Source organism: Puccinia triticina, chromosome 1A (genome assembly GCF_026914185.1).
Source record: "Puccinia triticina chromosome 1A, complete sequence".
NCBI classification, from domain to species: domain Eukaryota; kingdom Fungi; phylum Basidiomycota; class Pucciniomycetes; order Pucciniales; family Pucciniaceae; genus Puccinia; species Puccinia triticina.
Window position 1 is genome coordinate 8,826,857 of NC_070558.1, and position 132,521 is coordinate 8,959,377.

At 45.8% G+C, this 132,521-nt stretch overlaps 24 protein-coding genes across 24 annotated transcripts; 15 read left to right on the forward strand and 9 right to left on the reverse strand.

Moving 5' to 3' along the window:
- Positions 1-2,465: 2,465 nt before the first annotated feature.
- Positions 2,466-3,302, forward strand: PtA15_1A977 (uncharacterized protein; the record flags this gene model as incomplete). The annotated part of the gene is made up of 3 exons (XM_053166060.1): positions 2,466-2,870; positions 2,947-2,985; positions 3,048-3,302. 3 exons carry the CDS (start codon positions 2,466-2,468, stop codon positions 3,300-3,302), a joined length of 699 nt encoding a protein of 232 aa, XP_053017190.1.
- Positions 3,303-3,354: 52 nt separating this feature from the next.
- PtA15_1A978 (uncharacterized protein) lies at positions 3,355-3,786 on the reverse strand (the record flags this gene model as incomplete). The annotated part of the gene is made up of 1 exon (XM_053166061.1): positions 3,355-3,786. One exon carries the CDS (start codon positions 3,784-3,786, stop codon positions 3,355-3,357), a length of 432 nt encoding a protein of 143 aa, XP_053017191.1.
- An 11,049-nt stretch (positions 3,787-14,835) lies between these two features.
- On the reverse strand, positions 14,836-15,066 carry PtA15_1A979 (uncharacterized protein; the record flags this gene model as incomplete). The annotated part of the gene is made up of 1 exon (XM_053166062.1): positions 14,836-15,066. One exon carries the CDS (start codon positions 15,064-15,066, stop codon positions 14,836-14,838), a length of 231 nt encoding a protein of 76 aa, XP_053017192.1.
- Positions 15,067-17,227: 2,161 nt separating this feature from the next.
- Positions 17,228-18,945, reverse strand: PtA15_1A980 (uncharacterized protein; the record flags this gene model as incomplete). Its single annotated transcript, XM_053166064.1, has 4 exons — positions 17,228-17,506; positions 17,584-17,651; positions 18,579-18,681; positions 18,769-18,945. The coding sequence occupies 4 exons, from the start codon at positions 18,943-18,945 to the stop codon at positions 17,228-17,230; spliced, it is 627 nt and encodes a 208-aa protein (XP_053017193.1).
- A 2,207-nt stretch (positions 18,946-21,152) lies between these two features.
- On the forward strand, positions 21,153-22,346 carry PtA15_1A981 (uncharacterized protein; the record flags this gene model as incomplete). The annotated part of the gene is made up of 7 exons (XM_053166065.1): positions 21,153-21,302; positions 21,394-21,543; positions 21,662-21,677; positions 21,752-21,800; positions 21,901-21,987; positions 22,058-22,133; positions 22,200-22,346. The coding sequence occupies 7 exons, from the start codon at positions 21,153-21,155 to the stop codon at positions 22,344-22,346; spliced, it is 675 nt and encodes a 224-aa protein (XP_053017194.1).
- Positions 22,347-32,494: 10,148 nt separating this feature from the next.
- On the forward strand, positions 32,495-39,005 carry PtA15_1A982 (uncharacterized protein; the record flags this gene model as incomplete). The annotated part of the gene is made up of 11 exons (XM_053166066.1): positions 32,495-32,537; positions 32,607-32,652; positions 32,713-33,212; positions 33,279-33,407; positions 33,476-34,858; positions 35,045-35,401; positions 36,814-37,346; positions 37,507-37,705; positions 37,782-38,238; positions 38,306-38,615; positions 38,706-39,005. 11 exons carry the CDS (start codon positions 32,495-32,497, stop codon positions 39,003-39,005), a joined length of 4,257 nt encoding a protein of 1,418 aa, XP_053017195.1.
- Positions 39,006-42,370: 3,365 nt separating this feature from the next.
- PtA15_1A983 (uncharacterized protein) lies at positions 42,371-42,865 on the forward strand (the record flags this gene model as incomplete). The annotated part of the gene is made up of 3 exons (XM_053166067.1): positions 42,371-42,434; positions 42,546-42,728; positions 42,807-42,865. The coding sequence occupies 3 exons, from the start codon at positions 42,371-42,373 to the stop codon at positions 42,863-42,865; spliced, it is 306 nt and encodes a 101-aa protein (XP_053017196.1).
- A 13,188-nt stretch (positions 42,866-56,053) lies between these two features.
- Positions 56,054-56,777, reverse strand: PtA15_1A984 (uncharacterized protein; the record flags this gene model as incomplete). The annotated part of the gene is made up of 4 exons (XM_053166068.1): positions 56,054-56,135; positions 56,225-56,441; positions 56,521-56,576; positions 56,677-56,777. 4 exons carry the CDS (start codon positions 56,775-56,777, stop codon positions 56,054-56,056), a joined length of 456 nt encoding a protein of 151 aa, XP_053017197.1.
- A 248-nt stretch (positions 56,778-57,025) lies between these two features.
- PtA15_1A985 (uncharacterized protein) lies at positions 57,026-58,476 on the forward strand (the record flags this gene model as incomplete). The annotated part of the gene is made up of 9 exons (XM_053166069.1): positions 57,026-57,050; positions 57,142-57,169; positions 57,262-57,280; positions 57,372-57,434; positions 57,568-57,644; positions 57,733-57,767; positions 57,842-57,874; positions 57,995-58,221; positions 58,327-58,476. The coding sequence occupies 9 exons, from the start codon at positions 57,026-57,028 to the stop codon at positions 58,474-58,476; spliced, it is 657 nt and encodes a 218-aa protein (XP_053017198.1).
- Positions 58,477-59,077: 601 nt separating this feature from the next.
- Positions 59,078-65,158, reverse strand: PtA15_1A986 (uncharacterized protein; the record flags this gene model as incomplete). Its single annotated transcript, XM_053166070.1, has 8 exons — positions 59,078-60,098; positions 60,187-60,403; positions 60,480-60,571; positions 60,648-60,795; positions 60,875-61,029; positions 61,115-64,619; positions 64,696-64,945; positions 65,030-65,158. The coding sequence occupies 8 exons, from the start codon at positions 65,156-65,158 to the stop codon at positions 59,078-59,080; spliced, it is 5,517 nt and encodes a 1,838-aa protein (XP_053017199.1).
- A 4,722-nt stretch (positions 65,159-69,880) lies between these two features.
- On the forward strand, positions 69,881-72,270 carry PtA15_1A987 (uncharacterized protein; the record flags this gene model as incomplete). The annotated part of the gene is made up of 11 exons (XM_053166071.1): positions 69,881-70,189; positions 70,274-70,342; positions 70,470-70,584; positions 70,661-70,688; positions 70,831-71,077; positions 71,188-71,421; positions 71,508-71,531; positions 71,619-71,695; positions 71,793-71,957; positions 72,043-72,110; positions 72,203-72,270. The coding sequence occupies 11 exons, from the start codon at positions 69,881-69,883 to the stop codon at positions 72,268-72,270; spliced, it is 1,404 nt and encodes a 467-aa protein (XP_053017200.1).
- Positions 72,271-76,748: 4,478 nt separating this feature from the next.
- On the reverse strand, positions 76,749-77,468 carry PtA15_1A988 (uncharacterized protein; the record flags this gene model as incomplete). The annotated part of the gene is made up of 1 exon (XM_053166072.1): positions 76,749-77,468. The coding sequence occupies one exon, from the start codon at positions 77,466-77,468 to the stop codon at positions 76,749-76,751; it is 720 nt and encodes a 239-aa protein (XP_053017201.1).
- Positions 77,469-85,177: 7,709 nt separating this feature from the next.
- On the forward strand, positions 85,178-85,795 carry PtA15_1A989 (uncharacterized protein; the record flags this gene model as incomplete). The annotated part of the gene is made up of 1 exon (XM_053166073.1): positions 85,178-85,795. The coding sequence occupies one exon, from the start codon at positions 85,178-85,180 to the stop codon at positions 85,793-85,795; it is 618 nt and encodes a 205-aa protein (XP_053017202.1).
- A 1,435-nt stretch (positions 85,796-87,230) lies between these two features.
- Positions 87,231-87,810, forward strand: PtA15_1A990 (uncharacterized protein; the record flags this gene model as incomplete). Its single annotated transcript, XM_053166075.1, has 4 exons — positions 87,231-87,255; positions 87,324-87,377; positions 87,447-87,629; positions 87,707-87,810. 4 exons carry the CDS (start codon positions 87,231-87,233, stop codon positions 87,808-87,810), a joined length of 366 nt encoding a protein of 121 aa, XP_053017203.1.
- Positions 87,811-90,201: 2,391 nt separating this feature from the next.
- PtA15_1A991 (uncharacterized protein) lies at positions 90,202-93,447 on the reverse strand (the record flags this gene model as incomplete). The annotated part of the gene is made up of 11 exons (XM_053166076.1): positions 90,202-90,498; positions 90,694-90,842; positions 90,928-91,112; positions 91,180-91,412; positions 91,725-92,026; positions 92,114-92,293; positions 92,377-92,425; positions 92,493-92,803; positions 92,907-93,036; positions 93,105-93,334; positions 93,423-93,447. 11 exons carry the CDS (start codon positions 93,445-93,447, stop codon positions 90,202-90,204), a joined length of 2,091 nt encoding a protein of 696 aa, XP_053017204.1.
- A 268-nt stretch (positions 93,448-93,715) lies between these two features.
- PtA15_1A992 (uncharacterized protein) lies at positions 93,716-94,239 on the forward strand (the record flags this gene model as incomplete). The annotated part of the gene is made up of 3 exons (XM_053166077.1): positions 93,716-93,751; positions 93,862-93,975; positions 94,054-94,239. 3 exons carry the CDS (start codon positions 93,716-93,718, stop codon positions 94,237-94,239), a joined length of 336 nt encoding a protein of 111 aa, XP_053017205.1.
- Positions 94,240-95,525: 1,286 nt separating this feature from the next.
- On the forward strand, positions 95,526-95,998 carry PtA15_1A993 (uncharacterized protein; the record flags this gene model as incomplete). The annotated part of the gene is made up of 2 exons (XM_053166078.1): positions 95,526-95,894; positions 95,960-95,998. 2 exons carry the CDS (start codon positions 95,526-95,528, stop codon positions 95,996-95,998), a joined length of 408 nt encoding a protein of 135 aa, XP_053017206.1.
- A 1,512-nt stretch (positions 95,999-97,510) lies between these two features.
- Positions 97,511-98,015, forward strand: PtA15_1A994 (uncharacterized protein; the record flags this gene model as incomplete). The annotated part of the gene is made up of 2 exons (XM_053166079.1): positions 97,511-97,906; positions 97,977-98,015. The coding sequence occupies 2 exons, from the start codon at positions 97,511-97,513 to the stop codon at positions 98,013-98,015; spliced, it is 435 nt and encodes a 144-aa protein (XP_053017207.1).
- A 1,253-nt stretch (positions 98,016-99,268) lies between these two features.
- On the reverse strand, positions 99,269-100,842 carry PtA15_1A995 (uncharacterized protein; the record flags this gene model as incomplete). Its single annotated transcript, XM_053166080.1, has 6 exons — positions 99,269-100,033; positions 100,101-100,223; positions 100,323-100,360; positions 100,428-100,529; positions 100,640-100,714; positions 100,803-100,842. The coding sequence occupies 6 exons, from the start codon at positions 100,840-100,842 to the stop codon at positions 99,269-99,271; spliced, it is 1,143 nt and encodes a 380-aa protein (XP_053017208.1).
- A 726-nt stretch (positions 100,843-101,568) lies between these two features.
- On the forward strand, positions 101,569-103,232 carry PtA15_1A996 (uncharacterized protein; the record flags this gene model as incomplete). Its single annotated transcript, XM_053166081.1, has 8 exons — positions 101,569-101,634; positions 101,702-101,847; positions 101,911-102,008; positions 102,091-102,157; positions 102,228-102,327; positions 102,405-102,524; positions 102,599-102,785; positions 102,859-103,232. 8 exons carry the CDS (start codon positions 101,569-101,571, stop codon positions 103,230-103,232), a joined length of 1,158 nt encoding a protein of 385 aa, XP_053017209.1.
- A 1,070-nt stretch (positions 103,233-104,302) lies between these two features.
- Positions 104,303-104,959, reverse strand: PtA15_1A997 (uncharacterized protein; the record flags this gene model as incomplete). The annotated part of the gene is made up of 1 exon (XM_053166082.1): positions 104,303-104,959. One exon carries the CDS (start codon positions 104,957-104,959, stop codon positions 104,303-104,305), a length of 657 nt encoding a protein of 218 aa, XP_053017210.1.
- Positions 104,960-106,535: 1,576 nt separating this feature from the next.
- On the forward strand, positions 106,536-108,018 carry PtA15_1A998 (uncharacterized protein; the record flags this gene model as incomplete). The annotated part of the gene is made up of 6 exons (XM_053166083.1): positions 106,536-106,560; positions 106,684-106,764; positions 106,837-106,950; positions 107,032-107,069; positions 107,132-107,254; positions 107,359-108,018. 6 exons carry the CDS (start codon positions 106,536-106,538, stop codon positions 108,016-108,018), a joined length of 1,041 nt encoding a protein of 346 aa, XP_053017211.1.
- Positions 108,019-114,979: 6,961 nt separating this feature from the next.
- On the forward strand, positions 114,980-115,434 carry PtA15_1A999 (uncharacterized protein; the record flags this gene model as incomplete). The annotated part of the gene is made up of 2 exons (XM_053166084.1): positions 114,980-115,219; positions 115,336-115,434. 2 exons carry the CDS (start codon positions 114,980-114,982, stop codon positions 115,432-115,434), a joined length of 339 nt encoding a protein of 112 aa, XP_053017212.1.
- Positions 115,435-118,058: 2,624 nt separating this feature from the next.
- Positions 118,059-120,399, forward strand: PtA15_1A1000 (uncharacterized protein; the record flags this gene model as incomplete). Its single annotated transcript, XM_053165060.1, has 11 exons — positions 118,059-118,337; positions 118,433-118,508; positions 118,576-118,614; positions 118,731-118,959; positions 119,029-119,248; positions 119,310-119,360; positions 119,432-119,465; positions 119,534-119,582; positions 119,655-119,797; positions 119,873-119,912; positions 120,015-120,399. The coding sequence occupies 11 exons, from the start codon at positions 118,059-118,061 to the stop codon at positions 120,397-120,399; spliced, it is 1,545 nt and encodes a 514-aa protein (XP_053017213.1).
- Positions 120,400-132,521: the final 12,122 nt, after the last annotated feature.

Consider the following 132,521-nt stretch of genomic DNA (forward strand, 5'->3'; position numbering starts at 1 on the left):
AAACAAAGGCAACAGATCTTCAGGAGAACTACTCAATGGTGGGGATGGAGGAAGGGGAGTACCGTCACATATCCGCAATCTTGGCACCAGGGCCCTGACGTTGTTGTCAGTTGGGCACACACAAGCGGAAGTCCTCCAACATGGGGGACTTGCCAAAGAGTTCCATATCCTTCTGGCATGTCCACCTGTGATATCAAGGAGGTGCCTTGCGGGCGGCTACACACATGATCTCCTGAGGAAGGAGGGGGGGTCAATGTCATGATTGTTGACGGCAGTAAAAGGGGATTGGGATGGAGGGTTACTAACCTTGTCCAAGGGAAGAAATTAGCCCCTACCAATGCTTCACTAGGTTCCATTTGAAGGTGGGCCGGTCAGGGTGACAGGAGCTGGGATTTACAGCAAACTGGGACAGAAGAAGGTTTAACGCATAGGTAATACTCGGGAAGGCGGGAGAAGGCTGAGGAGCGGATTTTTACTAGATCGGACTTACCTGGGGGGCGCGGAGACCTAACTTAGGAGTCAGGGGTTGCTTTATTTGTGATACCGGAGAAGTCGCTGGTATGAAGAGGAAGGGGCAGGTCGTGGGAAAATTGCAAACAAGGGATGTGTTGACTACAGGGTGATACATACATATATCATCAGGTCAGGGTTAGGTCTGGGGCACAGCAGGACAAGCACCCACTTCGCTGCATCAGTGGGGCCTACCTGAGCTGCATTGGATGGCCCCCGCTGGGTGCTCCTTGCCACGGACATGCAGGGCCGGGGAGTGGTCAGCAGGGGCAAGCGGGGTTTTGGGGGAGCTCTGTGTTGGTACTGAGGCATCTGAGGGGGAGCCGGGGCGAGGACCACAGACACTGCCCACCCTCATCCATGCCGCAGGCCTGCCAGAGCCAAGCCAGCTGGATGGCGGCTCATGGGCCCTTTGATCGCCCGCACCTGGACAAGGAGCCCATTGGGCATCCTAGCCGCTCCAGCAACCCCAGGACGCAGTGGCGGCCCCCCATAACCAGTGGCGCCATCTGGACCCCTGCGTCAGCCAGGCAACTGGCATGGACGCCCCCATGACAGCCGGCAGTGACGCCTCCCCTACCGGTGCGTCACGCAGGCATCTCACCGGGGCGGCCATCTGGCGCCCAGGTTGGTGGCATCTCAGTGGCGCCCAAGGGGCGCCACCTATGCCCACAGTCCCGGTGGCGCCCCCTTGCATGACAGAGTGGCTCCTGTACGGCTCTGGGTCCCTGTCACGCCACCGTGGCGCATGGAGTGCCGGGATGCCAGCTGGACGCATTGGCTTTTCCCAATCTGCCCCGCTGTGTAGCTAAGACCAAGAAAAAGCCCCCAGTAACAACTGGGGCACCCAGTTCGAGCCCTGCGGCTCCCCCGGTTAAGCCGCCAGGAAGAATGCTCCGGCTCTGGCTAGGACCGCTGCCACCAGGGTCCCGGACGGCCCCCGTTTAGGGAGGGGGATGTTGTAGCCAGGCTACAGACACCAAACGGGTTACCACCCGTTCTGGAGGCGAGACACAGGAGGCACCCGCCTCCCTCGCCTAGTTTGGACTAGTTCCGGAGTTAGGCTAAGTGCCTCATTTCTTTCTTCCTGCTACAGCCGCAGGGGTCCTGTACGGCTTTAGCCTCTTGTTTGTACCCCTCTATCCAGGGTAGTCACGTGCTGTTGTTTCATTCTCAAGGCCCTAACATAGCTAATTTCCCTCCTTGGGGGAGCAAATCGACCTCCAAAGGAGGGACTTACGTGCTATGTCTACCCCGCAGCCTGAGAGAATTTCAACTTTTGGTGGGCACTTTTTTATAATCAACATAGCACACGGGTCTCTGGACCAAATTCCTTCTAGTTTTCATTTCTGGGACCACCCAAGATGTCCCCATCTATGTACTACTTCCATCTCCCCCCATCCCTTTTCTTTGATCTGCAATACCCTTTGTAATATCATTAGTTTTGGATCCTATACAGTGCAAGATGTGTAATCAAGAGTGAAGTAGACATGATGGTGGTCATAAAAAAGTAATTTGAGTGCCACTCAAGGCTTCAAAAAATTTGAAAAATATGTAGGAAGATTCTCCATGGTCTTCTGCATCTTTTGTTCCCCCAACACCTAATCACCCAATGAGAATTGGTGCTGCTACAAAACATCAAAAAACAGCATTTTTGAAATTCTCAGTTTGACATAGCGCACCTTTGGAGGGTCCCTGCGGGACGGCTTCCCCCCTCCACATAGAGAGAGACTTAGTCAAGTTAGCTCAAGTCCACTATATAAAGTGGCCTCTCTCCAGTTGTAGGGGTTTTCCCCCCAGTTTCTCATTTTGGAATCCTAGGCTATCTGCCAGTATTTCCTCCTTCTTTGCGCACCTATTCCGCTGAGCCTCGGTCACCTGAAGAGCCCTGCTTCAGAGTCCAACCCTTTCTGTTGCCATATCTCCCTGGGGGAGGAATCTCAGAATTCATATTTATGTATAATTTATCATACCTCACAAACAACTGTTCCGCATTTCCTAGTCTCCCCGTCAACCCCCACCCGCCGAGCAATGCAGAAGCGCCTTGGCACCGTCTCCGTAGCAGCGCACGACCACCACCACCAGTCCCAATAGCAGGACCCGAGCCGGCCCATCCCACTCCCGCGCTCTTTTTCCTCATCAAACGGCGCGGAAGTCTGCCTGTCTCCGAAAATACCCCAGCGGAAACCCAGGAGGACTACCAACACCCCTCGTTTGCCGACGAAGATAACAAGAAACGCAAAGTCCGATTCAAACGCGACATCTTCTGTTTGGAGTTTGACCAGCTCCCGCTCTCTCGCCAGCCCAAGCGGGCCAAAGTCCTCCAGGAAGACCACGGGCCCGATCCCCGGCCCGATCCAGTCAGTCTGCCCCCTTTTTCCACGTTTCTGGTTAGAGATGAAGAGAGGAGGTTGATGATGTGTATGTGTGATGCAGGCTACTAAACGGAAAGGACAGCGGAGGAACACGGTCTCCGTTGATCGGCCCCGACGCCAATCGCCCGCCTGATCGTCCCGCCATCATCAACGACGATCAAGGAGGAGTTGTGGGATCCGGAGGAGCCAAGTGGGCGGGTGGGAGAACGTCAGATGTACCCGGCCTTCGCCACGGTCAACCTCAGCGGCCTCTTGCTCTCCAACACTCCTCCCCCCAATCCCGCCGATGCCGCCCATCTTCCCTCAGGTACCGCTGTCGACCCTTGCTCCATCATCCCTGCTTCTCCTCTCCTCTTGACACCGGTCTCCTTTCCTGGACCGCCGCCCGCCTCTCTTCTCACTGAGCTTCCGCACTAACCTGCTCTTTAAACTCGGGCCACACTGCTTTACCCCTCCCTCCTGATGTTCATTAGCCGAAGAAGCGACGAAGGCTACGAGTAGACAAGGATCGATAGTTGAAGCCCTGGCCACCCGACTCTTCTCGAGCACCCCCTCCCAGCAGCCCTTGTCGATGGGGTGCGTAGACCCAAGCCACAGAGGGCGCTAATTGGAGCCCGCAGATATCGGACGACTGGACGAGGTTGCCCGCCGCTTGGACACGCTCCGACTGAGCTCGACAGTCGACAGCGTGGTGGGGGGAGACGCTCCCGTCGTCCGGCCGGGCCTCCTCCGACCCTACTCGGCTCCCGCAGCAGGCTCCTCCATTGTTCCCTCCTTGCCAACGTTCTCCCCCGCCCTCATCGGCGTCAAGCAGCTCTTCTGCGGCTCTTCCGTTGCCGCTGCCCAAGCATCCTTCGGCGATGGCTTCAGCTCCCTCTTCAGACGACTCCAAGGTCATCATCCGACCCCGCTGACGCTTTTGTCAACATCCGAACCCAACTCCGACTCTTCTTCACATCATGATGATAACGAGGAGGAGGAGGATCATGATGATGGTGGTGGGGATGATGATGGGGAGGAAGCGCAGAAGGCGCAAGATGAGGACCGGCGCCCGCTAGTAGATGACACCGATCCCATGCCCGCCTGATTTACGGACTATGAGGAAAGTAAGACCAGCTGAGTGGTGTGTGGTTTACAAAGGAAAATAAGGAAGATGGGAGGCAACCATGAGACTGACTTCGACCTTTCTTTCATAATGTGTGGGATGAATACGCTTGGATGGGCCCTAAACTTCACTCATTAGCTATTCTTGTAGTCCTTGTTCAGTACATATTTACATATTTTTGAACGAATGTATTTAATTTTTATTCAGACGCTATACCAAAAGAATGACAGGTTATACAAAAAGAAGAAGAAAAAAGATGAGAAGACAGTTGAGGTAATATTCACAAGAAAATGAAAAGTTTCTCTTGAAAAAAAAAATGAAAAAAGGCAAGCTTGAGGCTGAGAGTTTAAATGAGAAGCGCATTAAACGCAAAAGAAATGGAAACAGAAGGGGAAGGACAGAAAAAGGGGGATGGTTAAGTTTCTTCTCCGGCTTGTCCAGCAAGCTCTACCGTCCTTGGCTGCTGAAGCGCAACAAGAATCTGCTGTAGAAGCAGATATACTAATAAAGAAGATTCATTGGATTATTATACAACAACAATGAGAACAGTTTTTAAAACAATGAAAAACTTACTCTTCCACAACAACCAGGCCACCGCTAGTTGCACCAAAATGGCAACAAGATACAACATGCTATCCACATATGTGAAAGGGTAAGCAAAAGGTAAAAAATAAGGACATCTTCAAAGTCAATGAAAATATTACTTACAAGGGTAGAGTTTGAGGAGATGTTCAAAGAGAAAAGTGGTTGCTTTATTGATCTTCTCTTCCTTTATCGGGGGAGTTTTTTCTATGGGAGAAAGTTGGAAGTTGGCTTGGTTATATATGTCACTGGGGATCATATACACGTTAGACCAACAGACCCGAGATGAAAGTAAAAATGGCCTGCTTCCAGTCAAACTGGGTTGCCACCACCCGGGGTTGAACATGATTGGGACAGGTTGCCATGGAACTTAAGGGTGTATGAAAGTGAAAAAAAGTGTTTCTATGTTGGAATCAATGGATTACAGATAAATGCTGAACGAAATGTGGAAGAGTCAAGATGGGGAGGGAACAAGTCAACCACTGTCGATGGCATAGACCTTGCTCCCTCTCTAATTAGGCTCAGCCTCATGTCATGCCAGGTGTGCTGGCAGGGCTATTACAGGTCGAAGTCAGTCTTGCAGCTGCCTCCCATCTTCCTTATTTTCTTTTGTAAACCACACACCACTCAGCTGGTCTTACTTTTCTCATAGTGCCTAAATCCCTCTCATAACAAAAACAAGAAAAGGTTGAATATTTGTTGTGTATGTAGACCCAACCACTTCAACCACTACCAGATATCCTGAGTGGGATATCCAGTAAGAAATCCAGGATACCCTGTATCCCAAAGCACACTCCGTAATAGATAGGAGTGTGCCAAAGCACACTCCGTAATAGATGGGAGTGTGCCAAAGCACACTCCGTAATAGGAGTGTGCCAAAGCACACTCCGTAATAGGAGTGTGCCAAAGCACACTCCGTAATAGGAGTGTGCCAAAGCACACTCCGTAATAGGAGTGTGCCAAAGCACACTCCGTAATAGGAGTGTGCCAAAGCACACTCCGTAATAGGAGTGTGCCAAAGCACACTCCGTAATAGGAGTGTGCCAAAGCACACTCCGTAATAGGAGTGTGCCAAAGCACACTCCGTAATAGGAGTGTGCCAAAGCACACTCCGTAATAGGAGTGTGCCAAAGCACACTCCGTAATAGGAGTGTGCCAAAGCACACTCCGTAATAGGAGTGTGCCAAAGCACACTCCGTAATAGGAGTGTGCCAAAGCACACTCCGTAATAGGAGTGTGCCAAAGCACACTCCGTAATAGGAGTGTGCCAAAGCACACTCCGTAATAGGAGTGTGCCAAAGCACACTCCGTAATAGGAGTGTGCCAAAGCACACTCCGTAATAGGAGTGTGCCAAAGCACACTCCGTAATAGGAGTGTGCCAAAGCACACTCCGTAATAGGAGTGTGCCAAAGCACACTCCGTAATAGGAGTGTGCCAAAGCACACTCCGTAATAGGAGTGTGCCAAAGCACACTCTGTAATAGGAGTGTGCCAAAGCACACTCCGTAATAGGAGTGTGCCAAAGCACACTCCGTAATAGGAGTGTGCCAAAGCACACTCCGTAATAGGAGTGTGCCAAAGCACACTCCGTAATAGGAGTGTGCCAAAGCACACTCCGTAATAGGAGTGTGCCAAAGCACACTCCGTAATAGGAGTGTGCCAAAGCACACTCCGTAATAGGAGTGTGCCAAAGCACACTCCGTAATAGGAGTGTGCCAAAGCACACTCCGTAATAGGAGTGTGCCAAAGCACACTCCGTAATAGGAGTGTGCCAAAGCACACTCCGTAATAGGAGTGTGCCAAAGCACACTCCGTAATAGGAGTGTGCCAAAGCACACTCCGTAATAGGAGTGTGCCAAAGCACACTCCGTAATAGGAGTGTGCCAAAGCACACTCCGTAATAGGAGTGTGCCAAAGCACACTCCGTAATAGGAGTGTGCCAAAGCACACTCCTTAATAGGAGTGTGCCAAAGCACACTCCGTAATAGGAGTGTGCCAAAGCACACTCCGTAATAGGAGTGTGCCAAAGCACACTCCGTAATAGGAGTGTGCCAAAGCACACTCTGTAATAGGAGTGTGCCAAAGCACACTCTGTAATAGGAGTGTGCCAAAGCACACTCCTTAATAGGAGTGTGCCAAAGCACACTCCTTAATAGGAGTGTGCCAAAGCACACTCCGTAATAGGAGTGTGCCAAAGCACACTCTGTAATAGGAGTGTGCCAAAGCACACTCTGTAATAGGAGTGTGCCAAAGCACACTCTGTAATAGGAGTGTGCCAAAGCACACTCCGTAATAGGAGTGTGCCAAAGCACACTCATGTTCTAGCATTGAAATTTAAAGAACACTAGAGGCCAAGGCGGCTGTGCCGCTGCAGAGCCCAGATGCCCAGCTCCACTATTCTTCAGCCAGCAACAGTACTTTTTGTACTCAGCAACAGTAATGTTTGTACTCAGCAGCCTTAGTTTCTTTACTCAGCAGTGGTATTTTATGTTTTCATGTTTTTGAATGCTAAATGCACACATTTTTTGAGGTGATATGTTGTAATCTCACAGTTTAATTTTTCTGTTGGGCAAAAAATGAATGCCTTGGAAAATATTTGAAGTGATAAAATTCACTATCATTCAGATAGATCTACTTCCTGTAATCTGAAAGATCTGGATATCCTTCTTGGTGGGTCACACAATCCATATAGGCTCAAGCTGATGAAATTATGAGATCAGTGAGGTTATTGGTTGGGGTTATACATAACCTCATCCAAGTGGTTGAGTGTGTTGTACAATTTATCACTTCAAATATTTTCCAAGGCATTCATTTTTTGCCCAACAGAAGAATTAAACTGTGAGATTACAACATATCACCTCAAAAAATGTGTACATTTAGCATTCAAAAACATGGAAACATAAAATACCACTACTGAGTAAAGAAACTAAGGCTGCTGAATACAAACATTAATGTTGCTGAGTACAAAAAGTACTGTTGGTGGTTGAAGAATAGTGGAGCTGGGCATCTGGGCTCTGCAGCGGCGCAGCCGCTGTGGTCATTATTCCTGTGTTTGTAGGAGGAAAATTCAAACTTTTATGTGTACTCACAAAACGCCTCAAGATACAGCCAACTGGAAAGCAGAAATGGAATCTAGGACCAAAATAGCCCCTAGTCACCCATTGAAACCACCCTCATATCTCTACCGGATCAGAAGATACGCAAATCACCCCTTTCACGCACCAGTCCGAGTGGGTTCACACACAGACTCAACTCTTGGCTACCATACTTGGCATAATGCATACGGCACATGAATTACTTTTCTTCCTTCCTTTTATCAGGCCTCACCTCCTATTTCCCCTTGCATATGTTTGTTTCCCATTTGCATATCTTTGATCTTGGAAAATCCTTGTATGAATATATATGATCCTGTTTGCATATCAAAGGGACGCATTGTAAATAGTCTAGCTAAATTCCCTCAGTTGTACTTTCTCACCAGCCAAATTCCCTCAAAGCTGTTCCCCTGGAGTTAAATTCCCTCATCATAATTGTCTACATAAGGAGGCCTCTGCCTGCCAGTTGTTTTCTCCTCATCCCATCAGGGGACATTACCCCTCAGATCCTCATGCCATCCAGCGGTCTATATTCTCTACTCACTTATCACTCATATTATCCATCCATATCACAGTTATCAGCTCACATCACCACTCAGTTTCACATACCTTTCACACTTTATTTGAAATTCATATCACCGCTCAGTCACACACCTTTCACCAGTAACCAGTCCCCGGTTCCACTCCTGGTTGAGCTTAGCTCCCTCTCACCCTCATCACTCCTCCCTTTCTGAACTTATATACCCCCAGGCCAAGGACCTAGGTTCAAGCCCCACTCGAGACATCAAGTCGCCGTCACCTATCACATACATCAGTAACCCCATCAACCTCGGACATCAACAACAATCCTCTTATATATCTCATCTTCGAACATATCCTATCACAAAATAAATTTCCAAGCTTACCTTGGTGGTCTTGTTTTCTGATATACAGAAAGGCAGAGCTTGCACCTCACCCATACCTTTCGCCATTCAGCAAAAGGGTCTAACGACACCTTTTGAGTCTTACAAGGGAGTCCCCAACGTGATCGGATTACCGTATAATTGGATTTTCGAACGAAGTCAACCAAATTAGTCGAATACTCGAATAAGAAAAAAGAAGAACAAATTTATCAGCCACTACTGTCATTAAAATAAACGGAAAAACTCAGTTACTCTGAAGATCAACTATTCTACTGAAAAAGACTATCCAGCGACGAAAAACGACTCACCATCTCTGAAGAATAAAGATTGAACAACGAACCAGTACTGAAGGACGTATCTTGAAGAAAGCAGCCAGTTATATACCAGAAGACGGAAGATTGCCAAAGGATTTGGATAACTAGGATCCTGTTAGAAGAGAACGTTGGAGCACCACTCAAAGGAAGCGGACGATTAGAAGCTCGGAAGAAAGGTTATTGCACCTGAAGAAGCCGGACAGACATAGACTCTGGATAATCGTATACTGTTAGAAGAACCCTCCCACCTACTATTAGTTATTTGGAATAAACCCCTCAGCTTGCCCTGGTAAAGAGACCAGAGACCATTTATAATTGAGAAAATCAGAGATTAGCAGGATAAATACTCAACAGATAGAATTTTTTAGAACAACCAGAAAATCAACAGAAGTCAACATGGGCTTACCATTTACAAACATGCCAGAATTGGAAGGCGGATTTGCTCCTCTAGAAACTCCTTCGAGAAACCGATTTTTTGCAAACACTTCGAACTGGAATCCACAAACCGGTTTACCACCACCACGCCCCGACAAAGGCAAAGGACCTGCAAACACGTATAGAGATCAAGAGGAAGGCGGAAATGAATCAGACTCCGGTACACCTCAGAACAAAAGTCGACCTAGACCACAAGCTCAGGGATACGGGATGCATAATGTTCGCCAATCTGAAGGACTTATGGAAGAAGAAGACGAGTCTCCTGTTATGCAAAGAGGAGCACCAAAAATTATTAAAGACCCGGGATTGCTCTACAACGGGACCCACTTTATGAAGTTTTTGAAACGATACGAGAGAGCAGCAAGGACATACCAGGCAACGGATTACGATAAGGCGTTACAGATCGGACGATTTGTGCAGACGGAGGAACTCAAAAGTGAACTCGAGGCGATGGACGGATACGACAAATGCGATTGGAAGAAGTTACGAAAAGATATGGTAGAATCGTGGGGCGAATTGGACGACACAGTTCTATACACCACAGCCGATCTAATCAAAGTAGCAGAAGAATACTCCAGGGAAGGTCAACTTAGCAGTCATCGAAAATACAAAGCATACCTTGGGAAATTCACCACCATCCTCAAGTACCTAGTCAGCAATGAGCACATAAACAAAAAAGAGGATGCCTCACTATTATTTTTAAGTGCATTTTCACGGGAAAGCCAGAAAAACATCAGAAGACACCTTGTCAGTCAGGGAAAAATACCAAAAGGGAAAGATGGAAGCAGCAAACCACCACTTTGGAAAGACGCCACGGCAGCTGCAGAATTGGAAGTCCAGACAGAAGAGAACGGATACTTTGACATCAGAACCTTTTCAGACTCCAACCAAATCATGCAAAGGAACCTAGATGAACACCAACGAGAGAAGATGCTTACGGATAACCCCAAAGTCATGGAAAAGCAAGTTCAAGATCTAGCGCAGGATATGTCAGCACTCAAGCAGCAAATGAGAAGCCTGGTACCAGCAACTTACACACCAAATAAAACTATGGACCGACCCTCAGAACGTTCAGAATTCTCGAGGGGGAATACTAGGCCATCAATGCCACTTTACGATCAATTGAACTGTTACTACTGTCATGAAGAAGGGCACTCAACAAACCAATGTGGAGAATTGGCAAAAGACAAAGCAGAAGGATTAGTAAGGTATAGCTCAAGCAGAAGAGACTGTTACTTATCTGATGGACACCAGATCCCTTGGAACCCAACAAGACCAATCCAATCAGTAGTAGCTACAGCTTCAGCGAACACCAAGATACAAGAAGAATCCAGGGAAATAGTGGAAGATCAAAAGCCAACTTCAGTCAAAACATCAGCTCAAACAATAGACTGGGAACCACCAACTCTTAGTGCAGAAAGTTACCTCAAGTCTCACCCAATGACAAGGTCAGAAGATCAGAAAGGACAAAGAAGCGTAAGGATCCAGGAGCCCGGCCAAGAGGAACGAATGGATGTCGATCAGGAGGAAGAACCCAAAACACCGGTACGCAGCCCGGCAAGACGGATGGTCGAGAAAGTATGGACCAAAGAGAAGGGACTAGCTGGAAAGGAGAAGGAATTGAATCCGGAAGAAGCGCTACTCCAGGAACTAGACAACGTCAAAATACCAACAACATTTGCTCAGCTAACAGCAATCTTGCCAGCATACACCGCCCAGAATATCTCGAAGCTACAAGACCAATCTCCAGGAGCCAAGCATGGAATAAAAGTATCAGTACCACTTGCGAGAATAGGACAAGGAAGAGGCTGGAACAACATGAGGGATCTTGGCACAAATAATATAAGATCGTTTGGGTTCAGCTTGGTTCCACAAGGGCTCAAAATGGGACAGGTTTTGTTATGTTGGATAATGGCCTTGACCATGATGATCGTGGAGGGAATCAAGAAGCTATCAAAGATCAGTATGAAAAGCTTTGAGGTTATCAGCGGAATTATATTGGTTATTATTTTATATCTTTTCCGACTTGGCAAAGAAACAGTCCAAAACGTAACCGGGTTGCGAATTTTGTTCCTGGAACAACTCTGTAAAATCTGGAGGAATGGAAAGCTATGGCACATCAAAAACAATCAGCTATCAGGAAAGTGTATCAGCCGCATTCAAGATCTCAACAAGCTCAAAGACAAAATCTTCAACAAGCATCTCTTCAAACCTCACTTGGATCAACATGAAGAAATTTTCAACAAACCTTCACCTCTGGACCCAGGACCCACAGATACAGACCCTGAAGAAAAGAAAGACAGAACCATCAATCTATGCCACCCAAATGACAATTTTACAGATCTCAAACCAATAAACTCACCAACTTCAATCAAACCAAATACAATTTGTCAGCCTTCTGAAGAAACATTTGAGACTCCGCCGCCACCAGTTCCTCCGGATATTGCCTCAAAACCAAATCATTCAAGAAATGAATCAAAACTGAAACAAGAATTCAGATCAATCAACAATCTATCTCAACTCAAATCACACAGGAATCAATGTCTCCTCTTATTTTACTTACTCAAGAAGCTCATTTTTAAATCAACCCTGGAGATTCCACCAGACCGCTTTGGACAACTCCAGAAAACCTTCAACCTCCCAAGGCTCCTTGTTGGAATTGGTTAAACATTCATCATTTTCTCCTGTTTTCTTGTTTTCTACACTCATCAAAATCAGATATCAGCTCTAAATTCTTGCACTCTCAGAGTTAGAATCTTTTCAAGTTGGGGGAGGAACTTACACTTCTTTCACACATCAATCTTTCATTGCCACCTTCCTTCCATCCCTCTTCATTCTTAAGTTCTACTTTTTCTTATATAAGTTGGGGGAGAAGACCTCTGTGTAGTTTTTTGGCTTACAATTTCTCTTGGTTGAGGACAACCATCTAAGTTGGGGGAGGGCATCCTTCATTCGGCTAGAATTCTAAAAAGTAAAAGCTTTTTGCGGACACAAACTCGTCTTGATGCAGGTTGGACAACTAGAAATAACTCGCGGAAGACAGCGCTGGATAAAGTGTTTTGTATTTGCAACCGGATCGGCTGAGGACCGAGGAACCAATCGCCACCAGAAATTCAAAAACAACTATATTATTATCATCATTCATCACAATTCAGACATTTGAAAAGCATCAACAATAATGGGACGGTAGTTTATATTGCGACTTCAAACCAAAATCATCGTTCTAGAGAAGAAAACCACACAAGGAAACTATGATCAGCTTCAAACAAGACAGAATCTATAGTTGGGAATGATCGAAGAGCATCGAGTACTGGCTACGGAGTTCGAAGAGTATCGGCAAGTAAGGACGATCAGACAAGTTTGGCGAGGCTCTTAAATACAAAGGAAGCGGAGAACAGGAGTCGATTCCGGATTGTTTCCGCTAGACATGGCGAGATTTCATTCAAATGCAAATTGCATACGGGCTGTACTTTGATTCGGATGCATGACAAAGTAACAAGATAAAAAACTCCGAACGAAGATGACAGGAGACAACTTACCTAGTTGAAGAACCGCTAGCCAAATCGATCGAGTAGTCGTGGATCGTTGATAGGAGGCATGGAAGCTGCTGGAGATCGAAAGCCGGGATCGGACCAGCTAGAAAGGATCACAGGCGCGAAGACCTGTCACGGACTTGTACTCCGAATCGGAGGAACGCACACGTCACCAGAAAGCGCAGAGCGCGACTGCGGGCGCAGCAGCGAGGCCCGCGCGACCAATCACGCAAAACCAGTACCCCCCGATGACTACTCGACACCCGAGGCGCGCGAGCGAGCACAGCGGCAACCAGCGCGCACTGCGGACTGTGCAGGAACCGCTACAAGCAAATTGGACGCCGCAGGACCACGGTTCGAACCCCAAGGGACATAACCACAACCAACCACCTATAACCTGGGTTCAATTCCCACCAAACCCAACAAAATCAGACACCACAAGCGCGCGGTTTCGACCCCAACCTCAGCATAGAAATAAATTCAGCCAACAGACAGGGCGCCGGTTCAAGCCTCCGCCTCAACCCAAAAATTCAAGGCTCACTCTCTGAAAAACACAAAAACTATCAGATCATGGGTTCAAAACACACACTCAACCAAATTTATACCTCAACCCTCAAACAAAATCAGCTCACCGCGTCTGCGGAGGATCACTGCTCAATCAACACTCAAGTCAAAGCATGATTTCATCATCTTTTTGGATCAAAGCTCTCCATCATATAAAATCAAACACAGTCATAAGTCATAATTGACTGGGGACAGTCAATAAGTTGGGGGAGGATGTGGTCATTATTCCTGTGTTTGTAGGAGGAAAATTCAAACTTTTATGTGTACTCACAAAACGCCTCAAGATACAGCCAACTGGAAAGCAGAAATGGAATCTAGGACCAAAATAGCCCCTAGTCACCCACTGAAACCACCCTCATATCTCTACCGGATCAGAAGATACGCAAATCACCCCTTTCACGCACCAGTCCGAGTGGGTTCACACACAGACTCAACTCTTGGCTACCATACTTGGCATAATGCATACGGCACATGAATTACTTTTCTTCCTTCCTTTTATCAGGCCTCACCTCCTATTTCCCCTTGCATATGTTTGTTTCCCATTTGCATATCTTTGATCTTGGAAAATCCTTGTATGAATATATATGATCCTGTTTGCATATCAAAGGGACGCATTGTAAATAGTCTAGCTAAATTCCCTCAGTTGTACTTTCTCACCAGCCAAATTCCCTCAAAGCTGTTCCCCTGGAGCTAAATTCCCTCATCATAATTGTCTATATAAGGAGGCCTCTGCCTGCCAGTTGTTTTCTCCTCATCCCATCAGGGGACATTACCCCTCAGATCCTCATGCCATCCAGCGGTCTATATTCTCTACTCACTTATCACTCATATTATCCATCCATATCACAGTTATCAGCTCACATCACCACTCAGTTTCACATACCTTTCACACTTTATTTGAAATTCATATCACCGCTCAGTCACACACCTTTCACCAGTAACCAGTCCCCGGTTCCACTCCTGGTTGAGCTTAGCTCCCTCTCACCCTCATCACTCCTCCCTTTCTGAACTTATATACCCCCAGGCCAAGGACCTAGGTTCAAGCCCCACTCGAGACATCAAGTCGCCGTCACCTATCACATACATCAGTAACCCCATCAACCTCGGACATCAACAACAATCCTCTTATATATCTCATCTTCGAACATATCCTATCACAAAATAAATTTCCAAGCTTACCTTGGTGGTCTTGTTTTCTGATATACAGAAAGGCAGAGCTTGCACCTCACCCATACCTTTCGCCATTCAGCAAAAGGGTCTAACGACACCTTTTGAGTCTTACACCGCCTTGGCCTCTAGTTATACACTGCTACTAATTGACCATTTCTTCCAGATCATCCACTCCAGCCGATTCGCCATCAGATTCTTGATCATTGAGCACTTCCTCTTCCATAAGCAGGTCCAATTCAACAGGGGCGTCGTTTCAATTAGAAATTGACTGGAGGAATTCCATCAATGCTAGCCATTGAGGTGGCAAGAGGTTTTGATCGATTAAACTAAGTGCTACCATCCCCTTGATCGTGTCGTTCCAGCCGAGTAGAAGCTTTTCGTGATTTGTTAGTTCGGCATCTAACTCCTCACTGACCAAAACCTTGGCACTACTGCCAGCTGAGCCGAGTAATTTTTCCATGGCTGTTGTCAGATCGCTTTCCATGGGTCCTGTTGTGTGTCAAATTTGTTAGCAACACTGGCCTGAGAAGAATACAAAATGGTGCAAAACACACCCAGCACACATTGATCAATACAACTTTTGAGCTGATCTCGGTGAAACACCCCCCAGGTCAGGCAACGCCAAATCTCAATGATCAACTGATCAATTTCCTCCTTTGCTCGATCAATCCCTAGAGTGGCATGGATACCGGTGCGCACAAGTGAATCCAAGGCCCATGGTTCTTTCAACAAGCACATGTAACCGTCATTCCAAAAGGGATCGTCAAGAGTCAGCTTCGAAAATTGCCAATAGTCAATTGGTTTGTTCTCCGGGAGGTTCAGCTGATTGGGGGCGTGATTCTTCAGGTAATTGGTCCGGCAATTGCAGAACAAATTGAGAACTTTGATGACACCCTTCTTGCGTTGGTTAAGTGCATCACAAATTTTTTCCTTGAGAATTGTACCTAGTCGTTCTCCGCGGGCCTTACAATCTTGGAGAGGTTGCATTTCGCCCTGGAGCTCCACAGCGGCTTTGAAGAGAGCTGTTTTAGCGCTCCAAAGCAGTCCTAATCTCCGCTCCTGCTCCACTATTCTCAGAAATCAAAAATAAGCCTAGAAAACTTGTGAGGGAGCGAGCAAAATTTATTTGTTATTCTACTTACAGTTCCTCAGGGTGACCACAGAAAAGTATGAGCCTAATTTCTTGGCTTGTTCATCCTGTTCTTTCTGGAGGTTTTGTATCTGCTCGAGTATGTTGAGTGCGTGAGTTGGATTTGAGTCAGGGGATGGATTGGCCAGGCTTTCTAAGAAATTTGTCCTACAAAGGGGAAACAAATTGTCACAATTGATGGTGTGCAGGACTCAACGACAAACAGGACAATGATTTGAAACATACAGCAGCATTTTCAAAGCCTCTCCTCGTTTGTAAAACTGTGCTTGTTCCTCTTTCTTAAGGCACTCCTCCTTGTTTTGTTTCAACTCGTAATCCCGCTGGCTTTGCCATTGTGCTCGAAAGAAATCTTCATTGAAGAGTTGGCCTGTGGCATGTGGGTTTAATTGAACTAGTACCTGTCCAATACACTCTGAAAGTACTTCCTGTTCCTAAGTGCGTGCACTAATTTCCTTTTCAAGGTCAAGACTATTGACCACGCAACAACAGGTCAGAATAATAATTTTGAAGCATAACAACAAATAATGTTCAGGATAAAATAAAAATACCCAGTTTCTCAATCCCCAGGATGTTGTGGAAGTGCAAACAATGGTCAAGGGCGTTGAATCAATGGCTTCTTGCTCCATATTGTTGAGGACCAATTAGCGGAGAGAGAGAAGACCAAAGACGCTCCATGCCTTCTCCATCACTTAATCCCCAACCTTCATTGTACCTGGGGTTGTACTCAATCTGACATTTCCAGTCATGTACATAAGAATGGAACACAGCAGTTGCATATTGTATTCTAGAGGAATACTTGGTTAGCAACTTTTGGGAGGTGAAGAATTTCCAAAGAGTACAACCAATATCATATAGTAAACCAATATTAATCTGGGGATCAACATCAGTGAAAATCTGCTTGATGATCAACATTGGAAGCCCGCGTCCTTCACCCGCCTTGTGAATATTGCAGAAATAAAGGACAGAGTCGTGTCAACAGCAACAACCAAACAGGCCTGTGTCATCGCAACCTTTCCAGGTGCTGGCGTTTCTTCGGTCGTCTGCAGCTTTATGCTGTTTGGTGCAACGATCTTTCTGTTTGACAATGCGGAACATTTTTTGAGACAATTTCCGGTAGTATTTTATTCAACAAGAAACTTACACCCCGCTTTGTCTTTTTTTGGGCTACTCCAGCTTCAAGAATTTGTTTGTCACAAGCCTTGATTTCTTCGGGGGGTATGAATACCTGTGGTACTTCAAGGGGGAGATGGGTTTTTTCGGCTTGCTCGTGATGGCGATGCTGAAAATTACCATCCATACAAATAAAAACTTTGTTGTTGTCTTCTGATTGACATGGGTTAGTCACCACAGCTGCTCGACCAAAACACGCAGGACAAGATCGTTGAACACCCAACGTTTGCTTGATAAGAATATTGGCCCGTGTTTTTGTTAGGGAGGGGAGGGACTCACACTCCCTCATCAATCCAACGGCGTTTGATATGAAAAATCTGGAAACTCAAAGCTTTTTGAGCCGCTTCGCGGCGTCCTTGAGGATTGCCTTGCGCCGTCTTCCCCGGGCCGGCTTTGGGGCGCTGTTGTCTTCTTCCTCTTCTTCGGGTTCGATATCAACCTCCCCATCATCTTCAGTTTCGTCCTCCGACTCTTCCCCATCGGTGGCTTTCTCCTTTCCCTTGGACTTGGAGGGGCCGGCCGTCGGTGATATCTTTGCAAAGGTTCTTTTCGCAGGTGAGTGGGTTGGAGTAGTAGCCGGGGAAGCTAAGTCTTCCGACCCAAGCTTCAATCTTTAACGTATAACGAATCAGCTCCCGTCAACCCAAAAGCATGTCGTTACGTACATGTTCCTTCCTTTACCATGAACCCCCGGTTTCCCCAGCGAAGCCAAACCGCTCGCACGGCTCGGTTGGTGCCCGCTCGTAATACTGCAATCGTTGACCTGAATAACATTTGAGTCAGGAAGGAGTAAAGTCGAATGGGTAACGGAACCTTACTAAAATGATGGCCATTTTATTCTCTATGTCAAAGTCCACAAGCACGCCGGCAATCTCGCATTCCCTCCCAACGACGTAAAGGGAGTGGGTTTTGATAAAGTTTTTTGACCCTGGAATGACATACTTCACCTTGAACGTTTTGTGGCGGCGTTCCTGAAGGCAAATGATTAGTTTTACATCACAAAAGGTAGGGGACGAACTTACCTGTGAGTCCCAATCACTGTGTTCCATGGTGACTTCCAGGCATCTGTCGTTGCCGTTTGCGACCTCCTCGCGTTTGACGACGATACCAAGGCCGAGCACACTTGCCTTGTTGGCGAATTCGAATCCCTCTTCGCCAATTTCTCGAACCCGAGCAACCGAGTGTTGATTGTAAGTCAAAATAGGTGTCTTGCCGTCGTTCGTCGCAATCAATTTGCCAGCCATATAGTAAACTACGTTCGCAACCAAGATGTTTGCGAGGGCCGTGTTTGTCGTCAGAGTAATTTCAAAATCCCGTTGGGCAGTCCCGTCAACCCCCGCGCATTGCACGAAAGATTGAGTCGTCACGTTTCCATACTGATTTGCGCGAACGTTCTCCGGAACCGACTAAACACGTTATCATATAAGTAAACCTTGCTGAATTTGAAACTGAGAAAACAACGTACATCTTCGAGAGGTTCGTAGTGGCTCGTCATGTGGACGGGGTGGTTGGGATTCCTGTTCACGGCCATCCCAGCGTTTCGGAAGCGACAGAGAGAATTGCAAGGGAGCAATAGATGGAAAGATACGACGAGGTTCGGAGGTCAAATCGCGAGCGGGGAGATCAAGTCAAGTGGGCAGGTCGATTGTTGTCAAGGTCCAGCAGTTAGTTGGTACGGTTAATGGTTGAGTTTGTGGGGAGATAGAGGAAGAGCGGCGAAAGCCCCACCTTTATATTTTGCATGGAGTCGTATCGCCAGAGCGTGCGTGAAGAGCCAGTCTGGCAAGGCGCAGGAGGGACGAGGTTGCGCAGTCAGCGCTGGTGAGTGCCATCAGGGTCTGAGTAACCATCGCCAAGCGAACACACTCCTCTGATCGATTGCCGTCCGGACCCGCGCAACGAGAGAGCCTGGCCGTTGAAGCTCATGTATAATTGAGGGACGAGGGACTGTACCAATACTTGTGTAAGGGTGAGGGAATGCAACTTCGCGACGGAGATCTGTAATCGTCCTTTGGAGAAACAGGAGCCCACGACATGACCCATCGTGGAGTAGAGAAAAACGGGGATGAGTCCGGCTGGTAGGGTCCAAGTTGGCGTACTCCAATACCGCCTGCGTCAGAGCCGCCGCGGGGACCAAATGCGGGAGGGCTGACATCATCACCAAATCTGCTTCGCGTCGCAGGCGCCGCTGTAACTGGAACAAACAAGCGACGCGGCCGTCAGGAAATGAGTTGAAACAGCCACGCGAAACGTTTGACATACAGGCACCCGCTGCACCCCCGAATAAAACTTCTTTAATTGCTAAAAAAAGGGCCTGAGAACCCACACATGCTGATCTTGCAAAGATTGTCCCACCCAGCCCCTTCCCGGTGCAAGAATGCCTCCTCGGCCTTCAGTTACCCCTCCCGATGGCCGCCGATGTGATAGGTCATCAAAAGGAGGAGACAGTGGCCATCGAGAGGACTCTCCTCCTCTAGACGTGCAGTCGGACCGGCCATCGAAGGGAGTGTTTACTCCATTCGATGGCCAGTCTCATTGTCAAGCATGTACAAGTGCCGAGGATTCTGCCCGGTGGGAATGAATCATTCTTGGCAAGCATATGTGCAGGTGATTGCCGGGGAGCAACCTCGGCAAGGATGTAGACTAGCTGGTGCATTGTAAGGAGCAATATTCCCCCCGGGCCCGGCGAGCCAAGTGAATTACAAGGAGCGATATTCTCCCCGGGCCCGGCGAGCGAAGACACCTTCCGCCGTCCGGCCAGTCAATACACATAGCTGCTGTCCGCCTGGAGCAGCCTTCCTTGGCTAGCAGGTACGGACTGCTCCATGGTGGAATCCTTCCCGATGTGCAGGTGCTCACCGAAGAAGTTACCTTTTTTTACGCGGTTGTTGTTCTGGTGGAGACTGTTGCTGATTTGTCCTCGCAACTGGCTCTCTTTTCGGAAATAGAGAAGTTTTATTCAATTCCTCGCACCCGCTTCGCCGCTTTGGGATGTTGCTGATGCTGACTTCGTCGGAGAGTCCACTTTCGTGCTATGAGGCGTTTCTGATGCTTACTTCGTCGGATAGTCGGGAAGAACTGCTGATTGTCGGCTATACGGATTGAGCGGATCCGCCTCGCTTGCGATGAGTGGTTCGGTCGGTTCCGGCGAAACACGCCACGTTTGGAATGGGTTGGACTGTAAGGGACCGATCTTCAGCAGGACCCCCTCCTGGGAGACGGTAGGCCCTCCCGAGCCTGCGCCGCGGGCGTCAAGTACTTGTGTGTAAACAGAATGCCGATTTGGGACATCGCCTGAAACGCGAGCCGCCCCCTGTCGCATACACTTCCGAGTTTGATCGTATTTCGAACACGGGTTTTGCCTTGACTATCGCTCTGGTTGAACGTGCTCAGGAGGGATAATATATAACGGGCCCGTTGGTCCACATTTTTCCCCCGGAGGCCCGAGCTCCTCTGTTGCATTTGCACAGTTTGAGCACGCGTCGTCCTCCCCCTCCGCTCTTGCAATTGCATTAAGCCCGAGGTACAAAATCACCTTTACTGCCGTGTGAAACTTGCACACCCTTTTGCAATACGCCGCCGCTCTGCAGTTGCAAGTGGCCAAAATCAAATATTTTCTGCGATTGCGCTTTCAGCGCTTTCTTTTTGCCCCCCTCCTTCCCTTGCGATTGCAACTGGCACGAGGGGGTTGAACCCTACCCCTTTTCATTACTGGTTCAGAAATTGGGGGGCAAGTCCGAGGCATTTATGTTCGGGGACTTTAATTTTATTTTCTTGCGGTATTAAGCGTAACTAGAGGCCAGGGCGGCTTCGCCGCTGCAGATCAAAGATTAATATATTCCAACCCTTTTTCACAATTACCCCTTGAATACTTGACACAAATCTGTGCAAACAGGTAGTTGCATCATACACTGCAATTCAAAATTTAAAATGTGATTTGAACTTGGTTACACAAGTTGAAATGTGGGGGTCTTGTGATGGTTACAGTCAACTTTCCCTCAGAATTCAAATCAAGAAACAATTTATCAATCAAGATCAGCTCCACAGTGATAGCAAACAACCTAAAATTTTTGATAAATTATCTTTCAAAGCAAAAGGATCATAATACATAGAAAACAAGTTTGAGGTCAAAGGAGGAGGTTCTACGGATGGGTGTGTCAAGAAAAAGGTTTCACAGATACTACTATACTAAAATCATGAAAATGAAAGGCAAAGGAAAAAGAAATTACTTTATAATTCAAGCTAGATTCATGTCACAGACCAGGTGCACCACCAACTTCCATTCAACATTGACACTCTCCTACAACTCTCACATTCTCCTTCCTGAAGAAACAGAAAAGCAAGCTGATTCGCTTGTTGCAACATCTAGGGTCTACCTCGATATTACACGTGGTGGCAAGGTAAATCCACATTTCGATTTATCTATATTGTGCGGCAATCCGGGATGAAGCTCTGATCGAGTGTTGTGTGCTTGTCTTGTGCGGTAAAAAGCCGTTAGGAAGGGTCGTGATTGCACTGTTCAAGAGGACACCTAAAACTAGTGAAAACTTCAGAGTCCTGGCTATTGGTAACACGAAATCTGCCAGTGGTACTCCCTTGGCCTACAAGGGATCCAGCTTTCATCGAATCATCAAAAATTTTGTAAGGCTTCTACTTTGGCTTAGTTGTGAAACGGCCACCAAAAAGGCTGAACTAAACTGCTATTCTGCTTTACCTTCCTTCCTCGGCTTGCCCGATCGCTGCTTACCTCGCTCCTCAGATGATCCAAGGTGGTGGTGAGTACCTTTCGCCTGGCCACAATATCCATTTTTATTCTTAGCTGACTCTGGGTTGGGACCATTCTCACTAGATTTCACCAAGGGAGATGGAACCGGTGGTGAATCAATTTACGGTAACAAGTCAGTGAAACTTCAGCAATAACAAACACCCTAACGATTGCTCACAAGTTGCATGCTGGGTTTGACTGATGGTTTTTGCGGATTTATCATTGGATCATAGATTTCCAGACGAGAACTTTTTATACAAACACGAAGGTCCTGGGACGCTATCAATGGCAAACGCAGGTCCAGACACCAATGGCTCTCAGTTCAGTCGAATGATCTTCCAGACCCGGTTTCAGGTATCGGTAAATTGACCGAGTGTATGATCTTCATAGGTTTTTCCTTTGCACCGTCACGACTTCTTGGTTAGACGGGAAACACGTCGTGTTTGGCAAGGTTGTTGAAGGCATGGTATGTGTCATTTTCTTCTTCTTCAATTATGAGAGTGATCCCAATCATTTCGCGCTCCCATTCTAGGACGTCGTCTACGACATCGAATCATCCAAGACTGATAGCAGAGACAGACCGCTCGAGAAGGTCGTCATCGCGGATTCCGGGGAGCTTGAAATCGAAGAACAAGTAGACGAGGAAGGGAACAAGGTACCTCTCCGAGTCGAGCTATAGAACCATCCACCTACCACCTTCCCTACCTCTCTCGGTTCCCCTTTCTCTTTTCCTCCTCTTATCTCTATTCTATCACTTCCTTTCAAGGCATCGAATAGTTGCTCTGTTGGAGTAGCTATCTCTGTCAGTCTTTGCCCCCTCCAAGACCACCCTTCCACTCTACCTCTCATTCAAAAGCAACGGAGCAAATTTAGTAGGGACCACCACTACTACAATCTGTTTTCTTCCCAATTAAAAAAAATGTTTTGGGATCCAAATGTTGATGCAAGGCAGACTTTGATCGGACGTGGTAAATGTGAAGAGCTCATAAATTCCCAAATCAGAACAGCGTCTTGGAAGGAGTGAAGTCCGCTGATGTGGCAGCTGAACAGAAAAAACAGGGTCATGAAATGCATTCAATTCTCGTTGTAGGTTGGGCCCACGGCGCTCCTCTCTTACCGCCCCCTGCACAATAATAATAGTCCGTCCGTCTATGTCTTCCAACCAACGAATGCAAAATCCTCTTTTTTTTAATAAATAAATCGTTTCGTACTCATTATAATCTTTTTTGTTTCTCGCTTGGGTCAGCAACAATAATCATCATCATACTTTGAACGATCCAAAACAAAATCATCTTACTCTAGCAGTTCGGAGTCAAAGGCAACGGCAACTTGTTGAGCTCATCGTCAGCATCATCGCACACTCAAACCAGTAGGCAGAAAGAGTCCTTGACTTGGAGTCGCGAAGTCAGTTCCTTGTGATACTCTTTGTATATCACAATCATTTTATTTGTTTTCTTTTCAAGATCAAATTTCTGTATTTTTTCTGTGGAACAAGAATGTACCTTGAGCCATTTAAGAGCGTAAAAAAGTTAGCTATGAATGGTCACCTGGAATCGACGATAAAGATGAGTAAATGGATCGGTCAAGGAGGATACAAAAGAACAAGGACAGTTGTTTAAGGTTTGTGTATGTTCGTATCGCTTGCGATTTGATTAGGGAAACCGGTTTCATAAGCCGATCAGGTCACAAAATTCATTGAAAAATGTAAAGCGAGAGACCAGTGTTCACAATGTCTGGTCAGAAGACATCATGGGAGGCGGTTAAAAATATTCAAGGATCAAGAATGAGAGATGACTCCGGGAGATCAAGACAGTAAAGGAATTGGAGATGAGGGGGGTAGGAGGCAGGCGCTTCAGGAAACGGAAAGAACAAAATCATTACCGAGCTGATTGACAGGTTGAGGGATGAGTGAACATATAACCATCTCTGCAGTGCCTTGAGCTTGATCACTGCCAACCTCATTGGCGGGTTGTGCCCAGACGCGACGTGCGGGCAAGTTCTCCGACAAACAGCAAGATAAGATTTAAATGAAGAAGCTGACATACGGATAGAAGAATTGTTACAGGCTTCAAGTCAAAAGCCGTATGCTCAGAGAAACAATCATTAAATTTGTGCAGAGGGGGGCATCTTTTGGCTGCAAACAGAGGGAACTTTGAGGTCAAGGATTGAGGCGCAAGGTTGGGAAGAGTGCGGTGCAATTGATGTGCCGGGCGGGCACAACAATCACAAGGTGTCCGATAAACGATGGTGAAGCGTGATCACAATAACAGGTGCAGGTCTTGGTCACCATTACTTAGTAGGTTGTGCCTAGCGATTGTCTTGGTGAGGGGGTGGTTGGCCGGGATATGTGAAGACGAGCTGAATGAGGCGGACAAATCAGATTGGTGGGTAGAGGGGGTGGTCTCGTTGGCAACACCTAGCTGGTCAACGCTCCCCGCGCAGGTCAGAGGTATAGAAGGGGCGTGGCGGTGGCGTGGCTGTCAAGGCAGGATGAATGTGCTGTCGAGTGCGCTGGTGGTTCTTGTCAGGTGGTCCCAAATTTTCTATAAAAAGAGGGTGTTGGCTTGCTTTTGTCCCCCGGGGCGTCCTCTGCTGCTGTAATTCCAGTGTGCGGTTTGTCCTCACCCCCTCCGCTGTTGCACTTGCACAGTTTGAGGGGCTAAACTCGTTGGCCCCCCTTTGCATAATGCCTTCAATGCGGCGCGCTGGGGGTCATCCTCTCACTATTTTTTAACCCTGCTAGACATGGATGGACAGTGAGCCACGGTGCATCAGCTTGCTGATGTTAGGTGGCTGGTTGCAGATTATAGTTGTATTTTTGGTTGTTGTAAAATTATGTTTTTTTGTTGATTTTGGCATTTGTAGAGGGAAACCCCTTCATGTTTTTTTTCTGGAAGTTGTAGAGGGGAAACCCTTGATTTTTTTTTTTGCAATTTTTGGAGATTTGTAGGGGAAACCCTTGAATTTTTGTTTTGTGATTCAGAGGCTTTAATAAACTTGGATATGCTGATACCTGAGAAAATTGGAGATTGGACAGGAGTTCCAATTCTCCACTTGTGGGTGGGGCTAATTTTTTAGCCAATTTTCAGAAAATTGCAGGGGGAACCCTTGATCCCAATTTCCACGAAAGTGTGGATTTAATATACTTGGATTATATCACCTATATTTATATTGGCTCCAAACAAAGCCTAAAGATGTTCAAGAGGAGAAGAGGTGAGGACGTACATAAATATGTAGACTACATTTTCCAAACCACTGAAAATGTCCATGACTATGTTAAACCACTCCAAAAAAATGACACATCAATTCACAGTACGTTGGAACACAGAAACACAGAATTGCACTTGGCATTTAAATAACTAGGCAAGATCATCAAGAAGTAAAGTAAGTATAGAATAACAAGGTGAATTGAAAAAATGAGATTTAATGTGCCACAAATGAATTTTTGGCACAGAGTATAATCTAAAAACAGTGTCAGGATGATTTTTTCACAAAAACAGAATCCTTTGAATTTATATGTTGTCAGTAGGCATCATGCCACAATTGGAGTACATGGATGTGCACTCAAAGGATCACTTCCACTTGAAAATGATCACTACAATCAACAATTAGCCTTCCACTTGAAAATGATCAATGCAATCAACAATTAGTAGCCAATCCTCTTCTGAAACTCACAGTTTGCAGAGGTGATTGATAAAGTATGCTTTATTTTGAGCTTTTTTGCTTTTGAAGCTCTCAGATCCTGGGAGTGAATAGCATTGATTTAATCAATCACTGGCCAATTTACCTCCAGGATTCTAATTGTTTACAGAATTGATTAGGAAATTACGCAAGCCACTCAATTGTGAGCTTTGTTTCACTTTTCACTTTCTTCAAAAATCAATAGCCAAACCACTTCCCAGAAACTCATGATTTGATTTCTTTTTGTAAATACAAAAAGCCGCTTGGTTTTAAGTGTTGTTAATTAAGTTTTCACTACGGGAAGCTCATACAGGGGGGGCTTGGATTTCTTTTCAGCAATCTTCAATTATCAAACCTCTTCCTGTAACCTCTCTGTTGGCGTGAGTAATAGGATAAAAATGCTATACGCTTGATTTTGAGCCCTATCAGAATTTCTACCCCCAGCTGAAGCACAGTTCTTTTCTGAAATGTCACAGGCCAAACCACTTCCCAGAACCTCTATTTTTGCAGAATACACAGCAAATACAGCAAGCTGTGAGACATCAGCTCATATTTATGATTAAATCAGCTGAAATTGCAATGGGGCTTCATTTCAGGCAGAAAGGGGGCCTTTATTCATATGTGAGGGCATGGACAAATTTGAAGGCAGATGGAACTTTCCCAAGAGGAATACAAAGAAGCTAGATGTCAGTGTACTCATTGGATTCCACAAAGGGAAGTGAAAAAACAATAAGATTAGACTGCAACTGGGAAAGTTCTATAGAACCACATAGTCTACCTCCAAGTTAACCACCCCAACCATGTACTGTATACGGCGGGCCAGCTACGCTAACTGTAGTGTCGCAGAATTTGGCTAACTTGTAGGTTAGTGTTAGCACAATTGTGTGGGACCAGCGCTCATGCTACCCGCACATGGTGCAAAAAAGCTCCCACTACGCTGTTTTACAGCGCTTTATAGCAGTTTTTTGGCCTTTTTGCTGCTAGAAGCGTTCTAGTGTAGCGTAACCCAGCATAGCGGCAGTACTGGTGCGCTAGCACTACAGAACTAAAGGGCAGGTGTAAGCGCGGCTACACTAAGTCTTAAGGGCCCTGTAGCATAGCGGCTCACTTTTGGCACTGTACAGCAGACACTTTGTACTCTTTTGTCAAGTGCGGAACAGTTTATCAGTTTTTTTGAGCTCGTTGTTGTTGATTCATGGAAATAGACCAAGGGGCACAGAATGAAAACATCAAAAAAATCAAGAGAACCCACAAAACAGAGACAAAGAGGCACAATCAAGTAGAAATTCCCATGTTGGACATTTAATTTTTTCAGAAATATCCCACTTTCTTAAATCCACACAATTCTAGATCTGTAGATCTAAGTTTTGGGGTGTTTTTTTCTCACAAAAAGGGGCAAAACTTGCCCCTTAATCTCACTTGGCACGTTGAATATCCCCGAAGACCCGAAGGCCCTATGGATGACCCTCCAGCTGTGCCGGAGCAACGAGCAAAAGTGGGCCGGTTGGTAAGCTGTCCAGGGAGGGCCTAACCAAGCAGCTGGGGGGCTCCCAGGGAGGGGGCGGACGAAACCAAATCCCCTGCGGATCAATGGTCCCACTTCCCTCCCCTTATATACCCACCAGCACCACCGCCCCACACCTCTCGCCACACCACGCTTCGCCAACCCGTAACTGCCACGGGGACGCTACTGATACCACGCCCGCCCATTGCCCTGGCGAAACACCACCCAAGACCGCCCCACGCCACGCCTTGCTCGGTGCCCGGCGCGAGGGCCAAGCCCTACCTCCGCCTGGGCTCGTCCACTCCCTTCGCCGGACACACCTCGCGCGAGTTCTTCCGGCACGAGCCTGCCCAGTTTCCGGCAGGGGGGTATGAGCAGATCGACTGGTCTGCGGGAGGAGGGGCAGTCTCCCTGCAGAAATCAGCAGGCGCGTATGGCGGGGGGACGGTGTATGGCTCGGCGTATGGCGGGAGCGCGACGCTGGACTGCCAGCCGCTGGTCTATCCGCCCAGCCACTTGTCCTTCAACCCCTACCACAGCTTTGCCAGTCTGGTGGAACCGACCCCTGCGTACCCGCTGCTGGCCAAGCAGCAGCCCGCCCTGGGCGAGTTCCGGAGCTTCTCGATGCCGCCGGCCGAGCAGCAAGCCTACCAGCATGCGACCAACTTCGCGCCCTCCGCCGCGGGTGCCAGCCGAGCGGCCAGCCAGCAGCAGTACACTGAGACGGACGGCTATGGCCAGCCGGCCTGGCAGACCGGCCTCCACGTGTCCGCTTCCGAGCCCAGCGTGCTCTTCCCCGCTTCTTCCGACGCCGACGGCGCGGGCCCGCTCGGCTGGCCCAGCAGCACCAGATGGCAGCCCAGTTAGCAAACAAAGCGCTACTGCTTGCCCCCCGCCGAGCTCGCCCGGGAGCCCTCCGGCGTCCGTCGCCGCAAGACCATGTGCAGGGTTGGCCAGGCCCGCCGCGCCGCCAAGCCCCAAGCAATTGTCTCAAATAATAACACAGAAATACTCTCAGGCTGTATGGTCTTGAAAGACTTACTATTTTCCAAGTGATAAAGATACTTTGATATGGTCTCTGACATTTTGTGTTGATCTGTCTCTGAAGTTTTGTGTGGATTTCTGTAATCCAAAACATGAATTCAATTGAGATGAGAAGTGTGGTTTAAATTATCTTAAAATAATCATACTTTGCAATTAATGAAAGTTCAGAAATCCAGTATTGTTGGCTGAGGCAACACTCTTGACATAAAAATTGAAAGTGTGATTTTGGAGGCTGCAATTGTTTGGGATGAATCCTTGAACTGAAGGCATGTAATTTTATCAGGGTACCAGCCTTTTGTTGAGGAAACTGTTTGGGGTAGGTTTTCATGTGAAGTTGTTTCCCCTGCAGCGGCGTAGCCGCCTTGGCCTCTAGTACTAATGATATTTAAGAGTTGCATATTTAACACAAATTGTATTTAGTCAGACTCGGACTCGGACTCGGACTCGGACTCGGACTCGGACTCGGACTCTGACTCGGATTCAGACTTAGTCTGAATCAGAGTCAGATTCACTGATTTTTTCTTCATTTTCTCGAGACTCCCCTGTATCTTGACGCAAGACCTTGTTGACCCCGTTGGTTGGCTCCCCAGGACCCGCCGCCAAAATTGGAACAAGTTTTATCCAATTGTTTTTCAGACCACGCAAGATTAACCAGAGTTTGTTGCGCTGAATTGACTTGATTGGAATGTTTTCGAAATGCTCAACCACAAGGCCTACTGGATTATCTTCCACAATAACCTTGTGGTTGTACTTTGCGAGCTTTTTAGTTGTATTTGTTCCCGGCCATCCCGTAGTGTCGTGACCCTTGTTCATCGCAACTAAGATTGTGATGATATGATTAGAAGACACTTTGGTCCTAGCAGATATTTTCGAAGGCTGCTTACTATAAATATTCTTCAGCTCCTCCAATATGAATGTACGGTTCTTTGCTGCACTTCCTGTTTATTGTGAGAATTGTGAGCAAGTCTGATCACAACAATTTTTAAATTGAGGGGAGAGCTAACCTTTTCAGATGTCTTTGTTAGCGGCAGCGCCATTGTCCTTGCGCAGTTTTTTTGCAACCGGCTGGTTGTAATCACCAGTTTCTACCCCCACCGGTACTACATCACGCGACCGTTTTTTGGAGCTTGCCATCCAGCAAGCAAACTCGCAAATAGGATCACCCTCGTTGGTCATCTTTTGAAGGAATTGATCTCCGTAGAAACTTCCGCCCTGGAAAAAGAATGGTTTCTGGTGATCCTGACCAACCAAAACCAGAAAACCTTCAATTCCAAGAGCATCACTGATCTCTTTCATCTTGAAAGCAATTGATATCAGTGTCCCGTAACCAAATTTTAGTTATAGGTGCTTCTCACTTTCTCCTGTGTGTCACTAGCCCAGGCTTGAACCCCAGTGTTGAGCTTCTTTGCCAATGTGATTTTTTTCTCAAACAGCCCTTGTTCATTGAGATTGGGATCGGTGTTGTTATGCATGGTATTCAAAGATCGAGGGTTGTTTGTACTGTTGGTGTTTTGGTTAATAGCAGCGTTCTTGTATGCTTTCGAAGCGTCTTTGTTTTGTTGACCAAGGTCATTTTCAACTGAAGGAAGAAAGAAAGTGAGAAAATAAGCATCAAAAATTTGCCAACTGTGATTGATTGTACAAGCGTAAGAGCACCCACCATTGGAAAAAACCTTTTCAGGATCATCATTCTGGAACTTGTGCCAGGTACTTTTTCCACGAGATCGACGTTGTCCAAGGTAGGTAGTAAGTGATTTGAAGGGTCGTTGGTGCTTTGATGATAGCATGTGCTGGTTTCGCTGGTAATTGAAGTAAAGATCTTGGGCTTCGTGCTTAATAGTCTGGTCAAGTCGCTTATAGACAACGTGAGTCTTCTGCAATTCACGCAGCTCTCTCAATGATTTGCCTTCGTATCGCTTTACAATGTGGTCAGGAAGGACACGATCTAATGAATAGATGTCTTTGTTAGAAGACCTGGCTTGAGTAGAGCTCGGTGGGACTGGCCGGATTGAATCTGAAGAGTCTGGGTGCTGGCTTGTAGAAGCTGGACGCGTGTCAATGGCCCGAGCAGAGTTAGATTCAATCAAAGCTTCTGGTTGCCCCGAGGTCGTGGAAATCGTACGTCCTAAGCTGCCAAAGGATTGAGAGGGGATTCCGTCGGAGATTGGACGAGAAGAATCACTGCTAGCTAGGTTTGAGCTGCTTGCTGGTTTGCCCGCAATGGTGCCAGTAGCCCCGGCTGTTATCGGCTCTTTGGGCGGTTTCTCGCGTTTACAGGTTTGGGCGGTCCAGAATACGCGCTATTAACAATTCCAAGTGGACCAGAGTATATTATGCCAGAAGCCGGATGGATGGCCGCACAAGTCAATGATGTATAACCACGGGTACGTCCAGGAAATTGCTTGACAGGACTCTGATGATTCAGACAAATGGAGTGCCCATAATTGTATTTGGTGCCTGTGTAAAAATGGTCGGCGGGTAAGTTGTTGAGTTCCAATGGCTGATTTGGGAAATGACCGATTTGAGACTGCGCTCGACTGAGAGAGACTTCTTTCCAAGAGAGGATTGTTGATTGATGGGTTGGAAAATGAGTCGCGACAAATTTGTTGGGACTGGTAGTAGTTCTGTTGGGATGACTGCTGGTCGTTGTGATACATCTCGGATATTGCAAAAAGGGCAATAATGGTAATGTCTCTTTGTAAGAGTCTCAAGTGCTATGTGTATGTACTTGTGTATTTGTATGTACTTGTGTGAGGTTGTGGGTTTGAAGTACAAGCGGTGTGGGGAGTCAAACTGAAGCTGGGGGATTTGGCGGGGCGGGATGCGGGACGGTTGGGTGGGCAGGACGGATGCTAAAGAATGGGTGTACAATGCACTTAAGACCCGCGTTCCCAGACATCTCTGGAACGCGGTCTTGAGTGTCTACATACATGTTACATAGGTCGTTCATAAAATTTTTGGGGAATATTTTTCATGATTTCATGATTTATGCATGTATAAGCTTATGCATTTTAACTTTGACAACCATAAAAGTTGAAATCATAAAATTTTCAATACATAAAATGATAAAATCATAAAATTTTCAAATGATGACTTTATATGTCCCATTTTAGAAATGGTGCTCCAATTTGAGTGTTTGGGTGGTACACATTTTTTTTCAGCTTAGATTTTATGATTTTATGGTGTTATGATTTTATGCAAGTCAACTTTGAACACCCTAATTGAACACAATACTGGAGGACTTCCCGCCGATCTGGAAACCCAGATTTTCCCAGATTTTGCAGGGAAATCTAGGCAGATCTAGGATTTGGGATGATTGGGCCCAGATTTCCCCGCAAAATCTGGAAAAATCTGAGTTCCCAGATCGACGGGAAGTCCTCCACTAGATGTTAAAATACATAAACTTCACTTTGAGGGAGGGTTCTGACGATGTACCAAAACCCTCAATTCCAAGCCGACGTCTTGTGGGCTTTTATAAAGGACGTTTTGCTCCCTCAAGCGTCCAGCAAACGCTCAATATTTCGTCGAACATCGAGGGAACGCCTGAGATTTCCTCGATCGCTCCTGTGGTGTAGGCACTCTGTGTTGAGTCCAATGATTACTCACACTGTTTTCGAGATCCATGCAAATACAAAGCTTGCGGTTATCCAGCCTAACGGTTTCAGCAGGTTTCAGCACTGACTCCGGCCGCCGATGTCAATTCCCATATTTCGACCATGCTAGCGTCGTTATTTGCCGGCATAACGACTTCAGTCTGTCTGATTCCAGTTTCCGCGCATTTAAACACATCGAGTCGCGGTGATCTTGTGAATGAGGAGTTGGCAACACGTCTTGAAGCACTGCACTCAGGACGTTCTACTTCGTTAGCTAAGACGGTATGTAGAACAAAATATTTGCCAAGTAACCGAGTTTTAGCGATATTCGTTCGGACGGAAGGCGCTAATATGATATTCGCTTCTGTATCAGACACACACCAATCTTTCCTCAGTGGTGGCCGTATGATTCCCAAACGAGGCTTCCAAGGCTGCCTGCTTGCCCAAGGAAAGCCGGGTAGCGAACGCTGCTCACCTGTCGTGTATATCCGAGAGCAGCCCATGGGTGGTTTCGATGAGAAGCATTCTTAGCACCACCGAGCCTTGGAGAGCCCAGCTCGTGTTGCAGCTGCGCAAGCTTGCTGCATTTGTGTCATCATCCACGGCGTTACTGAAGTGCACTTCGCTTGCTCCATTTGCGAACCAAGCACTCATGGGCTCGGTACTCGCTTCTTGCTGGAGGAGGCCTAATTGTGAAAATTGCCAGGCAGTGGGAAAGAGACCCTGCTTTCAAACCAAGAACCTTGCAAGCAAGGATCAAGGGTACCGGATGGCAAGATGATCGGGTCGGGCAACTATATAAGATGGGTCTTCGCCCACCGATCCTTCCGCTTTCTTCCCCAGGCAAATTACTCTAATTCCCCTCAACACTTTATTATTTCACCCCATTTTTATCATCTGTCCGGTTACAGATTTTACTTTTAGTCAGGTGCTCTTTCTTGAAACTCTAAACCCACACCTAGTCTAACTTATCCCACCCAAACCAACCCGTCAAAACTCGCCAACATGCAGTTCATTACTCTTGCCGTTGCACTTGCCTACTACACCGGTAAGTTATCGCGCTTGATACTGGCAGAGCAGAGTGATCAGCTGATTTGCCTTATTCAAAAACTTCTAGGTGTTAACTCATCGCCGGTATCTATTAACCGTAGAGGTAACAAGGAGTAAGCACTCACCACACGCGTCCACCCCAAAGCTCGGGCTGATGTCCTTCCTTTTGTCAGTGGTCCTTCAGGAAGCAGTGAAGCTTCTGCCAGCGCAAATGCGCAGGCCAACGCCGAAAGCTCCGGCCCAGACTCCCCTTCTGCTGTGGCGGAGGCCAAAGCAGAGGCAAATGCTCAAGCTTCTGGACAGTCTTCAGCCAACGCTAACGCGTCGGCCCAATCTCACGCACAAGCTGCTGGCCAACCTGGCCTACTGTCGCCGTCGGCCTCAGCCGAAGCGAGCGCAGCCGCCAAGGCATCTGCCCAAGCTTCCGGACATCTCGCGCCCGCAGGACCGCCTTCGTCCACTTCGGCCAGCGCGAATGCCGCTGCTCAAGCTCACGCTGCTGCTCAAGTGGCCGGCCCTATCGGGATGCCACCACCGCCTCCGGTTGATGTCAACGCGGCAGCTAACGCTCACGCGCAAGCTACCGGCCAATCTGGCCCACCTGCCGGGTTACCATCGTCAGCTGCTGCGAACGCCAATGCGGCAGCATCTGCAGCATCACACCTTGGTAATGGCAAGTGAAGTTTCCGTCACCATTCCCCAAGCTTGTCATGTCTGACTTGATTACGTACCATCCTAGGACCTGCGCCTATTGGACCCGGCCCTGTCCCAGCTGGCCCATCCGGTCCGAGTGCAGGCAGCTTTGCAGCTTCTGCCTCGGGCGCTGGGTCAACAGGCCCTCTTCCTATCGGACCCCCAGGACTGTCAGGTATGCGGCATTCGCTTCATACGTAGTCAAGCCCTTAACCCATTAACTGACGTCACCCATCGCAATAGGACCTCCACCTCCTTCAGGCCCAATTGTGCCAGGACCAAACGGCTCAAGCTCGGTATCCTCTGCAACCTCTCACTCTGGAGCTTCCCCCTCTGGAGCCCCAGGATTCCCTTCGCCCTTCCCGACTGGAAGACCCGATTTCTCAGCTTCTGTTGGTTTCGGTAGCAATGTCCCTTCATCAAATGGTGTAGGACTTGGTGTTGTTGGGCCAAATGGATCTTTGGCTTCTGGAACAAGCTCTGCCTCCGGTGACTCCATATCCGGTGGCGTAGGTGTTTCCCTAGGTGGTCTTGGAGGCCCGGGCCCTCTCTCCCACGGTCTCCCGCAAGGCCTACCCGGCGCACCTTCATTTGGACTGCCCAACGGCTCTGTCAGCTCTGCTACATCGACCAGCAAGGATTCTGCAAACAGTGGTCCTGCTCCCTTCCCTGGTGGGCCAGTTCTTTCCCCTGCAGGCCTGATCGGCCACCTTCCCGGCGCACCTGGCGCACCCATCATTTCCGGCAGCAATGCTTCTGCTAGTGCCAACGCATCTGCATCTAGCAAGGGCGGTCTACCCGGTGGCCCAGTCCCTACACCATCTGGCGGACCTGCCCCTCTGCCTGCTGGCCCCATGGGCCCTATTCCTACAGGTTCGGTTGCGCCTTCCTTCGGCGGGCCAGGTGGCCCCGGAAACGGACCATCATCCACGATCAGCTCTGCCACTAGCCACAGTGGTGCACCGGGTGGCCCAGCTCCCCTCCCAGTCGGTGGCATCGCTCCCTCTCCTGCTGGCCCTGGCGTACCTCCCCTTGGTAACCCCAGCAGCGCAGGTAGTAGCACATCAGCTGCCGCCAACGCATCCGCATCCAGCAAGGGCCCAGGTCTCACTCCATCTGGAAGTCCTGCACTCACTCCCGGTGGTCCAATGACACCCCCCGCTGGCGCACCTGGCCTCCCTCCGTTCGGTGGACCCAGTGGCCCCGGAAACGGCGCATCATCCAGCGCCAGCTCCGCCATCAGCCACAGCGGCGCGCCGGGTGGCTCAGCCCCTCTTCCATCCGGTCACCCTCTCCCGACACCTACTGGCCCGACGCCAACTGCTCCTGGTCTTCCCCCAATTGCCCCCGGTGGACCCAACGGCAGCAGCTCCGCTTCCAGCAACGCTCATGCGAACGCGAACGCTAATGCTGGTGTTAGCCAAGGTATCCCCAGAGGTTCGCCCTTTGTCCCCAGCGGCTACCCAATGCCCTCATCTGGATTCAACGGAATGCCACCCTCGTTCCCCGGTGCATCAGGACCTGCTCACGGCTACCCCAGCTTTCCTGTCGGCGGCTCCATGTCCTCCGGCTCAGCTAACTCGAACAGTGGCAGTGGCGCATTTGACTGGAACGGCTTCATGCCTGGTGGCTCGCAAGCATCGGCATCCGCTTCGGCCCAGGCCCAGGCTCAGGCCCAGGCTCAAGCCTCGGCTTTTGCCCAAGCCCAAGCTTCCGCTAACGCCAACGGAAACGCGAACGCGAACGCCAACGCGAACGCACACGCAAACTGGAACGGAAACGGAAACGCAAACGCTAACGCTAACGCCCAAGCATCTGCATCTGCGTCCGGACAAGGCCAAGGACCGATGTTAGCAGGACAAGCTTCAGCAGCCGCCCAGGCCCAAGGAAAGCCCGGCTCACCTCCAGCCTATGCCTCCCAATCCAGCCAATGGAACAGCCAGCATGGTGGAGCGACCCAATCGTTTGCCACCCCAGGGGGGCAATACGGTCCCCCATCTTTCCCCAGCGGAGGATTCTACGGTGGCAGCGGTGGCTTTGCCGTTCCTGGCCAGATGGGCTGGGCCGGCTATGCTCCTCAGCCGTACGGTTACGGTGGCTACGGACTCGGTGGCGGCCTGAATGTTGGTGTTGGACTTGGCGGACTCGGTGCTGGTGTCCTCGGCACCGGTGCTGGCATCCTTGGCGGAGGCCTCGGAGCCGGCGTTGGCCTGGGAGCTGGTGTTGGGTATGGCGGTTGGTAATGATCACTACCGGCCCACTAGCTCGCGTTTCAGGTTCGTTGTCTTCACCTACATGCCACCTGACCCCATGAACACCCTGCTAACTCACATCTTTCCTTCTGTAGTTTTAGGCACTTTTCTTGACCACTTTCCTCTTTTCTCTGACCATTATCTCATAATTGCATGTTAATTCATAACCTTATGTGCGATCACAGCCGGCTGTAAACTTATTGACTTAGCTTGACGAGAAATTACATGATAACGCTTCAACCATCTTTTACTGGCCTTGCCTTGCCATCAGCTTTACCCAAACTTGATTCACATTCGACTGAGTGTCGTGCAAGCTGGTCATCGCAGCACTCCCTCTAAACTGCTACCGTCCCCAGAGCGCCGTGTTTAAGGTTCTGAATTTGAGGTGCGAAATGGTGGTTGAATGAGCAGGATATGCCAGCAAGTCCTGCTTGCCAATTGCTGAAGAACTCCTGTAATCGCAAATCTGCGAGAAGCTGACTACCCCGGGCAGCGCTTAGGCTTTTTGAGTTCCTACTGACGTGTCAGCTGCCCTCCCAGCCCGTTTCAATTACCGTCGCTTAACTTTCCTTAATGTCTTTTTTACCCGGGAAAAAGCACACTCTAGGCTTTCATCATTACTTTCTCTTTCTTGAATTATCTTCAGTTGTTTGTCTAAGAATAGCTTGCTTGCCATCCATTTTTCCGATGTGTACTCACTTGCATGATCGAGTGACTTGGTTTGGGCCGTTGGAAGCGTCGAGTGCCTTCCAGAGCCAAGTGTTCTGACACCGCAAAGTCAGATGGTCTTTCGTGTTTGATTTAGTTCGGAGGTACTGAAACAGTAAAAAGAAGACCGCCGCCGCCGCTACTCGGCTTCAAGAAAAGCAATTGGCCGTTGCGCTGATCAAGCGACGCTTCTTTTTCTTGTTTTTTTCCAGGGCTGTGGAGCAGGTCCGGTATCTCTCGAGATGTGTGCACTCACTGCTGATTGTCGTTTTCGATGTGGTTTTGGCGCCAACCATGGATGAAAGAGGGGGCTGCACCGTCCATCGATCCGGGGTTCCTTGGGGGGGGGGGGGGGGGGGGGCAGGGTGGATCCCCCGCTTCCCCCGGTTGCTGTGTAGGGTAGCTGTGTTCGGGTGGCTTCTCCGGCGATTACTTCTGGCCATCCATCCACTCCAATGTCGAGAGCCAGGACGCGCCCAGCCCAGCCACGCCCAGCCAGAACCAGCACCGAAAGCGGCAGGACGAGCCCAGAAGCACCCCATCCCAACCAGCTCGCCTCTTCCCCACGAAACAACAACAACAACAACAACAACAACAACAACAACAACAACCAGCTAACAGCAACATCCTCAGAAAAGAACGCAAGAAAACGCAAGCAGGATAACCAGAAACTTCAGAAGCGACTGCCCAACAACCTCCTGCCCTTCCAGTCCACCCCCAAGCGACAGAAAACCGAGCCCATCAGGCCATCATCCACCATTCGTCCCTCAAACCTACCCGCTCGATCAGCACCGATACCCACCACCACCACCCCAGGGGGCTTCTTCTTCACCACCCAACGCTTCGAGACCCCGGGAAAGGGCGACTCCTCTACCAGCACCATCGCCAATGGCGACCCCCCCTCCTCTGGAAGCTCCAAGGGAAAGGAGAAGGAGACGCGTCAGAGATCCTCCTCTACCCAGAAAACCCGCACACGTCCCCGCCATGGCCACCACGATCTCAGCTCCTCAGACGACGACCACCAGCAGATCCCGAATCACAGACAGCCATCCTCATCCTCACAGCCTCACACCCCCAGACACCCACGGAATCCGCACATCTACGGACGACAGGAACAGCAGGCAGACGCCGAAATGTCCCTGGTGATGGCCGAGGTAAGTCTATATCTCCTTACTCTCTCTTTACATATATATATATATATATAATATATATATATATATATATATATACAGAATACGCGCACATATTTTTAAAGATACCAAAAAACGAAAACAAAATCCTTCGGTTTTCTTTACCTTCTCCGAATTGGCTTAGACACCTATGCATCATAAAAACAGACAGTTCAGACGGGGAGGAGCTGGTGGGCAGTCTGGGAAGACGAAGGACGACCAGGCCGAGCTGGGCCACGGGCCCGTTACTCAGCTCTCATCCCAATCGCTTCAGGCGCTTGACCCCGGTCAGGGAAACGTCAGACGAGGCAGTCGCGCAAGCAGTATCGGAAGTGGACACGAAGGTACTTTGCAATATCTCTAGTTGTGTCCATCTGCTACCTTCTACCATTCCTTAATCTCTCTCTCTTTTTTGTGTAGCTTTACCGCATCCCCGAATACCACCCTCGATGCTATGCAGACACATCCGCACCGATCTCCCGCCGAGTATGAGGTGTCGGACGCTGCTCTCATGGTGCAGCCAGAAGGCCGAACACGTGACGTACACGATGCTCAATCCGAGTTTCAAGCCGACGCGATACATTGCGGCAGATCTGCCGAAGCCGCTCGCCCGGACGCTGAGCCAGCTGGCGCCGCTCGAGACAGGGCCCCGGTCGAAGCTGCTGGCCAGGGTGGCCAAGTCGGCGCTCAAGAACTTCATCCAGGGCATCTGTGAGAACCAGGTGGAGATCAGCTGGGGGATCCCGATCGACTCCGACGAGGACCACGAGGTCTCCGTCGAGAACCTCTCCATACGCGATCTCCAAGCCCTACCCCCTCATCCCCAAGACCTTAAAAACGAACGCAAGATCGAAGAGCTGAACACGTGGAGAGTCCGGTCAGTTCCTGATCCCCCTTTCATCATCCGCCCAAATCCGTATTTATGATCTCCTTTAAAAATATAGAACTTCATATGAAGATCATGCGCGACAGTATCAACTGAATCGATATGGAAGATTGATCGAGCGGATGACGGGGACAAGCGAGCCGACCACAGAAGATCTGCGGAGGTCGAACCGTTTCTATCGCGAGGATCAGAATGGCCAAGAAGATAATCGGAACGGTCAGGGGTGGAGGATCGATACCAAACTGTTGGCTGATCCGGCGGCGGTGCTCGAGTTCGGTCGGTTCTTGAGATCTCGCCCCCTTGCTCCCCCGAAATCGATCGACGTGCTTGATGAGCTGGGCATTGATTGGGCGCAAATCACCTTAAACGTGAGTCGACATTTTCACTGTTTCTCCTAAAACCATTTCTACAAGGAAGGAGTGTGAGACTAATGCGAGCGGATGAAAACACGTCGACAGATTGAGATGATAAAGGAAGGGATGGATCGAGTGAAGAAGGAGCTAGTGGAGATCGAGAAGCAGATGAGCCGGCTCCAGATGAGCTCGACGGCCAACCTGAAGCGGGTGTGTGGGGAAGGCGTGCTGAGCGGGCTGGAGGCGAAGATGCTGCTCTCGTCGAGGGTCGGCGTCCAGCTGTGTCTCAACATGCTCTCGATCAACGAGCCCCCCTTCCAGCGCGTGCTCATCCCCGACGCAGGCCCGCCTATCGGCAAACGCGACCTCCTCCGCACTCTCAGTCGGGCTTCCCATCTTCCTTGACACCCCCCGCCACCTCCTCCTTTCTCTCTCTTTCTCTGTCTGGACCCTGCGCCGTTGCTTCTTTCTGTCCATCTAATCCGTCTCTGTCTCTCCTTCCCCCGTCTTCCGCATCTGTTCTGTCCCCCGTGAACTGTTTGTGACCTGGAAACCTTAAAAGACCTCCCCCGATTTGTACTTCGTCGGCTTGTTTAATATCATCATCCGTTTGCCCACCAATCAATCCACACATATCCTTTCTTCTATCCTTTTCCTTCACACCCTTCTTACAACAACTCGTCCAGTCAAGGTAAGCAAGCGTGCCATCCATCTGTATCTCTTTGATCCATCCCAAATTAAAGGATTTTTTTTTCTTCTTCTTCACAACATACATACGCACTAGTACATATAGTTAGTTAGTCGTAGTGATAGTAGTTGATAGCAGGTGATGATGGCGACATTCTAACCAACCTTGAAAACAAAAACAACCGCAGTAATGTATCTATGATATTGGTGTGTGTCAGTGTACAGCGGATCCCCACTCCATATGTTGCCCCTCTTTTCTTGTTTTCCGTTCCTTGTGCTTTTTATCTCTTCAAGAGAGACATGTGCATCTCTCTCTGTTTCCTGCTTCCTTTCTTTATACCTTTTCTTGACCCTTGATCTCTCTACACTCATGTTTCTCTATCACACACACACACAGCTTCTGTTTCCAATAATAATCAACTATGACAAGTTTCTTCCTCTTAACTTCTATTCAATTTCTAAACAATCAGAAATTAATCAAAATATCATTTGAATTTATGTATCTCTATGTGTCTAAATTTGCTCAGATAAAGAAAGCCAACGCAAGGGCAGACTCAGTTGCCCGTATCAGCTCAGAATCCAGTTATAGTGTTCAAAGTAGGTTTGCATAATTTGATCATGCATGCATAAATCATAAAATCATAAGATCATTCTTGCAAGTGATATGGCTGTCTGATTATGTAATACAAAATTTCCTCACCAAAATATTTTTATGATTTTATGATTTATGCATGCATAAAATTATGCAAACCAACTTTGAACACCATAAATGCTCACAATGGTAAGGTGGCAGGTCAAACAAACGTGACAGAGAGTAGGGGTTTGACTAATTCTACTTTGGGCAAGTTTTAGCTGGCTTTCATGCATTCCAGATATCCATCCACGTTCATTTCCACATGTCATCTGACATCATAGTTGTAAAGTTTCAGCCTTTGAGTAAGTTCAAGCTGCCAACCCGGGGCTTGATGTCCTAAAACAGGAAGGTTGATGATGTGAGAAATGCAAACCCATAGGTTTTGAGCAGTGATGTGTTGATTTAGAACCAGCAATCTTAAAGCAGTGATTTGTTGATGTAACTTTGAGATGAGGAAAATCACTACAAGAAAAAGTTTTGGAACTGCTGTCAGTTGAAATCTGAGATTCTCCAGGATAATGGCCATTATTGAAGCTTTGTTGAAGTAACATATGACAAAGGGTCAGCTAAACACCACCTGCTCCCTTTGAGTTTGCACATGTCAGCTGATGGTAGTTACACAGCTTTTTCTTGTAGTGAATAGGGGGGGGGGGGGGGGTTCACATTGACCAAAATTGACTGCTTAGGCAGTCTGCTCATGCACCTTTCAGTACAATTGATGCAATGTAAATCACTTCCAAAGGCAAGCATCCCACCAAAACCTTGCTGCTTTCTCAGGATAAGCAAAAGGTGCAGGTGATGGTATTGAAAAAAAAATCCTTGCATGAGCAGTCCGTGAACCCCCCTGTAAATCCTTGCATGAGCAGTACGTGAACCCCCCTAATGTTATCCTGTCTTGGATTTTGAAGAGCGTAGAAACAAGAAAGGTAAATATGTACAAACTACAAAGAGAGGGATTGAGGAACTCTGATATAAGCATACTACAATTAAAGATGACTAATAAACAAACTTTACTAAACCCCCCTGGGTGGAGGGGGGAGCCTTCCCACAGGGACCCTCCAAAAGAGGAGGGGCACTTTGCGCCAGCCAGGCTGTACCACTCACTCCAGGCCCTCAAAAGACGGCCTTAATAAAAGGCACCCCTTGATTCCCGCAGGTTTTCTGTACAAGGGGCGAGGGACTGGTGCTAAATTTGTTTCAATTCAAAGAGGGACTTGTGTTAAGTTAGGGCAATGAACTAGATCAGTTTGCTCTGAGTGTAGGAGTATTGGAGGACTTCCCGTCGAGTCTGGGAGCCTCCCAGATCTCAATTTACACACCCAAATTCTTAATTTTTGACAAAAAGGGAAATGTTTTCCTAGCCCTACAGTTCATTACTTCCATGTGCACTGGTTGATTTTTTGATAGGTATCTTAATTTAGGATTTAGAGAGGCATCTAGAGCTCTCTAAATGATGACGGGAAGTCATCCATTAAAGGTATGGACCCTATTTTTGCAAGCTCTATTTTCATCCTCCTTTATAGTTTTCCCTTTCTTATCTTGAAATATATTTATCTGAGATAAGCCACCCTGTGTTTCCTTTACAACTTTCTCATTTCATTTTAAATACATAGTTCCATCTGTTTCTATCACAAAGTTAAAGTTGGTCACAGCGCCTGCATCCATTGTAAGACCCCGTTCCATCGACACCTGGGTTTGAGTTGAGACTCATCGATGAGTCAAAAATAATTAAGTTATAACAATTATTCATCAGATGTGTAGTCATTTGCTTCATCTCCATGCCTGATAACATCGTCCAGCTAACTCACTGGCCCGCAAATGGTGAATCTAGTCCGTGTCTTGGTTGAGAGTCCATTTCGACCATTTCCCTAGTTACGACTTCCATCGACGGATCATGACCAACGCCCAGCCCAAAAGAAGGTTTGAAAGAGGCTGCTGCGACCTGCTGCGATTAGAGCTGAAGATGAAATCGAGTGAAGTGACAACTAAAGTTGAGTGTGCGGGACCTTATCTACCCTGTTTTTACGGGGGCGTTCTGCTGGGATCTTCTTTGTATTTTTTTTTTCAGTTAATCACAAGTGTCCGAGTCAAATCGACGGTGTCCTAAGCCTCGAGTTATCTCAATTGAACCTTATCAACTCCCGCTTTGAGTCCAAAGACATGTGATTTGTGTCCCGGTTATCTAGGGTTGTCTGCTACAATTCCATGACTGAGTTTTGTGCTGTACTATGTACCCAATTTTTCACTTCCAAAGAGGTTGCAAGTGAGTAAATTAAAACCAGGATTCTTGTAAGGACACATACAAGACATAAATGCCTGCTGGGTTGCTGATCTGTTACCAACTGCATGCATTTTGTCCAGTCGTCACTTTGATTCTTGTTTGCCCTGAAAAATGTTTTCTCGCGTCATACTTGTGATCTTCTGGTCTTTCTTAGCTACTGTTGGCACCATGTACACTCCATTAATGGAAGATGTTCCGGAAAAAACAAGTCATTCCTCTGCCGTGCTTGATGGTACATGGTATTATTCTTATTATTGCTCGTGGGAGCAATCAAATGACGTTGAAATTCATTTTGGCTGTTTGATGCTGATTACATCTTTGATATCCTGTTTATATGCTTCAGCTCTTCCATCCAGGCCGTCTTCTCAAAGATTCATTCAACATTCAGAAGATCATGACGTTGTTCGAGGGAAAGATCCAAATTTAAATCTTACAGGAGACAAAAAGAAACAGTCAGAAAATAAATTTGATTTGGGAAAATCTGCCATAGGTTTTGCTTCAGCTGAGTCCCCAGCCCTTCAAGAAGGTTAGTCAATTCTACAAACCCCAAAGTATGTTGCACGCAGTTTGTAAAAGCGGGAGGCTTATGATCATCATTTTTTAGGTACCAGTCAAAATGAGCTCTTGCAGCTTATCTCAAGTTTCCATTCATATGAAATCTGACAATCTTTTTCTGGTTTTCAAAACAAACAACAATATGTTTTTAAATTCCAGAAAATTTGGCTGGGATGCTCAAAAAGGAATCAAAAAAGGTTGTGCAAAATTTTGCACTGGTGGAACAGGATCTTGTTGGTTTTATGAGACGTATATTTTCCAGGTATGAAGACCCAGGGAAATATATTAAAGATGTAAATGATATCCTGGAATTCATTACAAAATCCAAAAACAAAATATATACTTTTCAAAAATTAAAGCTACTCCAAATTGGGGACACTGATACAAAAGGTTCAAACTTCAAACTAATGGTAGAGCTCTTGGAAGGCAAGAAATTCAATGTCAATGTACCAGAAAACATCAGTCCTGAGGATGATTTATTAATTGGGAGATATTTATTTAAAAATGCCGGAAAACTGTATGCAAATGAACTGAAGAAAAAGATTATTGAGTACAGTATGAAGTTTCCTAACTTGGGATTTGAAAAAGAATTCCCAATCAAGAACATGTTTTCTTGCGTGTTAAAAACAATTGATTTCTTGTTTAATAATGGTTTTATAGATCAGGAAACTTTAAGAAAAATAATTCAAGAAACAATGAATCACTACCGGGTTATCTAGCTTTCAAAAACTTCCTTGTACCAAAAAAGGCCTAGTTTGCTAGTGTAACAAATAGGCTGAAGTCTGTTGAAAAAAAAGAAGTCACAATAAATGGATTCAAGCCTTTATGAATGATTTTTGGTTCCTTGACTATTTTTTCTCTTCCTTGTTTCATTTTCAAGCATAATTGTTTTGACATGTATGTACTCAGTAGTTCTTGACTGCAACTATGTTTGAAAACCTGTTGCAGGAGATTTTGTAGTTAGTATTTATACATGAATTTATCCTGTAATAGAATCATGCATGCTTGCAAGCTCTCCTCACACCACAACAATAAGGGGATTCAAAGTTGGCCATGCAAAACTTGCATTTAATTTTGCAAGTTGGTGTTCAAGGCTTTTAATGAACAAAAAACTTTCAAACAGGCTGGGGGGTGTAGTGCAATGTGACTTGCATGCAATTTTGCAACTCGGTGTTCAAGAATGAACTTGAACACGGACTTGCAAAAGTGCATGCAAGTTGCACCTGGCCACCTTTGAAACCCCCTAATAATTACTGTTGTAGTTCCACTCAATGACATAAAAGTGTTTTTTAACAACCACTTTGGATGTAAACCATGACTGTGCATTGATGTTCAGCTAAAAAACCATTGATTCAGAGCTGAGCTCCCACATATCAACCGGTGTGGTAGACGGAAAAGTGGAAAAATAAAAAGTTTTTTCTATGCCACATAATTACTCATACTAGGCCTCAAGATACCATCAAATGGACCCCAGAAATGGATTCTACGGCCAATTTCACCCCTAGCCATCACTGGAAGCACCCCTGGACCCCCTCTAGTGTGGAAGTTACACCTCATGGACACATATCACACGGCCAGCCCCAGTAACCCAGCTGTCATCTGCCCCAACCCGAGTTTCACAGTAGTACACTTATACATATCACAGGATACAAACATACATCTCCCTGTCAGGCTACACTCATTACATATTAACTACATACACTCCTTTATATACATAGTATGACATCATTTACACTGTTTCTGCAGCCTCAGACTTTGTGTATACACTAATTCCCCCTGTATGACAGCTCATGCAGTCTACTGTTACCTCATGCATGCATTAGAATGTTCTGTTGTATATTCTGACACCATTCATGTGCCCCTGAGGGGTTATGACATCATTTGTATCTACTCCCACCAGCTAAAATCCCTCACCCTGTTGTCTAGATTAGCTGAAACCCTAACCCACAAGCCCCTCAGGGGCTCCCCTTTTGTCTATAAAAGGAGCTCTCTCCACCCCCAGTGGCCTGCTCCCCAGTTCCTCACCCAGAACTCACAAGTCACCCAACACTCATCCACACTCAAATCCTAAAACCCTTATAACAATAAATCAACCCTTATAACAACATTTCAACCCTTATAACAAAGTAATTGAAACACTTACACGTTGCCAGTCAAACAGATTTCATCTGGAACAGACCAGACCTATCACTTAATAAAACTTGCCAAGCTGAGCTTGGTGGGTCTTGTTGACTGATAACAGAAGGGCAGAGCTTGCAACTCCATCATACCCTTCACCATTCAGCAAAAGGGTTTCATTACCACTTTTGAGTCTTACAAGGGAGTCCTCAACGTGATCGGATAATCTTGTTTGATTGACAACGTTTCAACCAAAGAAAACCAGAAACCATCGTCTACGGATCTCAACCTCAAGCGGCGATAGGAATCAAATTTGTCAAACAAATCTATAACACTCAACGGCATATTCAGTTATTCTGTTGACAACTAGTCAACTTTTTGGACTATCTAAGGAACCAATTACGAACCTCTGAAAAGAACACATAACTACCTAACCTGAAAGGAGTGTTTCAAAGGAAGCGGCTAATTATATACTGGAAGATGGTGTGTAGTACCTAAGGATTCAGATAATTAGATACTGTTAGAAGAAAACTCTGGAGCCCACTCAAAGGAAGCAGCCAATTATATACTGAACGACGGTGTGTAGTACCTAAGGATTCAGATAATTAGGATACTGTTTGAAGAACCCTCCCAGGACGGTAAAGTTATCTTAGATATTAGAAAGAAACCCCCAATTTGCCCTGGTAAAGAAACCAGAGACCATATATTATTGTTTCTTTTTCAGAGCACAGTAACAGTTAACGAACAATCGTCATATTAAGAAAACTAGGATTCAACGAGAATCAACATGAGTTTACCCTTCAGTACATTAGAAATGGGAGAAGGATTTGCTTCAAGTACCCCTTTAAGGAGCAGACCATTGGCAGGAACTTCAGGATTACTTTGGCCAAGCGATGCCACAAACAATCCACCACCACCACCTAGGAAAGACAAAGGAAAGGGTCCAGAAAATCACTTCAGAGATCCTGCTGAAGAAGAAATGTCAGATTCAGATGAAACTCAAAATAACCCACCAAGAAATAATACCCCAAGACAACAACCGACCGGTTATGGGATTCATAACACTGAAAACAACCAAGAAAATATGTATCATCCTAATTTTCAACAACAACAACAACAACCTCAAATTCCAGTTCAGCAACCTCAGCCAATATACGTCTATACCCAACCTGAGCACTCAAACAAACCTAACATCATCAGGAACGAAGAAGGGCTTTACTATGATGGGAGTCAGTTCATGAAGTTTCTACATCGGTTTGAACGGGTAGCCTATGGGTATGGTGCCACGGATCGTGAGAAAGCAATTCAGATACCACGGTTTATACGAACAGAAGAACTGAAGTGCGAACTCGAGGAAATGGAGGGGTATGAAGAATACGACTGGACCAAACTGCGAGCTGACATGGTCAAAACCTGGGGCGAGTTAGATAACACCATTATGTACACCACAGAAGACCTCATAAAACTGGCCAAGCAGCAATCAAAGTCAGGAATCTCAACCCATCGAGAATGCAAAGAATATTTTGGAAAATTCACCAAAATCCTCAAGTACCTAGTCAAAAACGAACATGTTAGCAAGAAAGACGAAGCTGGGGGACTGTTCTTAAGTGCCTTCCCAATGGAAAGTCAAAGAAGTGTTAAACGCATTCTAGTTAGCAAGGATCAGCTTCCAAAAGCTAAGGATGGCAGTAACAAAGCACCAAAATGGGAAGACTTGATAGCGGCTGCTGAAACAGAAGTTCGTGTGGACGATAGCGTATATACCAATTTCTCAAGTTTCTCTGAGTCAAACCGGACGATGCAGAAAGAATTGGACCACAAGAAAGGGGATGGCAAACGACGCAAGCAGATGCTGAAAGAAACTCCAAATGAAAAAATAGTGGACCAAAAGTTTCAGGACATGCAACAAGAACTAGCTGCACTCAAAAGCCAGGTTCGAAGCAGCTTACCCACAAACTATAATAGGCAAGGTCCCTCAGACAAACAGGACTTTTATCGGGGTAACACTTGACCATCCACCCCGGTGTACGACACTTTGGTCTGTTATTATTGCAAACGTGAAGGGCACTCCACAGCCAGATGTCCAGAATATCTCAAAGATGAGGAACAAGGGCTGGTCAAGCGAAATGGGAAGGATTGGTTCCTACCAGACGGTCAGCACATACCTTGGATACCCTCCAGACCAATACGCTCCGTAGTGGCTGGTGCATCAGCAGATCCTAACATGCAAGAAGCTATACAAAGGTTAGCAAAATCCCAACAAGAAGGAAAGGGTAACACCCCAACAATGAAAGCCTCAGTACAAACCATCCATTGGAGCCCACCTACTCTAGGCGCTGAGAACTTCATAAAAGTCCATCCTATCACTAGGTCAGAAGCTCAGAAGGGTAGACGTGGGGTCAGGATCCAAGAACCGGAGCAGGAAGCCATGGATATTGATCATGAAGAGGAGGAATTAGATAACACTCCAAAGGACACTCCGAAAAAGACACCTGAGAAAGTTTGGAGCCGAGAGCGGGTACCGACAATCCTGAAGAAGGACTCACCTGAGGAAGCACTACTACAGGACTTGGATAATGTGAAAATCCCTACCACCTTTGCACAGCTAACGGCAATATCCCCCTCGTACGCAGAGAAAGTCATAGCCAGTTTGCAGGAACGCCTTCCTGGAAAAAGCACTTCTACAACTTATATTAAGACAGAGGCAACTAACATAGCAGCACCAATGACCATACTTGCGGAAGATGAAGATCTCTCAGATCCCTGCTACTACAGTTGTGCCCTGGGATATGTAACTGCAGAAGTTGGGGGAGAAAAAGTAGACTTCATGGTGGATTCAGGATCCATGGTCAATGTCATTCCTCGATTGGTAGCGGAAGATTTAGCGCTGGAATCAGTAATAGTGAACATACCAATGCAAGGTGTGGGTGGAGCCAGATGTGACATAACAGGAGTAGTGGAAAACTGTTCAATACAAATTGGTCGATTCTCCGGGCCAGCACATCTTTTCATATCACCAAAGGCTCAAGATTGCATTCTAGGACGACCTTTCCTCTTTGACCATGGATGTACCTTGGAATACCATGAAACAGGAGAAACACTCACTTTCCAGGGAAGCAAAGGAAGACGAATTTCAGTACCATTGGCACGAACTGGGCAAGGAAGAGGCTGGGATAATCAAAAGAACCTTAGTACAAATGTCATCAGGCCTGCTCCTCCATCGGATCCGCTCCAAGAGGAAGGCAAAGAACATCGCATGTTCAAAAAGAAATCAACTCAGCATTTTTTAGAACTTCCGGTGGCCATCTAGGGAGTAGCTCGCTTCAGCTAGTCAAGCGTGTTATGTCTTGGACACCGGTTTTCTTAGACTGGCTCAAATCTGTTTTTGTTAAATACTTCCAAAAGACATCAAGACAAACAGCTGTTTTACTGTTCAAACTCTTTTCAGTCAAAAAGAACATCCTTATTATGTTTTTTAAACTGTTAAAATTCTGCAGTGCCATAAAGAAAGGCTTACCGTTAAAATCCATTTCCAAAGGCACATCTGATTCCAAACCAGGTCTTTCCATCAACACCACAAGGATAAATCAACTGGATAAGGACCGGCAGCAAATAGGAAAGTTACTCTCCAACGGGCTGGGATCACTGTTTCAGGAGAGATTATGTCAAAGCTGGAAGGAGGGGAGTTTATGGTGCATGACAAAGTACAAACCTATGGCCAAGAAAGTTCGACCTATCAATCAACCTATTCCACAGGCTTTGAATCCTCCACTGCAAAGACCTCCACTTACTCAAGGTCCCTACAAAACACCACTTACCCCAAATCCTCCTGATTTCAAGCCTACAGCCAGGATTACTGAAGAGTGCCTGAAGGTAGTTAACTTTGGACCAGAAGGATGGCTTTGGGAGGAAGAACTGAAACTCAACAAGCACCTCTTTAAACCTCACTTGGATCAACAAGAAGAAATGTTCAACAAACTGTCCCTTCAAGCCCCAGGACCCACAGATACAGACCCTGGAGAAAATGAAGGCAAGACTATCAGTATATGCAACCCAAGTATTAGTACTACTACAGATCTCAACCCAACAGACTCACAAAATCCAATCAGTCCAAATCCAATCAGTACACCGTCTGAAGACATTTTTATCTTGCCGCCTGCGCCGGTTCCACCAGATATTAACTCAACAACAACAAATTCAAGTAGCAAACTCAATGAAGACCATTCAGAAACTAAACAAGAATTGAAAAGATCAATCAATGATCTATATCATCTTGAATCACAAAGGAATCAATTTATTTACTTATTTTACTCACTCAGGAAGCTCCTGGTTCAACTGTCACTGAAGATTCCGCCCGACCGCTTTGGACAACTTCAGACACACTTCAACCGCCCAAGGCTCCTTGTTGGAATTGGTTAAACAATTATCATTTTTCTCTTTTCTAAATCATCACAAACAGATATCAGCTCTAAATTCTGAAACTCTTGGGGCTTGAATCTTTCAAGTTGGGGGAGGAACTCACATTCTTTCAAAAAGTCACTCTTTTATCACCGTCCTCCCACCATCAATCTCACAGTATTACTTGCCACAATTCAGAATATCTCAAAAGTCTATGGAAACCTTCCACTAAATCTACCTCCTCAGCAAGAGTTTAAACGGCTTATCCACACTCGTTTTTGAAAACTACACTCTTTTTTTTACTTTCTTTTTTCTTTTCTTGCTCACAAATAACTCACTTTCTTTGAGGTTGAGGACAACCTTCTAAGTTGGGGGAGGGGGCTCTCATTTCATTTTTGGGTTCAGATTTTTTTTGGCTGGATCATCACAAAACTTCACAACAGACTCAACTGCGGCACTGGGACAATCAATAACCCTGTTCTCATCTTGGATCAGATTCTTAGTTTTTTTGACTCGGATTGGGCTCTTTTGGTTAACGTGGATCACTCTTGAACCAACTATTTTGGAATCGGAGCGATGATCTTACATTGTACATAACAAACAACCAGGGAGCTCATGATACTCAGGTCTAAGAGTACTAATGCCATAGATAATAGGCTGCAGAGCAATGGCTCAAGCTGAACAACCCTGGTTCAAACTTTGACGGAGCCGGGGGAGCGTTCCCAGTACCCAGTAGCTACGGACCAGATATCCGGATCAGCCAGGAGCCGACAAGATTGGATAAAAGATGAAAGACTTGTTTTGTTTAACCCAAGACGGGGACGGAGTCAAGGCGATGACCTGGGAACCCGGACGGTGACCTGGGGCGATAATCTACCGGCAAAGTCAAACTCTGCCACTTCAGCGACCGCCTCGGTCGACAGTGAATGGGTGCTCGGTTGGAGCAGCCCTATCTCCAGCAGCTCAATCCTCTCAAGTTCGTTTGGCACAGAACCGAGGTCCGTGTGATTAACGGACTCCATTCACTGACTGGTCCACTGAAACCAAGCAGGGGTGATAGTCCCTCCTTGATATATTGATCCATCCATGATCAGGATGGGATTGTGGATGGAGAATCCCAGCTAGCAAACAGTAAAAACAAACAAACGGGTCAGCGACACCGTGGCTAAGGAAGCTAAATGTGTAGCTACACAGACAACAAAGGCTCACACGAGCCAACGTTTCGTTGGATACTCCTCGGTTCCTCAGAGGATAGTCTAAAGGAACTCAGGTATACTGTAGAATGAATGAGAGTGAGAAGGTGGTTGATGGTAGAAAAATCAGGAGGGGAGGGAGCTCTTTTATACTCGACCGGGTTCTGCGGGCACCTACCGGTCCATATGTAGGGCACTTGGGCCCACTTCCAGACTTGCCAAAATGAAACAAACGGTCTGCTCATTTAGAAGGCGAGCATGTCGTTCGACCCGGCCGTAACAATCCGAGATGGAACCGAGCCAAAGGAAATAAAGACAAAGAGACGGTTGTCAGTCTCGCCGCCTTATCACCGGCTAATGTAAAAATACAAAGGAGGATCTCTTGATGTACATACTTCAATCGAGAACGTCCATAAATGATGTCAAAGCTGTCAAATCGGTGGTACGAGTGGGGCTGTTAATGAACCTGACAGCTGCAGATCGCGAAATAGGCAACTCTGCAGAAAGTTTAGTATAAATACTCACCATCCACAGCCCTGCTCACCAGCAGGTTCTAGACAATATGATCAGGTGGAGGGTCTTGAGCAAGCGATCGTTCGACGGTCAGCGGCGGTAGTACGACGCGTGCTGTTGAAGCAAAATCGGGCTGTCAGCTGTCAGATCTTGTATACACAAAGGGATTTTTTTCTTTTTTCGTCTTCTTTTCTTTGGAACCAAGGTCGAGAGGGCGCTCCCGAATCAAAGAACTGCCTGAACAGAAAAAGAGAAAGAACCCACTTCCAAGAAGTGGTCCAAGGCGAGAACGAGTCCACGGAAAGACTGAGTTGACATTGAGCGCCGGTGACGTAGTCGAAGAGGTCGGAAGATCGGCGAAGTCGAAGGGCTGGTTGCTGGCAGAGAACATATCGATCCAGATCGATCCCCCCTATGGGGTAAGGTCGACAACATACACATACCCCGTGGCGGGGTAAGACACTCGAGACCAAACGAGAGCTTGGACGGGCGGGCACCATCAGCACTGTGTACCCGGGCCCCAAGCCCGACCAGCCAATCATCAGAGGCGGGGTCGAGTCCCCGATCACTACTCGACACCCGAGGCCCGCGGCTTCAATAGCGCGCACCCTAAGGCGCTAGAGCAACAGCTGCGGCCGCCACCACAGCACAAGCAGCACAACTGCGCAACTGCGGACTGCGGACTGCGCGCAGCACTTCGACCCCCAGAACCAACAAAAAGTTCTTGTCAAGAAAAACCCTAAAATTGACAAATATCAAATTTTTGGCCAATTTTCACCCTGCACAGCCTCTCAAGCCACGTGGCCCAGAAGACGTCAAAATGGCCAATTCTCCAAGGATCATGCAAATCACCACGTAAATTCACCATGTCACAGGTTCAAAATTTGACAGAAAGCACTTTTCACGTCAAAATTGTCTGGGGACAGACAATAAGTTGGGGGAGGATGTGGTAGACGGAAAAGTGGAAAAATAAAAAGTTTTTTCTATGCCACATAATTACTCATACTAGGCCTCAAGATACCATCAAATGGACCCCAGAAATGGATTCTACGGCCAATTTCACCCCTAGCCATCACTGGAAGCACCCCTGGACCCCCTCTAGTGTGGAAGTTACACCTCATGGACACATATCACACGGCCAGCCCCAGTAACCCAGCTGTCATCTGCCCCAACCCGAGTTTCACAGTAGTACACTTATACATATCACAGGATACAAACATACATCTCCCTGTCAGGCTACACTCATTACATATTAACTACATACACTCCTTTATATACATAGTATGACATCATTTACACTGTTTCTGCAGCCTCAGACTTTGTGTATACACTAATTCCCCCTGTATGACAGCTCATGCAGTCTACTGTTACCTCATGCATGCATTAGAATGTTCTGTTGTATATTCTGACACCATTCATGTGCCCCTGAGGGGTTATGACATCATTTGTATCTACTCCCACCAGCTAAAATCCCTCACCCTGTTGTCTAGATTAGCTGAAACCCTAACCCACAAGCCCCTCAGGGGCTCCCCTTTTGTCTATAAAAGGAGCTCTCTCCACCCCCAGTGGCCTGCTCCCCAGTTCCTCACCCAGAACTCACAAGTCACCCAACACTCATCCACACTCAAATCCTAAAACCCTTATAACAATAAATCAACCCTTATAACAACATTTCAACCCTTATAACAAGGTAATTGAAACACTTACACGTTGCCAGTCAAACAGATTTCATCTGGAACAGACCAGACCTATCACTTAATAAAACTTGCCAAGCTGAGCTTGGTGGGTCTTGTTGACTGATAACAGAAGGGCAGAGCTTGCAACTCCATCATACCCTTCACCATTCAGCAAAAGGGTTTCATTACCACTTTTGAGTCTTACACCGGTGGCAGTTGGGGGCTTTTACCTATCAGTGATACCCATTTTAATCAAGCAGTTTTACACAATGCAAATGAATCATCATTTTCCTATTATACCAGCAAAATAAATACTTGAGCTCTAATTCAGTCAGGATATTTATGCTTTCTTTTATACTCAGCCCATCCTGTGTTTACCACCTGGTAAAAACTGTGATAGGTCTTTCAAAGCTTTTGAAATAAGCACATGGGTAAACTTGCCATTAATATCTGGGGGACATGCAGATTTTTTTCAGAGATTTGGGAGCTTTATTTCCCACCAAAAATCAATAATTTGTGTCTCTTGGTTGACATGATGGAAAGCTGTCAATTAATCACTAACTCAATGTGGTGGAGCACCACTGCAGCTACCTCTTTCTGTTGAAATTTTCCCTGTGCTTAATATTCTTACTGGTAAAAAATGATTTTGGTCTGGTTTATACAGATTTTTCTTTTGATTGTGTATGGTTTCATGAATTTTAAAATGAGAAGAATCTACTGCTCTAATTATACGCAACTAGGGAAACTGTGGCTGCGCTGTGGAACAAACAGAGGCAATATCTCTCTACTAGGAGTGTGCAAAAGCACACTCCGTTCTAAGAGTTTGCCAAGCTACATGGCCAATAGATGTTTTTCACCAGACAACTGTTTACTTGTATAGCTGGCAAGCAGATTGTGGCCATGGTGGAAGTAACAAACTTCTTGAACACACCACCACTGGAATTTGTTTCATTATCTATCATGGGTCCCGTTGTTGAGGGTAAGCTAGGCATTGGTGTGATGTAATACCATCAGTCCAGATTGTAGTGGACTTCCCAAGCATAGATGTTTTTGTTGTTGAATGGAGAGAAACATACTGAGTGTATCTCAATTTATCCTCTGTCTGTATCAAAATTTGTCCTTGTGCTTAGGGCTCAGCTTTTCTTCTTATAATTTCAGAGGAAATCTGGGAATTTCATGGAGCACAGATAAAAACTCATTCTTTGTTTTATGCACTAGGTTGATTGAAAGTTGAAGCGCAAAGACCTGCACTGATATACTGTCTGCATGTGTCTTCTTTTTGTGTACCCAATCCTCTCAGGTGATTTCTGCTTGGTGAGTGGATGAAACTGGCCCTACTTTTGTACCAGTTATCCATCCGGATTTTCTAGGCAATCCCGCAAGTTGTTAAAACTGCCTGAAAGCTACCCAAACCTGATATATCCTCTTGGAGCTCTAAATGAGAGCCCCAAAATGGCAGGGTGATGGGCCCAATAAAGATTGAGGTAACCCAACTGGCTGCGGAGGTCTCCTGCTTGGCAAGCAAGTTGGGTAGTTGGCACCAAATTGGAACCCAGTACATGCCCAGCCAAATTCAATCTTTAACACATGGCTTGCATGAATTTTGTGCCAAATTGGCGCAGACAGCCCCCAAAAGCAGGTACAAGTGTCATGCTTTGCACCCCAGCAACAAGACCAGTAAAGCTTGGGGGATACTCCAGCTCAGCAGGGCATTTCCTGCTGGGTGAGCCCATACAATTTTCATGCTTTGCTATGGAAAAGCACCCGGTGAAGCTTGAGGTATATTTACCAAATGACCAGGGATGATCTCCAAGCCAGCACCAGCTTGTGCCAACTTGCCAAGAAGACCTTCTAAATTGCCTGGATTGGTTGTCTCTACATCCAATCCAGTGATGTGTTTGGTAGTTTGGTTTCAAAATTCTGGATCTGACCAGATTACAAGTGGGTTGCCTGGAATACAGGCTGCAATTGTGGCTTTATGTTTTTGCACTTGGTGGCTCAATTTTGGCGGACCAGGTCCACTGTAAATAGATCTGTGTTGGACGTGGAATGTGGGTGTGTGAGCAGTGCATGTTTTAGGATGAGATTTCCAAATTAGGAAAACTTGCTGTTTTGAATTGATGGTAGGATTGAGTGGTGGACTGGGTTGGGTTTTTTGCAGAGAAGCAGAAAAATGAGAATTAGAATGTGAAAGAGGAGGGATAAAATCAATACAGTTTGAGTTTTGACAAAGAAAAGTGGGAAGAGGGATGGTACACCTTCATGTGTGCAGAAGACAAAGGAAGTCTGGGAGACAATTAGAACAGGAGAGACAAAAAGTGAAGGTACTGGGAGAGATGAGCTTTTGGGATGAGGGGAAGACTGACTTAACTAAGCCTCCTGGGACTGGGGGTGCAGAGCACCCCAATGTGAAGCATCTCCCATTCCCAATGGGAGGCTTATGAGTGCATTTTTCTGTGTGAGAGCTTTGGCAAATTGCGGCTTGTGGCCAACTTTTCAAATCAAAGTGACATTACACTACGTGCACTCATTTTGAGACAGAAAGCTTAAGTGCAGAGGATAGCTGGGCATCTCAGCTTCATTGTACTCCGCAAATCATAGAAGGTACACCAGAGGGGAAGTCTTGCCCTTGCCCAGTAGTTGAGGTGTGTAGAGGATAGAATTCTGTATTGTTAGCCTGATTTCAAAATCAGTCTACAAACCTTGCTAAAAATTTGATGGCTGCTCATGCAGCTCAATTCAAGGATACTCTGGAAAATACATAGAGTTCTCAGAAAGACCTCACCTGTAAAGGCCTTGCTGAAGGGAATGCTTATGCAGTATTTTTTTCAAGTTTATGCAGGAAGTGTGCATGAGATTTCAAACCATCCGTGAAAAGCAGTTGAAATCAGGCTAACATGAACGTATTAAATCCACATGGAACTTTGGGGAATTTACATACACAGTTCTGGCCACACCCAAAAAAGAGAAAGTTTGAAAGGGAAAAGGGAGGACAGTGTGAGGTGGGAAAATGCTCTGATTGGCACCACAAGGAAGAGAAATTTCAGGCCTTTCATCTGGTACCACAGGTGTGAAGTATTTGTCAGGGGAAGACACCGGAAAGGGGGACGGGAAAACAAGAAGCCTTCACGCCAAAACTTTGCGATTACCTGCGAGTCCCTCCTTCGGAGGTCGCGCTTCGCGCGAGGGCGCTTCGCGCCAGCCCAGGCCACCAGGGCCCTCTGAAGCCAGGGACTTGTGATAAGTCAGAGGAAGAGTATAAATAGAGCACGTCGGAGAGAAGGGGGGGGTTCAAGGCGCCCGAGTTTCAGACTCATTATGGTAGCCTTGAGTGGGGGAAATGCTGCATCTTGTTCCAAGAAGTGGAATATCTGTAGGAGATGTGCTTGAGCTAATATTCAAGGAATTCTTTTGGGTGCATCAGGTGAAATGTCAGCAACTGAAGCTCCAAGTAACTGCCAATAGTCATCGCGTTTAAACCTTTCCAGGAGGGAAGATTCATCAGAAACCAATCCTACCAAGCCAAAAAAGTGCATGTCAGGATGCAAGGACATCATTGGAAGACGTACATATAGGCGCAATCGATTGCGTTTGGTTTGCCAGCCTTGATGTCAGCTCCTGCTTCGACCAACGCCTTGACCACCTCCGTCCACCCTTTGAATACCGCCCCAGATAAGGCAGATTGGCCGCGTTCGTTCAGTCGGTCTGGCTGGGCGCCCCGAGAGAGGAGGTAGCGCACAAGCTGGTCTCTTCCATGGTAGGCGGCAAGCATCAGCAGATTGTTCCCTTAAAGAAATCCAATGTGCAGTCGGTTCTGGTGAACGATTTGAACCGTGCTATGAAAATAACATGCTCAGCGACTCACCTGATGCGTTGGTGAGTTCAACGGGCAGGCCAGCCTCGATTGCTGACGTTAACAAGCTGTATACAAAATCAGATTAGTTGCCCATTAAAATTTCGCGCCCGATCAGATCAACCGTCAACGCAAAAACCAAGGCTGTGTCACAAGGAAGGCTCTAACGTAATGTCGCCGGCCCTTGCGCCATCAAATATCCGTTCGGCAAATGCGAGGGTGTCCTCAGGTAAAGAGCTTGGGCAGGGATGCTGAATACTGTTATTCATTGGTGGGATGGCTGGTGACTTGGAGCTCATAGGAAGGGGATTTCTGCTGACGAACAGTGGCTGATTGGTCAGAATCCACCATCCCCGCGGCGCGCGCCAATTGGTGCACTGGGTGCGCAGGAGCAGCACGGCAGGTTCTGTGGACAGAGCTTATTTCTTGGCCAAATTGAAACAACCACAACGCGATTTCCGTTCAACATCTCCACAAGGCTCGCACCGTCGTTAGAAATTCCATAGGAGGATAAAAAATGGTGCTTTACTTTAAATCAAATGGTAAGTTGTTCCTCGTTGTAATTTCTGCAGTATATGTCAATCTTTACTCACCGAACCTGTGTCTCTTTTCTGGACCCTATTTTGAAGCCAGTCGTCGATCCCACAAACCCAGTGACCCTGTAAGAACGAAACCCATCTCAGTTGATTCGTATCTTTTTGTCTCTGGTTGCTAATCCAAGCTTTCATGCTGATTTGTACGCCTAATTTCAAGATATATGGGTAAGGACAAAGTAACCAATCCTCCTTCTGATGGCCTCGAGCAAAAAACATCAATAAGCTTAATGCAATGTCAACCTACTTTATGGAAACATGCTTATCTAGCATGAGAACGAAGAATTGATTAAACATTCATGGGCAGAGGACGTCTGGTTTCATGTTGACAAGGTAGGGAGTTGCTCACTGAACGGCGGTCAAAGGCCATCTAATCTTTGGAAATCTCACGATGAAAACCATTGATGGTCAAATATGTAATGATGAACAAGATGATGACGACTTCAATGTTATGGCAAACCTCTAGCTATCATCCGCTCATGTTTACATTCGACTACCCAGCTCGATGCCCGACATGGAGGCCATCCCCGAAGCGTTACTACAGTTGAGCACCTTCACCTCTTCCTCCAAACGATTAAAAGGGTACTTCAATAAACCTTATCAGCGGCTTGTCTTCCTTTTCACACTCCAGGGACTGCACGCAGCTCGTCAAAGCAAACTCTATCGGTCAGTCTCTTCAAAGACTGCCTTTTGGGCACTCCGTGGTGTCCTTGCTCAGCTGTATGTTTGGGTCGATCTAGAGGGGAACAAGAGGGATAACCTTACCATAATTTGTGAGCTATCTTCCGTCTAACCTATTCGCGATCAGCTCTAAACAACCGAGTTGTCAGTCAATTTCGGTACATATTAAGTGATTGTTTGTGTGTTCAACCACTGTATATTACTTCGTAAAGTCACACCAGCTTCTAATCTGAAGAAAACGGGGGACATGGCGACAGGACAAGTAAGTTTTCACTCGGATAAGATTGTCAAACGTGTTCATGTCGCAACACGAGTCAACGCGATCGTCAATCGGCTGAATAAAACCAAAGTCGAGCGGTCGACTGCCGACTTGGAACAAGAAAAAATCGAACATGAGAAAGAAGTCAATAGACAGAAACGCGCAATTGCAGCCCAAAAAGTCAGTTAACTCCCTTTATTTATTACCTGGCTGAATTCCATAACAAAATTATTCTAATATGAGAAAAACATCGTCTCTTTCTTTCCTGGATGAATAATTAACCAGGCAAAGGAAGAGCAAGAACTTCAAGCTCAGAGAAAAGCCGAACAGGAGGCGAGGTCGTATGATAAGCTGTTCGAAAAATTAGAAACCGAGACCTATCGGGACAAGGGCGAAAAGGTTGAAGGCTTCGACAGCGACGATGACTTCATGTAGCATACTTCTCCTGGCGCTTATACGCACGTCCCAAATAAACATCTTACTCCTGTTTTGCGCCAAGCCACTGTATGACTTGTCGCACCCGGATTCTCTTGACAAACAGATCTTGTACATCTTTACGTATCTATCAGGAAAATGACTTCACTTTATGGTCCATCTCTAGTTCAAGCATATTTCAGTCGCACGTGAGCATTTGTAAGTACTCAAGAAGTAAATGGACGCATGCAAAAGACAGACTGAAACCGCCACGTATATATGATTGACCTCCCAAAAACAACATTGGTCAACAAGATGATTTAAGAAAAGACCAAGATCACTGACTCAAGGAACGTAAGAACAACAACAACAAATTGAAAGGATTACAACAAATAAAGCGACAAAAAACACCACATGTATGTGTGATGTATTAGGACCCAAGACTTAAGATCAAAAAAGGTAGGAGGGAATCAGAAAGAGATGGTTAAAGGAGCACAAGAAAAACGATGTAGAGAAAAAAAAACTACAAGTGCCTATAGCTTGTGGGAGGTGAAAATTTACTGATACAGTCTTTATGAGAAGTATATGTAAAATAAAACTGGTATGGGTATCCAAAAAAAGATCAATAGCGACTGCGATCGACCAAGGCGAGACTAGTAGAATCCTCATGAGCAGTTGTTGAGCTCAGGTGATGATGATGAGTACGTAGACGATGGAGACTCGCAGCACTGGCGCTGCTCTGGTCATCATGCTGTCGGTGATGAGAGGCGGGTGGATGAGCAGGAGGAGCGTTCTTTCGTGAGTGTGGTCTAGAGAGATTGGTATCATGGTTGTTCTTGGTCAGAAGATGTCGACTACTCTCGCTAGTCCGAACAAGATCGACCGATCGACCTGGATCGTTGGCCAAGCTCTGGTGATGCTCCCGATTCGGGTCGAGTTTCCGGCTGATTCCGCGGAGGAATTTCTGGAGTTTTTTGCGCTCTAGTTCGGTGATCTTGATCCCATCCAACCATTTCAACTTCGAATGAGCTTGTTGTTGGCCCTCCTGCTGGTGTTGAGGGTTGGAGCAGGTTTGGAGGATGATGGAGCGGTAGGTCATCCGTTTGAGATAGAACTCGTTAGGCAACGATTTGCGAAATCGGTCGTCCATCGAGTGCCAATCGTCTTCCTGATCCTTGTTGACAATCTGGTACTGGTTGAGATGAGGAGCAGTGTCTCCATCTCTTTCTGTGCTCCCATTGGCAACGGCTGAGGAGGGCGTAGAAGAGAGCAGGAGGGGAGGGTAAAAGGATGCACACATCGGATTCTGGCGCAGGTCGAGCAGCTCAAGCTCCGGCAAGCTCTCTAGCACGCTCAACAATCCGCGGTCCAGCGCCTTGACTCGCGAGCCAACGATCGTCAGGCGCTCTAGTCGACGGAGATTCTTCAATGGACTCAGATCCTTCAAGAAGTTGTAATTCAAATTCAAGGTCCGGATGTTCGGAATCAGATTTGCCAGATCGGCCGGGAGACTTTGGCATTGACACATGGCTAATTCCAGGTATAGTAAGTTGTAGAATTGGCAGGTTGGAAAGGCGGCTGGCAATGGGTTCCCCCCTAAATAAATTCTCTTGACATCTCGAACTTGTTTCAAGGTTAACGACCTGTACGAATCGAAACAACAAAAGAAGGCATGAATCAACACTAGATGCTATTGGTAGTTGATTAACGCCCATGTAACAAGACACTCACAATTCGCCGCCCCGTTGATCTCTAACGCTCAAGTTCTCTAACTTTCGCAGCGCACCAGCACCGGAAATTTCCATCAAATCATTGTTATCGATGTACAATGTCCTTAGATTGACCAGTTTGGAGACTTCTAATGATTCCAATCGGTTCTCATTCACCCTAAGCACCCTCAACTTTGGCATAGGCTCCTCGATCATCAATGAGTATAGTTGATTTCGATCTAAACCAGTCCACAGCCCGGTTAGCACAGGAAAGTAATGGAATCTCTTGTTTGGATGTGTCGTCGATTTCCTTACCTAGGTTTAACAGATATGTCGACCTCAAGTGATGCAAACCAGTCACCTCACTAATCTGATTCCGATCCAAATTCAAGACCTCCAAATGATCCCTGCGACACAAAGAAACAAGAATTGGCTGTTCACTACAAGCCCTACATTAGATATTTCTGGGACAAAATTCCTTACCAATGAGTGCATTCGAAGTTAATCTTCTTGATTCGATTGCCTTTTAAGCTGAGCTTAATCAAACTATCAACTGAATATAGACCTGAGACGTCCTCGATGAAGTTATCATCGACTTTCAACTCTCTCAGGTGTTTCAAGCAAGATAGTTCTGTAAGGACATAGGCGTCAGTCACATGCAATGGGCTACATAAAAAAAGAGATTTGGGAGACAAAAATAAGAGACTAACGTTCCAAAGAAGTCATAGAATTCTGACTCAAATCTAACTTTTCCAAATTTTGGAGATGACTGAAACAACACAACTCGTTGATCTGATTTTTATGAGCGATCAACATCCGCAAAGAGGACGGCAAGCCACTCAGATAATTCAATTGGTTCGAGCTCCTGTTTAAAGTTTATCGCCACGAAAGATCAGTTTTTGTTCCCGAATGTAGAGAGGTTCACGGACGGGGAAGAAGAGGTAACCAACAAATCGATTTGATCTAGAGCGGGCAAGATCTCGTTCAACCTGATGACCGAATCAATAGATTTGCCGGCCAGATTGATGACCTTGATGGAGTTCCAGAAGGGCTCAAAGGGCTCGAAATCAGTGACGATCTTGATCAGCTTAGAGTAGTTCAACTCGAAGGAGTAGTCCTCGACCAAGTTATTTGAATGGCTCGTAGTCGTCGTCATGCTCAGGTGATTGCAGCTACTACTTTTCTGTCGAGATGAGCGGGCTTGAGGGGTGGCCATTGTCGATGAATTGGATTGGCTCGTCGTCGTATTGGACGTCAACGATGACTTTCGTCGCACTTTTTTCTTGATCGAATTTATCAGAATCTTCGATGTTTGATGAATGCTAGCATGATCATCATCATTCTCCGAATCCGATGAACCAACATGATTCTGATTGTTCTCCTTTTCTTCTCCTTTTATGACTTTGTTACTTCTCCTGTGAGGCTCTTGCTTGACGCCTTCTTGACGTGGTTGCTGATGTTCATTCCTAAACGTTTGCTCATCTGAATCTTCGCCTTGTCCTTCATTTCCCTCGGCCAACCCAATTATCTTCCCGTTTTTTCGGCCGTCTTGGAAGCTCACCGAGCGACTTGGTCTCAAAACTCCAGTCATCGCGTTCGAATCCTCGGTTGACGATGAAGCCATACTCACGTTGGTCTTGTTGGGGCTGCTTTCATGGACGATCTTTAGCACTGATTTTGGTTTGAATTTTTCGCCCCTCCCGGCCAACCCTTTCTTCTTGCTGCTACTTGAATTGCGTGTATTGGCCTGATTAGCCTCTACCTCATTCTTCGCAAACTCATTTCGTTCATTTTCGACAATATATTTCAAACCTTGTGCTTCGCTCGTTTGGGTATCATCATCAATTCCTCCGGCCATAAACTTAGATCCAGATGAATCACTACCCCGTTTACTATTCAAGCTCTCGATATCTTTAAAAATATCGTCTTCTTCACTAGACTCCTCGGCTTCGCTTCCAAACTGCGCTAGATTGTTGAAGTTTTTCTGTTCCTCTTCGACTGCCCTGCCATTGAGGTGACCGCCAGTCTCCGATTGGCTGCGGAGTTTGACCCATTTGCCGATGGTCGAATCGAAGACCATCTTTCCCACCCGTGCGTTTTGCAGGAGTTGCTCGACGTCACCGGGTGCGATGGTCATCAGTCCCAGCTTCTGGTGGTGTGGATGCTTCGGGTCGTCTTCAAAGCCCTGGTGTTGGTCATGTGAGCTGGAGCTACTGTGTCGCGTCGTGGTACCTGTTGTGAGTGCAGGCGTCGGGGCGGATGTCATCGTACAGGCGGCACTCGAGATGGAGCTGATGCGATTGGACCTTGTGAACTGGTCGCGTGCATCTAGGGTAACCCGACCGATGGGCTCTCGTGACATAGGCTGAGTCGCGAATTGACGTCTAGAACCAGTGGTACTAGCTAGATTGGTGGACATGAGAGCACTAGAGCTCCCATACCCTGGATTTGCTTTATCTGACCCAGGTTGATGATTGCCGTGAGAATCACCGAGTGTTTGCCGGAGAAAAGCGGCAGCAGTAGTCGCCAAACGGCGGTGGACTGAATCTGATCGGCCATTGGACTCTAATTGATTTGGTAAATTCGAAGTCTCTCCGTGATCCTCCTGATTTTCACTTGTGATCTCCTGTCGGTGTTCTTGACCTTGCCCCTCCGCGTCCTCTTCTTCTGCTGCCTCGACCTGACGGTCATCCCGCGCACCTTCTTCAATTGATATATCCCAGTCCAAGTCTGCTTGCGAATCGTTTCGTGAGCAGTGATCAACTGGGTGGTACGGTTGCTCAGGGTCATGGTCATCATCGTGAACCTCATCGCGTTGGGTATGTCTAGCGGATTTTGGTGAGGTCTCTCGCTCGGAAGTCTCGGAGTAATCTCGTGTTTCAGCTTGCTCTTGCCGATCGTCTGCTAATGCGGACACAGATTTCGGAGCTTGAGATTGCTGAGTCTGAGAGGTTGAATTCAGCGGATGTTTGGTTTGTTTCGATGATCCTCCGAACTGTTCATGAGAAGATTTTTGTGGGAGGTTTGTGGGAAGATCAGCGGATTCAACTTCTTGACCGCCGTTGGTTTTGGCGCGTATTCGATCCATCAGCGCTTTAGCCTCGGCGAGTCGATCGCGAACAACCACCGGCACTGCCCGGCTCTTCTCGTGAGGAGTACCGGAGGCGGCGCTTGCGGGAACACTGCTCTTGAAGACTACCATTGGATGCGCGCGAGTAAAAGCTGCTGGACGTCGCTTAGCCTTCCGCTCGCTCATCACCGCCACTGAATCCCTCAAATGTCTATGGCGCGTTTCAAAACTGGACTGAGTGGATTCGAGTCGGATTCGCTTACTGCTTCGGCATGATTGTCGAGCATTTTGACTGACTGAGTCGTCGACAGATTCTGATGTCTCGCATTCTCGATGCGACGTTCGTGGACCTTGATATGATTTACGCCCGACAACTGGCGAAAGACTGTTGACTGCATAAGAGCTCGGTTCGACAAAGCTTTCGGCCCACTCTTTCTCTTCCTTCCATCTCTGACTATGGCTTGCTAGTGGTCGATATGGAGTTCGACCCGCATGGAAGGTACGTTGTTTGTTGGTCCCTGATGAGAAGATGATGGCTGGTGGGGTAGAATGTGCCAGTCCAATGCTGGTACTACTGTCGGTGACTTCTTCGCCAGGTGAGCCGAGGATGCTCTTAATTTTGAGTGGTGTATCAGCTTTACCCGGTGGGAGGGCAGAATTGGTAGATAGTCCTTTGATTTCCTCGGTCAGTTTGTTGAGATGTTTGCGAGTAAAAGTATCGTAGGTAAATCGAAAGCGCCTCGGAGCGGTCGAAAAGTCTGAGTTGTCAACGGAGTGATTTTCTGGTAAATCGGAGGGATGCTCTCGAGGAGGCTGGTGGGAGTTTTGTTCATGGGATGAGTCTGAATTGACGCGATAGAGACGATTGTGAACATCAAAGATAGGAGTTCGATGGGCAAACGGAAGGGAAGGGGGCCTAGAGGAGCTAGGGAGCGATCTTGAGTTTGCAACCGAAGCTTGTGAATGGGTGTTCTTCCAATCAGTCTTGATTGAACTTGATGGCTCAGTCTCTTCAACAATTTGATCCAGACGGTCGTCTCGAATATACCGCATTCGTTCGAGATTACAGCCAGGCGGGATCAGCATCTGTGGCTGATCATCCAATTGTTCGGGTTCATCGTCATATTCCTGTTGCTCATGTTCTTGTTCTTCGGGGTGGTGATTATGATCTACGATGGATTGAAAGGAGGGATTGGATGGCAAGTCTTCGTAATGGGAGCTAGAACTTGAGCGCGAGAGCGAAAGGCCGAAAGGAACGTTTGAGAGAAGAGATGACGATCGATCGATCGATAAGGAGCGAATTGAATCATTAGAGAAGACGCGGCCAATCGCTCCTTGCATTTCAGAGGGCTTGGTACCTCTAGAGATGGAGCTGAGGTTTGGATCTGAAGAGAAGAAGGAGGGGAGAAAAAGTGGCGGATCAGTCTGCAGTTTTCTTGTTTCAAATTTTGATGGACTGACGATCGGGATTGGATGAGTTTTGAATAGGAGGGTCGTCGGAAGAAGTGGCTGGGATGGGTTGTGCGGTTTGGAATATTTTTTGTAGCTGGGTGGGTCGTTTGCCGAGCAGTTCGTTGGTCATCCCATCGACGGCGGCTCTTAGCCATGGTGGTGTTGGTTCGTCTGAGGACTGCTGCTGGCTGTTGAGGATGATCGAGTTATCTGAGAGGGGTTTGGTTGAGGATGAGTGAGAGTGATCTGTCTGTGGATGCTGTTGTTCTGCGGAGTGTGAGTGTGAGTGTGAGTGCTTGAGGAGTGAGGCGAATGATGAGGCTGATGAGTATTTCTTGAGGACTGGGATGCGAGACTGGGAGTGGACTCGGAGTGAGGAGTGTTTGGAGCTTCGCTGTTCGTGGTCGGATGCTGATAGGTTGACCCATTCCTGGGATAGCTCGTCGGTGAGCCAGACTGGTTTCCCCGCCATCTTGATATTATTTGGTTCTGCTTTGGTGGAAACAGTTTTCCTTCTCCTGACCGTCCTGCGCATAGCCCCTCTTTGGCCCTGTCCCGAGTCTGTCACACGGCTCAGCCGTGAAACCTTCGCGGCCGATGTCTCGGAATCCGGAGCTCGCGTCGCTTCACGCGTTTCACTCTTGGCGAAGCAGCAAGCCAGGCAGGCTATAAACCTGTGAGGATACATCTCATCCCTATTCTGAATTCGTCGACCAACTATAATTTGTTTAAGAGTACTTTCAACTTCCACTCCAGCAATTTGCTCCGTACGCCACAAGAGAAAGTGGCCCTTTCAACTGGGTTTCAGCCAAGGTTATTCAATTGAGTATCTAAACGAACGCACGCCTTGGTTTTAGGTTGATGATGCACGTTAGACTGAGCAGCCATCGGGACTGCTGGGCCATTGGCACCTCCGGAACCTGACATGACATATCTTTGAGTTCTTCATTGAAGTGCACTCGGCCACACTCGCCTCGGGGACGAATCAACAGACACCTGTGAGGAGCTTCGTTCAAGATCAAGGGAGGCCTCCGCAGTCATCTCGATTCTGCTTTCGTAGCTGAATCATCACGAGAGCTGCCAACCGACTGTGTATTATTGTCAAAAATTCCTCAAAATGTTTCTATCAAACATCAGCTGTCAGCTTCTGTTGGGTTTAGGGTATTGCCGGCATTTCATGGTGTTGGCTCGGCCGGGCCTGTGGCCGGAGGAAAGGGAAAGCCATAGGCTCTACATCGATCATGTTGACCCGGGAAGACTTTCAGATATGATGGCTGAGCTTCAAGACATCTTGGAAGGTGGCCGAAACGATCATAAGCGCCCGCTGGAAAATGGGAATACACAACCATCTTTTATTGCAAACGGACAAAGTAAGCACAGCACAAACCTACAGCACTATTCTAAATCTGACTCCGGCTTATGTTGTTAATCTCGCTCAGTTGGTGCTGAAGCGTCATCAGTCCAGCAAACTGGTAAAAGGCAAAAGAAAAACTCAAGATAGCTCAGAGGACTGGGTACCTAATGTCACTTCAGGAGACGTCTTTCAGTCCGATCTCAATGGCATGTTCCAGAAACCCAGTAGCGCACAAGGTTAGAAAGATATATTTCCTCTACAGATTAGCAAATTGGGAACTGAAGTAAAAAAAAAAAACATGATTGGGAATAGGCACACTGGGCCACCCCACATATGGCTATAATCGTCAGCAGGGCCACCCCGCAGAAGAAAGACTAAAAAGTTCCATCTTGCCACTTCCAATTTCCAGTCATGGGAGCCCAGCTGAAAGCTTTCAAAAAGAGTTTTCAAATTTACCACCGGGTACAGATAATTTGTTTGAATGTTGGCAAAGAGACATCAGCATAGAAACAACCAGTAACCATTCTGAAAACTCAAACTCCGGGATCCTAGAGCACTGCAACAGGAAAAGTTTGAGAACATTTGATACTCCAACACATACACTCACACAGCCAGAACCAGAAACAAAATCACATAATTATCAGAAAAATGCCAAGAAAAAAATTAAATCCCGTCAGAGAAAAATTAAGCAAAATATTTTTCCCACAGAACTCCTTTCAAATCAAAGAGCTGATTGGAATGAAACAATAAAACGACTCAAATTGATTCGAGAAGGGTTTTTTGACTCCCAGGACCTAACTTTGTTAGCACATGGAATGATAAATGATCAGCTTATTGAAGGCTTTGTGGACAGATTTTATATGAAATCCATACCTCCAAAACTCCAAAATATTTACAATAGTTGGAAGAAATATGTAATCCCAAAATACCCTGTTATAGGTTTTCCAGTACCAAGATGTCGAGATTGGCTCATCCGGATTGTTGGTGAAGGAAGAGGAATAAAACACAACCTTGATTGTTTGAAGAATAACTTTAAACATATCATCAAGTGGCTCATCCTGATCAATGCATCTATTGAAAGAAGTTTTGGTCCAGAGGAATCAAATATAACTGGAATATCCTCAAATATAGAATTGTTTGATTGGTTGTTTGAGCAAGCATTTGAACCTAAAGATAGCTTGCCCATTTTTGGAATAGTTAAAAATGGGCAGGATTTGAATTTAAAGCCGGGTGAAGAGTTTGGAATAATTCAAAGAATATTGCTTGAGCAACTATCAAGGTACAACCCTGAAAATTATTCCCTTGAAGCTGCTGTATTGATCAGCAAGCTGTGGTACAAAGGTTCCAATCCAAGAATTTGGGAACACATCAAGAATTATCAGATAGAATGCAGCCCAGAAGTAAATATAGCTTTATGCTTGTACAAATCAATTGATGCAGGAACTTTTTTTGACCTTGGGGGTGAAGACTTCAAGAATTTTGAAAGCTTGGAGCGCCTGAAAGCTCCAAACCTAAGCAAATTTCCAGCAACCATGAAGCCTGCCAAGTTCTTCACAAGTTATTCAGATCAATCGATACAACCAATCATTGACCTTCCAAAGTTGAGACGATCTGATTTTCACTGTCCACCTAGCATATTCCCTGGCCTTCAAATAAGATTGTGGAAATCCAAAGCAACAGAAAGCATCAACAGTCATAAATACAGAATAGTATTTATGCATCAGAAATTGTCCTCTTCCAATGAAGCAAGACTTTTAGTTAGAATTAATTCACTGTTTACACATTTGCATATATGCCACAAAGATATCATTTCTCAACTCAAACATAGAGAGATCAGGATAGTTGAAAATGCATTCAACTTGTTTGATAAGTGGTTCTTGAATGTCTTACATGGAATAGAGGGAGACAGCTTTCCAATCTTTGGAGATGTGCACACAAAAAATGACCATAAATTCAGCCTGGATGATTTTGGGGAGGTTCAACTATACTTGATACAACAATACTTCACTGATGCAGCACCATACATGAAGGTCATTTGGATTTCCCTTGCCCTGCTTGAGTATTGGTACAAAATTTTCCACCCAGATTGTTTTTTTCCAACAGATAATGATTACTGGAATACTATGATTGAATCTTTAGCACCCAAATTATCTCATGGAGGTCAGCATTATTTGAACAAATTTGATGAAAAAGGAAACTTTATTGGTTTTGAATTCAATCCAGAAAATCCTGGAAGCCAGTAATGGCTTGAAAAGCAGGTCTTATAAATCTGCCATTCACGTAGTATCAACTCCAGAACATGATTGAAAGCTCACAAAAAATCCTTAGGCTTGCAGTTCACTCACATCATTAAACAGCTCCTTAGCTCCCTTTCAATCATAGATGATACATTCTTCAAGTTGCACTTTTTGTCTTTTTTTGCCTTGTAATAGATACTACTAGTAATTTAAATTCTTTGGTTCACTAAACACTAGAAATATCCACATGTTTCCTCCAGGCTTGTTTCTATGGAAGACTTTTGGAGATGTTGACATATGATATCTTTTCAGTGCTATGTACTTGAATTAGCAGGGCTTGACAAGTTGAAATACAGCCTTGATTCTCCAGAAGTTTTGCTAGTCAACTCTAGAAAAGAAGTATTCTTACACAAACATCCTTCACTGCTCACATCAATTTCTATTGAGTCAAATGTAATACACCTCACCTCAGCAACCTATAGTGAAATACTTTCTTTAATAAATTAAGACCGCTTGATCCAAATCTATGTAGTCAGTGTCACTGTGATTCTGATTCTAGGGACCTTTTCCAAGCATTGATCCTTTCTGCTTTCTTGAAGAAAGAAAATAGAATAGAGTCACAGAAAAACAGAGAGAATTTGCAATCTGGTAGTTTAAAGTTACCATTACCCTGCCAGAGGCAGTCATTAGGGGGTTTCAAATTTGGCCAGATGCGACTTGCATGCACTTTTGCAAGTTGGTGTTCAAGTAGGTTCAAGTTCATTCTTGAACACCGAGTTGCAAAAGTGCATGCAAGCCACACTGTACTACACCCCCTAAGCCTGCTTGAATGTATTTTTGAAATTTGGTGTTCAATAAAAGCCTTGAACACCAACTTGAAAAATTGCATGCAAGTCGTGGATGGCCAACTTTGAATCCCCCTATTATCCATACCCGTACCGGATTAAACCCCAGTCCGGCTTAAGGAGTCTTCCGCAGTCCTGCTTGGAAGTTGAACAAGCTGGCTTGCCCTGACGCGAAGCATTTCATCTCGAACTTATGAAAGTCCCTCCAAGGGGGGCCGAAGGGACCTCCTCGGAGGGACTGTGTTGAGTTAACTTTGATTTTATCTACTTGAAGCACCGATGTGGGCTAGGTCCTAAAATACATGAATCTGTCTAGCTGGATCAAGCTTCACATCAAGCCAAGCCTCGAGGTCAGCAGTGCTCGTCTAAAATGGCTGTTCATCATCCTTGTGCTTCGTCGAGACCTTGCTCCAACCGTCCACCAAGACTGCTAAAACCTGGCCTCCGGTCTGACGTCTCTTTCGCCAAAGCCTTGTTGCACTGGGTGCTAGGAATAGATATTATTATGGAACACATCGTCTCCTTCTCTCCGCAGGAACACCTTGAACAAACTTCTTGTCGGACCCATGAATTGACGGAGCAGCGAGGAAGGCTGTATAAAACAGCTGCTTGAAAACACAGTCTCTCCCTTCGCCAAAGAACTATAGGCACTCTTACCCTTCCCTCATTACCTAAGTTAACCTTTGGATTGGCCTGCTCACAATCATCAAAAAAAACATATATTTATAGATACACGATATAAAATTCGGATAACAGAAATGATTTCGAGCCTTTCTCTTAGTTTCTGGTGCAAGCTGTCTATCTTCTTTGGCCTTCAGGTAGTCCTAATAACTCAAGCAACCGATTCCCAACAGCCATCCTTGGAGAAACGTAGCTTCCCGTTCAGTCCCGGGGCAGCAGCCGGAGCGGGAAGCAATAGTGAAAAACCTCACGGGCCCCCAAAGGATCCATCCGAGACTCTCCCTGAGGAGTGCAAGCTCAAGCCACTGACACCACAAACTTGGGCCACCCTCCAGCTGGATAACCATCTGGAGAAATACCCAGGCGGGGCTAACATCACTCTATCGGTAGGCTTGCCGGTTTCTTGCATCGTGGAAGCGAGCACGGCGCGGAACGTTTATTAATGACTTCTTTCCACAAATTTCATCCAGCAATATGCCGCCTCCCAAGGAGTACCTAACTTTCAATGTGGTATAGGAAACTCATGCAATGCCGGGCAGGTAAGCTGTATAGGGTCCTTCTCCTCCAATCCAGCCCCCACCTTGACATTCATGCCCACAACATATCGACAAGAAAGTAAACTAACATGCCCTGTTTGTTCCTTTGCTCGCTTACCACTTCATCCAGCCTTGTTATCCAGTCGCCCCACCTGATTGGTACATCTTGTTTGCCGTCCAGCAGTGGAACGTAAAGATGAATACCATGCGATTTGCGATTGCTTATGCCATGAACTTCGTGAAATGTAAGTCTATCCATTTAAGGCCTATACAGGAGTTCTATCTGAGCAAGATTACTGAGTCTTGAGCGGCCCCTTACAGCAACGATGGCCACCTTATTTGCAGCCTTGTAAGTCTTAGAAAAAATTTCATGCCTTCCTGACTTAATCCAGTAGCATTTCTGCTGAGGGAGAAAGTATATGGCAATATGTAACTAGTGAGGAATTGAAATTGTTCCGGAAGAAACTGATGACAATTGTTGCCATCTTCAGGGTTCCGTCTATCGACACATACCAGCTCGACCGGATGAAGTTGAACTTTGGGGTGAACGGAGCAATGACAATGTGTTCAAACACCGTCCTGCTTGATCTCTTTAGTCTGTTCCACAACTTCCAGGACGCCACTGGAGACGCCCTCAATATCATCAACAACATTATGGGCGCGGCGATGTCTGTGGCTGGCGGATTGCTCCCTTCCCCCGATCCACCGGAGGGCCGCCAACGTGAGGGATTCAACTTGGTGAGCTTGGCGCTTGCTCTCGAGCTGAAGAAAAGGAAATCATACGCCCTGCGTCTTTCCAGAAATAATGTTATTTTCTGACTATGATGCTGGGTGTGGAAACATGACAGTGGGCACACTTAGAGAAGCAGATGACTGGATATGAGGAACTCCTGACGACCAAGCTTTCCAACGCCACTTCGATTGTCGAGACTTCGGGTATCAGTACCGAACAAGGGATCTATGGGCAGCTTCGCAACGGGAACTACATCAAGCCAGTCAAGTCAATCTTCCTTCCGATCGTAGAGGACGACATCAAGAACGTCACCATTGCCATATCCCTCGTCAAGATCTTGAGAACCCTGGTAAATATTAAACTTGCCTGCTGCTCTGAAGAAACTCCGCCAAGAAATACTTTCTCAATCTTCCTTTCTTCCTTCTGCATAAATAGGACGCTTTTGTTACCATTGGCCAAGTCAGTGCTCTCAGACCTTCAAGCATCAAATTTGTCTACATACCAGCACGGCTGACTAGGTCTGGGATCTTTACTTTTTTTTCGTAGGAGGTCTGCAACAAAGACGGGAAGGATGGAGCATTTGAGGGCGACAATGTATTATCATATTGCGACCGACAGGGCACGTAAGTACTCATTACAATGATCTACGTAGGCTATTTGAGATGCTCGTCTGATTCTACGGTTTTCTCTTGAACTCGGTCTTTTGCGATTGAAAAAAAGAATGTTTAATATTATTCGAGTCAAAGAGAAAAAGGAAAGTATGGAATTCTCGAACGCTTGGGCAATCGAGAACCGGTTCGGATACTCGACTCAACTTCTGACGAACGCATCATGGACTTGTCAACAAAAGTACGGAGGATTTGAGCCTTTCCCGTACAAAAACTTGTCAGTCTCTTCTCCCCCGCGAAAGAAATCGTTTTCTCGGTTTTTTTTCCTGATCTGCTGTGATGGATGTTTTTTCATGAAACAGGACTTTGCCCCGAGATGTCTTAGCCGACTGTATAATCAATCTGCCAGTGTGTGACTGTCGTGATCCCAGTAAGCTTTCTCTGGCTCTATCTAAATCATTACAAGCAAGAAGTCGATTGACCTAACTCCCCTCTTCCTTCGTCCTCGCACACGCCTTCCAGAAATCAAGAAACACATTCGTAAGCATGGCGTCATCGAAGCGTGTCGGAAGGCTGGGCTGCCGATCTGATCTCCCCTAACACATTCATTGGTTTCCAAATTTGGTTTTCATGCTCATTCCATTTTTTTTACTTTTTTGTTTTATCGATTTATATACACTTCAAAAATATCCCAGGAAATTGGTGTCAGTTGACATTTAGGACTCCAATGTGAACTGTGCTACATACAACTGCAAATTATTCCTCAAATAATTTTTACTTGGCAATGTGCACATTCACTGTGCATTGTTATACTGAAGTAACTGTTCAGTATGATTTGAGTTGAAGCATAAATATGTTTAATCAAAGTCTCTAGATATCAAATGGCAGCAAATCGGGGAGATTTTTCCATAGCAGTATTTATTGGGCATAGTTTGGATGAATTATGTAGCAACTTCATAAATATGCATGACTAATAGGGGGTTTCACAATAAGGATTCCCGCTTCCCGCGGCACTAAATTTTGTTACTCATAGGCAACATACTTGCTTAAAAATTTGGCATGAATTCCTGCGAGAAATTGCCCCAGCAACCTCATAACATTGGGGTATTCTAGAGGGCTATCCCGTTCCCCAGCGCAGCACCCAGGGGTAATGGCCTGGCCCCAGGGCAGCTGTTTCAGTCACATCTCCAGGTGCTCCACGCAACAGTCGGACTTGACTTTATGGTTATTGTTATAGTAAGGATATAGTAGATTTTTTTTTTGACCAATACTATGACAGATAGCACCAGGATTGGTAAAGAATTTTTTCTTTACTATAACACAGCTTTCATTTTTTAATTCTTCATACAGGTATGGTATCAGTTAAAGTAATTTATTTTGAATTTTTGGGGGAAGCTTGAAACAGCTTTGACCTTGTAACCACAACAAGGCATTTGCAACTAGTTTTACACCTTTTTATTTCAATAAGCTGGGGTAAAAGTACATTTACAGCCAGTTTTAACCCTGTTTATTGAAATAGCTAGGGTCAAAACCTGTTAAATGGGGCTCTCTACTGTATCAGCCCATTGGGAAAACTTCCTTCAATATAACCAATAAAGTACTGGAGATCATAAAGACATCTATCCTCTACTGGAAGGGCCCAGTTATAGTAAAGCAAAGTAAAGTCCCACTGTTGCTCCATGTCATGTATGCAGACAGCAAACACTGTCCCACATTCATGCATACTTTTTAAGTAGTTACCAATGGTGATGAGAGATGAAAACCAAACCAAAAGCAAATTTGGAATATTCCAAAATAGAATTCATCCCAAAGTTTCTATTCTTTCTTCACATCTCATTGGTACATGATCAGGTGTTGTCTTAAGGACATTTGTTTTTATAAAACCTTTCACCAGGGGGGAAAGTGTGGCACTCCCTGGAGAGTGCCAGACTGTATGTTCCTTTGGGAAGACTGTCTGATGTCAAATGTGTGAGCATGTGGGATTTAGGCTTCAAATATGTTGTCCTTATGTTCAACTCAGGCTGATCTTTGATCCACTCCATGGTGAACATGTTGGTAATTGAGTTGAGGGTACCCCCACTTGATGCCTGGTACACCCTGGTATTCTACACTTAGTGGTGTGTTTCAGGAATCAATTTGAGACCCCCTCCACTCAATGAATGGGTTGTAAAGTCATTGAGTGGAGATTCCCTCCACTTGATGACTGTTGGACAGCCATTGATTGGAGGTTGTGTCCACTCAATGACCATATCTAAATTACCAGCCACCAAGTGGAGACATCCTCCACTCAATGACTGGTTTTTAATGTCATTGAGTGGAGGGATTCTCCACTCGAGGACTGGTGTGTATACTGGCTGTTGAGTGGGGGGTTCCTTACTCGGTGACTGGTTCTACTGGCCATTGAGTGGAGACACCCTCCACTTGATCACAGTTCACTAGGCTGGGAAAATCCCAGAGCAGTGACCAGTACTGCATGTTGGTCATTGAGCCGGGCCTCTCCCAGCTTTAAGGACTGTATGTACTGTACTCAGCGCGGGGAAAGTCCCGGCTTGATGGACAGTATGTACTGTCCATCCTGCTGCACTTTTCCAAGCTGAGTGGCCAGTGTAGGCTGCATACCGCGCTCGGAAAGGCTGACTAGATGACCAGCATTTGCTGGTCATTGGGCCAGGGCTTCTCGCTGGATGACCAGTATCTACTGGTCATCGGATTTGAGCTCGGAGAGGCTGCAGATCGATGACCAGGGCATGATGCCTGTCAAGCGCGGCCTCTCTGAACTCGATGGCCAGTTTGTGTTGGCCATCCAGTCGGAGAAGCCCTGGTCCGATGACCAGCACCTATTGGTCATTGTTCTGGGCCTGTCTGAGCTTGGTGAGCAGTCTGTACTGTCCACCAACCTCAGAAAAGCCAAGCTGAATGAACAGTATTTAGTGTACTGTTCATTGAGTTGGGGCTTTCCCAGCTCAATGACCAGCAAACAAAGGTCATCGAGCCTGTGTAAACAAGCAACTCGCCAATGTCCACCCTGATGTTTGGCCGAACATGACGGTGGACATAGCGACAAAACAAAACATGCTCCTCGGGGACACCCGGGGATACAGAGCTGATCCCTGTTGCCCCGCTGCCACTGTAGTTGACTTGTGCCCAGATTGAAACTCCTGGAACACAAGCTTTTTTGGTGATTTGCAACACATATGAACACCATTTTTGCCACTACAAAATGATGATGATTTTGATTGTTCTGGATACAGCAGGTCAAAAGAGCATCATTCTTATCTTACACCTGGTGCTAATAATTACCATGTGATAAGAGCAATCAACCCCATTTTGTTGCACAATGGCCACGGACATAATGGTAGGTGTGATGAAGGTATGCTACCTGGAGGAAAAAATCGCCCAAAACAGTCAGGCAAAAGGTGTGAAGATGATCAATCTACAAGACAAACGGTATGACCCTGCATGCTGAGATGTGTGTGGACATTTCAGAGTTGACTTTTCACCTCAGAGTTCAGACCAGCTATTGAAATCTTTCTCCTGCTGGTTCCAGGATCATCAAAATATTGATGCATCTATTGATATCCACCAATCTGCCCCCTTCCCTCTGTGAAGCTTAATAATTTTAACCTCTAGCTGCTGCATTTTTCAGTCAGATGGAGGTCAAGTGAAGGAAAATTGTGCAATGTGTATTCACATACAAAATTTGCATGGACCCAAATGAACAGCTGACTGCATGGCAAACTTTAACCTGCATAAGTGGACCATCACTTGGTAAACATGGTTGGTGAAAAGGCCTCTTTGATTGTTCACATTTCATAATGCAGGGAGGGAAGACAGGTTACAGATGTTTTCCCAGCTTTGACACTGTGTGATACTCAAAAAAGAGAAATTTAATTTTACATAACTTTCCTCTCAATTGGTGAAGGGAACAGGCATGGCAGAAATATCCCACAAGGATTAATCTACCAGTTAGCTGAGTCTTTGCGGTTGCTATAATTTACAGCTATCTTTCATTATGTGATTTTATGTGGGTTTTGATTGAAAAAAATCAGCCCTGAAAAATCTTCCTTCTCACTTGGTCAAGGATATCTTTGAGCATCAGGATAGTTACATTCTTGGCAAAACATGTTGTGAATTGAAGCTCACATCCTGGATTTTGTTTGACATGAACCAAACAGAAAATTTCAACTAAGATATTTCCATGTGTTGGAATTGAGTTACAGATCATCCCGCAACCACTTCACCTACAGTTACACATCTGTTGGGAAGAAAATTGAACAAAGAGTTGCAACTCACATCTAACTCACATCAGACCATTTGACTGACAGAATTACGGCCTGGCACTCTCCAGAGAGTGCCACACTTTCCCCCCCTGGTGTTTGGTCTCACCCAAAAAAGAATGCTTCACCTAAAATAAGTGCTGTGTCAAATGAAAGATAACCATTGATCAAAGGCTGTGAAGAATTTAGTACAGATATGGTTGCTGGTCTTTCCTATCTCAGTCCAATTGCACACTAAAGTGTGGATTTTTAGATCTGAAATTGAGGGTTCTCAAAGTCACTGCAACACACCAATATATGCCATGAAAGCATAAGATCCCCTTTGGAGGGACTATCAAAAGCTGTAAACTTCTTCCCTGCAAAAAAGGTGTTTCAGCAGAATGCTGCAATGTGGGATCTTTTTATGGTTTTTAACACCGAAAACCCTAGTTATGACTCACAAGCCTCAAATTCTCAGGCGTGACCCTTCACATCGGCCATGGGATACAAAATGCTAAAAAAAAGTTGCTTATATGAATCATTAAATCTCAAAAAGATCATCCGACGTTGATTATAAGTAACGGATGACGTGCAAGCAGGTACATAGGGCATTACTAAGGTATTTTTTGTTCTTAGTTGTGAAAGAAGTGTTGCTAGTGGATAAATGCGGTGTGAAATGCATGATGATAAGGCAAGAAATGCGGGTTCTACTATGTCCATATGTCTGGATATAACTGTATGCATATATCAGTGAAACATTAATTCGAAGCTCCCATGGCCGTGGACGAGTAGTATAAGTATAGTGTACACAGTTAGAGTACGTTCATCGATAGAGATCGTCTTTGTGGGGCGTCTTTGACGGGCTTTTGCCGGGGCGATCGTGGCTTGGTGGCGTGGTCATTATGACTGCTTGCGGTAATCTTCTGCTTGGTCTTTCCGGCTAGAGGACTCAAGGACGCTGGATGATAAAAGAGTCTTGGAGGCTGGTGAGAAGCGTCGCCCTCGTCGTCCGAGCTGTCAGAGTCGTCAAGGTAGCCGCCGTTGTTTTTGAGGAAGATGCCGAGGATCTGGTTATCGAATCTTGGCTGCTTACTCTCTGGAGACGGGCCGACTGAAAGGGTTGAAGGTTTTCTGCTGGGTTGGGGTAAGAAGAGAGAGGAGAGAGAGGTTGAAGGTGAGGATGACTTGATTGCGGCGCGAGAGAATTGCAAGTCATCGAGCCTGCTTTCGAGGTCTGAGAGTTGTTTTCTGAGTCGACTCTCCGAATCCTTGATCTTCGATTGTCGCGAGATTGATGACGGGGTGGATGATTGTGAGGAGAGACAAGGCTTGAGTGGAGTCCGCTGGAGGCTTGGATGCAGCAGAGTCGGCTTCCGCTTGGATTGGGTTTGGAACGGGTGGCCTGCCTGCGTGCTGGAGTGGCCAAGATCACTTTCGGTGAATGAGTGTGTCATGCTAGGCCGGAAGAGTAAGCTTCTTCGATATGTTGGAAACTGGGTGTACTGAACGCTGTTGCTGCTGGAGTGTGCCATGTCGCTGGAGTAGCCTATGTTTGCAAGAAAATGTTTTTGAGTCAGGCTTGAGGTCAAGAGGAGACCCTTTTCAACTGGAGAAATGGTAATGGCGTACAGGTTCAAAGTTCTAAAAGAAACGCCGGTGTAAGAGAAGCCTGATGATTCGAATGCGCCACAGTTCAAAGAAGCCTACAGCTTTAAGCTTTCATCTCTTCGCTTCTGATCCACTTCACAGACCATTAATCAGGGTCTGGATGAAAGGAGAGGTGCTGGCCAGTTCAGGATTTGTATTGATAAAGAGGGTGTTGCTCGAGAGCAGGACCAGGGTACTGGGGCTTAATTTAACGGGGGCAGGGTTGCTTCTAGGAATTTCCAAAGAAAGGTAAGGTAAATATCTGAATAAATATGTGTCACGGTGATGGTTTCTCGTGAGCAAACGGCACCCGGAACTAAAGGCTCAAGTCAACACAGCAACGAGCCAGCAAGACCGGCCAGGGCATCGACAAGACAGTCTGGTTTGGTGAGGTTGGTGAGACTGCTGCTGTTTGGCCCTACGCTGATCCCGAGGGCTCAAGCAGGCGTCTGATCCGGATTCCGAATCGTCCTCGTTATAGTAATTTTATCTAGACGCACGTACACTACAGCCGAAAATGTCTTTTCCTCGTCGCGCCCAGGCTCCAGCGGTCTCCTCCTCGCGATCTGCCGCATCAGGCCCGCGCCTGACCGTGCAGGCGCGCAGAGATTTGGTGTGCGTTGCTGCAAATGTGCTCGTGTCCGGCTGAGTGGATGATCGGCGTTTTTCACCTTACATAAATATTTCAATATTTGACCGGGCTGTATACAGTCGTCAGACTGTGAAGCTCGGGTTTTTGGGTGGAGCAAGCTTGGGCCCCTTGTTCTTTCTCCATTGGGAATCCCAGTCGATGTGTGCTTGCCCAATCCGCGCTTGTCAGACCTTTGTTCACAGTCGGTTGCCATGCGATCCAGACTCCTCCACTCTGTGCCAAACACACGCACGAGGGCAAGCTCTGAGGCGCAAAACAGTCGTCCTGGATCGAAAACTTTGATTGTCGATACTAATCGTCTCTATCCATCAGTTTAAGGTTTGTGCATTGGGGGATGGGTACGGGGTGCTCACCTGTGGTCAACTGTATGTACTATACTTTGCCATACCTCTGCAGACCTGCGCATACTACGTAGACCGTACCACTACCACTAAAATAAAAACCCTGAGGGACCCAGGAGCACTGCAGACTCCAGGTAGCTCGGACAAGGGAAAAATTTAAGTTCCCTCCTCTCATCCGTATAACCATCATCACCAACCCATTTCTGAATCATATCTGGCCGTAGTGAATCGCACCCGAGTTACATCACACCTTGTCTTACTACACTAAACCGGCACATGGGTTCATTACACCCGGTTTTTGCCATACTGAATAGCCGGCTAGGACATTTGAACTCATCACACGCAGCCAGAGTGACTATGTCACTCCATCACCAGTGCCGGACTGGATGCGCAACCCTGGTGTATGTGCTTGCCTCTACAATTTGATACTAGTGATCTTTTGCTCGGTTGCTCATCTTTTCCCCCTTGCACATATGTCGTGGATAGTCCATTTCATTACATTTTCTTTTTGCATTTTCATTCTTCTTGGCTTTTGTACTTGTAAAAGAAATATAGAACAAAACAGATGGCAAAATTTATATGTCCTCCCAGCCTTCCTTGCCATTCTCTGTCCCAGCACCATTGCCCCTTTCTTCTACATTGGGATCTTGTGATGCAATGTTTCCCCCTTCACCATCATCGACATGCACTCCCAGCACAGCATCCTCCTCCAGAATCTCCACAACACCCGTAGCTTGATGTGTGGCGCGGCGACTCGTATGAATATGTTGATCCACCACAATCTGGTCAAGTAAAGCCACCCATCGATTGAGTAGATCGCCACCGTCGCCGTTTTCCATTTTCTCGCACTGATTCCACAGCCAGGCTATGTCTAGGGACCAATCCTGAATGAGCAGACCGTGATCGTAGAGAAGAGATTGCAATTCGCGGTTGATTAGCCTGAGCTTTTCTTCTCACAAACAATTTCCAAGGTCCAAGCCATCGATGTGATCCAGCTCAACATCCGACTCCCCTTCCTGTAGTTGATTTGCACCTGGCAATAAATAATTGCACAATAAATTCAGCACCGGACTCATGATGGAGATCATTATCAGGATGCAGGTAGTCAACTCACGTGTTCGGGTGTATGTGATATAATTTCTCAGGTGGTCGTACAACGCTAAGGCCCAGGCCATTGCTCGAAAAAGCTCTTGAGCAATCAGTTCAAACTCCTCTTGGATCCGATCAAGAAGTAAAACACCGTGTATCCCGCTTTGCACGTCACTGTCAATGGCCCAAGGGGCATCTGAACGATAATATAACCCATCATTCCAAAACTTGTCATCAAGTGGCATTTTTGAAAAAGCCTCGTAAGTAAAGGGATAGCTGGATTGATCGGCAACACGCTGTTGGGGATATTTTGTGATGTATTTCTCAAATGTGGTGTTAAAAGTTGCAATCAACTTGTTTACCGCAGCTCGCCGTCCTTGGATTGCTTTCAAAATCTTTTGTTGCAGCTTTGTTCCTAGATGCCGTCCCATAGTCCGCGCCTCAACAATAGGCTGTTTTTCAGCACGCAACTCCACAGCTTCCACATAAAGGTCGGCCTTTGCGCTCCATAAAAGCAGTAGTAACTTCTTTTCTTCACCTACCAAGGAGCGGGTTTAGCACAATATAAAATAGAATAGTTTCAGAAACTTTTGATACATACTATCCGGTGCAGGATGACCCCCCTCGGTTAAATCAACCCACTCCTGCTCTAGTTTTTCCGCCTCACTTCGAATCTTATCAAAGATCTTGTTGACTTCTTCTGCATCCGTAAAGTATTGGTATGACTCACTAAGACGCTTCCTACAAAGATATAGGAGTGTAATTGCTGCCATCAACAATTAATACCTACTAGAAAGATGAAAATACATTACCTCATTGCCTCGATTGCAGATTCTCTTTTGCAAAGTGATACTAATTTCTCATTACGATCTTCTTGATCTGCAGTGGATTCATTTTTGAATTTTCTTTGATGCTCCCATTGTTTCCTAAAGAATCGACGAGTGTAACACCTTCCAGATGAAGAATAAGGGTTTCGCTTTTGTAGGAGCTCGGATAAATCCTTCAGAACCAGACGGCGGCGCTTAATAGCATTATTGAACTTCCTCTTGAGCCAACGGGCTATTGAGAGAAACTCAGAAGTTAGATTTCAGCTTGATCCAGAACAAAAAGAGCATACATACAAAGGCAATTAATTGATCGGGAGTTATGGTGCTTCAACAGGTGCGCCAGTGAACCGAGTCGATGGTTCCGAGTAGAATATCGTAAAGGGCCTATTAGTCGGGATAGGAATGACCACATACGCTCAAGCCCTTCTCCATCTGACATTCCCCAACCAGTGTTTAGGCGAGGATTGTAATCAACCTGGCAGGACCACTCATGAACATATGAGTGGAAAACGGATGTTGCAAACTGGATACGTGGCCGGTGCTCTTTCATGAGATTGCACTGCAGGAAAAATTAATTGAGAGACATTTTAATTGTATTTCAAACAATTGAAAGAAGTGATTAAACTGACAAGACGCATGTATTTGTCAAGTGAGCATCCAATATCGTAGAGAATGCCCACCGGTCGATCTGGCTCAATATCGTTGAGAACCCTATCAATTAGTGCAAGAGGGAAACATCTCTGTTCGCCTGATTTGCTGATGTTTGCCATGTAGATGGCATTGTCGTGGCGACAGCAGCAGCCCATGAGGCCTGTGTCATCACAACCTTTCCAAGTTGATTGGTTTCGTTTGTTGTCAGCAGCTTTATGGGATTCAGTACAGCGATCCTTCTGGGAGAAGGGAGCAACTTCAGCCATCTGGAATGAACAAGAATATCCAAAACATTACTAACCTTGTCATCCGGTTTTTTTTGGCGTTCAAGTTCCCTAATTTTCGCTGTCATTTTGTGGACATCGGATGGCGGCAGGAAAATATTTGGAGTTTGTATTCGATCATAGTCACGGCTCGCCTTTGCATGGTGCCGGTGTTGGAAGTTTCCATCGAGGCAGATGATCAGTCGATTCTTGGTTGAAGAAGGGTATACTTTAAGGTTGGAAGGCTCGGGTCCAAAGCAGGCTGGGCAGCTTTGGCAAGCCAGTATTTGCTGAGGTGTCAGGCGAAGTGCTGAAAACATCAAGCGGGCTGTCCTATCTTCAAGCTCCCGATAAATATCCACAGCAGCTGAGAAAGGTTTTCGTAGTTCACGAGCCTGCCAGAATTGCTTGATAAGTCCACCGGAAACGTATCACAAGATTGAAGAGAAGTGACATACATGGTTGCTGTTTCGGACTTTCAGCCGCTGTGATCTTGGTTCCAAGTATTCTCGGAGGGCATTCATAAACGGAAGTGCACCAACATTACAATGGTTCCACAACGAGTTGTGTAAAATTAGCAGAGGCAGGGAGAAAGCAGTAACTGGTCGAATAGGCGATCCAGGAAGGTAACCGCTTTGGAGCAGGCGGATGGCATCACCAGTACACGAGCAAAAAGCAAAGTCCTCACGGCGTTGTCCTGCGGAAGGCATTATTTCAGTGAATTGAATCAACCATGAGAAGCGAACAATTAACCAATTCACCATAAAAGTCAATTAGATCAATGGTTCTCCGCTGGGGCACGCATTCACATGAGTTGAATGTGTCGTATGATTTAGTTGTGGTCCAGTTTTTTGTGCGCATTTTCTGAGTCATATAAGTCGCGTGCAAGCTGTCAAGAAGCGAGTCCCAATTAACTTGTAAGGCCTCCTGCCTTAGCCTCTCGAGGTTTGATTGGATTGCCTTGTCGATTTCGTCCGGCTCTTCGGGTGGCAAAAGATTCATCCAGTCATCCTCCTCTTCCTCTTCGCCCGAAGATTGTTGTTCGTAGTTCTCGAAACTTTCTGTGTCACCCAGTCTATCATAAAAGTTCGCTGTTGGGTCTTCTGCCTGGCGAACTGCAGCTTCATGACCACGCAATCGTCGAAGAGCTCCAGTATCCCGGTCATGGTTGGTCAGGCGGCGAAGGACATCACCTCGTTTGACTGGAACGCGCAGTGTCATTCGTCGCTTGGCCATATTTTTGAAGCGCTTGACCGTTGATAGTAAGTGGCAAAAAAGGAAACCAGAAAAACCGCACTCATATCAGCTTGAGGTTAACCGTTACAGAACGAGACAAGCGACCAAACCATGCTCAACCAACCAAAACATCAACCTTTTTACCCGTTAGTTTAATCAGATGAGTGACTCGGCAAATGTGATTTCGAGGGTGGAGCAGGTCGCGAGTGACGCTAGATTAATTTGACTAGAGTATTCGGTTCGAAGGCTGAGGTTGGTTGGAAGATATCTTTCCTTGGTTGAAAGTGCTGAACGATCGAGTAGTATTGGTGTAGGTCAGGGTGGTGGTGGTTACGAAGTGGAGATTAATCCAAGGATAGCAGCTCAGTGGCACATAAAGGCCTTCGCTGATATCAAGTGTGAGCCGGCAGTTATTGAAAAAACATAAAGTACTCATTTTGTCAAAATGAATGCGTCTGCATTAATGCTGTTAAAAATGACCACTGGCTTGTGGGGGCTACAGAAGAGATAATTAGATGATTCCAAAGCCGAAAATTATTTTTATAACCAATAACAAAAATATTCCCAGCTTTTGGATCATCTAAATAACTCTACTTTAGCCCCACTGGCTGGTGGTTGGTTTTAAAGTGTATACTTTTTTGAAAAGCGTGTGATTTATCAAGGACCACTAGCTTGTTGTGGCTACAGAAGAGATAATTAGATGATTCCAAAGGTGGGAATCACTTTTACAAACTATAAGAAATTCATTGCCAGCTTTGGAATCATCTCATTATCTCTACTGTAGCCCCACCGGCTAGTGGTTAGTGTGAAAGTGTATACTTTTTGAAAAACATGTGATTTAATGAGGACCACTAGCTGGCTGGGGCTACAGAAGAGATAATTAGATGATTCAAAAGCTGGGAATAATTTTCATATTGTTTGTAAAAATGATTCCCAGCTTTGGAATCATCTCATTATCTCTACTGTAGCCCCACTGGCTAGTGGTTAGTGTTAAAGTGTATACTTTTTGAAAAACATGTGATTTATTGAGGACCACTAGCTGGCTGGGGCTACAGAAGCAATAATGAGATGATTCCAAAGCTGGGAATCATTTTTACAAACAATATGAAAATTATCTCCAGCTTTTGAATCATCTAATTATCTCTTCTGTAGCCCCAGCCAGCTAGTGGTCCTCAATAAATCACATGTTTTTCAAAAAGTATACACTTTAACACTAACCACTAGCCAGTGGGGCTACAGTAGAGATAATGAGATGATTCCAAAGCTGGCAATGAATTTCTTATAGTTTGTAAAAGTGATTCCCACCTTTGGAATCATCTAATTATCTCTTCTGTAGCCACAACAAGCTAGTGGTCCTTGATAAATCACACGCTTTTCAAAAAAGTATACACTTTAAAACCAACCACCAGCCAGTGGGGCTAAAGTAGAGCTATTTAGATGATTCAAAAGCTGGGAATATTTTTGTTATTGGTTATAAAAATAATTCCCGGCTTTGGAATCATCTAATTATCTCTGCTGTAGCCCCAGCCAGCTAGTGGTCCTCAACAAATCACATGTTTTTCAAAAAGTATACACTTTAACACTGCCAACTGGCCAGTGGGGCTACAGTAGAGAAAATGAGATGATTCCAAATCTGGGAATAATCTTTACAAACAACATATGAAAATTATTTCCCGCTTTGCAATTCCCCCCATTACACAATCCAACCCTCCACTCTTCTCACTTTGACTTGCACCAAAAACACATCTTACCTTTTCAAGCAATCAGAATTCTGGAATTTTGATTTTTATATTAACATCATAAAACTTAAAAAGGTAAAAAATTTCAAGCTGCCTGGCTTTGGAATTGAAATAATAATCCTCCTACACTCTCCCACACACTTTGTTCTACTGGCCCCTAGTAGCCCAACGTAATGCTCAATAACCTATAACTTTTGAAGCAATTGAAAGTCTTCATATATTGCACAGCAATTGCGAGCGCGGCGCTGGACATCCATCGGCTCCCGCCCAGCTTGATGATCTCTGCCGATAGGTTTAGCTAGTAAAAGAGGACACGCGGCGAGCCACAGAAACGCGGCTGGCGGGCAGTTGTGTCCAGCGCGCCGCAGTCGTACTGTCGAATTGCACGTAATTCGACAGTACAACTGCGGTGCATACCACACCTTAGCTTAACACTGCTGCCGCGAGGCCCGCGAGTCCAGCGCGCCGCCTGTCGGAGGTTTGTCAGGGGGCTTGAAGCCGCCTGGCGGGTCTTGTGGCGGCACCAGCTTCGGACAACTTGTCCAGCTTCTGTAACCTTAAACGTGTTCGTGCGGCTGCAATCACGGGTCGGCCATCATCCCGATCAAGACGAGAGATTTCCACTCTTCTGCTCAGGGTAAGTCCCTTTTTTCATAACTCTACTTGGCTTGGACTGATTCATTGTTTGGCCAGTAAAAAAGCCTGCCGTTTGCCAGAAGGAAGACCGGTCACCGATTTGTCCGCTGCAATCCCTTGCCTTCTTTGGAATAGTACCTCCTGGATCTCCGCCTGAAAAATGCGACCACCCACTTTTGCACAAGGTCACACCTTCAGTCAGACTTGCCCCCAACCGTTGTACCACACTTCAACCACGGGTTCGCAGCAAATATGCCACAACGGTCAAAATTATCAGCAATTGAGTGCGGATGTTGGCTACCAGAATTCAAACCACAGTTCCTCGCATCAGTCACCTGGTCAGCTCACCTCTTATCAGCAAACCAATACGCCCTATCAGCAAACCAATACGCCCTATCAGCAAACCAATACGCCCTATCAGCAAACCAGTACACGCACCACCTATTCCCCAGTTACGACTGCCAATCATTGCTCAACAGATCCAGCCACCACCTATCGGCAAACTGGTACCTACCCGCCACACCCCAATTTCAATCATCGGCCAACAAATCCACCCGCGCCAACCTACAATTACAGCCAGGGAAGCTCAACAGGGACGCACTCAAAACCAACACCCCCCAACCACGTCGACCTCTCTAATGATTCCCCGTCTCCCGAGAGTACCACCCGGACTGGGTACTATGTGTTTCCGGACTATCCATCTATTGATCATATCAACAATCTTTTACAGAATCCCAACCTATCATTTGCCGATCGCTTCCTTTTAGAAGCTGCTTGAAAGGGGAAGGAAATGCGTCAGGAGAACTCGGGCAATCTTTCTTTTGATGGAACCAGCCAACGTACTCCAGAAATAGATACTACCATTCCAATCTTGCCTCAAGTTAACAAATCATCCAAGCCTGCTATTTCACCACCACCAAACGCATCTTGCAACGACCGGCCCGCCAGCTTTCAGACCTCCCATCCAATGAACCAATTCTCACAAAACACTCGAACGACCCAATTTCCATCTGCAGCTGCATCTTGCAAACCAACGGCCAAAAAAAAACGAACTGAAGATTCTTCAACCGCTCTCCCAAGGAGAAGCAACATGTCAAAATCTCAAATCGCAGTGTTGGACGTTCCTTCTGAAAACTCTGCCTTAATATCCGCTCCATCAGACCTTCCTGCCGATAAATCAATAGTATCAGTTGTGACCGACATTCCTCCCGATCAATCTTGCTTGCTGTCACCCCCTTCCAACAGCACCAATTTGCAAACCAACAACAACAACAAAAAACCAACCAGAAAGAGAGATCGTCTAGACCCCGAACTCATGGATTCTTTGAAGAGCTTAGAGTTGGACCAATTACGCAAGAAGATTGCAACACACTCGAAGTACAAGCGACTGACTCCAGACGATTGTCTTGCACTTAGTTCAGCTTATCATGAATACCAGAAGACGATCCATCGAATTGCTGTTGAGCGACTTCTCTGTCTTTCACCTGTTTTGAAGTATCTGGGAAGCAAGAATCGATTTAAAGGCTCAACCAATTACAACAACTTCTGTGAATATGATGTTGAAGCTCGGAAAGCATTCTTCAACTGTAGGTATTTGGTACTCTTGCCCTTGTCTGCGGGAATGATAATTTCTGACAATAAATTCTGTCTACCAAAACAGATAAGGTCCCCCTATCTGAGCTGAAAAAAGCATGTGGTCGCCTCTGGAAAGCGGTTGACCCCGACACCAAGCAGAAATACAAAGACCCTGATTTCTTGGCTTCACTTCCTAACCCGTTTGGACGAGATGAGGAGACTGGAGCACCTCCTACTACCAACCAAACCAAGAAGAGGGCCCGAAGATTCTGCGCCGCTGAAACCAAACGCTGGAGCAGCAAAGTTATTCTTGATGTAAGATTTTGCTTCAAATCTTTAATTAAAAATATTCGTGTATGCTAATTAGCCTCAACGATTTTCAGCTAAAAAACTTAGGAGCTGCGCACGAAGTGGAGGGACTGTTGATGGTGGTAAAGCCAGGCGCTAACGGCAAACCACCAAAACTCATTTGTGGTGGAAGCCACCTTGGTGTCCAATTCCTGGACATGTTTTCAAAAGAGATGGATCCTTGCGCAAGCTTCTTGTCGTTTGTTAGCGGGCAGGAAGTCATAAGGAAGGCATCGGGTAAAACTACCTCTGTAGTTACATCAAGAAAACGGCGTAATGGCAAGGATGATATGCCTGATTGTGAATACGACTTAGGTATGTTTTTATTTTGCTAACAAGACTTATTATTTCTGTCTTGACTGAAACAAGGGGATAATTTACAGGCACAAAGGAAAATAACTATCAGGCAGTGAAAGCAAAACTGAATGCACTCATTGGTAAGTCATGTATTGTGGTACAAGCAAAAAAAATACCGATGGACTCATCTGGCCTTTCCAAATCAACAGCCAAAGCAACCTTTAATTCAATCCAGGCATGGCCTGGTAAAACTGCCGCTGGCCTGAAAGCTGCTGGCTTGACCCTTCGATTGAACCTCGACCACCCCGATATTTCTGTGCTCGACTTCTGCGGCAAACCTTCAGACATGAAAAACGGTCAATTGCAACGCATTTTGACTGCATTTGGGGCTGGTGAGGTGGAACTGATCAACACCAAACAAAAGGAGGCTCCACCAGCAACTTTGGGTGCTGATTTAACCTCATTGAAGAGGGTCAAACGATTGGCAAAGAAAGTCAAATCAAATCCAACTACCAAACAAACCCCAAAAAGGACGAACATACACGAGAGTTCCCCACCAACCTTGTCAAATGAGACAAAAGAATGCTCACAGTCAAAGGCCGCGAAATCGAAATTGGCTAATCGCAAGCGGCAATCAAAATCAACTTCAAAACCATCAATCAAAGCCCCTCCCCAAAAAAAGCGGAAGATGGCTGTGAATTCCTCCGACTCAGAGGATGCGGGCAAGATAATTGATAACCTTTGGAGGTTTTCCGATGAGGATGAGGAGAAGGAGGAGGAGGAGGACGAAGACAGCGATGACAGCAAAGACATCTTTGACAACCACGATGATGACGACATCTTTGAAAATGACGATGAGGATGAAGATGGCGACGGTGCAGATGAAAGCTGATAAATATTTTTTCCTTGGTTTATTTCTTTTTCTTATATTGTGTTCCTTGTTTCTTAAAATATATAATGAAGATCAAAAACTTTGATGTGTGAAAGTACTACTCATACAAGCATTGAAAACAATGAAAGATGGCATTCACAACTAAATCAACCCCAAGCAGAAGTGACGAGCATCCTGCAGGGTGCGGTCCTCCTTAGCTGTGTAGTACATCATCAAACTGGCTATGTGTAGTTGTTTCAGGCCGGTGTGATGAACTTAATGATGTGCCGGTCAAATGTAGTATGGCTGGGTGTGATGTTGTGATGGCCGAGGTGAGGTAGCTATGTAGTGGGTGAGTGTCTATGGCCAGGGTTATACGGATGAGAGGAGGGAACTTAAATTTTTCCCTTGTCCGAGCTACCTGGAGTCTGCAGTGCTCCTGGGTCCCTCAGGGTTTTTATTTTAGTGGTAGTGGTACGGTCTACGTAGTATGCACAGGTCTGCAGAGGTATGGCAAAGTATAGTACATACAGTTGACCACAGGTGGGGGTGCTTCTCAAAGACTTGATTGAAACTTACAAACTTTCCAAAACCCCCTTAGACCCACTTTATATTTGGGCATGACTGATGTTGCGACAACCGATCCTCATGGGGGCATCCTAGAGCCTCAGGGCAGAGGGCTCACACATGGTGTGATGTTGTCCACTGGTTTAATGATGCATCACATTGCGACAGCTACGATTCATATGCAACGTGCAAGCACAAACAGTCCACACTCCGATGGCCGGCGGCGAGAGCGGGCTCACACCTGAGCAGTCATGGAACATGGTTGTTGAGCGAGAGTGGTGATGACTGATGAGGCAGATTCGAGCGGAGCGCTCACCACAAGACTAGGGGGAGGAGCGGCTTCGCCGGCAGTGGGTGTGGTTTTGATAAGTCCAAAGCAGATGATGTCTCCGGCTCAGGACAAGAAAAAATAAACAACCGAGCAGCTCACGGCCAGGAGGCTCCAGCTGACCTCAACACTGTCACAAGCCCCCGATTCCCTGATTCGAGCCGGGTTTGGAACCTCGCGCGTGTTGGATTGTGCCGATGTGAGACAGTGATCCTGCCACTGCAAGGCTGCGGCTGAAAACTTTGCTAGGCTCGGCCTCCGGCCAGAAACCTCCGGCACTGATTTGAAATTGTACGGCTGGCCAGGCCGGCTCGTGCGCCTGCGGCCTATAAGCGTGTGCTGCTTCCTGCGTCAGCCGAGCCCGTGGATACTATCAGCATTGCCGCCAATACCATGGGGCCTCGTCCTCATCCATACACTACGTTCCGAAAAGTGGACATATGGGAGCGACTGGGTCGCCTTCTCTGTCAGATAAGGCGGCTCGCCGGCGGGACCACTAGGTCAGGCCAGTCAGTTGGACCTACTGCTACCAAAACTGTGCGCGCAAACTGGAACCTGGCTGTTGGGTAGGCCCAGTGTCAAACATTTCTTTTGTACCTCAAGACATACTCCCTGCCTAAGCGTGAATGATGGACATCGAAGGTCATCAAGCGCAGCACATAGACAAACTCATTGGTCATTCCCCAAATTGATGCGTTTTGATTAATTTGTTACCGTTATTAAGCCAAGAAGACAAAAAAGAAATCAGTTTGGCCTGAAGTGTATATTTTAAGAATTTTATGAACATAAACACATGTACATATGCAAATATATATACAAATTACATGTTTATTAGTAAAAACTGAAACATCACAACACTTTGCATACCCCACCCTTAACACTCACAGTGATAATAATAATAATAATGAAAAAGTAGATGATAAACCACTTCTTTTGAAGACTCTCATCTCCACCTATCCCCCAAGAAAGAAGGAAATCGACTAAAACATACATATTTGGAACATAGAAGAAAATGGAAGAGGACAGGTCACACGAAGAAGGGTGACGAGAAGAGGACGACGAACAACACCAAAAAAAATAGTGAGATCGATCTACATTATTGACAAAGGATAGGAAAAGGTCGAGAGAGTTCATTCGAAAAACGCATATGTTCGATTATCCTGAAGTGAACGAGGAGGGTAAGGGGAGGCGGTTTGGATCAATGGTGGTTGGGGTAGTGGACAGGGGGATGGTGGATGGGTTGGGCAGAATTGGCTCCAGCAAAGGCAGCATTCAAGGCAGCCTGGCGGAGCTGTAGCTGACCATGAGTGGGGAGAGCGGGGTTAGGGGCCTGGTTAGGATTAGTAGCCCCATTGTTGTTGTTCGTCTGCTTGACGGGCGTGGGTCCGTTGCTCGGAGTGACATCGAGGCACTTAAATAGCTTCTGGATGTCCGTTCGGACAGCCGCCGATACGTTACTCAAGCCTTCGTCTAGTAGGAGCGTGAAGCTGTGAGTCTGGATTACCGATTTCTACTCGACAAAGAAAAAAATTGGTGCGCATGTGTCAGAATACATCTGATCGACTTGTTTGAAAGCATAGAAATATGTAGCTCACCCACTAGCCAGCGGATACCATCAATTGATCGAAGGATTCACTGTCAGCGACTGGCCCGCGGACTTGGAGGGATGGATCAGCATAACAATACTCACGTTGCTTTTCAAAAACTCGAACGCTAGCTGGCGGACCCGGTCATACTTTCCAAGAAACGAGCTGGCGAGCTCGATACAGATATTGTCGACTTGAAGTGACCTCATGAACTGATCCAAGGCTTCTTGCCTGAGTTCAGGCAATTGCAACACTATTCATGGAACGTTTCCAGGCGCCAGACAAAAAATAGGTCAGCCTTGCACTTGTAAATTCGAGCGAAGCCAGTCGAAACTCACTGTCAGCCAAGACAAACATTGACTTAGGTGACGTAGGCTGGAGCTCGTCCATCTCCATAGCCAACGAAAACTTGACCGCATGCTCCCTGACAAACGCCGCCCTTCTTCCGGGCGAGCGGCCTTTAGCTTCCATTCTTTGTTTGTGTACCAACCAATTAGATCTCAACGGTGCCCATGCGATTGAGCTAGAACAAAAAGATAAAAAATGTCAGGAAACGCTTATTCGTCATACAGCGCGAATAATGCACTGACTTGGAGTAAATGTATAAGAGAAGCGCCCGGTAGGTGGTGTAGGGAGTAGACGTAATGGTTACTCGGTGGATTCCCTTTTTGGGAGCCACATCATCCACCTCGATGTCATCGTCGACTTGGTTCTGTTTATCAGCCAGTTGGGATATCCGCCGTTTTTTGGAAGGTCGATCGGTCGTCGATGGTCCAAGGATTTGTTGACCGTCCGACAAGTTACCAACATCGGCGAGGGTGAGCTTGTGTTTAGTCATTGATAGGGGTAGGATGGGGGGAGCAGGAAGGGAATGAAAGGGAGGCGGATATGGTCGTGATGAATCGAAAACATCAATGAGCGTTTGGACGCGTTTCAGAGACGATCATGAGAGATTGAACGAGTAGAGAATGAAGCTGGTATATAGTCGCTTGCAAGAGGACTGTTGACAAGCCAAGAGGCATAGTTGCTTGCAAGAAATCATCCAATCAGGTGGTCGTGATTGGGGGAGGGTTGTGGGGAGAAGGAATGGTTTCTGAGAAAGGATGAGAATGAAGTAAGTTTTTTCAACACTCACGTGATCTGCTGCCTGTTGCACTCCTCGCATCATGTCATCCAGATCATCCAGCTCAAAATCGGAGTCATCCTCATCATACGCGGACCCATCGACCAACACACTGCGCCCGTCCGTCATGGCTGAATCATCGGCGATTGATGCCGTCGTTGATCTTTCTGCGACCGGTTGACCGGCAAAATTAGAGCCGGGGGTGGACACCTCTTCCAGCTGCATCAACGCAGGAGAGAGGGAAATTTCGCCGGCTTCGACGGAGTCTGCCTGACTGTGGGCTTCGCCACTTTCGAGAAACCCAGACTCGAACACTTTTTATTTTTGATAGATCGTTCAGTCAGTCAGACAGCTGGCCAATCGGTCAACAATAGTAAACGATGAAGGAACGGGAACTGAACTAGTGTTGAAGTAGGGTAGCGATCGGATGATGTATTTTTGGGCGTAAATCGTTCGTACGCCTTTGCCCTTTCGTTTGGGAAAAACAAAACACACATCCGAACATTCTGGGTCATCGAAAAGCGTCGAAAATCTGGCTGACCTCCCGGCAAAGCGCTGTATGTCGCCAAAGGGGGATGGTTCTTTGTTTTCAAGGTATGAAGTGTGATGGGACAAGGGATCAGATTAGGGTGTGCGATGTAGTCAGCCCAGCTTGAGAGCTCACGAGTTGTTCGTCGTCGTTCCGAGAGAGTGACTTCAACAAACAGGGCTTTCTGTTGGTAGAAGATTTGTTTTGAGTAGAGGATTAATGGAGGGGGTGATGGATGAGTGGAGACTTGCCTCGATGATGAACGCGGGATCCATGAAGAGTTTATCAAGCTTGATGTACTTGGCTTGGCCTCTTCGACTTTCGAGGCTAGCGTTGAAGGTATAGCCACCAGATATGTTCTTGTTGATCCCATAAGTGCCCCGGGAGAGAGGGGTTCCGAGCTTGAGTAGTGATGGGAGGTCAATACGGGTGCCTCCCTGTTCCTGGCATGGACAACGGATGGCTCTTACGGTGGCTGTACAGCTCTCGCATCTTCTGATCCAAGTTTTTGAGGTCAAGAGTTCGATGTCTTGCGCAGCTCCAAGGAAGACGCCAAGATAGCCTGGGTAGATAGAGAGGGGGTTGTCAATGGATGGCTGTATTTCGGGTGAAGTTGTTTCTTTTTTTTTTTTTTTTAGGTCTTTGGAGATGGACAGGTAGGTTACCAGGTGTTTTAGCAATCGTCCCGACTGAGATTTGCCATCGGTTGTCACCAAATGGTCTTGAGAGCAGTTTGACGGGTGAGTTCTCGAGCAGTTCTCTGGTGCAGTTTTCGAATGTCCATTCAAACTTGTACTGTGTGTGTGCTCAGTGGGAGATGGTGAGCTTGGATGGTGTGTTGGCTCGGTGCTGTGTTGACTTACGTTTGCAGTCCAGAATTCGGTTCCGGGTTCCTCTCGCCACTCGATGGGTGAGATGATCATGGCTGGGTTCGAGGTGATGGGGGTGAGCAGGGTGAGGAGGGTGTTGATGGTGAGATGTGGGTGTGCTTGAGGTTGTGTGCGCTGGAGATGGGGCAGGTGGTCCTTTGAGCTGTGCTTGCCGAGCTCGGTAGCCAACTTGCCCAGAACCGCGCGAGTTCTGTATGTGTTGACTGTTGCAGGGTCTCACCAGTTTCACTGACACTGCCCGATCAGTCCCTTTTGGCAATCGACCACTGTATCTTTTCGACTCGAGCGAACACTCCCTCATTGGCCTCATCAGCATCGGCAGACACATCGACCACAGACAGGTATTGTGTGTACATACAGATCTCCGTAGTCATCCAAGACGGTCGACAGGAACTGACTCAAGTCCTCTTAGAACCATTCCAGCGCATCCCTGACTCCTTCACACACAAAGCCTCATTCTCAAATGGTTTGCGATCGAATTCATCACTCGTAAAATTCAACTCAAACAATATCTGCAACATAAAAGGGAAGGGAAGATAATCAAAGCAGTCTTTTTTTCTATCCCGACCCACTTCCAATCAACTATGGCTGGTCCGAATCTAGAACTGGCCAAGTTCGGAGTACGTCCCTCATTACACCTGAAAAAAAAAAAAAAACCATTCCTTCTCCAAACAGGAAGCAACAACAGAAATCATCGACGGAGCCTGATATGTGTGTGGACCTTTTCTAGATGTACGTCTTTTTCCCCATCCTCGTCATGGTCCACTATGGCGACCCGGATTGGTACCACAAATACGTCCTACCCGACAGGTCGCAATTCCTCAAACTAGATAAAATGGCGCCGGTTGAGTCCTCCACCAAGAATATATCCTGTTTTTGAAAATTACTTAATCAGGTTCTGTTGACCTGATGATTTCTGCAGTCCCCTCCCAGGAACCGATCCGAGCTACAGCAAGAACTGGAACACTTTAGAAACCTCCGCGAAGAACGTAAACAGAAACAACACTATATTTCCTCATCAAGCACAGATCTACCACAGAACCCCTCCTCGCCCTCTTCTTCGCAACCGCAATCAAGCTCGCAATCTCCAGAAACAAGACTCGTTTGACATCTGTTGGCTCATCATCTCAAAAACCTTGAAATTTGCACCTCTCTGCAATCTCGAAGCTTGTATTCATTCCTCTTGAATCAAAGGAAGTGTACGCTCGGCAAACATTGGTCTTGTGTTGTGTTTTTGCCTTTGTCTCCGGCGACAGCTCATGCGACCAATTGTCGTACATGGATAGCCCTTGACTAGGCTCGGGGGTTGGATTGGTGGCGGGCAGGCGTTGAATTCGATCGGACAGGGTCCGACCCTGGGGGAATACGAAGACTGTAATTTTTGCGGATGAGAGCCGGGCGGAGATAGATGGTCAGGCTCTCAAATAACGTGCGATATCTGCATGTAATCTCATAGTTCAGATGCTTGGCACCTGCAGGTGAGCTTTTTTTTGGAGGATGCCTCGGAGAAACCTGGCAAAACGATTCCGGATCGTCATCCTTTGAACCCCGGCCGGGCGTTTCACATGGCCTGGATTGGACATGCCGTCAACGCGTTTCTCACGTAGCAGCGCGTTTCACATGGTCTGGGTTGAACAGGTGGGCAGCTGTCGGCAGACTGTTAGTTCTGAACTGCTCTGACAGGAAGCACGACGTCAGATGAAGAACATGTTGGCTCGGCCAGAGTCTTGTGTGTTCGGGCGCCCTCCGAATGCCGCTGTAGCGCTCAGCGGGGCGGGCGTGTTGAACAGAGATGAGGGCCCAGGTGATTCCCAACCAAGAACAAGGGGGCAAGGCATTTGATCGGGAGGGTCAGTGAGCATTCCCCCGACCAAGACACCGATCCATGTGCTAGCACTAGCAGATGACAGCCTTGCATGTTTAGTCTGAACACGATGGACAATTGATTTTTTGTGCGAGAGAGTCTGACGGCTGTTGGCCCTGCGAGCACGCCGAGCGGCGCCGAGCTTGGGTGGGTACATTATGTATGGTGTATTGCGGTGAGTGAGCTGAACAGCATGCCGGGGCCGAGGTGGCCTGTCAGGTGCTCTCACCCGAGTACAAATCAAATCAACCTACCTTCAATATTGTATTAGTGGATTTGATTTTTGTCAAGTTCTGTGCGGACAGGCGCGGACTGCTCGGCGCTGCATCCATGTTGGAGAAGGGAAAGAACGGTTCCTCTTGGAGGCCAGAGGAAGGGACGAGGCCGGTTGGAAAGGCATAAATAGCTGACCATCCCCCCGCTTCTTCTTACGCTCATCCGCTCACCCACCCGATTCAGACACACCTTCAGCCACTATCCCCATCACTTTCCCTTGAGCACCCCCCTGTTTCAAACCCCAGCCATCCAACATGCGTTTCACTGCTGTCGCCCTTGCTGCCACCCTGGCTCTCGTTCAAGCGTCTTCTGCCGAGCTCGCCGTTGAGAAGCGTGGTATTTTCGACTTCCTGATTCCTGGTGGAGGTTTCCCCGAAACCGGAATGTCGTGTGGCCACAATCGCAACCTCGTCGGCTTGGGCCTCGGCAACGCTAACACCTGCACGATGATGAACAACGGTGGTTCCACGGGTCCTATGCGATGTGGCGGAGCTGATTCCCTCGTCCAACTCGACCTCGGCAATTACAACGGTTGCACCATGATGTCGAGCCCCTCCGACGCCCTCATGAACCCAGCCACCAGTGGCTTCGGTGGTGGTGATTTCTTCGCCAAGAGCACCGATGTAAGTTTTTCAATCGGACTTGAACACTGGACACCCCACTGATTTGAACTCTTGTCTGGTCGCAGGACAAGAAGGTTGGTGCCGAAGACAAGAACAAAGCATAGGAGTATAGATATCCGGATGCGGTGAGTTTTGTCTCCCTACCCCTACATTAAGTTGGCCCGTCACTAACTGTCCCGTTCGCACCCTGCGCGTTTCCTCACAGGAGCAATTGTGGTCGATCTCGGTGCCGCGACGATTCCCCGATGCCCCTCTTGTTTTCTACGCTCTTTTCCCGGCTTGCTTGCACGCGAAAGCTCTAACATTTTCCTTGCTTGCACGCGAAAGCCCTAACATTTTCCCCCGTCTCACACTCGTTTAATAATCCTAATAATCATGACAACTGATTGATTTCTGCAAATGTAAATAAACGAAGCTTGTGTCCAAACCCAGCCGCTCAATTGCATGTTATTGACACCACCTCATATCTACCAAAAAACTTCTCATAATCTTGCTTTACGCAGTGCTGCCTCTTTTAGAGAAACCGCCACTTGGCTGCAGACGGATGACAAGTTTGGAGGTCCATGGACCGCGTCTGAGTAAAAATTGACCTTGTTAAGGCTGCGACAAGCCACTATCCACTTCCTATGAGCTGATACTCGTTGACACACCGGCTGATCTACGCAGAGATACACTGCCTCCTGTACCCGCTCTAATGGGCGCACATGAGAGCCGGTCCTGGCGGGTCCGGGGCGCTATGCTTGCAGTGGATGCCACTCTCGAGAAGCGTTTGCTGGCCTCCTCCTCTCACAAACCCGCTTGGTTTGTTTTGTCGATCCCGATCCCAGACGACGCGGGCAGTTAGGTATCTTTATCCTCCCTGTCTGAAGGATCGATGAGGAATCATTTTCGGGCCGATCAATTGGATCGGTCTAAGAGCATGGCAGAAGTAATTACCCGAGCCCCAGCTGACGATACCCTACTCCCCACTTAACCAAGTCCCTCTATGGGAGTGGGGACGCCGTTCCGCGGGGACCGCAAACTGAAAAGTGGTAAATTTCCAAAACTGGCAGGAACCATTTTCATTGCGTTTTCGAATGACTGTAGTTCAGTTGTGAACGCAAGTTAAGGTTATTGGGAGGAAACCTGAGCAAACGGTGCTCGACTCATGTGAAACCGGCTGAGAGTGGATGAATCGTGAGAGAGGCAGCTGGACTCCGGAGTCCAATCTTCGGAATGTGTTTGCAATGTGTACATATCGTGGTGAGTGGAGGGGACAACAGGCGACAACATGCCGAGGCCAAGATGGCCTCGATCAATGCCCTTCAATAGCCTTCAATGCCTGTCTCACCAGGTCTCACCCGATTGCGAATCAAATAAGTACAATTTACATAGACATTTGATTTCTGTCAAGCTTTGGGCTGACTGCTCGGCACTGCATCAAATGGCATGAGAAGGGGACGAACAGTTTCTCATGGTGGAAGGACGAGGCCGGTTGGAAAGGGATAAATGGCTGACCATCACCCCGTCTCGGCGTCCCTCATCCGCACACCAACTCATATTCAGCCACAGCTTCAACCACTACACTCTCCACTTTCCCTTGAACAACCCCCTGTTGCCAACCCCAGCCATCCAACATGCGCTTCACTGCCGTCGCTCTTGCTGCCACCCTGGCTTTCGCTCAAGCGACTGCCGCCGAGCTTTCCACGCTCGCCGTTGAGAAGCGTGGTATTTTCGACTTCCTGATTCCTGGTGGAGGTCTCCCCGAAACCGGAATGTCGTGTGGCCACAATCGCAACCTCGTCGGCTTGGGCCTCGGCAACGCTAACACCTGCACGATGGTGAACAACGGTGGTGCCACGGGTCCTATGCGATGTGGCGGAGCTGAATCCCTCCTCCAAGTCGACATCAGCCAGTACAACGGTTGTAGCATGCAGAACAATGCCCAGGCCGACACATGTGCACTATTTTGGAGCCCCAACTGTGGACTCCTATCCCCACCCAGCAGCGGCTTATTCGCTAAGAGCACCGATGTAAGTCTTTGTAGGAGACACGATTACTCCATATGACCAAACACTGACCACAATACATATCCTGTGACAGGATATGAAGGTTGGTGCCGAGAACAAGGACCAAGCCTAAGTAGGCCGCTTGATATGGTCTGATGTGGTCGGTTTTGATTCCCTAACTCTACGCTGAGTTCGCTGGTGACTGACCCGTTCTTTTCAACTTGCTGAATCGCTCACAGGGCGAATTGGCGTCGATCTCGGCGCGATGATTTTTCGACGGCCTCTCTCGGTCCCAATCCTTATATTTGATCACGAAGCCTCTTTCCATTCCATGCTCTTACATTCGTTTAATAATCCTAACAATCATGATCATTGATTTTTGTATATGCAAACAACCCAAGCCTGTGTCCCCAACTCTGCTGCCCAATTGCATGTTATTCACGCCAGCTCGCATGTTTCAAAAAGAACTGTCATGTTGCTTTACGCAGTGCTGCCCCATTGAGACACACAGTGTGTCCACACTGCCATATAGCAGGAGATGTGTGCAAAGGCTGGACAATTCCCTTCAAGAACCTGGTGAGGCCATTTGGAGAAAGCCTTGAAGACTTCCAAACAATGTTGCCAGCCGATGATGTATCGGTCTTCTGTACAGCATGTCGAGGAATTATTTTCCAGCCGATCCATTGTATCGGTCCGAGAGAATGGCAGGAGTATTTCCTCGTAATTCTCGGCTTCCTTCGATCGGAGGTGTGAGCACAAATCCCCCCCCCCCCCCACCCACGTCCACTGTGGCTTATCACGAAACCACGTCGGATCCCCTTCCCACTGAGTCGCGGGCTGCTTGGTGATATGGCCTGGTGTTATGCCTCTCCGGGGGAGAGAAGTTGCCCGCTACGATCGGGTTATCTACCTTTCCTTCCCTCTAATAAGCTCTCACATTTGTTTACTGTTGTTCTCATCCCAAACCAATGATTTTTCCCTTTGTGAACAAGCGAAGCTTCGTCCCATTCCCCGCCGTCATTTTGATCCTGCTGTGATGTCCCAAATGATCCTCGCATGTGGCCATTATCAACTTTCGAATTATCAATTAGGTCATAAATCACTTGTTGGGTGAGCTACAAAAAAGCTATGCAGTCATGCAGTACACGAAGTATGCAAACAACAAGTAAATAGGTAGAGCAACCAACCGGTGGCCATGTAGAGCTCAAGTTGGTACTCCTACAAAATACTGCAAACAGTCAAGGATACATGATTCCAAAAGTAGTATTTTGAAGGCCATGGCGTGTGTGAAGAGCGCTGGAAGATAGCAAACAGTCTCCTCGGCAGACGCATCACAATCTAGTCATGAAAATGGCAACCCGATGTTTTGTGATGAGTTCCGATATATCAATACAATAAGTCGCGCTCCAATCGTTCTCTTGCAAGGTAATCGTCCTCTTCCAACTCTCTCCTCGCAAAGTTATCATCGAGGCCCAGTTGGATGTCCGGGTACCGATCGTAATCGACCATGACGGGATCTCTCAAACCAGAATCTAGAATTCCAGTACCTTGGATATAGCGAGCATCATCGTCCAAGCGTCTCTCGGCTCGATATAGTTCTTCGTCATCTAGTCGGTTCTCCAATCTTCTCTCCTGGTCGTATAGCATCTCTTCCCCTGCAAGCCTGTCTAGACGGCGGTCCTGGTCGTAGATCAGGTCTCTGTCGTAATTCCGTTCTTGCTCATAAAGGACATTATCCATCATTTGGTTTTCGAGGGCTCTCTCTCGATCATGAAGGATGTTATCCTCGAGTCGGTCTCGCAGATAGTGTTCCTGATTTTCGAGTCTCCTTTCAGCGTTTTCGAGTGCGTGATATTGGACGTCTTGATTGAGACGGCGTTCTGAATCTAAAAGATGATCGACGTGAAGGCCGTTCTGAGCGTAGCGTAATTGCGAATCCAAATGACGATCGTTGAGAGGAACGGTGCTCGAGTCGTTCCAAACCGGTGCGTAACGATGACTGAGAGTTGATGAGAGGGGGAGGAAACTGGAGTCCCATCCTCGGATCTTGTTTGCAAACCGGCTGCGCCAGTCTGGGCGGTGATGAAAGGGATTTCCGTAGCGCTCTCCCCACCACGAGTGATCGGACAGCCCGAGAAGGAGCCGATCGGTCTTAAAGAACATCCTGTATGGTTAGCACCTGCAAGGATGGAATTGACAGGGAATATCTCATACATACATGGGCCATCGTTCTGTAATGTCGAATTCGTTCAGCTTCCTCTAACTCTTCGAACGCTAATCGCATTCTCCAGCGTCGCAAGCGTTCCTCTTCGGTAAGGTGACGGTTCATTCGCAAGGCTGCCTAGAGATTGTTTTGATCAAGCGGATCCAAATTGGGGAAAGCGATGAGGTTGTGAAGAAAATGATATTTCAATGAAGGTTGATGGAATGGGTCGCGTACCTCATACTCTAGCAGATCACCATAGGAGCCGTAGTAATCTACACAAGGAAATTGTCAAGGAATCGAGCAGGGCCAGCTCAAGTTGAGACAGCTCCAGAGACCTACCATCCTCCAAGTTGTAATAGCACGCATGGAGATTGCGGTCATACGCGCGATTATTAAAGCGATACGTATAAGGCCCGTAGCTAGCTGGTCTCCAGACGCCACCTAGAACGCAGGTAACGCCGTGATTGGATACAATTATTTCAAGTGTTGGGGTAATTCGCGGACAGTTCTCCGAGATGCGTGTCATATACATTTGTTGAGGTGTTGCATACCTAAATCATAGCTCCCGCCTGTTCGTTCGACAACGCCAGGTCGGGAATAGGCGAGATCGGGACGCGAATACGAACCTTTGCGAGACGAACCGAGTTATGAAGCAGGATCAATAACTTTCTGAGATGATTTTTCCGAACACAAGATACATGTCATCCAACTCACGTCTAAGCATTGCTCCGCCTGAATTGTTGGGATAGCGCATAGATCAGTTCAAGAGAAGATGAGGCTGAGAGGGTTCTGGATGGGATAGATATCTTGACCGTTCAAGATTATCAAGAATCTAATTGGTATTTATATAAATTGGTCAAGCTGCTCCCAGCTTCTTGTCTGTAGCTTCTAGACTTCTGTCGATATCCACGCAGCCTCTGCCTCCCAAGTCCCAATCCAAGCCCGATCGGACAGCGACGGTAGGCAAGGCGGTGTTGTGTGATACATCATACGCTTGTTTGGCAAGCTCGGCTGGATACATAAAATATGTAACCCATACATCAGCTGCTCGGCTGCTCACTGAGCTCGAGCTGCTGCTAGGTTCAACCGGCCTGGCCGCTCCAGCCGAGACCTTGTTTCTGTCTGCGGCCAGTTTCTGAAGAAATGAGCGGGATCTCGTATGGGCTTGCCGGCATCGCTTGGGGTCCTTTGGAGCCTGAATTCCGAGCTCTGGTGTTGGACGGTCTCCTTCTAACCCTCGCCGTTCGGGGGGGTTTCAAGAAGGAAAGGCTCCGCAAATTGGCAAATTTTCCAGGTGTGGCGAGCACTGTTGGATCCGGGCAACAGAGCAAAAGGCTTTCTGGGGGGCCGCACACCAGAAGGGGGTTTGGGCAGGCCCATCCGGCCCGCGCCCGGCGGCCCCGCCCCGTTCTGGACCCTGGTCACCCTTTGCATCCGGCTCGAGCCAACACCCAGCAAGGATTACTCCGCACACCTCGCCATGTCTTCGAGTCAGACACCCTCCGGCGGGGCGTCAGCCAAAGTCGTGCTGACCCCTGAATCAATGGTATACTTTATCGATCTGGTCTTGGCTAGTCCGAGTTGAGAGCTGATATATCGTCCTTTTGTTGCAGAGTAGCTTGAAGATGGCCAAGGTCTTCAGAACGCACAATGCCCCCGGTTCTTCGTTCACGTCAATTTCCTTTGACGATCGGGGCGAGCACCTAATCACCACCGCGGAAGATGAGACGTTGCAACTCTTTGGAGCCCGTAATGGAAAGTAAGCAGTCTCTTGTTTTCGGTACTCGATCGTATATTCATAATCCTTTATCCATTCCGCTAGACATCTAAAACAGGCCTTCTCCAAAAAGTACGGCTGCTCTCTCGCCCGGTTTACTCACAAATCATCAGCTGTCATCCACGCATCAACAAAAGAGGATGGTTAGCAAGCTTCCTCGATCGAATAAACCTAACAGGATTCGGCACACCTTTTCACTAATTTCTTTTCGAATGAATTCATTAGATACCATTCGATATCTTTCTCTACATGATAATACGTACATTCGATATTTCAAGGGGCACAAGCGAAGGTTGGTTGGCTTCGGCGATAGAAATACAATCACCAGGCTAACCAGTTTTCTCATTCGGCTCCAAACTCAGGGTAGTATCTCTGGAAATGTCGCCGCGTGACGATACAGTATTATCTGGCTCGACTGACGACACCGTCCGATTGTGGGATTTACGATCGGCTTCATGTCAGGTTTGTGTCGTGATTCACACTGCATCCCTGTGGTTTCCTGCTAGTTGATTCACTGTTCCGATCGTCGAAATATCTAGGGAGTTTTAAACATTGCTGGCCAGCCTTGCGTCGCGTTCGATCCATCTGGCTTGGTCTTTGCGATTGCACTAAATATGAAACAAACTATCTTGCTTTATGATCTACGAGAATTTGATTCTGTTCGTCCCCTTTCCCATCTCAAATCATCAACTGCTTGATCTTTGTACCTACTCAACCCTCCACTCATGCACAGGAACCGTTCATCGCGAAGCATATTGAAGATCCCGTACTGGCAAGAAGATCATATCCGCCCCCACCCCCAAACTTGTTTACCTCGCTCAAATTCTCTAATGACGGATCAAAGCTTCTGGTCGGGACGGCTGGTGATGTCCATTATGTTTTGGACGCATTTAACGGCGATATCTTGGCGCGACTAGAAGGTACTTTGACTGTCCGCCATGCTTAACGAGCCTATCTGATCATTGGGATCATACTCGATCTTTTGACACTCAGGTCACCAGGGACTTGGATCGGCGCCTCCACTCGACTCAATGCTTCCTGGACAATCTGGTTCATCTGAAGAAACAACGTGGACGCCTGACAGCAGATACGTGTTTTCTGGAAGCGCGAATGGTAAGGTGTTTGTCTGGGATGTCCAACCACCCAAGGATGACCCGATTCATGCGATGCGTGCCCCGCAAAGCCCTCATGCTACTTGGGAGCCATTGAAAATTTACGATGGTCACTTAGGCAACCCGGCGAGATGTGTTGCATTTAACCCTCGTCTGGGTATGCTTGCCACCGCCGCCACTGAACTTTCATTTTGGTTGCCCGGGCATGCGGGTGGTACAAGCAATGATCACGGAGATGTCGAAATGCATTCTTAAAACCACCTTTGGATCTGAATTTCCTTGTTTTGTTGTACCATTGAGAAAAGTCACCCTGATCAATATTCTAGACACGTGACTAAACCGCCGTTCCCCGTTTTTGTTAGGCCAATCCGCCACATAAATTGCGGGTTGTGACATTCGAAGAGATGAATCACAGTCATTCCACCAGTTGACCACCCAGCTCCCAGCTGAGAGGAGTACATTTGCCGGCCAGCACCCTCGATCTCAATAGTCAGCACAGACTGGTCATTGAGAGGACACACTCCCTCAATGGCCTGTCAGTAGCACCAGACAAAAAATCACATCTTGACGAAAAAAAAAAACCGCGGGTACTGCTGGTACCCGCCTAAGGCCGCTGGTCCCCGGGTCCATTTCAACATTCTCTAAGCTTCATAAGGTCCTTAAACCAGATAGATGTTAAGCGTATTACTGATTTCAAAATGTACTGTGCTCCAAGAGCAGGCTCATATTAAAGCCTGCCCTGAAGAGAGCACAAGACAAGGTTGAAGACGGTCTCCAATCTTATTGGCCATTCCACCCAAGTTTGCTCTGGTCCTTTGGAATCCACCATGAGGATAGGCTGGGTCGAAATTCAATTTCTGGATCTAAGAGGAGGGGGGAGGGGCGCTGGGATTGTGGATTTCTTTAGTATCTTTCAAGGATTTCAATCCAATTTTCATTTTATGGTAGATACGATTGATGGAAAAATGATGATTTTCTTCTGTTTATTCTTGTATAGCCAGATTTTATCGGTATAGTATGAGAGGGAAAAAAGCGAGGGGGATGGAAATCACGAGTGAGGAGATGGAATGATTGTGGCACCGCACAATAACAAAGAAAAAAGCACGATGGGGACCTGTGACAAAACAAAACAAAAAACCATGATTGAAGGAATAGGAAGACTTGTGCTGAAATTCAGGATGAAAAGACAAGGATGTACAAATCACAGGTCTTGAAAGTGGAAGAATGGAGTATGGGGGAAGATATTTCTAAACCAGCAGAAGAAGTGCGCGCTTCACAGAAGCCAGTCGATTCGGCGATTGGTGATGTGTTTCCAAACGGTCGGATCAGAAAATGAAGTCGCCGAAGATGTCCGAGTCATTGACGCTTGTGATAAGATGATCCTGGGCCGTATTTTGATGAAAGTCAGATGACTTGGTTGGAAGGTGGTAGTTTTTGTTTTCCCTGGGAAGAACTGAACCAGGCCGGGCGGGGCTGCTCTCCTCGGTCTTCTCGAGTTGGGTTCGAAGGATAGGCAGATTCCGTCTGATCAATTCACGCTCTTCGCTCGTGTAGGTAAAGAAATCTGGCAGAAGCCTTCCGTCCAGCCGATCGGTTCCATCGTCCAGATCCTCCGCCTCGTTTTGGAGAGACGACCTTCGGGACAACGCCGACAAATCGTCCTGGCACTCGTAGTCCTCAAAGGGGAGTAATTTTTCAAATTCGAATGCTGTTGAGTAGCTGTCTTCAATCACCACGACAACGTTTGATTGGAAGCGTTCGGTGTTTGGGTATGGACTAGAAACCAATTGAGATGGCGGGTTGACGATCTCAAAAAAGGTGGCGATTGAGCTTGAGCCGGATGCGTCACTGCTACTCCAACGATTCCTGTTGTGGCTCATAGTCTCGTCCTGGGGAGCTTCATCCATCTCTTGAGCGATGGCATTGGACGAGCTCGAAAGCTCGCACTCTTGGTTGCTGAGTTCTTGGTTGAATACCGACATTCTTCCTCGGGTGTGAAGATCTGTGTACTGGTCGAGGACTGGGTTTCTTCAGAATTCCTGCCGGGGTATTCTATAAGTTGTGAAAAGAAGGGCGATTGAAGGTGAAGGAAGAAGATTGGTTGATAAAGGATAGATCAGGTAACGGAAGCGAAGGGATTGAGGTGGATGTGTGTATGATTAAGTCTAAGAATATTTATCCTGCGGGCAGAGGGAAATCAAGGCAAGCAAGCGCAGGGTTTTAAAGGCGAAAGGAGAGGGAACAGGAGATGTGTGAAGTTGAATGTGAATGTGAAGAGATGGCAGTGAAAATTAGATGTGCCTGGTTCTACTCGCCTTCTTCTTGGCTACTGGTTTGGTTATTATGGTAAGGAAGGGGGAGAATTAAATGAAAAGAGACTAGAGCTTGGGCAGGCTGGGAACGGACAGGGTGGAGATGGCACGGTGGGCTTGCCAGTTGTATGCTGACCGTCTTAAATGAAGCCAGCGATGATGGAGGGCTTGCTTTGCTATCACCGCTTGAAGATGCTGCCAAGAATCCTGCAGGTCTCATGAGTCATGGCCGGGCGCCGGTCAGTGGTGACTCGCCGACCGATTTGGGCTGGGTTGACACCAGGATTGATCGCCCCACGCGTCTTGGGGAATTGTCATGGATGGTCAGTCACTGATTCCACGACGCTTCACATAAGACTCAGCATCTCGGAGTGTGTTATCTCTCCTAGCTTCGAGCTAAGGAGCAACTGAGGAAGCGAAGGTGATCAACTGATTCCGGGCTTCATGGTTTCTCCTCAGCTAGCAGGCAGCCATAGAGTCCTGGCCCATCTTTCCTCGTCCGCCTGGTTCATCTTCCAAGTCACACAGCGATAAATGAATAAACATTTACATAAATCTTGAGTGCGGCAAAAGACCGAGAAAATATTTTATATAATCCCAGCCACGAAACACAGAATAGCGGAGCTGCCATTGACATCGACTGCCCGATGATTGCCGAGCCGGCCGGCCCGGCGAATGGAGCTGTGTTCAGTGCTCACTGTGTCCGCGTTGCTGTGGCGGTCTGTTGACTGAGACTCTCACGTGACATGTCTCCCCCAATAAAATATGATATGCCCTCCAGCCCTCCACTTTCCAGCTGCATCGACTTTCTCCACAGGGCGGATATACCATCCACCCCAAGCTGGTTGATATACAACCTTCTTAGCCGTACAAACCTCCCGAGACTCCTCAAAGCATTGGACCACTCATCCTGAATCGGCCGTGAAAGCTTTCTGGAGTCCTGTTGTGAGTTTGGGTTGTTTGATCACCAGGCAACCAGTAAGAAGTACCTCGGAAGACCGATATCTAGGATATCTTCTCCAGCCGTTTCCCCAGTGAAACAAGTCCCCCCTCAAAAGTCAGCTTCCTCTCCAGCGAAGTCTCCTGACTTGAACCGTTGCCCCACGTAGGTCCGACTTCCCTGCCATCTTTTTCTCCCGCTCAGAACGCGACTATCACTTTCGCCGGAAGCATACGTACCGAAACTTCACAGGCTGATTTGGACTGCTCCCGTTCGTTATACACCAAGACCGGGAAATCTATCACGATGATGAACCAAGATTACGCAAGAGGTTCTTTCTTTCCGTCTTCCTCTTAAACTCGTTGCAGTGCAGAATCGGAACAAGCTTGTGACTTTGCCCCTCTTCTTCTTCTTTTGATCTCTCCCTAAAACACGCGCGCGTGTTAACCTCCAGAGCGATCTCGATCACCTTTTCGGCCCAGTAGTGCTTACAGTCACCACAGCCATCACAGTCGCAGCTCATCCCCAGCTCTTGGTTTGTTTCAGATCCCCTATTTGATTTTCGACTTTGCACTTTGTTCAACCCCAACGTTTTTCTTTCCTGAAGCTGGTGGTTGGAGGAACGAGGCACTGTCTCCTGCAAACAGCTATGTCGATGATTATTATAATCCAAACGCTTATGATCACGATCTCTGCAGAAACTACTACGGTGTGGAAGATGGTCTGTTTTTTCTTTTCCTGGGCATGTTCCTTTTTTCAAATAGGCTCTGGCTATACTCACACATCTTGACTCAACCTGCAGATTACTACGGCGCATACGGAGATCTTTTAGACTACGAGGTAACAATCCGTCTTAACATTCATCAAGGGAAGTCATTAACATCAGTCTACGACGATTGTAGGAAAATCTTCGATTGACAGCTGATTTGGATGAAACCGAGCGATTAAGACGTTGGCGGGATCGATTGGCTTTTGAAGAATTACAAGAAACCGAAAGATCGAGAAGATATGAATTAATGGCTGAAGTAAGTTGATCCCCAACAAATTAGTTCTTCGTGGCTCAGCAGATAAAAAGGAAGAAAAAAAAAACATGTCTTTCGAGTGCATTGACATCATATATCATCAACAGGAAGAAAGGCTTCGATTGGGATTGATCGGAGGTTCTTGGTGGGCTCGCCGCTATGGACATCACCATTCTCATAATGGCCGTCACACCCCTTCACTCACTGGAGGGTGGAAGAATTACTATGGAAACCGGTTGAGACGATGGAGCTCGAACCGAATGCCGTTATCGTCACCGTTAGCCTCTCGATTTGAAAGGATCTGGTGCAATCCGAATTCCTCCCGCCGTAGACTTTCAAATGCAGCAGCCATGAACTCGAAGCTGGAACTGTTGAATCAAGAACAGATGAGATTATCGAACGAATTGATCAGGATCAGAGAAGATGCTAGAATCAGAGAGATAGAGATCCAAAGAGAACAAAATCGGATCGAGCAAGAGATCTTAATGGAGAGAGAACGAATCAAGGAAAATTTATATAGGGTCCAGAAAGCTCAACAGGAGCAAGTTGAAAGAGAAATCATACAGAGGAATCGAGTAGAACAAGAAATGTATCGCGAATCTTTGCGAAACTTGGAAAATCAACGCCAAATGGTCGATATCGAACGCCAACGAATCCAAAACCAACATCTCAGAAACCAGGTTGTTTCTGATCTCCAATCCCAGGAGCAGGAGCTACGTCTACGGAGAGAGCTTGAATTGGCTGGTAGTGGACTCTACAAATACTAGTCAAGCTTCCTGCTTCCTCGGAGTCGAAAGCTTGGCTTTTTTTTCTTCGGCTATACTAATGAAGTATATGTTACTTTCTTTTGATCTTGGCAAATTTATCTCTTTGACTGCTCGACACCCACCAGAAAGGACCCCGAAATACAAGATAAGAAAAACCCATCCGCCCTCATTATGTTTCTATTTCACATCTGTTTGCCCAAGAGGCCGGTACCTTTCAAAGCAGTACTTCCAAAACATGATCAGCAAACATCCTGAAGAAACACGAGTCGCCTATGTGCGCAATGTTTTACTTGTACAGCTGCCTTCTCTGCTTCTCTATTCTTGAATTTTCACATGTTTGTCCTTGTATGTATGAACAACAATTCATCACGACAAGGTTTGAAGGTTGCACAAAAACCATTTTACTTAACTCAATAGCCATCAAAAATCATTTTACTCAACTCAAATATAGCAATCAAAAATCATTTTTCAGGTTTTACCACAATTGGTATGTATGTCAACACAAGCGCGTTGGGCAGTTGTCATGCATCAACTTGACCTGAATGATACATATATTGGACAACCAGTACATGGCTGGCTTGGTGGCCTCATGTCAACTTAACGCACCGGCGGCCAAATTAGATCTTTATCTAGAGGAACAAAACCTCATTGTCCCCGACGGTTCCCACTTCAACCTGCTTGACTGGTGGAAATTGAATGCCTCAAGATTCCCTTCTTTATCCAAGCTTATTGGTTCAAGCAGCAATGGGAAACTGCACTACACTAATGTTATTGGACAATAACCGTTAGTATAGCCATTTTATTGGTTCCCAAATTCATGTTATTTTTTATCTCAGATACAAGTATCCATACTAACAATAACAGGAAATAAAAGGCCTTTTATTGCTACTAACAGGATAAAATAACAGTTATTGATGTTATCCATCACTATTTCCTGGGCAAGTTCCTGTATTGTTAGCAACACAAAAAAGAGATAACAGAAAACATTGTTTTTGTTGGCTGGTTTTGGCTACACTACGCTACACTAACAAATAAAATTAGTGTATTGACCCGCCATTGGCTCAAGGAAAGAAAGCAAGCAGCCAAGGAATGATTAGTTACATGTTTTTCTATTGTTTATGCCTATGAGGCTATTAGGTATATATTTTTTTCTTCTGTTTATAACTAGCTGCTATCCTCCAAATAGTTTAGGGAGTATTTTTTAGGGTCAAATAACCCTACCCTGAAGAAATGATATAAGAGTTTGGCTGGGGCCCTTCGGCAGCCTGTGAGCGGCCTGCAGCCCACCTGGCAGCTAAACGGGTTTGGGGCGGGCGGCTATTTGGCAGAAAATGGCCTGGCCCAACCCGCCCAATAATATCTCTAGCTGACTCAGGCTGGCCCGCGGGCAGCCCAAGCCCGTAGCTCAAATGTTTCACAAGAATTAAACCTACCATTCTGCCTACTCAGTTTTCTTATCAATGTTCCTTTGTTTTGTACAAGCTGTTTATTTTTTTTGAGCTTGCAGATCCTTTCTGCTCCCGCTGAATTTGTAGATAACTTATAAGCCTCTCCTACAGAGAGCGCTCCAGGCAAGTCCCCCGGACCTCCATTTGAGTGGCTTTGTTAACCTAGAAAAAGGCCTATTTATCTACTGCTACGAGTTTTACACAGCCCATAAGTCCCCTTTGCTCCCCTGAGGAGGGAATTCACAGGAAGTAGTCACAGATTCCCAAGTCTCTCCTTTGTGAGCTTAACTAAGCCTCTCCAAGGAGGCGTGGAGTGTCTCCAAAGGAGAGGCTTAGAGCATCTCCAATGGTCCGGGGGTGGATTGGGTTGCCTCCAGCGGATTTCCCAGACTGTTACAGATCTGACACAACAGTAGAAATAATGGACTGTTCAAACTGAGCTTGGATGAGTTGCCCTGCCATGTAGTGAACCCGGCAACAAATCTCATCCGCCAGTGCAAAAAAGTTAAATCTCCATTGAATGGGATCTGTTCAAGTACACAGAATGGATAAATGATGAAATAACAATCTGATTGAGAACCTCTGGAAGAAAACGGGCTCTGAGGCTTGATCTTGTTTACTTCTCCCTAGTTGTTATCATTCAGCATGGTTTACTTATTCTTATTACTCTCTTGGCTAGCTAGAACTTGTCTCCCCACTCTTGAATATATTTGTTTACTCATTACATGTTTGAACATGTTTGAGAAAATGTAAGTAACACAAGTGTTTTATGCAATTCTTGTTTGAGGAAAACAACAAACGGTAATGATGCCCAAATGAATTCTTCTAACCAATTGTACTCTGGATTTCTACTGACTGCCAATGCTTTTATTTTTGGTGATAAAGTCAAGTTTTTTTTAGCCCTGATAAATGATAAACAAACATCAGATCATGGCACCATGGGAGTTTGCTCAGCACTTGCGTGCAAGTGCCATCTCTGAACTCAGTTATAGATTTGGTTGGATCTCAGTTAGATACTGGTTTGAAGGCAAGGTTCATGTCTGCCACAATATATTCTGATATTAACTTGAACAACACTTGATGTATTATATAATGTATGTGCAAAATGTATGCGATACCTATCCTGGAAACAAGGCCAATTTAATTATAAGGTTTACTTGATCCTCAATCTCGACCAAAGTTCCTCATGTTTTGATGGTGATGATTTTTGACCTCTTTATAAACACATACCCTGTTTGTTTCTCAGAAGCTATTAATTTTATATTGATTTTCAGGGTACACACCAAAAATCTGCTAGTTTTTGTTAATTTTTTTCTATTACACATGGTTCAAACTGATGATGGAGTGTAGTGAGACTCTGGGAGGTCTTATTTTGCCCTGGTACTATGGTTTGACTTTGGCTTGCATTGTCTGAAGGTCCCACTGTCACACAAACGTATAATCCGTGTGGGCTTGTGTGCCAACCTGTGTCACACAAACGTACGCGCGCACATTTGTGTGACACATTGTCCATCACAAAACAATATTGCACCACACTGAGTGCCCCTGCAGAGCCAGGGGATTCAGAGAATCCTTGACAAATTTCACTTGATTTTCATACATCTGTACATAAATCTATTTCATGAGAAGATTTTCTGAAGTCATTCACAAACCCCGTGTAATCTGAGGCCCCCCTGCACTTGTCCCAGAATTTGAACTCCCTGGGGAAAAAATTTAGCAGCTGAAGAATATTTTACACAAATTTACACATGCATGGTGGTGTGTCACACTTTTCATCACCAAGCTGAGTGCGCATGCAGCACCACAGGCTTGTGTGGACCCTTCACAAATTGTATGTAATTTTCAGAAATATGTATAAATATAATTTTAGGGAGATTTTATGAAGTCATGTCCAACTCCTAGTTAATACAAGGTTTTTTCCCATGGACTTTTCCCTGAGCTTCAGCTATGTTTTGAAAAACTTTAGAAACTGAATAATGTGTCACTGTCACACAAATGTACATGTGCATGTTTTTGTGACACTAACATACATAAAGATTTTTGGAATTTATGATAAACACATGATAAATCCAAGTATATCATTCCCGTTAAAAACCCCTTTTCTCTGTGAAGTATTTGATATTGCTTTGCAAGGCATTTTGAAATGTATTCTCACATGATTCCAATAATACATAGGGTCAAGTTTGGGCTTGTTTTTGATCAAATTCAAACCTTTTTCAGCATTCCTTCAGCTCACTTGAGCATCATATCAACACAAATTCATCATGACTTCAGCATGTTTTGAGGTTAATGTTCCAGGACATATCTAACAGGGTTCTTAAACAATATTGTGTGATGGAACTTGCCAAGCAAACTCCCATGGTGTGAGTGAAAGATAAACCTACCAACATCATTGTATTTCTTGACTAAAGGCAGCTCTGGGTCTACAACTGCAGTCCTCTTGAATGATTGGATGGGCTTGTTTCCGGTAGCAGGAGCATCAATGTATTTATCTTCTTTGACAAGGTCATTGCGAGCAGAAGTAGTTGGATTGGTTTTGTCTGTAGCTGCAACCAAGGTTCATCAAGGTCACATCTGTTGCTGATCTGGAGTTTGACTCCTTTGGCTCCTTGTAGGAGTTGAGTAATTGGTGGTGTTGGCCATGTTGTGGTGTGTGGAGGTACTGTATGGTAGATATTGGGAGGGATGGGGATGGGTTGGGTAAGATGCACCGATGGCGGCCTTCTCAGAGCTGCCAAAGTTGGCAGCCTCTGGCCAGTTTCATCCACCCCCGCAATCTTTGGTCCACCCTCTGGGATGCCAAATTTGTACTCAAGTTTAAGTGTTTGTGTGCCCAATACGCTCCTGGATGGTTCTTCCAAGTGCTGATTGAATCTTGGATCATCACGTCAAGGGGGGCACATGTGTAGATATCTGGCTGACATAAGCAGCAGCCCCCCTACAAACATGTTTGAGACAGAAACAGGGCTGTGACATGGCACACGGAATCCACGAGGCGTGCTGCGCGCCCGCCCCACAAGTCAGCAGGCTGTTGACAAGCCGAATTTTCATATTTAACCGTGTACTCAAGTTTCACGACAGCGGTTCCGTTGGAGATGCTCTTACTTGTAAAGTTGGGGTCATGGCCTGAGAAGAACAGATTTTTTGTGATTTTTTGTTGCATGTTTTGACTTGAAAATCCTGTAGCACCTACAAGGGAGCATCTTACAAAAGAATAAAAAATGAGGAATTGAAGCCTACCTTCTTGCCTATCATTCCTAAAAAAACCATGTCAGAAGCAGCATTATTGAGTTTTCTATGTGTGTTTCAAGAAGCCAATTGTTTTGTCTCTAAAGGGACTTGACAGTTGTGAAAGGGGTGTGATGATGGTCTCCCCCCACAAGCAATCTAATGCCTGGGACATATTAGGGGGGTTCACAATTGAATTTTAATAAACTTTGGAGCCAAATTTAAGGCCTTCATGAACAAAATTTTAAAATTTTTGATACTGATCAATCAGTCCACTTCATCAATTTTTTTAAAAAAATGTTCAGAAAATGTGTCCTAAGAGCAACTCTACTGTGGGTGCTATCTGACATTTAGCTCCCATGATAACAAATTTGAGGGCCACCCAGGGTGTTAGGAGCCTTGGGAGCTCAGCTGGTGCCAAACATAGCAACACCTGAGCTCCCCAATAGCTCCTGTGACATCTCACCACCACAAACACACACACCCCCAAACACCGCTCCACTACTACTGCACTTGAGGCTTTGTGAAAGGCAAGTTTAGCTCTCAGGATAGCTCCCGTGCAGTGGATGCTGCAGGTGACCGCAGTAGCTTGGAAGCTAAACATGGCAAGCTTTTACACCGCAGAAAGCTCACGCAGTGAAGTTGCTCTAAAGTTTTGTAAATTTCAATTGTTAACCTCCCTATTGGAAAAGTTTACAAGTGAGTTTAACCTGATTGATGGCTTGTTTTTCAAATTTGTAAAATTCCAGAATATGTAGGAAATCATCAGGATTCTCAAGGATCCATTGGCTTCTTAAATTTTGGAGGGGTTGGAGGTCATCTGAGGGGTTTTATGGTCTTTGCAGCCATTTGGCTGGTACTGCTCACGCAAGAACATGAAGATGCTGGGGGAGGGGCTATAAAAAATTAGAAGCCTCTCAGCCAAATGAACTTTTTGCTCCGCGTAAAACTAGCGGTTTAACATTAAGCGGGTACCAGGGCCCTCCGAAGTGGAGACTTGTGTTACATACAACATGCTGTGCTGTGGAGTATTCATAGTTTTCATAAAATGATTAATTCACATCTGGGGCACCAATGCCACATATGTAGCAGCCATGGCAATCTCTCATCAAAAGAGTATTGCTACCGAGGGGTGTTGATGGGCAACATTTATGATACAAGATTGAGATGGTATGCAGATGACAAAATTGAACAAATTGATATGTATACATAATAACTCTGGAACATCAGGAATCAGAATGAGCACCAGTGGCGAAAGGAGATGGGCAAGAAACAAACATCAGCTAGTCTGCGACGAATCAAAAAAAGAAACTAAACAGGAGGGCGGGCAGATTGGGGTCTCAGTCTGACGTGCAAACGAAATAAGTGTACGTTCATGTGCAGAGCATCACTAGTCTAACATGCTAATATCGGTTTGTTTTAACATCATTGGTCTGCTTGTCGCAGTAGGTATGGAGGATTGGATGAGGTATAATTGGACTGGAGTTGCGAAGAAGTAGGATGCACAGACTTACCACAAGGAATAAGCCATTAGAGCTCCAATCGAGAGACTCGTGTCTAATCACGTCCATATTTTCGGAGAGAGCTGGGTAAGCCCGAAAAAACGTCAGCGTTCAGCTCCTGAGGAGTTCGAGTCAGATTAAAGTAAGAATGTTTGAAGGGCCATGTTGATCAGACTCGATTTGGGACAACAGACAGCACCCAAGGTTATTGGGGCTATTGAGAAAGCCATTGCATGTCATTGTAATGTTTATTTTCACTTTTCATCGTTTCAAGTCGGGGGTAAGAATGGGGAGCTCCATAGGGACTGCAAGCGCTCACCTTTCTAAATCGGGACGAGGGGCCTATCATAGGGGAGCACTGAATGCGGGTGGATTTTGAGTGTCTGTCGCCATCGGAGTTCGGGCACGGTTAAATATGAAAATTCGGCTTGTCAACAGCCTGCTGACTTGTGGGACGGGCGCGCAGCACGCCTCGTGGATTCCGTGTGCCATGTCACAGCCCTGTTTCTGTCTCAAACATGTTCGTAGGGGGGCTGCTGCTGATGTCAGCCAGATATCTACATATGTGCCCCCCTTGACGTCATGATCCAAGATTCAATCAGCACTTGGAAGAACCATCCAGGAGCGTATCGGGCACACAAACACTTCGAATATCAGCATACTTACTGGTGGGTCAATCCCATCCAACTGAAGTTATACCATACCATGTTTCGTTTCTATGGAAGTGCGCAAACTGAACAGAACTGTGGGTTCGATTATGAATATGTATCAGGCGGAATAACGATGATCAAACCCAGCAGCATTTCCAAATGGGTCAACCTGAATCGCTCGGGATTCTTGTTGCGATCAACAAACCATCAGTTTTTTTCAACCTCGAAGAATCCCACCCAGGCGCCGTCTCGTCATAGTAAAGAAACTTCAGAACAAGCCGCGGGTGGGACAACGGATGATATCGCTCATAGCAAAGGCGCATTTGACTCAAACGAAGCAAATCCAGAAAAGAGTGCATCCAAGATCTCTGCGGTAAGCTTGAGTTTGCTTTCAACCTGGGTTTCCTCGCACCAACGTCGATGCGTGTTAGCTAATGATTCAAACACATCTCCCGATGACTGGTTGTGAATTATGTTTCCCGATTCAAGGGTGGTACTAACATGGAACAATCGGCCGCCTACAAATCATCTTCGCTTCCATCGCAAAACACACCCGTAAAGAAAAAAGCACCCAACACACAGAAGTAATCAAACCATTGAATATGCAGCTCAACTGATTGACCGAGATCCAAATCGATCGAAAAGTCATCCGGTCAATTGTAGCTCAGATAATGATATTTACCCCAATCAGCCCGGTCGTTTGGTGCTTGTTTTCATCCAATAGATACAAAAATATATGTTACAGAAACTGACCTGGTTTTCGAAGCATGCAGACTTTTTATTAGCAAAAATTATCGATTAACACTGTATTCTTACTCCCGCTGAGCAATCACGCATATGTACAATGTGGTTTCCCAATATTTCGTTTTCTTACCATGTTCTTTTAATCCTGTACTCAACCCTAAAAATGAACACATATTTGCGCAGATCCCATCATCCATACCAGAATTAGCAAAATAGTCTATCAATAGAAGATTTTGTCGCAATTATTATGACTTTCAATTTATAAAAATGGTCTTCTAAATCCAGAGTTTTTTCCTTCTCACCAAAAGTTCAAAAAAGAATTAGCAATTAGCTTTTCGACCCCTTTCAAAATCAATGGGCAGTCCCCCAAGTCCCCAACAAAAGGCAAGCCAAGCTCAAACGGGTTTCAAGCTCGCACGTTTTCAAATCATATTTATGTTGTAGCGTCCACCATGAAAATCGTTTTGCCACAGTGATATTGCTCCTGGGTTTACCCTGGAATATTCCACGGCGCGTACTGTCTTCTCATACTCACAAAACTGGCCCTAAGGTTTTGAGAACATTCTCCGAAACAGCGAAAGGATCTCTTTGTAACGCATGGAAGAATACTAACCAATTCTACAAGCATTACGCAGAGACCACTGAAATGATGTCACATTTGTAATACACTCATTTGTTACTGTGGGTTATAATCTTCGGTGTAGTATTGTTTTGAACGCTTTGCTCCCTTGTCCTCTCAATACTGTTTCACAATGTCATCCTTGTCTTTCCTTCTTTTCGCAACAATGCATCTATTATGCTACAGTTAGCGTTTAATACCCTAGTTTAGCGGTTTTTTAGCGCCGCTACGCTAAACTAAATTGTAGCGGACAGACTATTACACTTACAGCTAACTCAGAATGGGCAAAGAAGTGCAATTTTTGCTACAAATTACAGCTGATTTAGCGTAGCAAGTCGCTAATTAGCTGTAATTTAGCTGTAATTTAGCGTTAACGGGTTTTAGCGGGTTGGTATTACGCTAAAAATTACAGCCCCAGATTATTAGGGGGGTTCACAATTGAATTTTACTAAACTTTGGAGCCAAATTTAAGGCCTTTATGAACAAAATTTTAAAATTTTGGGAAATTGCACAGCAGCAGGTGATACTGATCAATCAGTGCAATTTCTCAATTTTCTTAAAAAATGTTCATAAACACCTTAAAATGGGTCCCAAAGTTCTGTAAATTTCAATTGTGTGTGAACCCCCCTAATAACCCCCCTATTAGGGGGGTTCACAATAGGATAAAAACAAAACTTGAGAGCTAATTTTAAGGCCTTTATGAACATTTTTTTTAAAAAATGAAGAGGTTGCTCTGATTCTCAGGGGACACCCAGTCCTTCACATCTTGCCAGATTTTGAAAAATTTGTTGATAAAGGCCTTAAAATTAACTCTAAAATTTCATTTTTATCCTCTTGTGAACCCCCCTATTAGCAACAAGCGCTACAATTTAGTTTTAGCGGCGCTAATTACATTTAGCACAATAGATGCATCGTTGCTGTTCGCATAAATACCTTTGCTTTCTCATGATTATGATAGACGGAGAATATATAAATTGATATCAAGAAGCTTTCCAAGTGGTATTAACAATGACACGCAGGAAACGAGGTTCAGGCAGAGCAAGTAAATTCTATTTGATGAAATTCATGGTCTAAACTTGAAGTCAAAAAAATGGTTGACAATAAGGCCAACTGCATCAGAGGGACACCGACACAGAAGCAACATTGGTTTGGAGAATTCTTGTGGGTAAAAAACAAGAGTTATTCCGGCGAGCCAGATGGGAAATTCGGCTCTTATTACACCCATCTAGCCTGCGGAGCTTATCTTGAAATTTGTGGTCCTGGATGGATATGTACTGAGTCGGCTGTGCGTGCGGGGCGTCCGTTCCACGCGGTAAGATTTTGGCGACCTCGTAGGAAACGGCACTAGAAACCTAAGGTGGAAGTCGCATTTGATTGAAGTCGATTCACAGTACCGGGATGAATACAAGGGACTAGTCTCCTGCGAAGGGGAGACCGATTCGAGGAATACACATTTCGAAACTTGTTTGGAAGGCTTCAGTGACATTTTGCTCTCGATGAGCCGGTAGCCGGTAGCGTGTGGAATACGTATTAAGCTTCAAGACTTGAAACAATGCCAAACTCCCCAAGCTTCAATTGAGACAGATGGCCGCCAGTGGAACATGATACATCGTCTGACAGAGTCGACTCGAGCAGCAACTATTGCGAGTATTAGACCCTCCACTTGAGAATCATTCAATAAAAAAGGTTGCTTCACCTAGGAGCCTGAGGAACACATTATTCACTACACCCTCTCTCTCGGAAGTCAATCTTGGTATATTAGCCAGCTAATCGGATTATCTTGATCCCATTTTTCACAAGCGCGACAGAACACTTCTGCCCATCCTATCCTGGAGTCTATCCCGAGCAAATGGTTATTTCTAATGAGGGAGACCTCAAGTTTCCACCTCGCACCTATCACTCACCTGAAGATATCACTCCAAACCACGAATTCCCGAGTCGCCCTCAACGCTCTGGATTCCAACGCCCCGAGCTCAGTCCTTCAACAAACATATCCGATCCATTTTCAATAAATTATTTTTCGGCAGACGGTTTACGTCCTCTTCAGCTGGTGAAAACTGACTACCGATCTACGATTCTGGAGGATTGGACTTGGGAAGCCTTTTCAATCGGTGTTGGTGCGGGAGCGGTAAGTTCATCCCCATCCAACTCCAATATTATTAGACTTAATCGGTGTGGCGACACCGGTGATTCTGAAGCGCAATGGTTGAACTCTATTTCCAGATTCACATTATCTTGGCAGACCTCAACCACGGTAACAAAAAGCTGGTTCTATGCTTCGAAGTGTTTTTCTACTTTAGTAAGTTTTCATCAGATTGGAAAACAATTGACTCTTTCCAGATCAGCTGACATTCCGTTTTCTTAAGCAAACGTGATCTCGTTTTTGTGTAACATGGGAATCATGTGTAAGCCTCAACATTTCCTTGTGATGACTTGGCAGCTACATCTTCAACTTACTCTCGCTGGGTTCAGTGATGCAATATATACGTGAACCACGGAGGCTCGGGAGTACATTCGATAGCGCTGAAAAAAGCCCATTTCTGCTACTGGTCCCAATCAATCTGTGAGCACCGCCTTCAACCCATACTATCCCTCGAAACTGAAGAGAGTGATGCTTTGAAACGGGCAAATTCGACCCAAGAGCAACTGTTTGTATTGGTTCGTTCAGATATGGACTCGCATCAGGATGGCTGGAGTGGGGCGGTGCGATTTGTTGGTTCCATTGTTATATCGTATTACTATTCAGGTAGGTCACTCCTATTCTTCAAAATACCAGCAAAGAGGAAATTCTGACTCATTATAATGAGTTGGTCTCCTAGTGTGCTAGCACCACATTGTCTTGTGTGGTTCAAGATTCCGCATTTCCTAGACGAGTTGCAGCCAAATTTTTATCTTCTTCCAATGCCTATCCTCTTGACAGGAGTCATGGCTGTACACCTTTTGGATACCATGCCTGTGGAAAGTGGGGAATCTTTTCATACTCTGGTCACTGGGTATCTTTTTGGAGGTTTCGGGATGGCATTGGCAATGTTTTACCTGGTAAGAAGGAATCCAGACCTCAAGTAACGTGAATTTCCTTGCTGATTGTCAAAAATTCCAGTTTGCATACTTTTTGAGGTTGGTTCTCCATGGCCATAGTAACGGAGATCAGGTGGGTTGAATCGGCCTTCCTTTCAAAATGCTTCCTCAAGCTCTTCTGACAAGAGATATCGGAAATTATAGACAACCGGCTCAGTTCTTGTGGCGGGAATGCTAGGTGAGGATCCGCTTCTCTCCACTCTCCTCTTGCGCTTTTTACTGATAGTGATATCTATCAAACTTAAGGGTTTTCTGCACATGCAATGATTGGTTTGGGGAGAAACGCTAGAGTCATGTTTGTCAATGATCAAAGAAAACACCCAGTTATTACAGGATTGAAAGAATTGATTACCCTTCGTTTATCCAGTTTCTCCGATTCTCATAACATAAAACTGAGCGACACCCTGGGGGAAGTTTGGTACGGCAGTGGACTCCTGATTGGTTTAATCATGCTAGGCCTGAGCATGGCTGTGCTCTTCATGGCCGTCACTAACTCATGGTGGAAAGCAGGTGAGCTTTTTTCTAAGACACGTTCGCCATACTTACGTGGAGATTAACTCGGACTTGCCAATTATCACATGGAAGCCCGAAACCCTCGACCGAACTTGACGCTTTGGATGATAAGGTACTTCCGAAATTCACTTCTTCAATTGGTGCATTCTTTGGGACAATCAATTGATATAAAGAAATTTTCCTTCGGCTTCGATTCGATTACCACTTGAAACAGCACTACTTGTTGTAGCTGGGCCATCACTAGCACTTGCAGCTCCCTCTACGATACGTTTGAGTCAACCTGGCTGCGAGTAGTCCAAATAGTTTTCGTGACCACCGGGATTACTTTCTTTCTGGCAATACTTCCGCTGATGATAATCAGATACTTCAAGAGAATTGGACGAACCCAGACTGTTTCACGCATGTTCCCACCCACTCGATTCGCTCCGCACGATATTGGCCACCCTCGCAACATGGGCCCACCGGAATTGGTGAATCACCATGCCAAGTTTACACAAAGAGTTCGCCCAAACTCCCACTTCGAGAGTCGTTCAAGCATCTCCAAGAATGCACCAGCTCGAAATTCAGTCCAAAGCCAAGAGACCTTGGTTAAGACCTAAGACTGAAGGGCATCCTGCTGGGCTCAGATTTGATTGTCCAATTGATCTCTTCTGCTTCAAGCAACACTTCTTGCAGGGGCTTCGTATAGCTGTCATTTAATTTGTAACAACAGCCCTGATGGGCGGATACAAACTCTTTTTGTGGCAAATGTACACCTTTGATCCAGACCCAACAAAATCTATAGATCAGCATACAGTATAAAGCCAGACTCTGAATAACATTATTAATAGTATTTATCCCAAAAAAACATTTGATTTAATTTAAATCTTGTCTCAGTCACAACATAATCTGCACTGCCAGCATAATTAGCTGGGTTAAGGAGGGTTAAGGCTATCCCAGTTAAACTATGAACTCAGTCTCAACCAATTTAAACTTGGTTGATCTCAACTGATGAAATATAAATCCAAGGTACCCCCCTTGGATTTGTATTTCATTGGTCAATATCAGCCCATTTTAAATTGGTTGAGTGCATCCCAGTTAAACTGGGATGACTTCATCCCAGCCAATTATGCTAGCAGTGAGCTGGAATATAGGATTTGCTACATCTTGGAATTGAAGAAAAGCTTTGAGTTAAATTTTCTCCAAATTAATGTGAATTTTATTTGAATTAAGAAAGTTCCATAAACTTAAGCAGAAGAGGAATGAATAAGCAATATACATGAAGATTTGCAAGAGTAGTATATTAACAGTTTAACATTAAGCGGACCGCCGCGCCCACCAACAAAAAAAATGGCAGCACTTCTCCCTTCCCCCACCCAAAAAAAAATTACAGGTACCAATGCACCTGGATCGCTTGGCTGTTTAAGCAATTGGCGCCAAGCAAGAGCCAAGCGATGACCAGCAATCATCGACTTGCTGCCTCCTTTTATACTTTTCCCGTATAATTCAATTCAACCCGGACTCTGTTAATTTAATTTCCTTTTCCCCTCCCACCTTCGCCCACATCCCCCTCCCCTTTTTCTTCCATTGTCGCCTTTCCACATGCAATCAATCACTTGAAAATGGTTACCTGAGATTCTTTTCAGAACTCTTAAAATCACCCCGAGCCATTTCCCTAGCCCTTCTCCAGGCTGACACCTTTTCCGGTGTGCCTCCGAGTCTTCCTGGACGCAATTGATCCCACAAAAAAGGGAAACTGAGTTTCATTTCAGAAATTGTGACTTTATTGCGCTTCTGGGAATGGATTCTTCCCCAATTTCCTCTGAGGTTGTGTCCAGGACAAGGTCTTCAACCATTTCTCCAATCCATAATAAGTAATCCATGTCCAGTTCAATGACCGCGAACTTTTTCCACCTCTTAACACTTTTTCCGGCATCCCTCTGAGCTTCCTCAGCAATATGACAAACAAAACTTCAGTTGACAGTATTGGAACTGCCGTAGCCGTCGAGCACGAGACAGCTGAAAATAACGGTCATGTTGAAAATAACCTTATGGTGACCATGCGCCACCACGACTGGGATCCACAAGTACGGTTTCCCCCTGAGCCCATCTACATGAAATCACCCACAATGCATATTATTTATGGTGTTCAAAGTTGGTTGCACAATTTTATGCATGCATAGATCATAAAATCATAAAAATATTTTGGTGAGGAAATTTTGTATTACATAATCAGACAGTCATATCCCCTGCAAAAAAGATTTTATGATTTTATGATTTATGCATGCATAAAATTATGCAAACCAACTTTGAACACCATAATTGCATACACTAATTTTGAAATTGTCCAAATTCGATTGGTCCAAAATTCCGCATCCCCGGTTGACGCAACATGGCCAATACCCATGTCCTCTTTCAAGTCAACCGAGAATTTTCCCTGATTGGGTTTCTTTGTGACTGGGACATGGAGAATGGGATGCCAGTAGTCGAGGTTTGTCATAACAGATAAAATGAATAATGTATGTCTTCGGACTCAACTGATGATTTCATATTATCCCTCCCAGGTCCTTGCCCTCAGCTGGATTAATCCACCAAGCGGCAACCGCGGTGCCAGTCTTCCGCCCCCTCCAGGTGGGAACGGCAGTCCCGCAAGACCTGGAAGAGACCTGTAGGTTTAAGCAAATATTTTGGTCTTCTATCCTATTTGCCACGGTGCTTATGTATCTCGGATGTTGCGTACAGCGCCCGTTGGACTGGTAGCGCACGGGCTTCAGCATCCATCCCTCCCTTGCCAGTCGATGCTGAGCAACCAGTCGGGACATCGCAAATCCAAGTCAATGATGCTATGATTACCCCGACCGCATCTGAAGTCATGACTCATAGGTGCCGGCCCGGTCGACCGCTGTAACTCGCCAACGGACGGAATCCAACTTACTGGCGAATGCATTCCGACATCCCAAAGAAGAGCTAAAGCTCCTGTCAGCGTTATCCCAAAACGCCGACGGGATGAGCAATAGGTGATTTGCGCATCTTGTCCGAGTTGGCTGGATCTGCCGACATTTAAAATGGCAATATTTTCACCTTTGCAATTCATTGTTATAATTATTAAATTGGCGACGCTTAGCTCCATCTACTTATCACCCTTTCCCCTCTCCATGTATGAGAATAACCTTCATCAGTAATACGTCTGCTTCTTTCCTAGGCCTTGAACCAAAGTTTTCCAGCCTTCTGTATCTGCTGATTTTCTCTCTTGGTTTTATTCTGAACTGTGGAATTCCTGCAGGCTAGGCTTCAGCCAACGTGCTGATTCTCCAATCGTACATTAGCGGTTTAACATTAACGGGACCGACAGGCGCCCGCCAAAAACATTTTTGGCAGCATTCCTCCCTCTTTGCCATTACAACAACTAACTACAGGTCTAATCTGCCCTGGATCGCTTGGCTCTTTAAGCAATTGGCGCCGAGCAAGAGCCAAGCGATGACCTGAAACCATCTACAGGCCGTGTGCTTTTATAATGTGGCCCTCCCCCCATTGTCTGCATTGTACAAAGCGACTAGAACAGATGACAATTTTTTCATCATTTCCTTTTGCATTCCTTTAAGTCATGTTATGTCCGTGTTGCCTTCCACTTTTGTGGTGCGGAAGCTGTCAAAGACTGCCACCCACATTTCCTGGCCTACATTTTGCTAAGACTTCCTCAGAAAATGTCTTCAACCGGGAAACAATTGCATCTCACTGCCTTAATTTCCTTGTGAAATCAAGTCCCTCCCCTCCAAAAATGGGAAACTCAGGTTGCCCTTGAAAAATAGTAATTTGCATGTGTTCCTGGTATTGGATCTTCCTCCAAGCCCTTCTGAGAAATCTTGCCTCACTCATCACGGGTATTAAAAAATTTGCCTTGCTTCTTTCCTTTTCCCCTCTCACTACCAGCACCCCAATACGCCTTTGTCCTTTTGTGGACCATCAACCAATTTCACACTTCATGAAAATGCTCTCCCCTTCTTTCCTTCCCCCTCTCACTACCAGCGCCCCAATACTGGCTTTGTCCTTTTGCGGACCAACAACCAATTTCGCGCTTCATGACAATCCTCTCCCCAGAAAAACTCCCCCTCCCCCCTCCAACATAAATAAAACGTCCAATACCCAATGATTTTCCCACCTTTCCAACAACGCAACATCTTGATTCATCTCCACCTGATGGCTTTCCCAACCCTCAGCGCTTCTATCCCTCTATCCAACCTACTCCACATCTCTTCAAACAATGACTTCATCACTTATATCTACTCCCCAACAGGAGGTGCATCTCCAACGCCTTCTGCACACTTATGTGATACTCTCTACAAAATCCTCCTCCGCCGTTCCAATGAGAGCCCTATTTTTGGGAATTTGAATAATGTAGTTGTCCTATTGAAGTCTCAAGTTTTTGCGCATGGTCACCTATATGTAGCTTTGTTGAGGGTGAAATGTCCAGAAAATTTGGTGGTTTTCCAAATTGGATTGTCTATGGAACTATTCAATGTGGTTGACAGATTTGTGCTCCTTTAGATTTCTTGTGGTTTGATTATTAAGTTTTGGTCCATTTGTTGAACAGTTTTTTTCGTTTTGTTGTAGAAGGGTCCACAAATTCTTTTCTGTTTTTACATACCCTTTTTTGTATCACAGGGCGGCGTAGCCGCCCTTAAACCCTAGTACTATTTACCACTAGCGGTTTTACCAAACAATGGGCTGAAAATACCTTCATTGTAGTGCTTATAATATTTATTGATTCATGCTTTGGAAATTCTGGGGGCAAAGACTTAAAGCTTTCAGCCAACCAACAGACACATGCAGTATGCCACTGAGTTGAAATACAACTTCAATTTATGCTTGGTACATAAGCAGAAAGAAAATGACAGGAAAACCCTGGAAAAACTCTGTAAATGGGGGTAGCCAAAAATCCAGAATCTTGCCAAAGTTCATATATTTTTGGAGCTCATTCATCTACTTTTTCTGCTAACCCTCAGTGGATTTGAAATTTTTTCATGGAATTTGGATGCCTAACATTTCTTCCAAGGCAGGAAGGGTGCAAACGAAATACAAGCTGGAGTGTTCTGACAAGGTGGGTAGCAAAAATAAGCCAAGGATTGAGGGGGGTTTCTGGGCTTTTCTTGTGGAATACCAGAAATTTCATACATTTGATTAGTCACTACCCTCTGTTAGATTATGAATACCCTGGATCTGATTATGAATACACAGCAACTGGATTCAATTCTCACCAGCATCTGAAAAAGTACCGGTAACAACCCTAACCACCTTTTCCACTGTTATTAGAAGAGTTTCATGCACAGCCAACCTTGCTGGTCTTTTCCTCACGTGTTTACATCATAATTAATCGTGAGGAAGAGACTAGTAAGCACATCAACATTCACTAACACCATCAAGATTCCTGATTATCCAAACTAACCTAAACTTTCTTTATCCCTGTTCTACTTCTCTTATTTTCCTTCCCTAAAAACATAGACATAAACCTCTCTTGCGCGCGCCCCTCACTATCATCACCCAAAATCAATATCAAACATAAATAGCCCCTGCGTCATTGCAGGTATGTTTTGTTTTTTCTCTCAATAATGTACATACCGTTGATCTAATATTTGCTTCTCTATTTTTGTTATCTTCTTCAACCTTTTTCTTTCAGGTGTGTTGCTGGAGTCATAAGTCTTTTCAGGTTGTTGCTGTTTGCTCAGATTCAAAACATTGTCATCTTAGGCACTTTGTCTGATCTCAAAACTTACACCCTCCCTTAACCATGTGTTACCTTAAAAGCTTTGTAAGTTGCTTTTGAGATTTCTGGCACTGCCTAATTCAGGCATCTTCAGAGTGCTGTCCTCAAAGTGAGGAACGAGTGAACTTAGGGCCTGTGCCTTGGCAGGTTGAGGAACTTTTTTTTGGGTGGAGGACAAGCATTCCATCAAAAAACAGGTTTCCCCTAAAAATGTGTGCCAATGTGCTTTTTTGTGATAACCAGCAGTTTATGAAAACAAACAATTCCCAAAAACAGGTCTGACCCTATGCCACCTTTCCAGACCAATACAATGCAGGGGTTAGGGATGCTAATTGGGCAGGTTTGACCACGGGCCACCTACGGGCCACTTTTGTGCCAATTAAGATTTCAGGACAGAGACCAGTTAAGTAAAGCCCCGGGTGGTCAGAGGATTGGCCTCACCAAGGGGCCCGCTCAAATTATGTCTCAATAGCCTTGCCAGGGTGAAGCCGGGCAGCCCGATTGTCATCCCTAGCAGGGGTCCTTCTCTCCTTGACAAATACATACAACAATGGGACTATACTATACTCCAAAATAACCAGGCCTTTCTGGTATAGTATAGGTCTGGTTGTACCACTTTATACTAATAACTGGACTAGTATTGGACCTTGCGGCAAGTGGCCTGTATATTGTTTTTTTTTTTGAAACAAAAAATACAGGTATAGTAACTTTTTTTGCCCCTGGTTACCGTGATAATGTGCTTAACCAGGTGTAAAAATCAGGCAATGACATGTGGACTCCTGATGATTGTACAGGCAAACCATGCCACCTACCTGGTGCTTAGGAACACCGGGTAGCTCTTGTTCTGTTGAGAGATTGTGCTCTGCGGTTGCAGAAGTGTGTAGCTCCATACATGGTTTTGCCTTCAACCATTTCACAATCCATCAGCAGCCTTATTTGCATTTGTGAGGATTTTCCCCTCTCAGGGGACTTTGCTGAGGCTGGAAAGGCTTTGGGTGCTCTGATCCCCAAGCCCAAGAAATAGATAGATTTTCATCCCTGCTAATTATTGGCACTGGCCACATCTGGCCAGTATAGTATTGAGATTTCTTTTCTTCCTTCATTTGGATATAGTATGTCCCAAAAAAAAAATCTCATGTAATTGGATATAGTATTAAAAATCCATTACGGAAAATGAAAATAACAGTAACGTTATTGGACAAAAAAAAATACAATAACAATAATATACCAATATCTGTATAGTAAAGGCCCATTTTTGATACATACAACACATCTCAACTTGAGGAACAAAACCCATTTGTCCCTTTATCCTATCTGACTGATATGTTTCATGAGTGGAAATCTCTCCATCTTTCTCTGCAATCAATTCAACTAGATTGGAATGGGAGGAAGGAGGGTATTCTGTTCCTTCTCCTTCCACCACTACTATGGATTGGTCTTGTAACAGATCTATCTTCTTTGGACTGGCCTGTTATATCAGTACAAGAAGAATGCTCAACTTTTTCTTCTCCAAACAATACAGCAAGATTGGTCTAAGAGGAAGGGAGAGGGTTAGACCTCCTTCCTTTTACTCTTGGACCAATAAACATAATTCATTTGTCATAATTGCACTGCTGATTTGAAATTTCTGTTTTGCTGAGATGGATGAGAGCTTGTTTCCTGGGGCATCCCTCACACCCAGGGTTCACACACAGTTTTGTGCACCGGGCCAGCCTGTGCCTTGTTTCAAGTTTCAGCCAGACAATTGTAGGTGTCTCAAATGTTTCACCAACATGGGGTTCACGGATGATAGCAATTTAGCCTCCAACATCCCTTGGAAGGAGGGACTTGCACGCTATTGCCCCATTTTGCAGAGCCAAGATTCTGAGTTTGGCTGGGAGAGAATTTTGAAGCATTACAATTTCTTGCCCTCATTACTTTATTTAGAATAAAATAGCTCAGGTTGTAGGCCTTATTTTTGCCATCCAACCTATACAACCTGATGTGGTTCAAGAAAATCCTGCCCACAGAAATTCCACAGAAATCCACAAACAGCTGGATTTACAAGCAGGGGTTAACATGACCGCTGCACTTTGCAGCTTGTGTGCACAATTGTGAGCTTAACTAAGCCTCTCAATCGGAGGGTTGGGGGGGCCCAACCCCGCGTCCCAAAGGGACGCTCTCCAAAGGAGAGGCTTACTTGTAAAGTCGGACCCGCGGCCTGAGGACAGTCAAATTTTGGCAGGGAAATGATAAAAAATAAACTCAGCACAAAGTTAAAAATAAATAAATGAACTCTCTTCAATGCCTTTTGGCACAGTTGTAGCTGCCCATCTTGGGCATCTACTAGATTTTTTTGGGGGAAATTTGGCCATAAATGGCCTGCTCAGCAGCTATTTTTGCAAGGGCACTTACACATTTGGGAAATTAGATTTTGATGACCCGCCGGATTCTGATCAGGGAGACTCCCACAGCTCTTGAAGTATTAAATTGTATATTTAATGAAATATGTACATATTTGCAATTGGTGGCGCTTAGGGCTTATGATGTATGCTGTCAGCTCCCGTCTCTTATGTGACGAGGGGCTGATGGGTTTTGGATTACGTGCTGTAGCGGCTTGGGCAGCGGCCAGCGAAAACAGGGCCGCACTATAGCTATTACAGCCAGTGGGAATAAACCACACCTTGACGCTGAATAGCGGAGGGGCTAGCTCCCTTACAAAAGTAAGGGGACGCGGCGATGACTCAAGCCAGGCGCCGTAGCTTCAAACAAAAGAGAGGTTATTTTCTAGGTTACATGTGTGATAACAATCACCTGTACCTAGAAATTACACGAGTTGAGGTCGAAGGAGCTGTAAAGGAAAAGATAGGGTTAGTTGATTATTGAAAACCCCACTCACTATTGTTTTATAGTAAGGTTGGCGGGTTTGTATGTGTAATAATCTTGGGGGGAAATCTCTCCAGGGGAAAGATCCCCCCTTTTATATTACAGGATCAGCTCCCTCCTTCGAGTCAAGGTCCTGAGGGATCCTTAACTCCAAGGAGGAGTGAACACGGAATTCAGAAGGGGGTTTACATAAATATGTATGTAATCACCCTAATTGTAAATATATTAAGCTTAATCAGGATAAATACACAGAGAGATAAGATTATCTCTCTCTGTATAAACAGATATGTAATCAATGTGAAATAAGATTAATTACATACTCAAAAGAGTGTAAAATAGGTACTAAATACATAATAATAGTACATTGAAATAAAAGGTACATAATTCATGTAATGACAGGGAATTGAACTCTTGACTTTATGTACATGATTCAAGCATTAAAGAAGTCTTTAACCATTAGGCTATAAGACATATACTCTGCATTGTAGACACATGGACTTAGTGTCTCAGTGTCTGACATTCGCCCCCACCAAAAAATTACTCTTTAAGAGGAATTTTTAGATCTTTTGGAAGCTCTGAACTGCCTAAGCAAGACTTGGCTGTTGTTAATATTTTCAGGTTCTAGCCATAGATCTTCATCTGGCTGGCTATTTTTGAACCTTACTAAAAACAACTTGCAATCCTTTCCTTGCTTCCTTACAGTCTTCTCTTTTAAAATTTTGAGGGGCAATTTTGAACCTTGGTCCACTTCGATTGGTGGAACAATTGGTACTGTAGAAGTTCTTACAGAGTTCTCATCAGGGTCAATGTACTTTTTACATAAGCTAATTGGAAAAGTAGGGTGTCTCTGATTAAATTCTTCAGACAAGATAACTTCTACAGCATTTCTTCCATGAAAGCTTTTAATAACAAAAGGGCCAATAAAAGCATCTTTCAACTTCCTTGGTCCCCCCAGGTTGTTAAAGTTTACAGTTGAGATAAGAACCCTGTCTCCTATTTCCAGGTTATGGTCTCTATGGGTTTTATCCCAGCGCTCTTTGTTGTACTCAGTTGCTTCTTTAACACATGTAGCTGCTTGTTCTCCTGCTTGAAACATCATTTTTTGGAAACATTCAGAGCTAGGGTGTAAAGCAATGGTTTTAGAGAGCAAGAAATCCTTAGGCATATTTGGGATCCAACCTCTTTCAAGTTCAAAAGGAGAGATTCCTGTTGTGGAATGTTTGCTTGAATTATAAGAAAATTCTAGAGCAGGCAAAAGGGATACCCAGTCATGTGTGTATCCATCACTGGTCTTGAAGTCTACTCCATAGGCACAATATCTCCTGATCATATCCTCTAAAGTTTGGATCATTCTTTCAGCCAAACCATCTGTTTGAGGGTGGTAAGCAGTTGAAAATGCCAATTTGGTTCCAAGGATTTCAAATAAATTTTGCCAGAAATCTGACGTAAATTTTGGATCTCTGTCACTAATAATTACTCTAGGGCAACCAACATCACTAACAATGTTGTTCCAGAAAACCAAAGCTATGTCCATAGCACTACTGTCCTTATAACATGGTAAGAATCTGGCTCTTTTGGAGAATCTGTCACAAACTACCAATACAGCATTATAGCTTTCGGATCCTGCAGGGGGAAGTGCTGTAACAAAGTCCATGTTAATGACTTCCCATCTTCCTTTAGGTTCTTCAATAGTTTGTAAAAGACCAAGTTTCTTACCTGTAGACCTATTTGCTTTCTGGCATCTGTCACAGGAGTCACAGTACTGAGATACTTGGTTTCGCCATTCAGGCCACCAAGCTAAACCTTGTACTCTGTTGATGGTTCTTTCCTTGGAAAAGTGCCCAGCAGTAATGCTGTCATGACATTCATTCAAAATAATACTCTTGTGATCATCTGATATGAGTACTACTGAAGAATTGTGTTCTCTTCTGTGGTACAATAAACCATCTAAGAGTACAAATCTTTCTTCTAAAAAATGCTTCCTCCAAAGTCCCTCAAGTTTCTCCACAAGACCTTGATCTGAATGTTTGGATCTAAGCAACTGCAGAAGAATAACTGTGTTTTTGTTGGACTCATCTCAATTAAATCCCAGAAGGAGCTTGCCAAACCTGATACAGAGACTGCCATTATTGGTTGAGTGTCATCAATAATCTCTTCTTCAAAAGCAGGATTATTTTCATCATTGGGTAGAGCCCAATTAGCAAGACACTCAGACATTCTCATGGGAAAAGGCAGGATAGATGTAACTGGAACAGCTGTTTCTTCATCTTCTGCATCATAAGCTGGATTATCTGAATTATTTGGAAGAGCCCATCTAGAGAGTCCATCAGCATTTTTATGGACAATACCATCTCTGTGAATTATAGTCATAGACCCACGCCATTCTTGGATGGAAATTTGCCATCTCAGCATGTGTCTATTTGGTGTTTTCATATTGACCAAAGATCTTAGTGCAATACAATCTGTGATAACATCAAATTCACAACCATCCAAATAATAGTAAAGCTTATCAAGGGCCCAGACTAGACAAAGACACTCTAGTTGAGAAGCTCCATATTTCTTCTCTGATTCTTTGAGTTGTCTGGATATAAAGCAAATAGCTCCCTCAATAGGTTTATCATCAATTATTTGGATTTGATGCAATGCTGCTCCTATTCCTTCCATGCACGCGTCGACGTACAATATGAAGCGTAACTTAGGATCTGGATGGAAGAGCAAAGGAGCATTTGTTAAAGCAAATTTAATTGCTTCATAAGCGGCTACGCGTTCTGCCGTCATTTCGAAAACTACACTAGGGCTACACAGTTTATAAAGGCTGGAAGCCATAGCGCCAAAGTTCTTAATGTGTAACCTGTAATATCCTGCAAAACCTAAAAACATTTGCATTTCTTTTAAGTTCTGTGGTATAGGTTTTAAAAGAACTGCAGCCACTCTGTGCTTGTCAATTCCTAAAGAAAGTCCACTAACAATGTGTCCTAAAGCTTTTAACTCAGAAAAACCAAATTGACACTTCGAGAGTGAAATTTTCATATTCATTTTTGTGACTTTATTTAGGACTATTTTCAATCTGCACAAATGATCATCCCAATTATCTGAGAAGACAATAATATCATCTATGTAGACAATGAGCCAAAGCTGATTTAATTCATTGGCAAACTCACTATCCATCATTCTCTGAAAATGTGATGGTGCATTCTTAATACCAAAAGGCATGCGCAAATATTCAAATACTCCTAAATGGCAGACTATTCTCAAAAATTGTCTGCTGTCTGGGTGAATAACATTTTGGTGAAATCCTTTAAGTACATCCATGCAAGTGATGTATTTAGAGTTGTGAAGTTTACTCAAGGATTCCATAATTTTAGGCATAGGATACCTGTCAGGATTAGTATAGGTGTTAAGTGCCCTAAATTCTCCTACTAGTCTTGACTTGTTGTTATGCCAGGCTATAATAACTGGTGTAGTTATATCAACTAATTCATTTGCTCCAACTTTTCTAATTACTTTAAGTTTAAGTAGAGCCTGTATATGTTCTTCCAAAGCTTCTCTGCTTCTAGGACTAGCAGGATATGGTGCTTTACAAAGTACTGGAGGATAAGGTCTATCAATACTTAAAGTAATCTTAACTTCATGCCCCTTGATTGCGCCAAATGGCTCTTCTATTGTGGCAAAGGCTGATTTATTGTCAAAAAGTAATTGAAATAATTGTTTTCTCTGAATTTCAGAGAGGTTCACATTTATTTTAGAACTCTCAATTACTTCTTGGGTGAAAGCTTCTTGTGATGATTGAGTCATAGCTACTACACTGTTTTTGTCTTTCACAAATTGATGTTTAAAATTATCTGTACCAATTTTGAAATAACTGCCTGAGTCATTCATAATGGAAATCTTAAAGTGGCTTAAGTAGTCATTTCCTATTATGAAGTAGTTGACAACTGCGTTTTCAATGACTATGAAATCAGTGGGAAAAACATAGTTGCCAAACTTAAGATGGACTTTAACTATTCCCAGAGTGTTAAGCTTATCTGAGCAACTGTGAAATTTGTCACAAGATTTCGATATGACAAATTTTTCCCAATCAGGGCAGAATTTAGATAAACTAGAGGCCAAGGCGGC